The sequence below is a fragment of the Lucilia sericata genome, unplaced genomic scaffold (assembly GCF_015586225.1).
Source record: "Lucilia sericata isolate MDLA Ls3-8-SP2 unplaced genomic scaffold, ASM1558622v1 Contig000031F_arrow, whole genome shotgun sequence".
Taxonomy (NCBI): domain Eukaryota; kingdom Metazoa; phylum Arthropoda; class Insecta; order Diptera; family Calliphoridae; genus Lucilia; species Lucilia sericata.
Genome location: NW_023994069.1, coordinates 819,889 through 964,067, shown reverse-complemented (window position 1 = coordinate 964,067; position 144,179 = coordinate 819,889). Strand labels below are relative to the sequence as shown.

At 31.2% G+C, this 144,179-nt stretch overlaps 2 protein-coding genes across 3 annotated transcripts; one reads left to right on the top strand and one right to left on the bottom strand.

Moving 5' to 3' along the window:
• The first annotated feature begins 61,344 nt into the window (after positions 1-61,344).
• LOC119611529 (inhibitory POU protein) lies at positions 61,345-122,796 on the top strand. 2 transcript variants are annotated; one of them, XM_037967145.1, is made up of 9 exons: positions 61,345-62,316; positions 76,692-76,748; positions 88,758-88,937; positions 112,463-112,640; positions 112,735-112,875; positions 112,978-113,209; positions 114,274-114,437; positions 114,495-114,879; positions 122,063-122,796. In XM_037967145.1, exons 1-8 carry the CDS (start codon positions 62,191-62,193, stop codon positions 114,554-114,556), a joined length of 1,140 nt encoding a protein of 379 aa, XP_037823073.1. In that variant the 5' UTR covers positions 61,345-62,190; the 3' UTR covers positions 114,557-114,879; positions 122,063-122,796. The 2 variants fall into 2 exon arrangements, with proteins under 2 accessions (XP_037823073.1, XP_037823079.1); XM_037967151.1 differs by having other exon boundaries at positions 62,191-62,316; positions 114,280-114,437.
• An 8,792-nt stretch (positions 122,797-131,588) lies between these two features.
• On the bottom strand, positions 131,589-137,305 carry LOC119611507 (GPI inositol-deacylase). The gene is made up of 17 exons (XM_037967117.1): positions 137,092-137,305; positions 136,887-137,033; positions 136,575-136,650; positions 136,011-136,504; positions 135,767-135,946; positions 135,548-135,712; positions 135,389-135,483; positions 135,124-135,274; positions 134,916-135,054; positions 134,721-134,850; positions 134,538-134,663; positions 134,285-134,478; positions 132,652-132,838; positions 132,426-132,576; positions 132,084-132,364; positions 131,920-132,024; positions 131,589-131,853 (listed from the first exon to the last, which is right to left on the bottom strand). Exons 1-17 carry the CDS (start codon positions 137,224-137,226, stop codon positions 131,682-131,684), a joined length of 2,928 nt encoding a protein of 975 aa, XP_037823045.1. The 5' UTR covers positions 137,227-137,305; the 3' UTR covers positions 131,589-131,681.
• Between the last annotated feature and the right edge of the window lie 6,874 nt (positions 137,306-144,179).

The window sequence follows — 144,179 nt, the reverse complement described above, 5'->3', positions numbered from 1 at the left end:
AATACCTGAAAATTACTCTAAATACGAAAATTACTCATTCGAATTCGACTAAAATTTTGTTTATCTACGTCGACAAACTTTCTTTCGAATGAGTTTACATTCCTTACGTTGTGAAATTACATTCAAATATTTATTTCCTTTCGAAAAATGTCTAAAAAAAGATCTAAAAGTCGAAAAGTCGATATTAAAAATAAATAACCAAGGAATTGAAAAAATTAATTGTGGATATTGAGGTTATTGACAGTTCAAATTAATATTTATTCAAAACACCAACAATACTGGCCAATTTTTTCTCTAAAACTTAAGTATTCCCATATACACCTATATTTAATATATTTACTTTAGTGAAAATCATATTTTTTAATTTAAGAAATGTTTTCCCGATTCAAAAATTAAAAAGCAATGCACACACCTATTTTTTGACCATGTGTGTACATGAAAAATCAATAGTCTTACTGTAGTATAGATTATATATAATAACGACAAGTCAAATAGCAATATTTTATTTTAAAAAGAAATTGATTAAGAAAAGCATCAGCTGTTTACACTTTTGCATTTCATGTTTAAGTTTAAACCACCTCCATTGCAAAAAAAAATTAACTAATTGAGTAATCAAAGACAGCTTTCGAGGATTAATTTTAATATAATCGCTAATCTTTCACCTAAAGATTGGCCCTTAGAGGTTTAAAATAATTTTCCATATTTTAAATTTCCGTAAAAAGTTAAATTTCTATGTAAATTACCAAAATTTTTTGTCATTATACTTAAATTTTAAACAAAATAGATGTAGAATACCATAAAAAGATTTTTTGGCCACATTTTTAGTTTTGGCCAGAAAAAGTGGCCTGAACCATAGTGTATTGGTATAAAAAAGAAAATTATATTAAATGTTCTAAAATAAATTGAATTTGTGAACGGTGAAACATTATGTGTTAAAAAGAGCTGGTAAGTTGTCTTTATTTTAATTTTACATAATACCTATTTGTCAATGAAAAATATAAATTTACAAAAATCTATTTGATATACTGCATGTTGTTTCTGTATTTTATAATTACAGAAAATGGTCCGAAATAACCAAAAACTTTTGGATATTTTAAAAAAGGAGGTTAGCATGGGTTTGGATTTAGAAAACCAGAAATACTACAATAATAGCTCGATTTTTCATAAAATATTTGCTGATTATAACAAAGATCAACCAATTTGTTATAAATTGGCAAATAATACGAAAAACCGAAAAATGGTTTTAAGGAAAGTAAGCAATATTGAGACCTTTTATGTTTAATATATAATACTATATATAATTATTTTTGCAGTTGAAGTCATTAAAGGAAAAAAACGAAAATCCATCACATTCAAAGGAAGATACGTCAAATATTTCCAAACTTTTCGAAGAATTTAATCATTTGGAAAGCACACAGGTTTGTTCAAATTACAATGAGACAAAAATAGATTATACATATTATCATTTTTTGTTTTTAGAAAAGTGATATAATATCTTTGGATGTTTTAAATAGCATCGAAGAATTTCACCGCACTTTAAATCAAAAAGAGCTGACAGAGTTAGAGGAATGTGCATTAGATGCTCTTATATCTCTATGCAATGAAATTGAAATGCCAAAGCATAATAATACAAAATTGACAGAAGACGAAAAATGCGCATTAGAAGCTCTCATTGACTTATATGAAGGCACAGAAGTATTACATTGTAGGTTGGAATTACAAAATTAATAAATTCTTTAAATTTCAGACCGAAAATAAATGCAACGATGTATCAAATGTAGAATGTTTTAATACGAAAGAAAATTCTATAAAAAGAATTTTAGAGTATTTACAAGATGAAACCGAAACTAAGCCTGAAATTCTAGAAATTTCCAACACTTCGCAGAAAGAAGTTGTAAGTTACTCTTAAAATAATTTTTTTTTTAAACTAATATAACTTTAATATTTTTTGGGATGCAAAAATTACATGTTTGAGTTCAGGCCCATTAAGATTGGTAAGAGAAAATTATAGTCAAATTTAGAATAGAGCAGTAATATTTTTTTCTCTTTTTAGGATAACATATCAAATATTAATCATACGGTCGTTCACTTCGAAAGGGTTTTAGCTAACTTTGCGGATGAAATTAAATTAATATTTAATGAATTTATAGAAAAAATTTCTAAATGTAATTTAATTAAGGAAAAATGTAAAAATGTGTCTGAAAACAATAAAAAAATTTATAATGCAAAGCAATATATGAATTCTTGTTTGGATTGCGATATTGGACCTAATACAATATCGGAAAAAGGTAATACATTTGAAGACAAAATTACTGAAGACAGTAATAAAAGTGAAGAATTAGCATTAGATTCTAAAAAATCTAGTCTATTGGAAAAAGATAAAATCCTAGGCCTCTTTGAAATTACAGATAGTAGTTTGGACCTTTCTAGATTTGAAAGTTATCAAAAAAAACCTAATCTATATGAAACAAGTAAAAGTGCTATATTCGGCTGTGCCGAATCTTATATACCCTTCACCATAGTGTATTTAAAAATATAAATTTTATAAAATTTTAATTTTTTTAATTTTCTCGACTATATCATTATTATAGCAATAGCAAAACATAATGAACAACAACAACGCTAAACGAAATAAACACACAAAAAACTAAATACAAAAGGCAGTCAAACCAGCAGACATCCAACCATACGATACGAAATACATACACACAAAAACAAAATACACAACGCAATCCCTTCAAACATTTAGAAGACAAAACTATTGCGCATCACCCCCGACGCCACGTCAGAAACACTTCTGGACGATTGTCAGACGAGAACGCACATTTTACAAAAACAAAATACATTTATTTCGAATTTTCGTCTTCTAGAAATATACTTTTAAGTTACTTCCGGATTATAGTTAGAAGAGTGCATCCATTTTGCTTAAACAAAAAACCATGACTGTTGAATTTTTTTCATCTGGAAGTATACGTTTTAGTGACTTCTGAATGAGAGTTGTATGAGAACACACATTTTACAATAACAAAATACATTGTTTCCTAATTTGTATCTTCTTGATTTGTATGTTTATGTCACTTCTGGAAGACAGTTTGAAGAGTGTTCACATTAATGTTGTATTTTATTCATCTGGAAATGTGGATTGTAGTCACTTCTGTATGATTGTCAGACGAGAGCACACATTTTACAAAAACAAAATACATTGATTTCTAGTTTTCCGTCTGGAAGTATACTTTTAGGTTACTTCCGGATGATAGTAAGAAGAGTACAAAAACAAAAAAATATAAATACTCCATTTTTTAGCGTGAACGCGAAAAAATAAAAATAAATAATGCAGAAATTTTGCTAAGTTCAGTGATGTTTTATGTTTTGTCCAGTTCAGTTTTAATTATTCATTGTAAAACTTAAATGAGTTATTGAATAATATTGATAATATTTATAGAAAAATAGTGTAATTAATATATTGTGAATCTTAAGTAATAAAAAAACCTATTTGACAGTGTTATGTTAAAAGTCAACTGTTAATAAACATTTAAGTAGGTTTTGTTAATTGGTGAAGTTTATTAAATATATTCCAAAAAGTAATTATCTTCAAGGATTATATAAATAAAATTAAAAAGTAAGTTGTCATATTTTACATTAAAATACTATATTAGGAATAAGTTAACAACTCTAAACGGCTTCCATTTTCATTATTTTTAAACGAAGTCTAATATGTTTAATTAAAAATGATTTTATATTAAATTTCGTCTCTCTATTAATTGGTTTAGGAGTTATAAGCATTTAAAGACTTTTTCAAGTTGTACGTTTCGGCTTTCATTTGATGAATATTGCATTTTTAACCTATTTAGATTTATTTGAGTTAAAACTTAACTTTCAATATTTTTTAAACTATTTGCGCGTTTAGGTCCTGTTTCTAGATTACGTATGATCACTTTGAGCTAAAATTTTATTTGTATTTCATTATTGTAACAAAAAAAATGCATTAAAATTTTACTTAAGTATTTAAACGCTAGCTGGAATCATTATATTCAAACTAATACTACTGTTTTATACATAAATTATTTTTTGACTTCACTTGACACGAAATTGCCCATATAAGATATTTAATATTAAAATCAAATATTTTTAAAACCACCTTTTTTAAATACAATTTTATTAATTTTCATATAGCTTTGGATTTAATTATTCTAATTATAGGCCTTTACTAATATTCTTAAGTTTTTGAAAGTGTATAACTCCTTAATTAGAAGAGAGCAAACAAAAAATAGTATTGCAGTATTAGTGTCAAAAGCAATATCCCGTTTAGGGTCGTTAAGGTGTTTCTATCGTTAATACTCATCTTCTAGAAGAAGAGAATACTCATCTTCTAGAAGAAGAGAATACTCATCTTCTAGAAGATGAGTATTCTCGTCTTCTAGAAGATGAGTTTTCTCTTCTTCTATTTGTATACTCACCAAAATAAAATCTATAAAAATAAATCTAAATAAAATGGATGAAGAGAAAACTCATCTTCTAGAAGATAAGATATGAACACTTCTAGATGATACTAAGTAGTCACTTCAAGAAGTGACTTCCTAGTTACATCTAGAAGAGTCTTTGGCAATACCTTACTTCCAAGAGTCATCTAGAAGTTTCTTCTGCGGGTCTTCCAGAAGAATTTTCCACGTTACTCTTAGACGTTCCCCAGCTCGGCATCAGTTCTTCCCGACTGGTGACAAGAATTCTTATACTTCCGCAACATCGCTGGCGAGCTTTTAGCACGTTTGGAAGTTTCATACGGGTAACTTCCGCAATAGAAAATGTTTGGAGGGAATGAAACCAACATACATCCAAACAAACGAAACCAACACCAAGAAACAAAAACAATATACACAAGCCCTACAAACATTTTCTATTGCGGAAGTTACCCGTGTGAAACTTCCAAACGTGCTAAAAGCTCGCCAGCGATGTTGCGGAAGTATAAGAATTCTTGTCACCAGTCGGGAAGAACTGATGCCGAGCTGGGGAACGTCTAATAGTAACTTGGAAGATACTTCTGGAAGACCCGCAGAAGAAACTTCTAGATGACTCTTGGAAGTAAGGTATTGCCAAAGACTCTTCTAGATGTGACTAGGAAGTCACTTCTTGAAGTGACTACCTAGTATCCTCTAGAAGTGTTCCTATCTTATCTTCTAGAAGATGAGTTTTCTCTTCTTCTAGAAGATGAGTTTTCTCTTCTTCTTGAAGATGAGTATTCTCTTCTTCTAGAAGATGAGTATTCTCGTCTTCTAGAAGATGAGTTTTCTCTTCTTCTATTTGTATACTCACCAAAATAAAATCTATAAAAATAAATCTAAATAAAATGAAATTTTATAGTTTTTATTGAATTAATTGAAATTAAAATAGTAGAAAATATAATTGATTTAACAACTAATCTAAAAAAAGTAATATATGTACATTAGACCGACACACAAAAATAATATTCGCTGTTATGTAATATGATGTTACCCAAAATATTTTCGGTTAAGTGTTGTCCATTCGTGAGCTGGACAGTTTTAAAGAAAATATCGTATGGGAACACGATTCTTCATGTTAAATTCAATATTTTATCCAGCTTCAAAAAATCTTTGTTATGTTTTATAATGGTTCCCAAAATATTTCCAGTCTATCGATGGCCGTTCGTGAGCTGAACCGGTTACAAAAAAGTCCCTTTTTAGTTATTTTGTTTTAAATTATACAGCATTTCTTAAACTTTAAAATACCTTTTAAACGATACCCCGTATTGGATATTTTGTTTCAAAACAAACAAAAATTTAAAAAAAATAATTCCAAAATACCTTTTTTTAATTTGGTCCAGCGGTCACTTAAAATATTTTGGGAATCATCATAAAACAAAGCAAGGTAAATTTTGGGAGGGGTAACAAAAACACGTTTTTGCTTTCCATACAGAGTGAGTCGGTCTAATGTACATATGTATCAAAAATTTAGAATTATTACCTTATAATAAGATAATTTTCAGGGAATCTGTATTAATATTCCAACTGCTGACTGGTATACTTCCAAAAATTGTAAAACGTTGGACTCTAAAATATTTTTGTAGTTCTTCATCAATTTTATGATTAATCCATCAAATTGTAAGAGTTATATTATGGAACGCATTAATCCTTCAACGAAATAAACCAAAATAATCTTATAATTAATATTGAATATACATACTTTTGTATTTATTGAAATTACCAGTTATACTTTAGGAAGCAATAAAAATAGGATTCTCTCATGTCCAATACATTTACCACCAAAGTTTAAACGGTCAGATCCATTTTTTACATTTTCTGCAAATAATCGACATTTTTAATGGAACCACGTGATGAAATAAGACATATATAACTTACCAGATCCCTTTTTTATATTTTAATTCGGTTAGAAGTATTTTAATAGGGGGTACAATATTAGCTACTGCTTTCTAAAAAATAAAATAATTAAAAATTAATTAATTAATTTATTTATTGTTTTGAATCAATACAAACAATACCTTTCATGAACATTTTTTCAATAACTTGGAATTAAACCGTCTATAAAGATCTGAAATTACTAAGTCATGGATTATTTTTTAAATTATTTACAGTCACTAACGATAGAAACACCTTAACGACCCTAAACGGGATATTGCTTTTGACACTAATATTGCAATACTATTTTTTGTTTGCTCTCTTCTAATACTTAGGTTCAATAACTTGGGAACGGCATGCTAAATATTAAGAATATTAGTATCATATGATAGGTCATAGAAAGACCTGGTGTTAATAACTAAAAAAGTACCTATAATTAGAATAATTAAATCCAAAGCTATATGAAAATTAATAAAATTGTATTTATTTAAAAAAGGTGGGTTTAAAACTATCTGATTTCAATATTAAATATCTTATATGGGCAATTTCGTGTCGAGTGACCCAAGTCAAAAAATAATTTATGTATAAAACAGTAGTATTAATTTCAATATAATGATTCCAGACCTAAACGCGCAAATAGTTTTAAAAATATTGAAAGTTAAGATTTAACTCAAATAAATCTAAATATGTTAAAAATGCAATGTTCATCAAATGAAAGTCGAAATGTACAACTTGAAAAAGTCTTTAAATGCTTATACCTCCTAAACGAATTAAGAGAGAGTCGATATTTAATATAAAAACATTTTTAATTAAACATATTAGACTTTTTTAAAAATAATGGAAATGGAAGCCGTTTAGAGTTGTTAACATATTCCTAAAATAGTATTTTAATATGACAACTTACTTTTTAATTTTATTTATATAATCCTTCCTTATACTTTTTGGTATATATTTAATACACTTCGCCAATTAAGAAAACCTTCTTAAATGTTTATTAACAGTTGATTTTTAACACAACACTGTCATATTGTTTTTTATTACTTAAGATTCACAATATTTTAATTACACTATTTTTCTATGAACATTAAATTCAATAACTCATTTAAGTTTTACGATGAATAATTAAAACTGAACATGACTGAACAAAACACAAAACATCACTGAACTTAGCAAAATTTCTGCATTATTTATTTTTATTTTTTTTTCACGCTAAAAAATGGAGTATTTATATTTTTTTGTTTTTGTACTCTTCTTACTATCATCCGGAAGTAACCTAAAAGTATACTTCCAGACGGCGAAAACTAGAAATCAATGTATTTTGTTTTTGTAAAATGTGTGCTCTCGTCTGACAATTGTACAGAAGTGACTACAATCCACACTTCCAGATGAATAAAATACAACATTAATGTGAACACTCTTCAAACTGTCTTCCAGAAGTGACATAAACATACAAATCAAGAAGATACAAATTAGGAAACAATGTATTTTGTTATTGTAAAATGTGTGTTCTCACCCAACTCTCATACAGAAGTCACTAAAACGTATACTTCCAGATGAAAAAAATTCAACAGGCATGGTTTTTTGTTTAAGCAAAATGGATGCACTCTTCTAACTATCATCCGGAACTAACTAAAAAGTATATTTCTAGAAGACGAAAATTCGAAATCAAAGTATTTTGTTTTTGTAAAATGTGCGTTCTCGTCTGACAATCGTCCAGAAGTGTTTCTGACGTGGCGTCTGGGGTGATGCGCAATAGTTTTCTCTTTTAAATGTTTGAAGGGAGACAATGAAACACACAGCCATCCAAACCTACAAAACTGAATACACCAAGAAACAAAAACAACATACACATGGCAATGAAACACACAGCCATCCAAACATACGAAACGAAATAATCGAAAAAACAAAAACAAAATACACAACGCAATGAATAAGCAGTGTTGTTGTTGCTTATTTTTTATGAAATGTTCAGAGGTTGTCTCAGATTTTTGCTTATATCTCCGATGTTCATGGACGGATTTTGCTGATTTTAAATAGGAAACTTCTCGAAAGCATGTCTGATAGAATTATTGAAGACTTGGATCCCGAAGATATCTGGGGTCTTTAGGAAACTGATTTCAACAGACAGACAGACGGACATGGCTTAATCGACTCCGCTATCTATAAGGATTCAGAATATATATACTTTATAGGGTCGGAAAATTATATTTTGGAAATTACAAACGGAATGACAAACTTATATATACCCTTCTCAGGAAGGTGAAGGGTTTAAAAAGTAATAGAAGCGTTGTTCGATTACCGGGTAAGGTTACTAAACAAATTCGTCAATTTAAAACAAAAGTTTCTGACTGTGATTTTAGAGTAGATCCTAATTTAATTTTCAAAGCATGTGATGATCAGAAACTAAGATTAAGTAGAAATAAATTTATTATAGATGTAATACGTCAAGAATACTCTAAGAGAAATAATACATGCATTATATCTTTTTATAATTTAAACACTTAGCTTCAGGTTTATTAGCTTATGGGTATTGTACGTTCCCAGATTGTTTTAGATATCGCTTTAAAATTAGCTTGGATGGATCGGTTTCTGTACATCGAACAGGCGAAATTTATCACGGAAAGGATCAGAACCGTGTTGGTCAGATTCGTGGCGTAAAACGTGCAATAGTAAAAAAGGCTCTAAAAAATAAAAAAGGCTATGTGTATAGATAAGAAAAAATTCTTGAGGCTTCTGATAGAATTGCTCAAACCGGAAATTTTCAAGATATGCATAACTTATCAACGTTACGAAAATGCAAGTCCGATGGAAAATACGATAATTTCTATGATGATAATCCTTGTTGCATTTTTGCAACAAGGATTATACGAAGGCTATGTTCAGTATGTAGCATCTCCTTTAACAATTCATGTTGGGAAGAAAAAACTTTCCAGACTTTTCGTAACAATACTCAGATATTAAAAGATGCTAATTACACTATACATGTTGATGCTACTGGACAAAGTGTAAAACAAATTGAATGCGCAGAAAAGAGAATACTAATATATAAAACTGTTATACACATAAAAAAGTTAAAAAAGATTATTCTAATTGCGACCGCCATATTATCTCGCCACACAATATTAAAGATATCGCTTATATATGATAGAATGGAAGAATATTGCAAAGATCACAAATACCGATATCCAATGTTTAAAAGAGTTTGCACCGATGTTAGCTCCGCATTATATGGAGGAGTATTACGATCCTTCAATGGGCAACATATTTCGGAGTATATTCAGAATTGCTTTGACCATTTGGAAAATCCGAAGATAACTGTTATAGTCCAGTTGTGTAAAGCTCACTATGTTCATATTATGGTTAAGGACTTAAATGCAAGAATTGGTAAACATCATATAGTGCGGCATTTGTTAAAGAATGTTCTAGCTTTTGATCTGAAGACATTTGATGAAGCAAAATTTTGGTTTAAACATATTTTTATTGTTCTTCTTAGTAAAACAAAAACCAACGAGTTTAAGGAAAGTTTCGCAGTTATCAAGCAAAATGTAGTCGAAATAAATGAAAGTGAATTAGAAAAACACATTACATTTGAGGAGGAAGATTTTAATAATATGGAATCAATTGCTGCACGGAGTCCCTTCAGAAAAGTTTTCGAACAAATATCGAATAATATATATGATAATGTAAAACCAGAATCTGCAACTACAGATATTAACGAGTATAATAATGAAGAAATATGTAAATTTATTGTAAAAAAATATTGCGCATATCTGCCCATGTGGACCAATATTATGGGGATTTTAATAGATCCATCGGTCGACCATATAAGTAATGCTCCAGCAGAATATACATTTTATTTGCAAAAACGTATTCTTCTTGACGATAAATCTGTCAGACTGGGGGATTTTATAAAAATTGACAAGAAAGATGCAGCAAGTTCTTTAAAGGAACTGCGATACAAATATAACATGTTTGATGTGTCACAGGAAGATGCTCCAAAATCCTCCATATTGGAAGCATAAAGCAGATAGAAAGCAAAAATTGTTACGAATATCAAAAGAACATGATTATGAATTAATAGAATATTCGCAGCCTGAAGAAGGATGGAATAAGAAAAATATAAAAAACAAAAAGCAATTAAGCTAAAACATCTTTTAAATGCTAAAATCTCAAAAAAGTTTATATCAAACCATAAATGTATGGAAGATGTTAAAAAATGGCGATAACATAAAGAATGTGTGCAATATATTGCAAGTTAAAAACGAGAAAATATATTTGCATCCGGAAATACAGGTCGATGTGCCAAAAAATGAATTTAAAGTGTGTTTTTTATATCACTAGTTGAAACGGAGGAAGAATATTCGGAAAAACATACTGATAAGACAAAAAAACATGAAATTAATATTAATTTTTAGGTATAACGACTTATTTAAGGAAATTTTTCCAAACTTACAACCATTACAAATATGTTTTTAAAACATATTAGATATTGACGATTTTAAATCATTGAAAATAGGAAACATGTTAACCAATTTCGTTGTAGATTGTGCAATTCTCAGCATTATAAATGAAAATCTATCCAATGTTTTAAGTTTACCTTGAAATTTGTGTTGAAAAAATTAATAAATTGGCTTCACTAAAACCAAAGGCTATTATTGTACCAATTTTGAAATTTGGTCATTTCAATTTATGCATTTTAAATTTAGTTTCAAAAGATTTTGTTTTCATAGATTCTTTATTCGATAATACTGGAGAAGAACATTACGCGAAATTTATTTCGTTTAGTGAAAATAAAATGTGGAATTTTGTTAAAATATTAGATAGAAGTAAGCAAAAAGACGGTGTCAGCTGTGGAGTGTTCGTAATTATGTATGCTTTATATTATTTAAATGGAAAATCATTGCTGAATTTACCACCTCCAGATAAATTTAGAGGAAGTATAAAATCATCATTAATTCTAAATACAGATAGTCAGACACAATTTTGTTGTCATTGCGGGAATTCAGAGAGGAGAAAAACTAAATGCAACTTATGTAAATACAGAGTTTGCAAGGAATGTGTAAAACATGTATATAACAATAATTTTACTACATGCAAAATATGTAGTAATGAAATATTGAAAAAATTAAAGTTGCATGAATATATAACAAAAAGAATTTCAAAAATGGCATAAAAATGAAAAATTATAAAGAAATTGAAAATTGCATGAATGAAATAAGAAGAACTTTATCAATAATTTAACAATGGCATAAATCAAAATGAAAAATTATTAAGAAAATCAAAGATGCATGAATAAAATATATTAAGAATAACTAAAATGCCAAAAACAAAATTAAAAAAAGTTAAAAATAATATATCATAAAATCACAAGTCCTTTTCAGGGCTAAAAATATTTCTCAAAAGAGATTTAACAATAACAAACTAAATATATACCATATAATTGGAACTTGGAACTTTTTTTGGCACAAAAATATCTGACCGATTTGATGACCAACAAACTATATACTTGTTAATATTGAAAAATAACACATTAATAGTGAATGCCATATAATTGGCTAATTTTTCGAAAGTGACAACCCCATAAATCGGTTCCTAGGACAATTATTTCTCGAAATTTATGGAACTTTTTTTGGCACAACAATATCTGACCGATTTGATGACCGACAAACTATATAATTGTTAATATTGAAAATAACACTTAAGTAGTGAATACCATATTATTGGCTAATTTTTAGACGTAAAAACACTATAAATCGGTTCTTTAAACAAATCTCTCTCGAATTTGAATGATTTTTTGGTGAAAGTCAATGAATTTACATTTACATATTATAAACTAACACCTAAAGTATGTTAAGCGAACTGTCAAAAATTATATTGTATAGTTGCAAAAATGCGTATTTTAATACTATTTTTGGGGTTACTTTCCTGTCTGCCGGTCCACACTAGGAAACTTTTTTTGGGAAACTTTTGATTTTGCGTGAGAGAGAAAGAATATCATTCATCTTTCTCGCGGTACGGAGTTTCCCGTACTCGGAAACTTGTTTTGTTATTCTTCTCATTCGTACAACAACAAATCAATACAATTAATACGTAGTTTCTGAAACAAAAGTTTCTATGTGTGGACATTAAGGAAACTTCAAAAGAGAATTAAGAAAAAGTTTCTCAACAAAAGTTTCCTAGTGTGGACCAGGTCTGTGCAACAGTGTATGTAGTTTTTTGACAGTTCAGTTTGTTGTCGGTATGTTTTCTTCACGCGGGTAAATTTATATATTTATTATATACAAGGCCAAAATATATATACTCTGTATAATATAAATAAATAAATAAATTGTTTTTGGAATATATGGTCTAGTATATTTACCAGTAATTTCGAATAAAATATTAAAATTATAATTAGGAATTGTAACATCTTTAATATTGTATTTTGTCTTAAATTGTTCATCTATTAAACCAGTTAAGATTTCACATTCTTGTTCTTTCTGTAATACATTAAAATTAATTAATTTGTGCTAAAGCATCTATGTACTTCTGGTAATCTACAGTCAGCTACAACATTGTCTTTACCGCTAATGTATATCTAATGTCATTAGTAAACTGATCTATGTATTCCATATGTCTTGTTTGTCGAGGTGATCTGTCTGTCTTCGATTCGAGAATGTATGTCAATGGTTTATGATCGGTAAAAATTGTAAAACATACCAAATGGTGTTGTAATCGCGGTTTTATGAATATCTTCAGGAGCGATGGGAATTTGATGGTATGCTCTTACTAAGTCTATTTTTGAGAATATAGTGTTTCCTTTCATATGTATATTGAAGTCTTGTATATTAGGTATAGGGTATCTGTCTGGAACTGTTATACAATTTAAACGTCGGTAATCCCCACACGGTCTCCAATCATAAGAATTTTTTTTAGGTACCAAGTGTAGAGGAGATGCTGCCTGAGAGGTTGAAGGTCAACAAACTCCGATTTTTTTGGAATATTCAGTTTTAAAGGGTAAAGTCTTCTAGGTCTTAAAAATGGTAAATTATCTTTAGTTATTATTTTATGTACTGTCGTATGTACCGCACTTTTTGTATAGTCAGGTTCTGCAGTAATTCTAGGAAAATTATTTAAGAGTGTTGTGTATTTGTCTTCAGGGAGTAGTACTTTCAATGAAAAAGTTTCACTAACTTCTGATGAGCCTGAGACTTTCAATTTTGTTATAGAATCGTGTATTGTTTTGATCTTCATATCAACTAACAACTCAAAATTTTCTAAAAAATTTGCTCCTATTATTGGTGTGTTAATATCTGCCAAAAAAAATGGATAGTTAAATTCTCTTCTTAAACCGAGATCTAGTTTTAAATGTTTGTTCCCAAATGCTTCAATATGCGAACCTTTTGCTGTTGACAAGATTAAGTCCGACTTGCCTTTAAATTTTTCGAATTTTGTAATTGGAATTATTGATACACAGTATCGATTAAAAAATGTATTTTATTATGTCGATCATAAATAAATAGACGACGAGATGGTTTTGAAGATATCCTGTCATTCGTCACCTCCATGATAGGATTATTTAATTTAAATTAGAATCATTTGAGTTAAAGTTACATGGAGGAATACACTTGTAAGCATTTGAGCCTAAGTTAAAATGACACCAACATTTTTCAAACTGCGACTTCCATCGATTATTTTAATAACTTTTATCCCTTTGTCTATATGACCTAAGTTCTAAAACTTCTAAGCTTAATTTATCTAATTTTTGACAAATTTGGGATGTAATAGTCGAAAATTGTTGAATTATGTCCTGATTATTATTGGAGTTAATTTGAAATATTTGACTCTTATTCAAAACATCCCAAATTTTATCCGCAACTTTGATTCTGCGGTCTAAATTTTCCAAATTGGAAGATGTTAAATGGACTTGTAATTCCTGTGGAAGTTTGCGTAGCCATAGTTTATAAAGAAGATCATTTCCTATTAATGAAACTGATCCGGCAATATTATACATATCTCTATAAAAAATCTGAAGGTCTACGGTCACCAATCTGTTTATCAGAAAGAAACTGTTCAAGTCTCTTTTCTTCACTAAGGGAAAATCGTTCGCATAATACGTTTTTAATAAATTCATATTTATTTAATGTAAGTATTTTTTGTAGAACGTCTAGTATCTTAATGATAACTTCCTCTTGAAGTGCTATAATAACATGTTGATACTTTGAGGTATCATCTGTTATTTGTTTTATATTGAATTGCATTTCAGTCTGAATGAACCATGCTTGTGGACAAGAAATCGAAAATCGTAGTAACTTAATATTGTCGTTTACAACTGGAAAATTAAAAGCTTGGTTATTCATATTAGAGTTTTCTATAATTGTTAAATGTTCGTTTAGAGAACTATAAGATAAAGTGAATGAATAGAAGTAATTAAATCATTTGTAGTACTAGGTTGTTCAACATCTAGTAAGACATTATTACGGGTAAAAGACCTAGTTAAAACCATAACTTATGAAGCTGACGAGATTGTAGGTAACAAATTGATTAAACAAGAAAGTTCTTACATATGTATATTTTTACAAATTAAGAAAAGTTTAACATGAATGTGTTTCTATTAGACTGTTAATAAATATTTAATTTAATATTTGAATTTTGCACTTCAGTTCTTGATATTTGCAATTATTTGTATTAGATTGAAGATATATTTTTATCGGGATAAAGGAACGTTTGATTGAAGATATATTTTTATCGAGATAAAGGAACGTAATATCATCAATATGATTACACTATGTCTTGATTTAATTTGGAAATTTTGTCATATTTGTTTGTTTGTCGTTTAATATTTTATGATGGTCAATTCTATTTATTTAGTTTCACAATATTATATTATTTAAAAAGAATTAATTGTTAGGCAGGATCGTCAATTGATGTAGAAACAATTTTTTAAATAATTTATGTATTTTATATTTTAATAAAAATGATGTTTATGGATCAAGCAAATTATTTATAATGAAAAAGTAAAATATTTTAAATCAAACAATAACAGGAAAAAGTTTATATATATATATATATATATATGTATTTCCAAATATGTATATGTATATACAGGGACGAACATTACAATAGAATCACCATCAATATTTCACTTAAACCCAGGATTTTTATTTTAAATTGCAAAAATTATTACTTTTGGGCTATGAATTTTGTCAGCGTATTCATTAGTTATAAATACAACATATTATAATTTTAATAACATTATTACTTATCAAATTAAATCATATAAAACGTAAACTTTGGTGAATACGTTGCGACAATAAATAGAATCATATTTAGAAATTAAACTAAAAGGTGGCTTTGACTTTTCATTTTTGATTTCCTTGTTAATAAGAAAATATTTTACTATAAATTAAACTTTTTTTTTTAAATATTAATTAATCAATAATAAAATATTTATCAAGAAAATGGGTCGCGCAAAGCATTGCACTCAAAAGGAAAAAGAAGTCGTTAAAAAATGAATTAAATGTTCAGGCCGATCTCAGCGTGAAATTGGTAAATTAGTTGGACGGTCCCAAAAATTTGTTTTTAATGCATTATCCACTCAAAAGCCGCTTCTTTAGGAAAATCCCGAAAAACTAGCCAGCATGAATATAATTTAATTGTTGTTTTGTCGAAACGGGATCCTTTTAAGCCCGCTGGTGCAATCCGGTAGGAGGTTGGTTGTCAGGTGTCCACAAGAACTATTCAACGAAGATTGGTGGAGGCAGGTCTTCATGGCAGAACATTTAGAAAAGTGCCAATGCTCAGAAATATGTTATGGATGGATAAAACAAATATTAATTTGATTGGTAGCGATGGTAAGACATGGGTTAGACGTCCAAAAAATGCAGAATTAAATCCACGATATACTACAAAAGCGTTTAACATGGTGGCGGAAATATTATGATATGGGGATGCTTTTCTTGGTATGGCGTCGGTCTAATTTATTGGATAAAAGAAAATATGGATAAGCACCTGTACGTAAATATTTTAGAAGACATTATGAAGTCATATGCTGAATGGAATATGCCATTAAAACGTTACCTGCGAACGTTTGGTAGATTCAATGCCAAAAAGATGTGTTGCGGTTATTAAGAATAATGGCTATGCAACTAAATATTAACCCCCTTATTCACAAACAAAATTTTTATTTTATAAACGGTTTATAAATTAGATTTTGTATATTTTATTTTTTTTTTACTTTTGTGGACATAAGCATTAATAATAATGGAATAGCTATTAATTTTTATATAAAATTCTGTTGTTCCTATATATATATATATAAATATACTTTTTAAGTTGTTTTTTTATGATAAAGTTTGATTTGTTACTGTTTAATTTACCGTATAGTTCCTGATAGCTAATTCAGGGGTTCCATATTCAAAATTTTTTAAATAAAATAAACACATAATGGAAAAAATTACTTTTCATTGTTGAATTTTATGTAAAATAAGTTTTTGGAAGACTTCCAGCAACAAAAGTTTTAGATCCACTAATAGATAATGGGTAATCCACCGAATTTTGCCCCGAATTTCGAGCAATATTTCAATTTTTTGCAATTTAACCCGCCACAGGAGGTTTAAAAGTGATTTAAATATCACAGTATTTTGACAAACGGGAAAAATTACACTGTGTGACACTCAGTGTTGAAAACTAAATTTTCAACACTGAGCTAAGACATCATAAAAGGCGTTTTTGTATTTAATTTTGAAAATTTTAATTATAAATGAAGTTTTTAATATAAAAATATAAGTTTTACTTCGGTTTCTACGATAACGATCGTTTTTTCACCGTTTAATTTATCATACGGTTCCTGACAGCTGATTCAGGGGTCCCACATTCAAAATTCCTTAAATGAGCAATAAGAACGATTTTGAAGATTCTACCTTCAATAGTTTTCCAGATTTACAATATGTTACATATGAGGGATGTCAAGCAAATTATTGCAAGTTCGCCGGTTTCTATCTATCTATGAAAAATTTTAAGAATATAAGACTTTCCGAGATACACGAAATTTTGTAATTAATTCGTATATGTGATGCCAAGCCATTGAAAGTCCGCCCGTTATTCTCTAAATGTTTCCATGAATGTCAAAGTTCTTCAAGTAAAATTTGAACATTCTTGCTCTAATAGTTTCTCAGATATACGATATTTAATTCATATTTAATTTAAGCCCCCCCAGATGAGAGTCCGCCGTTTTTCCTCCAAAATGTTCAGATGAATATTTAAGGTCTTCGTGCAAAATTTTAAGAATTTACTTCCATTAGTTTCCCAGACAAACGAATTTTTGTATTTAATTAATATTTTAAGATTCTAACTGTAATAGTTTCCAAGATAAACGAATTTTTGTATTTAATTTATATGGGAGATGCCACGCCCCCTAATGCTCGTTCGCCTACTTTTTGTCCTAAATAATCATATTGACACTAAAGTACCTCCGACAAAATTTGAGGACTCTAACTGTTACTATTATCTCAAATATACGGATTTAATATTCGCCCACTTGGAATTTCAAAATAAAAAGTAGCCCATTACCTATTCCAGACAGGCAGGAATATGCTGTGAAGAAAATCGGTTCAGCCGTTTAGTAGTCTATAACGATCAAACATACAAACACACATTCATTTTTATATATATACATAGATATATACATACATATATATTAATAAAATTGTAAACTAACGTGTTTAAAGAAACAAGTTATGTTCCTGCAAATACTTTGTATTCTTCCGGTCTTGTAGATTGCTCAAAGGCACCAACTATGCCTAATACATCCTAATATCTTCTGTTTTTAATAATTTTTATAATTTACATAATATCTCAAATTCTCAAATTAATTAAAGATTTATTTTGTGGAAATGTAGATTTACTAAGTACATATGTACATTAAAAAATGTTACTGACAAAATTAAAACACTTAAAATAATCAACAAGAATAGTAGCATTACAAAAAGATTTTCATTTCTTGATGGTTGGATTCTCAATAATAAAGCAATAATTAAATTGTGTGACCATTTAACGGACTGTGGATTTAAATGTATATCAACAAGACGTTTATGCCAGTATTATTTAGAAAATATTTTTGGACAAATTCGAAGGGGTTGTGGAAATACTACCCAGCAAAAAAAGAACTTCCAAAGAAGCGAAAAAGAAGTAGAACTTACTCCATGAAAGTACTGAAAAAGACCTGAATAAGTGATGATTTTAAGTGAAATTATAGTATTATAGAATACAACTAATTTGACTTAAATAATATTAACATTAATTAGGGTAATCGAAACATTTAATACAAAAGCCCAAGTATAACATTTTTTATCTCATAAAAATGTAAAAACAAAAAATATATCTTCAACATTGACAAAATAGAATTATTTTCGCTTCTTCGGAAGTCTTTAATTTAAACATCACTTCCTCAGAAGGTAAAAAAATTCAATTAGTGTTACTTTTGAAGTGGTGATAAATGTTATTCTTTTGGAAGTACTTCGTTTTATTTTTGCTGGGTAGTAGTATAACTCTAAGGGCCAATATTTAGGTGAAAGATTAGCGATTAAATTAAAATTAATCTTCGAAAGATGTTTTTGAGTACTCAATTAGTTAATTTTGTTTGCAAGTTTAAGCGCCCAATGAAGGTGGTTTAATCTTAGGCACGAAATGCAAAAGTGTAAGCATCTGATGCAAAAAAATTAATAAAATTTTTATAAATATAAACATTAAAATGTTTTATTTATTGATAAGTATAAATTATGGACACTTCAAAATACATTTTTTTGTTTTTAATTTAAGTTTTCATTAATTTTCATATTAAATTTACAATTGTCTTCTTCTTTTTATAAAATATGCATTGTTTTGATAACAAACAGTGAAGTTTTCTGTTGTTTTGTATGGCAACACTGCGAAGTTTAATCTTGTACTCAAAAACATCAAAGGGGATTAACATAAGATTAATTTTTTTTTTTAAATTAACTAATCTGATTATTAATTGGCATTTGATTACCACCTCAAAACCCCGCTCTAACAATGTTTAGTTGCTATTCCAAAAAAGAGATGGGGATTGAATTTTGTAGATGTTATTAAAAAGGGAAATTACGAAATCTACGTTGACGATGAGTCATCTCAGACGATTCCAAATTCCTCCAGTTTTGTGCAGGAGACTACTGTATCCAATATATACAATGAACTGGAAGAATTTCAATCTCTTCCAAGACCAGAAGAAAGTTCTGAAAATATTTCTTCTGACGATAACAAGGCGAATTCAGATAAGGTGGTGGCAGTTCGGCAACAAAAAAAATTTACGTGCATCTTGTTATTGTATTTGGTACGCACTGATTCCAAGAACAGTAACTGCCGGTCCACACTAGGAAACTTTTGATTTTGCGTGAGAGAGAAAGAGAAAGTATATCATTCATCTCTCTCGCGGTACGGAGTTTCTCGTACTCGGAAACTTGTTTTGTTTTGTTATTCTTCTCATTCGTACAACAGAAAATCAATGTGTGGACATTAAGGAAAGAAAGAGAATTAAGAAAAAGTTTCTCAACAAAAGTTTCCTAGTGTGGACCAGGTCTAAGTACGGCGAATTCAGATTTTCTGTTAACATTTAATATTTTTTATAATTATAACCAAGGTATATTAATTATAAGGTAGTGTTAACAGAGCAGCTGATTGTTTTTTTCTAATACAGTTTTGATTTTTTTTATATGTAGTTTGACAGTATGCTGGCACTTTGAAGTGTAGGCATACTGTCAAACTCCATACATAAAAAATAAAATGAAGTTGCTCCGTATTTCTGAATTTGCCGACGACACTACCTTATAATTAATATATCTTGCTTATAACTTGAATTTTAACTTCCAAATCCAAGTTCCAATATCAAGTGAAGCTTTTTAAGTTTACATAGGCGACAAATCCATTCAAAATATATTTTACAAGGCTTGGACAATTAGGTCGACACTACTACAATGTAGTAGCTAAATAAATAAAATATATACGTTTGTATTTAAATGGGCCAATAAAATGAAATGTTGTTTATGAAAATGTGATTTTTGTAGATTAACTGACTATTTACTCTTTCTAGAAAGGGATTTGCGAATTATTGGTATTTGACGCTTCCTTTGTGTTCCAATGCCTATGCATCTGAGGGAATAGAAAAAATATAAATGTTAAAATTATAGTTTTTAATATACGCAATTTTAGTAATTTTTAGTTACAATTCGCCGTTTATAACTTTATTTTAAGCATTTTCTTAAATCCCATCTGCTGTTGAGTTTTCTTCTGAATTTTTGCTACCTTGAATTAAAAGCTGATGTATATTTTTTGCATGTGAAATTTCAAGGCCGTTGATTTTGTAGAAAATTTCCTCTAGACTTTTCATCTTCTCCTGGAATGTTGTCGGTGGTTTTTTTTAAGAACCTTTCGACAGCTGGTCGACCCAGGAAAAGGTACTTTCGTTACATTTGTATTCTTCAAGATTTAACTTTCGAATGATATATCCGGAAATATACTCTAAAGCGTCCTCTTGAAGAATACCAATGTCTTGAAATGCCTCGTTAACTACGTCGTTTTGGGCCTCAGTGTCTTTTATGTTTTTCGACAAACACTGCACTTTGGACTTATCCACTACTAAGCAGTTAGTAAGATCTGTTGAATTCAGCCAATCAGTGTTGCACAGTGGTATAGGAAAAAAAAAAGAGGGAAATAATTCGGTAACTTCTAAACGGTTAATCCGATTTTAATGAAATTTGGTATGCACAAAGAGGAGGTGTTGTCGAGTTTAGGTTTTGAATTTGGACCTTATAGGCCAACCAGGGGCCCGGCGGGGGGTCCTCAAATTAGGACACCTCGGCTATGTTAAATTTTTAAAACGATCCTATTTCTTCATTTGAGTTCCGATTTAAAAAAAATTTCGTATATAGAATCTCCTCATCGAGCACTATAAAAAATGTCGTCGTAGCAGTAAATTATCTCTTATAGTTTAGGAGATATTCGCATTTGAATATTAAAATTTTAAAATTTTTACCGTCCTTACTTTAGTTTTTTTGATAATAGCAGGTCCAAATATTTCCGATTTTCGCCATTTTTTTTTATTTGCTTAACAACAAGTTTATATACCAAGCAGTGAAAGAATTATGTAAAAATCATGACTGAGTCCAAAGTTATAGGCATTTAAATTTAAAAAATTAAAAAAAGGCGATTTTTTGTCATTTTTTTGGGAAAAAAGTATCTTTTTCTTTTTAAGTTATCTAAAAAGTTTCTAAGAAGATGTATATAGAATTTATACTTTTTGGAAAGCTGACTTTACATAAAATACGATAAATGAAACAAAACCTAAAAATTTTTGATACCGAGGGGACCAGGTCCATCCAAAAAAACCCTATTTTTTATGGAAAATTAAATTTTGAGCAAAAATTCTCAAATCGCATAGTCGATATCAAATTATAGTGACCTGTTTTATATGACCCAATAAGTTCTTAATCATTTTGTAACGGGTTTCGATAACCCCGCCCCTGGTATGGATATAATAGGCAAAAAACCAAAAAATCCCATTTTTGGGATTTTTTAAAACTTTTTTAGGAATTCCGGGATTTCTAATAAGAAAATTCGAAATTTTTATTTAATTTTGGATTTTGAGTAAAAAAATCTACCTAACTGTAAAATTTCATCAAAAAATATTCATAAATAAAATTTTTATTGCAATTTGAAAAATTTGTATCTTCGCAAAAACTGAATAAAAAACATTTTTTATTTTTTTTTAAAAAAAGTATTCCGCGAATTTTTTAATTTTCAAAAATTATATACAGTTTTGAAAAATAGACAAAATTACCTTTCCATTGATATATAACATGCCTACCTAATGTTTTTTAAGTGACAAATTAATTAGGGAAAACTCAACATCTTTTAGAAAATTTACCTAGCACTATTATTTTCATCCATATATGTAACAAATTTAAGAGTTAACCTTATGGATGAAAATAATAGTGCTAGGCAAATTTTCTAAAAGATGTTGAGTTTTCCCTAATTAATTTGTCACTTAAAAAACATTAGGTAGGCATGTTATATATCAATGGAAAGGTAATTTTGTCTATTTTTCAAAACTGTATATAATTTTTGAAAATTAAAAAATTCGCGGAATACTTTTTTTAAAAAAAATTAAAAAATGTTTTTTATTCAGTTTTTGCGAAGATACAAATTTTTCAAATTGCAATAAAAATTTTATTTATGAATATTTTTGATGAAATTTTACAGTTAGGTAGATTTTTTTACTCAAAATCCAAAATTAAATAAAAATTTCGAATTTTCTTATTAGAAATCCCGGAATTCCCAAAAAAGTTTTAAAAAATCCCAAAAATGGGATTTTTTGGTTTTTTGCCTATTATATCCATACCAGGGGCGGGGTTATCGAAACCCGTTACAAAATGATTAAGAACTTATTGGGTCATATAAAACAGGTCACTATAATTTGATATCGACTATGCGATTTGAGAATTTTTGCTCAAAATTTAATTTTCCATAAAAAATAGGGTTTTTTTGGATGGACCTGGTCCCCTCGGTATCAAAAATTTTTAGGTTTTGTTTCATTTATCGTATTTTATGTAAAGTCAGCTTTCCAAAAAGTATAAATTCTATATACATCTTCTTAGAAACTTTTTAGATAACTTAAAAAGAAAAAGATACTTTTTTCCCAAAAAAATGACAAAAAATCGCCTTTTTTTAATTTTTTAAATTTAAATGCCTATAACTTTGGACTCAGTCATGATTTTTACATAATTCTTTCACTGCTTGGTATATAAACTTGTTGTTAAGCAAATAAAAAAAATGGCGAAAATCGGAAATATTTGGACCTGCTATTATCAAAAAAACTAAAGTAAGGACGGTAAAAATTTTAAAATTTTAATATTCAAATGCGAATATCTCCTAAACTATAAGAGATAATTTACTGCTACGACGACATTTTTTATAGTGCTCGATGAGGAGATTCTATATACGAAATTTTTTTTTAAATCGGAACTCAAATGAAGAAATAGGATCGTTTTAAAAATTTAACATAGCCGAGGTGTCCTAATTTGAGGACCCCCCGCCGGGCCCCTGGTTGGCCTATAAGGTCCAAATTCAAAACCTAAACTCGACAACACCTCCTCTTTGTGCACACCAAATTTCATTAAAATCGGATTAGAAGTTACCGTTTAGAAGTTACCGAATTATTTCCCTCTTTTTTTCCTATACCACTGTGTGTTGTCAGAAACAACGTTCCCTGTACCGCTGAGTTGTTATGTGTTTCTTGCTATATATAAAATGCAATAAATAAAAGTTACATAAAGAAACGCGTAACATATAATACTTACCTAAGATATATGTATTTCCGCAACCTGTATTTAAACTCCTTTCGGGAAGGGTGATCATTAAGCCACCTTTGCTGTGTATAGCACCGAAAAAGTGCTCTAATATATCTTGGTTTAGCCGACTTGTACAGATATATGACATGTTAAATTTTTCTCTTACATACGTTTGGAGCATTTCTAAGGCTTTGTTAATTAAAAGTAGTCCTTTTTGGAAATGCTCCAAACTTTTTTTATTTGGAATTATGGGTGATGACATTAGTTCATTCATTCGCATCAAATTTGCCTGCTGATGATCTAGTACCAAGCCAAATGGTTCCTTAAGAAAAAATATATGTAAATAGTGACACAAAGAATGTATTTAACTTTATCTTTCCAGGGTAGCGATACGGCTTCATCGAAGAATTTAACACATCAAACCAGTCATTTACTAGCTGCACGAAGTCTGCTGTTTCTGAGGGTTGGTATATATCCATCCCAATGGAGTAACAACGCCTAATAGCACTGGCGGTAGTATGCGAAAACAGTTGTGCTGCAAGTTTTACTTTTTGCCTTCCTAAAAGTTTTTTAATTTGCAATAAATAATTTCATAAATTATTAAAATTTATTGTCAACTTACCTGCACCTTTCACTGATAAGTGTTCATTACTCAATTTAAAGGTAATGGATGCATCACTGGTTGAAGTGTGTTTCAACAATGGTTCTTGATGTTAGCAATTCATTGTTAATTATTAAATCAGTGTCAAGAAAATGATTCCTTATGAGTTTTAGTAAGTGTGGTGCGTCGGCAAAAGCAAAAACTTTTTCATCGGCATTTACCGGATTGGTAAACCATGGAGAATCTGAGAAAGAATATATTATTATTTGGAACAAATTGTAAACTTCTATAAACACACAAAAAATGGAATGAAAATAAACAAAAGTCGTTTAAAATTTTACATGAAATACATTTTTAAATATATTAATCCTAAAGGAAATATGTGGTATATTCCAGATTTTCCTTTAGAGTATTTAAATTAAGAACGGACATTTTGAAAAATGTCAATATGATTCGACTTCGAAGAGAAAAGCATATAGTTTTATATCGATTAATATGAATTTAAATTGGCTCTATAGTACAAAAAACATACCTGAGTGTACCAAATCTTTCCACAACTTACGATTCGATAGCCGCATATCGCATACCACTGCCAGTACTGGAAAACCAACGGTGTTGAGTTCCGTGATCAGCATAAAAAAATTTCTTTTGTCATTTTACAGTCGAAATCAAAAGATATGGGCTGTTTCCATGATTTCTTAAGTCCGCGAGCCATAAACACATGTACATAGTTAACAGGCTTTCTTACGAAGGCTCACACAGCATCGTATTCAAATGTTTCCACTACCTTCATCTCGTCAAAAGAAAGTACACATAACTTGTCGTCAAATTCCATTCGGAAATTTGCCTCATAAAGTCTATTGCAGAAGTTATTATGCCTTCACTTACGTTTACTTTCCGACACCAACGCTGCAACGTAGAAACGTGAGGTAGTGCAAACCCTTTTTTATACAAATGGTTATAGGCTCTTGGACTAGAAGCGTGCAGGCAAATCGCATTAGATTTAATGTCACTGTGGGTCTTCATTTTTCGAATCAAACAAGTCAAACAAAATTGCATGTAAAAAATCAACAAATATACATATAATCCAAAAAAAAAAAACTAAGGGAAAGTGGTTCGACACTTTTGAAAATTATTATTGCAAAGAAAAAAATGTAGAATTTTGAAAACGCATAAATTTAAATTCTCATAAAACGATATTTGAGTGTATACGAATAGGCCTTAAATATGCATATTGTTACTAAAGAGTCCACCCATTTTGTTTACAAATGTTCATTCATATATATAAAAGAGTTGCGTTACTGACTGATTGATCATCGTACAGCCTAAAGCCCCCTTCACACGAACACACAAGTAATATGATCTGTCAAAATTTTGTGTAGAAGAGAACGGATGGGATCGTCTAAATGCAATATGTAATGAAACCATCACACATTGAGAGAAAATACGGATGGAAAATTTGACAGTCGTATGGCTTTCTTCATTTTTTGAAATGATTCAAAAAACAAGCAAATCGCATTAGATCAGGGATGTATTTTTATGTAAACACATACAAAAAAGTGAAACAGCTGTTCCATCTTACTTTGTTATTGTTTTATACCAATCGTGTAAACACAAAAAATATAAATCATACGACTTTTATTATTTTCTTTTTTGTCATACGGATGGAATTTCATTTTACTTTTTCATTAAACTTTTGTACGTAAAGTGTGACTGTGTGAAGGGTCCTTAAACGGCTGAACCTAGAATCATGATATTTTGACACTAAATGTATTTTTGGTTATGTAGATACAATAAGAAGATACTTTTAGAAATTCAAAAACTGTATTTTGGTACTTTTTTGAACCTTATGTACCTTTTTAACCAGTGAACATAGAAATAAAATTTAGATCACATTCGTACCATATTGAAAAATATAAGTTTGGTACTTTTGGCAAATTCGGACGTTTAAGGGATAAAAATCTTACATATTTTTGGTACTTTTTTTGTAAAACATTGTTTTCTATTTATTGGTTTGTCTATATGAATATTTATTTATAGGTTCCCACTATGATGTTGCATTTTTTGGAATAAATCTTTTTTTACATCACAAGGAAGAAAAAAAATACAAAAATGGCGTAGAAATGGCATTTTTTTATTATTATTATTTTGAGCCAATTTTGATTAAATTTTACAAATTTGGTAGATTTAGTTACCCTAAATGGTGTGCTATTTGGATCTAGGACTCCAAGTCTTACTTATATCCAAATTCGGGTGAATAATTTGGAACTTTTTTAAAATGTACTTTTTGAACAATTCAAAGCCAATTTTAATTTATTGAGCTTTTCTGAGATATACAACTTTAAAAACTGAGTATTTGGAAAATCTTAATCTAGAAAAGTTTGTTTCAAGGTGAATAAGTGGAATTATATTTTTTTTTAAATGGTAATTTTTTGAATTATGCAGATCTGACGATTTTGCCAAAACTGTTTTTTATTCAGATGTACCTGCATACTATGTATGGAAAAATCACACATTCGAAAGGCGAAAAAAAGGAAGATTAGTTGAAGATTGGGAAAACATAAGAAGAGATGATGCATTGGGAAGAGTATATACTATTTATCCAAACAACACTGAATGTTATTACCTCAGACTGTTGTTACATACAATTAAAGGTTCAACATCATTTTCGTGCCTCAAGACGGTTAATGGTGTACTTTATCCCACATTTAAGTCAAGATGTTTAGCATAAGGTCTGCTTGAAAACGACCAACACTGGGATAATACATTGGAAGAAGCTGCATTATGTGATCACCCAGTAAAACTCCGAAATCTTTTTACAATTATTTAATAAATTGCCATCTTTCAAATTCTCTTTATTTATGGGAAAAATATAAAAATAACCTTTCAGAAGACATTATAAATCAAATGGAAAATGATTTCCAAAATAATATACTAAATATGGATGAAGTATACAACAAATGTTTATTACAAATTGAATATATTATTCTTTCTTTAGGTGGTGATCGTTTAGAAAAATATGGTCTTCCCGCACCGTTAAGAGAAAATAATGCTAATTTCTATCGAGAATATTTCATTGAAACAAACTATGACATACAAAGCTTAGAAAGAAATGTCATTAGTAAAGAAAGAACTCCTACAAATAAGCAAAAAAATATATATAACGAAATAATTCATAGTGTAGAAAGGAATTCTGGACAAGTTTTTTTCCTCGATGCTCCTGGAGGGACAGGAAAAACATTTTTGATAAACCTTCTTCAGAATATTCGTGGCCATGCTACATTATTGGAAGGTGGAAGAACAGCACATGCTACATTCAAACTACCATTTGACTTCATACACCACAAAAATATGCGTGTACATTTAAAATATGCGTGTACATTTAATGGGAGATGACTCAGCTACAGAATTTTCAAAAACTCTATTGCAAATTGGAGATGGAACTTTTAACGAAGTACAAGGTAAAATTACTATACCATCAAAACTTGAAATAGTTGTAAAAACATTAGATAAACTCATATGTAAAATATATCCAGATGTAAAAAATATTAACAATAGATCTAATGAATGCTTGTGTGAACGTGCCATTTTAACACCAAAAACGAAAATGCTACAACTATTAATAATACAATTTTAAAATGTTTTGATTCCCCTGAAATGTAATGTTTCAATAGATTCGGTTGAAAATATAGAAGATGCAGTTAACTAACCCGTCGAGTTTCTTAACTCATTAAATCCTCCAAGATTTCTAGCTCATAAAATTACTCTGAAAATTGGAACCCTGTTATGTTATTATGTAATTTTAAACCACCGAAATTATGCAACGGAACACGCAAGTTGTTTCTCGCACGGACAATTATACGTAGCCTGTTCACGAGTTAGTTCACCGAAAAACATGTATATTCTGATGGAAAAACTTCTAATCTATATATATAAAAATGAATGTGTGTTTATTTGTTTGTGGGTTTGTTTGTGGATTTGTTTGTGGGTTTGTTTGTGGGTTTGTTTGTTTGTTTGAAGTCTATAGACGGCTAAACTGCTGGACCGATTTTCTTGAAATTTTCACAGTGCCTTCCTGTATGTCTGGAAGGAACTATAGACTATTTTTTATTTAGAAATTTTAAGTGGGCGAGGTGCCACGCCTACATCCAAAATAATAATTAAAAGTTGCATATCTCAGAAACTGCAACAGCTAGAGTCCTCAACTTTGACATCCATATGAACATATGTGGAAAAAATGGGCGGCCTATCTACAGTGGGCGTGACAGGTCCCAGATAATAAAATCTTAAATTATATATCTGAGAAAATATAACAGTTAGAATTCTCAAATTTTTCGGAGCTACTTTATTAACAACATGAATATTTAGGACAAAAAATAGGCGGACTAGCAATAGGGGGCGAGGCACCTCCCATATGAATCTATATATATAAAAACAAGTAAGAAATTATAGTCGGGCGAGGCCGACCATATAATACCCTACACCTTTGACAAAAATTTAATGTGATTTAGTTGCCATAATAAAGCATTTAAGTTGAATTGTGCCTTGCCTTAGATATACATACTTAAGCCGTTTATTGTTGAATAAAATTGTGGACATTTAAGTGAAATTTTGATGGGGGCTTTTCATAGGGGCTAGGGTCATATGAGAACCTATTATTATGGAATTCGTGGGGGTCATCAAGTCTTGTATACAACTTGGTTATTGCAGCTTTTTGTCGAGATATGAGTATATTAAACATAATTATGAACTTAAAAGCCCTATTCGGCGGGTTCAGTTGTATGGGGGCTAGGTGAAATAATAGACCGATGGTAACCATTTTCAATAGGCTTCGTCTACGGTACCATAAAAGATCATGTGCCAAATTTCATTGAATTATCTCCAAAATTGCGACCTGTAGTTTGATTACAAATTTTAAAAGCCCTATTCGGGGGTTCAGTTGTATGGGGGCTAGGTGAAATAATGGACCGATGGTAACCATTTTCAATATACTTCGTCTACGGTACCATAAAAGATCATGTGCCAAATTTCATTGAATTATCTCCAAAATTGCGACCTGTAGTTTGATTACAAGTTTTAAAAGCCCTATTCGGGGGTTCAGTTGTATGGGGGCTAGGTGAAATAATGGACCGATGTTAACCATTTTCAATAGGCTTCGTGCACGATACCATAAACGATCATGTGCCAAATTTCATTGAATTATCTCCAAAATTGCGACCTGTAGTTTGATTACAAGTTTTAAAAGCCCTATTCGGGGGTTCAGTTGTATGGGGGCTAGGTGAAATAATGGACCGATGTAAACCATTTTCAACAGGCTTCATCTACGGTACCATAAAAGATCATGTGCCAAATTTCATTGAATTATCTCCAAAATTGCGACCTGTAGTTTAATTACAAGTTTTAAAAGCCCTATTCGAGGGGTTCAGTTATATGGGGGCTAGGTGAAATAATGGACCGATGTTAACCATTTTCAATAGGCTTCGTCCCTTAGACAATAGAAGATCATGTACCAAATTTCTTTGAATTATCTTCAAAATTGCGACCTGTAGTTTGATTACAAGGTTTACATGGACGGACGGACGGACATAGCTAAATCGACTCAGAAAATGATTCTGAGCCAATTGGTATACTTTAAGGTGGGTATAGGGCCAATATTATTGTGCGTTACAAACATCAGCACAAACCCAATATACCCTCCCCACTAAAGTGGTGTAGGGTATAATGAAAGTGTGTTTGTATGTATGTTTGTTTGTTTGTTTGTGCTTTATAGACTGCTAAACGGCACAAACCCAATATACCCTCCCCACTAAAGTGGTGTAGGGTATAATGAAAGTGTGTTTGTATGTATGTTTGTTTGTTTGTTTGTGCTTTATAGACTGCTAAACGGCTGGACCGATTTTCCTGAAATTTTCACAGTTTCTTCCTGTATGTCTGGAAGGAACTATAGGCTACTTTTTATGTTGAAATTTCATGTGGGCGACGTGCCACGCCCATATTAAGAAAATATTAAATTAGTATATCTGAGATAATATAATAGTTAGAGTCTTCAAATTTTGTCGGAGCAACTTTAGTATCAATATAATTATTTAAGACAAAAAGTAGGCGGATTAGCATTAGGGGGCGTGGCACCTCCCATATAAATTAAATACAAAAATTCGTTTATCTTGGAAACTATTACAGTTAGAATATTACAAATTTGCATGAGTAACTTTAATATCCATGTAAACATTCTGGGAAATAAATTGGCGGACTACCCATGAGGGGAGCAGCACCTCCCATATTAATAAAATACAAAAATTGGTTTATCTGGGAAACTAATAGAACTAAATTCTTCAAATTTTGCACTAAGAACTTAAATATTCATCTGAACATTTTGGAGAAAAAAGAGCGGACTTTCGTCATGGGGGGCTTGGAGCCCCCATATAAATTAAATAGGAAAATTATTATATCTGAGAAACTGTTAGAGCTAGAATCTTCAAATTTTAATTGAAGAACTTTGACATTCATGTGAACATTCAGAGAATAACGGGCCGACTTTCAATGGGGGGTTTGGCACCTCACATATGAATTAATTACAAAATTTCGCTTATCTGGGAAACTAATAGAACAAGATTCTTCAAATATTGCAAGAAGAACTTTATTATACATATGAACATTTTGGAGAAAAAAAGGCGGACTTTCATCTGGGGGCTGTGAGTTCCCATAGGAATTAAATAGAAAAATTCGTATATCTGAGAAACTATTAGAGCTAGAATCTTCAAATTCTACATGAAGATCTTTGACATTAATGTGAACATTTAGAGAATAACGGGCGGACTTTCAATGGGGTCTTGGCCTATATGAATTAAATACAAAATTTCGTATATCCGGAAAAATATTAGATTTTTTTTTTTTTAATTTTTTTTAGCAATATAAATAAAAAATCTTCTTAATAATTTTGAATATTCTAACTGTAATGTTTTCCAGAGATACATTTTTTCCGAACGATAATTAAGATTTTAATGTAATCGATGACATTAAAATCTTAATTATCGTTCGGAAAAAATGTATCTCTGGAAAACATTACAGTTAGAATATTCAAAATTATTGAGAAGATTTTTTATTTATATTGCTTTTAGGGTAGCAAAGCACACTGGGTATAGCTAGTGTAGTTTATAAAGAAGTACTTCTGTAAATAAAATCCGAAAAATCCACAATTGCAAATCAAACCTGATACCAAGTCAACATTAATATATGTTTCATTATTCTATATATTTGATCATCATATGTATCATGGACACAAGAAATCCTCAACGCAGACCTGCATCTTATTAATTATTTTAATGAGGACGGAAACCCTCCACACGATTATTATATCTTCATGATTTATGAAACATAATTACATCATATGTTTCACTGTATTATATTTTTCTTGGACACGGGAAATCCTCAACGCAAACCCGCATATTTCGAATATCATTAGCAATTTTAATGGGCACAGGAAACCCTCAGCGCAAACCTAATACAACATCGAGAAGATTGTTTTAAAAACCCATATTTATCATTATTTTCTGTACAATTCCCAACAAATAAAATAAATAATATATCTTAAATTAGTATCATCATAAAATGATCTATTCCTTCATAAACCCGTCAACATCATTATATGATTAATTTTCTATACATATATTAAATCGCTTACACAAATTTTTATAAGTATCGGTCCATATTTGACCATAGTTTCTATGTATGTATAAGTATAAAGTTTCCTTAAGAAAATTACTATAACATAAATGGTTTTAAAATACCAGAATACTCATGAAATTCGACATAAATACATTTATGAGGATAGGGAATTGTTTGACCTCAAACCAACAACTTTAAAACTCATAACTGGCTTATAATAGCAGTATAGCAATGAATTTCGACATAAAAAAGTTTTATAGGAACCAAAATTTCTCTACTAACTGTTATGAGATTCGGTCGATAATTCTCATATCATCCCTCTCTAAAAAATCAGTCCATTGTTAATATTTACTTGTTTTACTTTATTTAAAAACAAAAACTATTCCATGAGTTCTTATTCACAGATTTTACAAGCTACACTATTTCCTACACGTTGATGTACAAAATGTTTTAATTGCACTTAAAACGAATCCTTACGATTTAGAGATTATTTTAACATCTTTAGAACTTTTTCGAAGAAAAATTCCAATTTTCGAAAATCTTTATGAAAACAAACAAGTTAGAGTGCTATATTCGGCTATGCCGAATCTTAAATACCCTCCACCAGCAAGCTACTTTTTATAAAAACCCATTTAACTATCTAATCTTTAGATAACTTAGCAAAATTTTTGTTTCCGTATTTATGCATATGTCAACATTTATGCATATGTCAAACTAATTTTAATTAGGTCCAGAAAAATTTATATTAATAGGCCAGTTCGAAAACATTTAAATAGAATGTTTTATCTATACACATACTCATTCTGAATTTTATCCGGATATAATCATTTGATAACGAATTAAGTGGTATTAAGTGATTTTCAGAAGTATACCTTATATGGGAGCTAAGACAACTTATGGACCGATCCGGAAAAAAATTCTGTAGAATAATTTATAAACACAAAATACACATTTATGTCGAATTTTATCCCGATTGTCAATGTGCATTTGAGTAATTTTCGGAAATGGTCCTTATATGGGAGTTTTTACCAATTATCGACCGATGGGGAAAAAATTCCGTATGTACAATGATTTATATGCCAAAAAAAAATTCAAGTCGAATTTTACTAGAATAGATTTATTAATTAAAGAAATATGTGCGTTTAGGTGATTTTCGGAAGTAGACTTTATATGTATAGGAGCTATGACCTAACACAAAACATATTTATGTCGAATTTTATCAAGATATCTTTATTTGATAATGAAATATGTGCGTTTAAGTGATTTTTTTGAAGTGGACCTTATATAGGAGCTATTACCATACACGGACCAATCCGGAAAAAACTTGGTAGAATGATTTATATGCTCACAAAACATATTCAAGTCGTACTTTATCCCGATAGCTTTATTATTCAAAGAAATATATGCGTTTAAGTGTTTTTCGTAAGTGGACCCTCTATGGGACCCTATCCGGAAAAAATTTTGTAGAGTGATTCATATAAAGACAAAACATATTTGTGTCGAATTTTACCAAGATAACTTTATTTGACAATGAAATATGTGCGTTTAACTCTTTCACGCACAAAACTAAACCGCTGGACTTTTTATGGATATGATTTCACCACACACTTTATTATTGATAATTTTTGATGAAAAATGGAAAAAGTGTTTTCGAAGGATATCGCTGGATATTATCCTTTTTAGCATGTAGTGACATCAAATTCTAAAAAATAACTTATTTTTCTTTGGAAATAACCATTTAGTGTAGCTGTGAACCCAAAATTAAATTAAAATTTTAAAGAATCTTCGGACACCGGTGCCCAGTATACGTGAAAGAGTTAAGTGATTTTCGAAAGTGGGACTTATATGGGAGATATGACCAATAATGGATCGATCCGGGAAAAAAGTGGTAGAATGGTTTATATGCACACAAAACATATTCATGTTGAATTTATGAATGTAGAATTTTATGAAATATATGCGTTTAAGTCATTTTCGGAAGTGGACCTTATATGGGAGCTATGACTAATTGTGGATCGACTGAGATCTACCTTGATATTATGATTTATGTTCATATTATATACAAAATTTTGTGTTGTTACCGATATATTTGAGGGAGTTATTAACGATAAACTATATACCTTTGTATGGGGGCTATGGGAAATATTGGATCTAATGTAAAGATTTTGAACATAACTAATCACTGCTTTGGAAATATCTTTATTAGTTTCTGAGAAAACTTCAAAAAATTAGGAAAAATTTTTTTTCGATGTAGTCTGAAATTTTTACTCATAACTTTTAACGTGATGAACCGATTTTGCTGATACCAAACTGCTTAGGATAATTATAAATATTTTGGACGAATTTGGTTAATTTTCTTTGCTTAGTTTTAACGTGAGCGTGTTTTACACACACAGAAAGACAGACATAGCTTGAATATATAAATATACTTTGTTGGGTTTAAGTTGAATATTTCTTGGTGTTACACACAGAACGACAAACTTATATATACCCTCTATCACCAATGATGGTGATGGAGGGTATAAAAGGGTTATGCCTCCCAATACCTGTGTTCTGTAACGTTCGAATCGACAAAAAAATTCGAAAAATTTATAATCGTCTTGTTTAAAACAGGGTGAACACACGTAATTCAATTATATTTTGGTTAATTGTAATGTGTTCAGTTTAAAAATTATTTGAAGCACGCAACTAAAAAGTGGAAGACTCTAATATTTCAATGTTTTTTTTCTCGACACGAAAGTTACAGAACACGGGCAATGTTTGAGCGATAAATACTGCTTTAAATTTGGTTACGAATGTTGAACATTATAATTTAACTTAAGCCCTTTTGGGGTTCAGAAAAAACTCATTCTCAAGGTCGTAAGTTTCATATCTCCGCAAGTAAAACAAAAACTCAAAATTTTTATTCAAATACTAATTTTTTAATAAAAAATTATCTTAACTTGAGAAAATAAAATTTGTTCAATGTAACTTAGGAATTTTTGGATTTCATATGACTATATATACCAGTCTATAGACTAGACAAGTCCAGTCTTCCATAGACTTTTGAGACTATTCCATTAAGTAGAATAGTCAATAGGCAAGTCCAAAGAATAGTCAGTAGACTAGTCCAGAAAATAGTTAATAGACTACTCCATAGAATAGAACTCCAGAAAATAGTTAATAGACTACTCCATAGAATAGTAAAAAAATACTAGTTTATAGAATAGTCAATAGACTAGACCAAGAAAAAGTCAATATATGAATGAAGCAGGCTCGAAATGATTTTCTTTCATATTGATACACTTATTTGGTACAAGTACAATGAAAAAAGTGAACATGTTTATTTTGTTTTATAATAAAACGTTTAATACTTATTATCAAGGCAAGGATTTTCATGCACTAAAAATGAAAAATATGCGCATATAACATGCACCATAAAATGGGAAAATATGCACTAAAAATGTGGAAAATATGCACCTAAAAAATATTTAATTGTGAAATTTATTTGTTATCACTAACTTTTCTTTTATCATATTTAAGTAAATTTTTATAGATATTTAGCACTTAAGTTTTTGACAACAAATATATAGGTTCCTGATGACAGAAGTACCGCTTTATGTACCCTAATACCAATTTAACAGAATCACGAATCGAGTATTACAATAATTATAAATATGGACAATTTCGTGTCAAGTGATCCAACTCAAAAAATCGATTTGGATGAAATTTGCACCAAGGTTAGTATTATTGGATAGTAGGGCAGGCATCGGCCAAGAACTGCTGGAGTTAGAGGGGGTGAAAGTTGTACATTTTGGTCATACAGGATTTTTTCAAATGATTGTAACTTTTCACCTATTGGTCCTAGCAAAAATTGCCCAAAGGAGTTTAGATTAGATAGATATTTCTTTAGTGTTAACAAAAAAAATTTTTTTTTTTTAATTTTAGTTTTTATTTAAATATTTTTTTATAGTAAAAATATGTAATACAAAAAAACACAACTTATGTTTGAAAAAATTAAAAAATATGCAAAATATATTCAATTTAAAGCAAAATATGCATTTATAACAAAATATGCAACAACAAATCGATGCCATTTTGTTGCAAATTCTTTGATTCGAAAAGAAAACTGGTTAAAAGTTATTTTGAGTTACTGACTACAAACATGCATTTGCATACAAATCTTTGCCCTGCTTATTATGTATGGTATATTAGCGACTTCAAAATTAAAAAACCAGAAGTAGCCTTTGATCCGTCCAAACATATACATAGAAGGAACACTAAAAGTTTCAAGAAAATCCATACAGCCCGTTTAAACGTTTATTTACTTTTAATGTACAAAGTTTAAGCACCCATTCGTGCCTTTTTATTAATTCTAATTTCTTTTTTTTTTATTGTAACATTTTTGTAATCAACTTTGAAAATTAAACGTTCAACATTATAACATCCCATAATAATTGGATCTCCGGGGTGGCTAAAGATTGTCAGCTCAACAGACAGAATATGTTTACTCTGGAATGAACTTTTTACTTAAGTGAAACTGTTGCAAGATATATGTATGTATACCATATTTGGCGAAAACTTATTTTATGTGCATTTTTATTTATGGTTTCTCAGCTGCTTTTTGCCTTTTCCATCAATAATCTAGTACAGGGTTGTAAAATTAAAATACATTTGGTTCATGAAGATGTACTGTTTTTAATACATCTACCATATTAATCAACTCTACAAAAATTTAACATAAAGTTTTTCCAACTAAGACAGTTAGATGTATTAAAAATTCAAAATTAATCATATACAACATATAACGTTAATAACATTAGCCAAATTAGGAGACCTAATCTTCAAAATGTCGAAACAACAAATTTATAATTTCAACAACCACATTGGACAATATCTTGTCGGCACCCTTTTATGCATAGTTTTGTTGAAGTTCTGATAACAATATGTACTTAGTGTTAATTCTATTTAGTTTTTATACCCTCCACCACCATTCATTCCGTGTGTAACACCAAGAAATATTCATCTGAGACCCAACAAAGTATACATATTCTGAGTCCTTATGAAATTCTGAGTCGATTTAGCTATGTCCGTCTGTCCGTCCGTCTGTCTGTGTAAAACACGCTCACGTTAAAACGATGCAATGGAAATTAACGAAATTCAGCCAAAAGTATTCATTATTATCCGGTACAGTTTGGTATTGAAGCAAAATCGGTTCACATCGGGAAAAGTTATGAATCAAAATTTAAAACAACTCCGAAAAAATTAGCATTTTTTACACATTCTGGTGTAATTTTCTCGAAAACTATGCAAGATAATTTCATGAAAGTCATCCGTAATTTCATATATCTCCCATGCAAAAGTACATATTCCCGGAAAATTGGGTTTTTGTTAATAACTTCCGTCACAATATCGATATCTTCACAAAATTTTACAAATTGAAATCTTATGTCAATAGAATTTATTCAGAGAAAAAAATTTCTGGGTCGGTCCATAATTGGACATAGCTCCCATACAAGGTCCCCTCCCGAAAATAACTTAAACGCAAATATTTCATTTCTAAATCAAGTTATCTATATAAAATTTGGTACAAGTATTGCCCTCACATACAGAAGTATTACTGTGAAATTTTTTTTCCATCGGTCCATAATTGGTCATAGCTCCCATACAAGGTCCCCTCCCGAAAATCACTTAAACGCGCATAACTCATTACTAACATAAGACATCCATATAAAATTTGGTACAAGTATTGCTCAAATGCACAGAAATATTACTGTGAAATTTTTTTCCGATCGTCATAGCTCGCATACAAGGTCCCTTCCAGAAAATCACTTAAACGCGCATAACTCATTACTAAATTAAGATATCCATATAAAATTGGTACAAGTATTGCTCATATGCACAGAAATATTACTGTAAAATTTTTTTCCTATCGGTACATCCTTGGTCATAGCTCCCATGCAAGGTCCCTCCCGAAAATCACTTAAACGCACATAACTCATTACAAAATATTGATATCCATACATTTAGCACAAATATTGCTCTTATATACATAAATTACACTATAAAATTGTTTTACGATCGGTCCATATTTGGTCATAGCTCTCATACTAGGTCCCCTCCAGAAAATCCCTTAAATGCACAATATTTATTGCCGAATAATTATATAGATACAGAATTTTGAAATTTTGTCTTTATATACATAATTGGTCATAGCTCCCATACAAGGTACGAAAATCTCTTAAACGCACATTACTCATTACCAAATAAAGCTATTGATACAAAATTTGGCACAAATATTAGTTTGGTATACAAAAATTATATATCAAGATTTTTTTACGATCGGTCCATAACATGGGTGCGGTCGGTCCCATGCAAGTGTCCCTTCAGAAAATTACTTGAACACACAGTAATAACTAACTAAATTACGATATAGATACAAAGTTTTACTGAAATATAGCTTTTATGTACAGAAATTTTGCTTAAATAATTTTTTACGATCGGTCTATAATTGGTCATATCTCCCATACTAAGTCCTGCCCCTAAAAGCAATGCAACCGTCTTTAACTAGTTGCATTATCAATTTGTGTAGAACAAAATTATATATATGTACCCTGCCAGCAACTCAACCAACTTTAAATGCATTAAAAGCAGACTTTTTCATCAACTACTTATGGTTGATTCTTGGATTATTTTTAATGGAGCCAACTGACTATTTTAACATGACGATGTCCTACGCAGTAGTCAATTGTCCGACTCTGCATAACTTTTCAACTAGCTTAAAGTTAGTTTCTAAAAAAATAGCTTAAAGGTAACTCTTTATTAACTAACTTAAAGTTAGTTGCAGAAAAGTCAAGTAATAGTTTTCTTTTGTATTCCCTACTGTATTAATTAATTACATTTTAATTAAATATATATAAAATTTAAATAAATAATTTTGGGGTACTCCCGCATTATATGATAGTTAGCTTATAGCTAGTCTTTAAAAGTCGGTTGTTTACGTTAATAAATACCAAATTTTGGAACATTTCTGCATTACATTGTTGTTCGTTTATAGTCAGTCTACTAAAGTTAACAAATAAAATCATAATAATAGAGAAATAAGAGAAAACATGTTGAAATACAATTAATTCTCTCCAGATAATTTTGAGGCACTTCTGCATTATATTATAGTTAGCTTGTAGTTAGTATTTAAAAGTCGGTTCTTTACGTTGCCAAATACAAAATTTCGGAACAGCTCTGCATTACATTGTAGTTAGCTTATAGTCAGTCTGTAAAAGTAAACTAGAAGTGAATTTTTCTCGTAGTCGACTACAAAATTGCTGGCAGGGTATTTTGAAAATCCTTAAATCTTTCACACATATGCACACATGCACATTAAATATCGTTAAAGCATATCTTAGGGCGCTATAAAAATATAAAAGAAAATGGGGTTTGTAATGTTCAATAAATCTTGGAATTGTAACAGATTTAAGCTGTTTAAATCTTGGGGTTTTTATATTTAAGACATGAGAAAACTTATTTCTACAAATATTTGTTCAATTAAAAAAGTATTAATATAAAAGTAGCTGGTGGAGGGTATTTAAGATTCGGCTCAGCCGAATATAGCACTCTAACTTGTATTCATAATTCATTATAAATTTTTTAAATAAATACAGCTTTTTGTTGAGTGATGCCAAATAAGTAATCATCTCCGTTTTTATATGATATAAATTGTCGGTCAGGCTTTAGTACTAATTGTACTAAAGTTTTAAATAATATGGCAATAGTCAAAATGGCGCCGTTAAGCGTCATTTCAAAAGAATTTTGAAGATTGAAAGTTCGAAAATGGTAAGTTTTAATTATTTTTAATATTTGTGTAAAATTTGTTCCTTATTGATAAAAAAATTATATTTTATAAACGGTTAATAAATAAAATTTTGTTTAAAAATTTTGTTTTACTAACTTTTTATAAAATAAAAAGTTCTTTATGAATGAGGGGATTCACCCCTAAACTTAACTTAACCTAACCTATCTATCTAATTACATTTCAGAATTCCAAGTGCACTCACTGCCATCAGAGAATCATTATTAGTTCCAAAGCGAAGAAACCTAGGAATGAGGCTAGAGGCTGTCCTTACCAGGTTCAAGGGCCCCCACCACCATATCACCAATACGGATATAGTCATGCCCCAATCTATGTCCCGTCGCATGACCCATTATACCAGTCACATGCCCCATTGCCTGGCCAAACGCACGGCCCATCGTATGCCCAACCGCATGCCCCATTGCCTGGCCAAACGCACGGCCCATCGCATTCACAATTTTGAGTGAAATGTTAAAGAACACTTTTTCAAAAACTTTGTTCTACGAAAAACTTTAGAGCAAAACATATTATACACCAAAATGTAGGGAATTGGACCAGCTACAACGTCCAATACAACAACATTTGTCAGAGGTCCAAAATTCGGCGCCAAACTCAAAAAACAATTTTGAGTGAAATATTGAAAAACACTTTTTTAAAAACTTTGTTTTATGAAAAACTTTAGAGCAAAACATATTATACACCAAAATGTAGGGAATTGGACTAGCTACAACGTCCAATACAACAACCTTTGTCACAAGTTAAAACTGAAAAAAAAAGTTGTAAACTTTCGTATTGAAAATGAAAAAAGTATTTCACATACTTTTTTTCTTTTTCCATTAGTGCAGAAAAAAATAACAAAAAGACGTGTTTATAATACGTTTTAAGATGAAATATCTTCTGAAAAAAATTAATTAAATATTTTCATTCACGAGTATATGAAATCCTAGTAATAACATACAAAAAATAACGTATCAAAAATACATTTATTATTTAGTACCTCTTGAACAACTGTGCTTATTTCTGTGCTTCTTCTAATACATTCTCACCGGTTAGGTTTTTGACAGGGGACTTAGGTCTTTGACAATCCCTTTCGCCTATATGATACTATATGGTACTATATTTGTGATACACATAGAAATGTAAACAATAACAAACTCTGACATCAGTGCGTACCAAACAAGTGAAGAAAAAAATAATCAGGTTGAATAAAACCACCTTGTCTGAATTCGCTTTGGACGATAACTTGGATGCGTAAATTTTTATGGGCGAAAATTAGGGACGTCAACGCGACTGGCTTTTACAAATCCCGTAATTCGGGATTTTGAAAATTGCAATCCCGGGATATTTCGGGATTACATAAATTTAATTATTTTATAGTATATGAAAAACTTTAAATCTTCATGTTTTTTAATGATAATTGTTTAATTTTGTGGAAATTAAATAAAAACTTTCAGAATTTCATAATTTCTGAAACTTTTTAACTACATAAATTAAATTAAAGTTCCGAAATTAGACGTAAGCACTTTTTAAACCTCATACCGTTCCATGTGAACTATCAATTTTCATACCCTCCACCACCATCAGTGGTGATAGAGGGTATATATAAGTTTGTCGTTCCGTGTGTAACACCAAGAAATATTCATTTAAGACTTATCAAAGTATATATATTCTGGGTCCTTATGAAATTCTGAGTCGATTTAGCTATGTCCGTCTGTCTGCCTAAAACACGCTCACGTTAAAACTAAGCAAAGGAAATCAACCAAATTCACCCAAAATATTTATTATTTTCCTAAGCAGTTTGGTATTGAAAATCAGCAAAATCGGATCACAACGTAAAAAGTTATGAGTAAAAATTTCAGACTATCTCGAAAAAATTACTTTTTTTCCTAATTCTTTTGAAGTTTTCTCAGAAACTACCAAAGATATTGCGATGAATTTTGTCACACATTATTTTTTCAAGGCAGTAATTAATTATGTTCAAAATCTTTACAATCGATCCAATATTTCCCATAGCCCCCATACAAATGTAAATATTCCCGGAATCGTTAATAACTCCTTCAAATATATTGGTATCAACACAAAATTTTGTATATGCAAATATAATATGAACAGAAATTATAATATCAACGTAGATCTCAGTCGGTCCACAATTGGTCATAGCTTCCCTATAAGGTCCACTTCCGAAAATCAGCTAAACGCACTTATTTCATTGATAAATAAACCTATTGTGATAAAATTCGACACCGATATGTTTTGCGTACATACATATCATTCTACTAATTTTTTTTTCGGATCGGATCATTATTGGTCATAGCTCCCATATAAGGCCCACTTCCGAAAATCACTTAAAAGCACATAATTCATTGTCAAATAAAGTAATCTTGATAAAATTTGACACAAATAAGTTTTGTTTAAATATGAATCACTCTACTAAAATTTTTTCCGGATGGGCCCATAATTGGTCATAGCTCCCATATAAGGTCCACTTCCGAAAATCACTTAAACGCATATATTTCATAAAATTCTAAAGCTATAAGGATAAAATTCGACTTGAATATGTTTTGTGTACATATAAATCATTCTACCACTTTTTTCCGGATCGGTAAATTATTGGTCATAGATCCCATATAAGGCCCATTTGCAAAAATCACTTAAATGCACATATTTCATTGTCAAATAAAGTTATCATGATAAAATTCGACACAAATATGTTTTGTCTTTATATGAATCACTCTACGAAATTTTTTCCGGATAGGCTCCCATATAAGGTCCACTTACGAAAATCACTTAAACCTATATATTTCTTTGAATAATAAAGCTATTGGGATAAAGTACGACTTGAATATGTTTTGAGAGCATATAAATCATTCTACGGAATTTTGTTCCGGATCGGTCCATAAGTTGTCTTAGCTCCCATACAAGGTTTACTTCTGAAAATCACTTAATACGACTTAATTCGTTATTAAATTATTATATCGATAAAATTCGACATGAATATGTTCTGTATATAGATATATCATTATATTAAAATGTGTTCGAACTATTAATATAAATTTTACTGGACTTAATTAAAATTAGATTGATAAAATTAGCTGACTTTTAGCCGCCGATTTAATTTTTAGTCTTTTAAAATTTTTTATTTTTGCTTCAGAATGTTATTCGCAATTTTATAAGAAAACAGTTTGTACAGTCCGAAATAATCATTATTTTTATGAGGAAGAGCTCTACCTGAGTCGTTTGCATAGCTGTTGAGGATTTGGGATGTAGTGGTGGGCAATTTCGTATTATGAAACATGTGAGCTTAAACTTCTTTCATCTAGTAAGAATTGTAATATTTGTAATGGCATACTGGAAACAGTTTTTTTTTTCTTTGAACCATTGCCGTGGATATTTTAAAAGTATAATACCCCGATCCATACCGCCAGTGCTGTAAAAGGGTGGATTCGAAGCCAGAATGTAAAAATTTCGGAGCGGCCTCTAATCTTCTCACCTATTTATTATTGAAAAGGTTTCGGATATTCTTTCTCGTAATGTGTATAGGTCGGGCAGACAGTATGACATAAAAGAAGCCTAAATTGAAAGTACTAAAAAGGCTTGCACCGAAATTTCCTTGCCATTACTTAAGAATCTTAATAACTCTTTATCAACTCGAATTTTCGGAGTTATATCAAGTAACCGCGGATATGTTCCTTAGTAAATCTTTTTTAAAACATTGTAGATATGTTTATAAATATAAAAAAGTTTCATGAAAAATGCCATTTGTTGTTGTTTTTGTCAATTAAAGATGACGAACCTATTCAAATGAGCCAAAAAATATTGTTCAAAAACGTAGTATTTAAAAAAAAAAAATATTAAAAATCGGTTATTAAGTATTGCACTATTGTTTGTATATCTAGTGATATATAAGACATCATGATATTAATTAAAATTTTAATATAAATATTTTTAATATGAATGCAAACAAAACAGTGGACCTATTTAAGGGAGCGGTGTATAGGTTAGCTTTTGCAGACTGCTTACTGACACGAGTAAGTCTTTACTTGGGTCCTATCAGGTCCCTTTGTAACGTCTTTTGCTTTTGCCAAAATGTCAGCAGTAGTATTGCCAGTTATATCCCCGTGTCCTTTGACCCAAACGAGGGTAATTCTTGAATGTCTCGCCATCTCGTTTAGAGACGCCCGGCATTATTGGACAAGTTTTGATGTAGAATACACACCTATCAGGGATTTGATAGCGGCTTGACTCTCAGTATAAATTCTGATATCTCTGTTGGATATCCGATAGTACCTAAACCAATTAGATGCCTTTTTTATAGCTGAGATTTCAGTACATTCGTCGTTGAGTCGGAAAGAGATTTTCGTCCCGAATTCTTCAATGAATATGCCACCGCCGACACCTTTAGTTGTTTTAGAGCCATCTGTATACACGTTGAAGCTTTCAACACTTTCAGGTGCTAATTCATTATAATCACAGATTAAACTATACCGGAAGTTTCTCGAAATGCACGGTTCCGGAATATGGTAGTCAATAGCATGATGTAGGTTTGGTAGAAGATCTACAATCTTTGCATGACCTCTGGAACCGTAGTTCCATCTATTTGTAATACTTAGTCTGGCTGCTGTATTCATTGCCAGTTGTTTAGCAAGAAGATCCACAGGCAGCCAGTTCAGCATGGCAAACAACGCTTTACTGGGCGTAGTCCTAAGTACACCTGTTATAAGAAGAGCAGATTGTCTCATAACTTTTGTGAGAATGTTTCTGTTAGATGTTTTGTCAAGTGCATACCACCAGACAATAACACCATACATCATTATCGGCTTAATCGCCTCATATAGCCAATTCACATTTCCTGGGTTGATACCCCAATGCAGGCCAATAGCCTTTCTACAAACGTATAACGCCGTAATGGCTTTGGAAGATCTGGCGATGATATTCAAGCTCCAAGACAATTTTCTATCGAGAATAACACCTAAGTATTTTGCGCTATCCGACAGCGTAAGAACCTCGCCGTCGAGACGTGGAAGGGAGAATTGAGGAATTTTGTATTTGTTCGTGAACAATACTAGTTCCGTTTTTCCTGGGTTTACGCTGAGACCGCATATAACACTCCATGAGCTTATTATCTTCAGCGTCTCAAGATGCGTACCAGTTACCGCTACTGCAACATCGTCAGCGTAAGCAACCGTCTTAAAACCTAGTGAGTCAAGTCTAACCAATAGTTCGTTTATTGCTATATTCCAAAGAATAGGGGACAATACCCCTCCTTGAGGATTGCCCCGGATGGCTTTTTTATAGATTGTTGTATCACCCAGTGAAGATACAATAGTCCGTTCAGATAGTAAGTTCTTTACAAAACTCACAATAGATCGGTCCACACCCATCCGAGAGAGGGATTGACAGATAGGTGAGGATCTGACGTTATTAAAACCGCCTTCAATATCGAGAAAGGCAACTAGAGTGAAGTTTCCATAACTCATGTATTTTTCAATATACCCAACCAGGGAATGTAAAGCCGTCTCAACAGATTTACCTTTCATGTAGGCATGCTGAGAGTAGAGATTTGTCAATAGATATCCTGACATTGATATCAATTATTCTCTCCAGAGCTTTAAGCAAGAATGACGCCAGACTGATGGGTCTGAAGTCTTTTGCCTTGGTGTGAGATGTCTTTCCCCCTTTTGGGATAAAGATCACGTTACACCTGGTCCACTGAACAGGTATGTAGGACCAGTATAAACAGGCCTTGTAAATATTACTTAGCCAGGGAACGATTCAAGAGAAGCTCAAGTGTCTCTTGACTACCTGCCGTCCAATTTCCGTCCGCTTTTTGTATATAACTTGGGACGGAAGGAGATTTAGATAGGATTTTACGAAGACGACTCGTATCTGATTTTCTCCAGGAACTACGCTTCGCACTTCGTACCTGATTTTTAAATTCATTAACTTTTGACTTATAAAGAGACCAGATACCAGATCTCTTTGCCTCGTTAAATAATTTACGGCATAACAATTTCGGGATTCCACCAAGGGGGTTTACCCTTACGCATACCTTTTGATAATCTACAGGCCCTATTTGTGGCTACACTAATAGAGCTTGAGATCCAATTAACGGCTAAATCAATGTCACTTCTACTTTCTATCATCGGAGCAGTAGGAAGAATATCAGTCAAGGTCGCTTTATGTACCTCCCAGTTCGTCTTTCTTCTATTGAGAAATGGTTTTATAATCTTTGCCTGAACCACTATTTCGAATTCTATATAGCAGTGATCAGAGAAGGAGCATTCATTTGAGACCTTCCAACCCTGAACTAGATCAATATGGTTTGCATTCACAACCGTAATATCCAGTACCTCCTTTCTATTTGCGACTATGAAAGTGGGTTCTGAACCTCTATTTACTACTACTAGGTTATTATCTAATAGAAAATCTAAAAGAGACTCACCTCTTGAGTTAATATCTGAGCTTCCCCAGACCGTGTGGTGCGCATTTGCACCCATGAGAAGCGGAATGTGTCGCCTATCTACCTCACACACAATATCTCTTACCAGGCGATTTGGTGGCTGGTCGCCATGGTCGTGTGCCATGTAGCTACTTAGAAGCCAGATGTTTGAGTTACCAGACTCCCAAGCAGCCGCAACAGTATCTTCGTCGCTGTAATCAGACAGGATAAAGATGTTTAAATGGCTCTTAGACAGAATACAGGATTTTATATTACCTGAACAGTTAGCATAAAGAAGCTTATAATAGAGAGTCCACGAACTTTACCATGGTGGGTCCACGGTTCCTGGACAAGGATTAGCTCCTCCCCTCTTTCGGATAAACGGAGGAGGAGGGCAGCAGATGCTGCTTTGGAGTGGTGAAGGTTAATCTGTAATACTTGCACCATCTCCTAAGTCAGGATCATAAACGACGGTTACGTCGACATCTTCCGGATCAGTATCCGAAAGGGTGTCGTCGTCCTCCGCTACTTTCAGATCGCCGAGGAGTTCTCCCAATTGACCTGTGGTCGATTGAGAGTTCTCCCCGCCTTCTGAAACAGCGGGATCGTCGATGTTTTCACCTTCTTGGGCGGAACCTCTAGCTTAACCCTAGAGGCGGCGGCGTTGCGTTTATCGTCACTGCGGTAGATACGGAGAGTAATACTATCAAAGCCATAGTATACTTTGCTTCCGCACTCTCGCAGTGGCGATACGGACTCCTTATTAAGGACCACAATCGCCTTTCTGATCGTTCCTATCGGTTCGGAAACCTTCACCACCTTCCAGTCATGGGTAGGTAGATGAGGGTTTCCGCTCTGAAGGAGCGCCAGAATCTCCGCCGGGTCATGAGGCCCAGTTGGGATGGTGGCAATGGATCTAGGTCTGCGAGGAATTTCACATACCGGACCACGTCCAATATAGCACCTGGCCACACTTCCCCAAGGGACTGAATCGCTAGCTTGAGAAGTAACGCAGAGCGCTCATTGGAACAAGCCAGCAGTTTTATGTGACCCTGGAACCAACCAGCGTCATCATTTTGGGGGGCGGGTCCTGGATTTTCCTTAAGGATTTTCCAGTACACCCCGAGCATTCGTTGACGGATGATCCCCCATTTATCTTGAGAGATGGCCCCGTCACTATTGCTCCTGTCGATAATAGCCCTTACCAATGGATTCTTGGCAACCTCAATGAAAGGCAAGCGGGAGTGTATTCTTAGTATATATTTTTTATTTAGTAAACAATACAACAGTTTAAAAATCAAATTTAGTATGGAAATTTTGTGTTATAAACCTTTTATAAAATAAAAATGTTGTTTATGAATATGGTGTTTACCCCATTTTAATATGTATGGTTTGTTTGTGCCGGTTTACACAGGAAAACTTTTTTTTTGGGAAACTTTTGACTTTGTGTGTGAGAACGAAGAGAACGAAATGACAAACATCTCTCTCTCTCCCACACACAAAAACAAAATTTTCCCAAAAAAAGTTTCCCTGTGTGAACCGGCACTTTTTGAAACAAAAGTTTCTATGTATAGACATTAAGGAAACTTCAGAAGAGAATTAAGAAAGAGTTTCTCGACAAAAGTTCCCACTGTGGAAAAATTTTACTCACAAAAAAACTGCAGGAGGATCACCTGTTTGGGGATACATCGGACAAATGGTGATGCAGAAGAAAGTGGTCTTAAATAAATATTACATTTGTAAATTCTGTTTTGAAGAAACTCCAGTGCGTCATAGGGCCAATCTTTAGGTGAAAGATTAGCGATTAAATTAAAATTAATCCTCGAAAGTTGTCTTTAAGTACTCAATTAGTTAATTTTGTTTGCAAGTTTAAGCGCCCAATGGAGGTGGTTTAAACTTAAGCATGAAATGCAAAAGTGTAAACAGCTATTGCAAAAAAAATAATACAATTTTATAAATATAAACATTAAAATTTTCTATTTATTGATTAGTATAAATTATGCACACCCAAAATAAATTTTTTGGTTTTAAATTTAAGTTTTCATTAATTTTCATATTTAATTTACAATTGTCTTCTTCTTTTTTATAAAACCCGTGACATTTTCTTTTGTTTTGTATGGTAACACTGCGAAGTTTAATCTTGTACCCAAAAACATCAAAGGGGATTAACATGAGAATAAATTTATGATTAGATCTACTAATCTGATTATTAATTGTCATTTGATTGCCAACTCAAAAACCCGCTCTTAAAGGGTAAGTTTCATAATTAATTGTAGTCATTCCTGTTGATTTTTATAATGTACTCTTAAAAAATTTACCTCTTCTACTTCTAATCTCAGCCTTCATTTGCGAAACATCCACAATTTAAACATCACATCTAGATTAGGTGAATCGTCAACAAAAAAGACAAAATCTATTATTTCTGGTAACAGTAATATAATTCAAAAACCGTTTATTGGTTCAAATGTGTTGCAAAGATTTGCGACCATTTAACATGATGTAACAGCCTGGTTTCATAAATTATATGAAAGCCATAAAACCAAGTATTAAAATGCCCTCAACAACATTAAGCAGATCTGCACTGTAAGACGTTTAAAAAAACATATGAAAGCACAATTAAAATTTTTTTTTAAAAACGATAGTCCCAAAAACTTGTCACTTGTACTGGATATGTGGATTGATTCCTATAAAAGACCCACACAATAAAATAACTACTGCAGAAAACATCACCAAATCATTAAAGGAGTTCCAATTAGAAAATAAATATATTGTTATGAAGAAGACATTATAATAAAATTTTAATTTATAATATGTACATTAAACGTTTTTTTTTTAATTATAATATGTATGTTATCAATTACAATTGCCAAAAAAAATTACTATTAGACTAAAAATAAAAACACTTTTTATAACATTCTATAAAGATTTTTCTACAAAATTAAATGAAAAATACTCTTGTTTCATATTGCGTAGAAATTTTGTTTTTTACTACAATTTAAATAAACAGTTTTCTTTAAAAATATCATGTTTAAGACATACATAAACATATAACGTGAATTTTAAAGATGTAAACAATTACTCGTTTAATTATTAATTTAAATTACTTTAATATCCTGAAAATTGAATTAACCCCATGTAAATAAATGATACTTTGTGCATCTGCAACTTGAAATGGTACATTTCGGGTTAAGGGTTAAGAATGCACCACAGAGAATGCCACCACAGGGAGTAGTTAGGCCGGTGTGGATGACGGACCAGATAGAGAATCGTAACAACATTCAGAACAAGGTAATTCACCCTTACCGGTATCACTCTGATTTGTTGAAAGTTTGAAATGCCAAATCTTCTGGTATTGAAAAATAAAGTTTGTATTCAACTGCAAATCCCAGGATTAGGGATTTATCAATCCCGAAAAATCTCGTGATTTTCGGGATTGGCATTCCTAGCGAAAACGCATTCGCTTATGTATGCGTTTTTTATATAAAAAATCTCTTTCTCTACATACAGTGTCTCACATAAGTATTCGAATTTGGTTGTACTTTGAAAGGAAACATAATTTAATCATATTTTTGCGTGTGAAATGAATAATTAAATTTGTTATATTGTCTAGAAAGTCCTAAGGTTTAATATCGCACTCTGTTAAATTTGCAAAAATTACATTTACTTAAATTAATTTAACTTTTTTTTAAAAAAAGCATGTAAAATTGATTCACAAAAGTATTCGAATTTTTCTTGTATTTCATATTTGGCCTTATTTTACGAAACACATAAATTAGAATCAAATGATTTTTTGCTTAAAATTGTTTTAAGGGGTTATTATCAACCGAAATAATATATTTTTAGCCATTTTGCTCCACAATTTTGGAGCATTTGTATCACCTTTTCATGTAATATCATTAAAATGACAATTTTTTATGGGATTTGCAATTTTTTCCTTTTTTCTGGAAATAAAACCAAAAATTAATATTGCGATTTAATATAGACCCCTTGAGGTATCTAAACATAATAGTTTTTTTTTATAAGGATCTGCACTTAAACTTTCCAAGACGTATTTTTGATATCGTTCTTTTGTTTCTATTTGAATTATCTGGATCTTAAGTCCTTTTTAGTACAACTAGGGTCAATATTCATGTAGATATTAGCAATATTCATGTAGATATTAGCAATAAAATATTTTAAATTTTCAATACATTATAGCGATATACAACTCCAAAACATGCCTTAACAAAACGACATACTATACAGTAGATTTCAGTTTTTACTACTCGTAACTTTCACGCTTATGTTGCCCATTACAATAACACTGTAAGTATAAAATTTTGGGTTTATTTTGATCATAGTAAATAATATTTAAAAGATATCAATATTTTTGAGTTATACCATAATGATATGGTGACATGCAGCCTGGAGGCCATTGGTATATAAAAAGAATGATTCTACTATATTGAAGGGTGTTTCTCGAGGCATGTTTTGGAGTTATACACTTCAACAATACATTGAGAACTTAAAATGTATAAAAGCTGATATCCAAAAAATACATACCAGAAAACTTTCCCCGAAAATTTTTTACCCTGGTATTATAAAAATAGTCCTAAGTTCCATTATATTGAACTAGCTACAGAAGAATGATCCCAATAATATATCTTGGAACATTTATATACAGATTCTTGTAACAAACAACATTATTTTTGGATATCCCAAGGGGTCTATTAAATCCCAATATATAATTTTGGTTTTATCTCTGGAAAAAAGAATAAAAAAATTACAAATATTTTCAATAATCGCCATTTTAATTATATTACATGGAAAGAGGGTACAAATCCCCTAAAATTGTGGACCAAATGGGCCAAAAATATATCCTTTCGGTTGATAGTAACTCCTTAAAACAATTTTAAGCATAAAAACCATTCCATTCTAGAATTTGTGTTTCGTATAATATGTTCAAATATGAAATACAGAATAAATTCGTATACTTTTGTGAAGTAGTTTTAGGGACTTTTTTAAAAAAAAGCTAAATAAATTTAAGTAAATGAAAATTTTTCAAGTTTTAAAAAACGATATATCAAACATAAGGACTGTCTAGACCAATGGTTCCCAAATGGGGGTCCGCGGACGCCTAGTGGTCCGTAGTAAAATCCTAGGGGGTCCGCGAAGACGAACGAAAAAAAACCATGAATAAACAATATTCTGCTTTTATATGTATGTACAAATATCTCCAATTTTTGTGCAATAATCCCAAATTTTTTGATGACTTTTTGAATTTTATTTTTTCGGTTGTTTATCAGGAAGAAGCTAGGCCCTACAAATTTATTGTATAACTTTTATAAAGTAAAGTATTGCGTGATTCGTAATTTTTATTTCCTGTATATGTACTGAAATAATGGTTTTTATTTCAGACAAATAATACTCTGCCTTACAATTAAATTAGGGATACTGGTATTCCGGAGTATGAAGTTCAATTCAAAGACAAGCTTATCACAGATTTAAGTTTATCAAATTGTAAGCAAAAGTGTTCTTGTTTGAAAGGACTAAAATTATATATTTCCAAAACAGAGATGACTCTTTATGCATCGCTTTATAAATATTCCAATCCGACGTGATACACAGATTTTAACTTGATTTTGTCGACCAATACATATTATTAAATTAACATCAGAAAATCCATAGTGTTTCGCGTAAATATGTAGCCAAAAACCATGAAGTAAAATAATTCGTTGGTATTTTAAAATTCAAATTTAAGTTCCAAATTCACAGTACTTTAACAAAGAGTTCAAATCATATATTATGCGGATAACGCATTCCGCAACAACATAGAATAAGTCCAACGTTCTTATATTATTTTCCCGAAAACTTAGCTCACTTACTCAGTTCACCCTTTGCAATCGCAACAAATTTTTGAAACGTGACTCCTTAAGCACATGTGACAATATTTGACAAAGAAACCTTTTCGCTACCTTGAAGAAAAATGAACAGGAAAGATCTCACGATCATAAAATTAAACATCATGTTAACATATCAACAAAGAAGTCATTGTATCATCAAAACATGCAATTGAAAACCTATCTGAAATATTATATATTCTCAATGTACGGGAATATTTTATAGATATGACATCTCTACATTTATTAGACCTAGGAAGTAATGAACTAGGTCAATTTTCGGATGGACAATTATTTAGAACAATAAGATATCAAAATATGTATGGGGGTCCGCGAAATTAAATAAGTTCTTCAAGGGGTCCGCGAAGTAAAAATCGGTGGGAACCGCTGGTCTAGACAATATAACAAATTAATTTATTTATTTTGCATAGAAAATATATTATTAAATTTGCTATCTTTTCATAGTTTACCTAAATTCGAATACTTATGAGAGCACTGTAGATAAATGCTTGTCCCCTTTATAAAGATTTGATGAATTTTATCACTTCGATAAATATACATTTACTCAAGAGAAAGAGTTTGAAAAAAAATAATTTTGTTAGGCCACCAAATGATTTTATTTTATATATAGAGGAACTGAATAAAGAATTCTTAAACATTTCGATCAACACTGCCATGTAACACTCCTATTAAAATGCTTAGATGAACATCTTACACGTGTTTCTCAATATAAGTGCTGTGAGAATATGGATACCGAATAGTTTTTATACATGTTTATAAGGACAAGGATTTACATATTTTGTCCTGAAATTTTCCAATAGGGATGGAGCAATTCTAAATTTGAGACATAAAGTACTAAAGTTATCGCATATACAACTTATCCATTAAAGTTATTGGCCAATGTCTTTCTGATATCCGATGTCTGTCTGCATATTATAATTTAAAATTGTCAATTTTCTGTCGTCCGAAGTTGTCCGAAATTTCGATATTTGTAAAAATGTTCTAAATTATGTAAGAAATATTAAATGCCTGTTGGTCCGAAGTCCTTCCGCTATAAAATATATGTATGTTAAAAATCTTTTTCTGAATAAAAAATATCCAATAAATTAAAGGAATTAGAGTTTAACGGTTGTATTCATAAAAAGTTAATTTAGGTTTATTAAACATTATTAAGCAAAATCCACGAAAATGGTATTCATAAACGTCAAATAGCTTAAAATACCTTCAATAAACCAATGACAAATTGAAAAAATTTATTGTACGCTCGACCCTACTTTAAGTCAACAATAAGTTAAATTCTTACAAATTTTGTCTCTGATTAAGCTTTTTTCATTAATTTTAGGTTGAAGACGAAAACTTATCATGTTTTATTCTGAAATGAAATCTAAAAATTGTAATTTTAACATTTACAAATTTGTAAATAAAATTCCAGATAAATTTTAAAAGTTTCTATTTTGGTGGAAAAACTAAAATCTAGGCATTATTGGATTAATAGATGAATATGTGACAGTATTCCAGTTGGTCAATACTATTTTTGGCAATTTGGAAATGCCCGCCTGTCAATCAAATCATGGCCACAATCATTTTATTTGTTTTTTTCATAGTTTATTCGCTAAATATAAAGCCATGAAGTAATTAAGAGTGTAAATTATATTGATTAGTGTTCTATCAATGCAAAATATCTTCTCCGGCAATAAAATGTAGTCTTTTATCAAAGAAATTTATCAGTATTTGCAAAAATTTATTAAAAATTGCTATAAAAATAAGTAAAAATAACAAAATATGCATAGTGATGTTTATTTTGTCACAAAATATTCGTTATTTGAATACTTTTAATTATAATTAAAAATATATATGTTATATTCATTCATCTGAACTAAATATATATTTATTGTAGCCATGTATACATTTATTTTTCTTAAAAGTTCGTTCATATTTTCAAAAATGTGTTATAACCAAAAATATAAAATTAAGAAAACCGACTCAACGAATATTTTATCCTAATTGTTCGCAACACTAACACAGAAAATGACAGCCAAATTGTACAGTGCTGCCAAGTTAAACAATAAACAGCACAATAGTTAATGTAGGTTTATTATTTGTTTATGAATACCACAATTTTATTAATGGCTTTTAAGTCTAATGTGTACTTTAACTATTGTGTGATTTAAATCTAAAATAAGCATTTTTTATGAATACAACTGTAAATTTTTACTTTGTTATTCGAATTTGTCAATTAAATCTTTTATTATTTAAAACAAAGTATAACAAGTAGTCCGACTCTTTGACAGCAGTACCTAACTCTAAATATATGTTGGTAACAAAAATGTATATGTGTTGGTGCGTTCTGAACACACAGAGTTTTATAAAAAATTACAATTTTAAATTTGTTTGAATTTTCAATACCAAAAATTGAAACTCTGTTTTTAAATTAAAATTCAACAACAACAAAAATGAAATGTCAATAAATAGAAAAAAAATATTTTTTCCAGTTTAAGAAAATTAAACATTATTTTATGTAAAAAGTGCAATAAATCTATTTTAAAAAATTACAGATTTTTTGTGGATAAATGAAAATTCGCGTACGATCCTTAAAAGTGGTCAAAAAAGTAAGGTAAACTTTTGAGTGTTTTGACAAGTTTAAACTTCTCACAAGAGAGTTGAATTCACACGGAACTCGTATATGTGAGAGAGTAATTTCCTATATGTGAGAGTCGGACTACTTGTTATACTTTGATTTAAAACTTATCAATTATTACAAGTCTATTACTTTCTTCCGACATCCTCAGATACTTCACTTTCCAAAAATTAGCCACCCTGCGACGAAAAATAAGAATGGCAATAGTTTTTTTTTTAATCGTTCCACAGTGGGGCTGAATGAAGTTATCGGTACATAACGGAGCATAACAGACCAGAAATACCAAGAAGTCTGAGGAAATGTTGATATACATATAGCACAAAGAAACTTTGCCCTGAATGCAATACTCCAGATGATACCCAAAAACAAATCCTGTCAGAAAACCAAGAGACACTCCGTCGAGTCATTTCGTCGCAAATATTAAACAATTTGAGTATTTATTTTATAAAGTAAATGGCAAGGATATTTTACATATCAGAAAACTTCAGAAGTACCTGGTCGAGCAAAGCTGATATATAATATATATTTATCTGAAAATGTCAGAATTTTAACAAGCGCCTAAGAAATCAAAAACAAAAGCAACATTCAATGGGAGGTTCAAAAATTTTAAAAATTAAGCTTTAAAGAACTGTAAGTATTTCTATTAATTATTATTAAAAAAAAAACATTAAATTAACCATTTTCTCCAATTTTTAAATGTTGTCTTTCAAGTAAAATACGTTCCCACAGCAATTGGCAGAAGTCCGGAAAGTGACATATCCAATCAGGCCGAAGATTGCAAATAAACAACTCAAAGGAAATATAAATATAAATAAACTAGCTTATTACCCGCTACTTTGTTAGCGAGGGTTTTTATAGAATGAGAAATATGTTGGCTCTTCATTTAGCAAGGAAAAAATAATATGTTTTACAAAGATTACAAATTTTTAAATATTGGTAATTCCCTAATTTGAAGAAATGATGATTGTATATGAGTACTCAATTTTAAGTACTTAAAAGTTCACTTTTATAGATTCTCATTTACTCCGGGCTCTATATGCTTAATTTCATGTTTTTAGGTTGAATTTTATAGATAACTCAAAAAGTACCAATCGAAGGACGAAAAAGTGCCAAAAAGTTCACTTTTATAGATTTTCATTAACTAAGGCCTCTGCATGCTTAATTTCATGTTTCTAGGTTTAATTTTATTGAAAACTCAAAAAGTACCAGTCGAAGTACGATAAAGTACCAAAAAGTCCCCTTTTATAGATTCTAATTTACTCCAGGCTCTACATGCTTAATTTTATGTTTCTAGGTTAAATTTTATAAAAAACTGAAAAAAGTACCAGTCGAAGAATGAAAAAGTACAAAAAAGTCTCCTTTTATAGATTCTTATTTACTCCGGGCTCTACATGCTTAATTTCATGTTTCTATATTAAATTTTATAGAAAAATCAAAAAGTACCAATCGAAGAACAAAAAAGTACCAAAAAGGTCCTCTTTTATAGTTTCCAATTTACTCCAGGCTCTATATGCTTAATTTCATGTTTTTAGGTTCAATTTTATAGAAAAATCAAAAAGTACCAGTCGAAGAACGAAAAAGTACCAAAAAGTCCCCTTTTATATATTCTCATTAACTAAGGGCTCTGCATGCTTAATTTCATGTTTCTAGGTTTAATTTGATAGAAAACTCAAAAAGTACCAGTCGAAGGACGAAAAAGTACCAAAAAGTCCCCTATTATAGATTCTCATTTACTCTGGGCTCTACATGTTTAATTTTATGTTTCTAGGTTAAATTTTATAGAAAACTCAAAAAGTACCAGTCGAAGGACGAAAAAGTACCAAAAAGTCCCCTTTTAAAGATTCTCATTAACTAAGGATTCCGCATGTCGAAGGACGAAAAAGTACCAAAAAGTCCCCTTTTATAGATTCTCATTTACTCCGGGCTCTACATGCTTAATTTCATGCTTCTAGGTTAAATTTGATAGAAAACTCAAAAAGTACCAGTCGAAAGACGAAAAAGTACCAAAAAGTCCCCTTTTATAGATTCTCATTTACTAAGGGCTCTACATGATTAATTTCATGTTTCTAGGTTAAATTTTATAGAAAACTCAAAAAGTACCAGTCGAAGGACGAAAAAGTACCAAAAAGTCCCCTATTATAGATTCTCATTTACTCTGGGCTCTACATGCTTAAATTCATGTTTCTAGGTTAAATTTTATAGAAAACTCAAAAAGTACCAGTCGAAGGACGAAAAAGTACCAAAAAGTCCCCTTTTATAGATTCTCATTTACTCCGGGCTCTACATGCTTAATTTCATGTTTTTAGGTTAAATTTTATAGAAAACTCAAAAAGTACCAGTCGAAGGACGAAAAAGTACCAAAAAGTCCCCTTTTATAGATTTTCATTTACTCCGGTCTCAAGATGCTTAATTTCATGTTTCTAGGTTTAATTTTAAAGAAAACTCAAAAAAGTACCTGTGTAGAACGAAAAAGTAGCGAAAAGTCCCTTTATTATTAATTTCATGTTTCTATTTCAATATCATAGAAAACTCAAAAAGGACCAGTTGGAGAATGAAAAGTACCAAAAAATATCACTTGGTACCGGGGTTCCAAATAACACCCCATTAGGATATTTAGTGTTTCTAAATTTAAAAATTTTATTTAAATTGGATCATTCTGGTTGAATAAAATCAAATTTCCCGTTTTTACCCCTTTTGGTACTTTTTTCCTCCCCATTAACGAAATAAAAATTCTATTCCAAAAAGTTGCAACATCGTAGTGGGAGCCCGTTATTATGTATTCATATGTATAAGTTAATAAACCAAAAACAATGTTTTATGAAAAAAGTACCAAAAATAGGTACAATTTTAACCCCTTAAACGTCCGAATATCCAAAAAGTACTAAATTCATATTTTTTTTTTTTCGTTAAGTTATAAAGGAGTCAAAAATATTTTTTGAATGTGCACTGGTTTAAAAGATACATGGGGTGCGAAAAAAGTACCAAAATACAGTTTTTACCCGTTTATTCCCTAAAGGGGCGATAAGCTTTAAACTGTTTTTGTATCTTTTCTAGTTTAGGAGATATAAGGTTACCGAATTTACCCGTTTTTACCCTTTTTTACCCCCTAAACATTCGAATTTCCAAAAATCCCGTCTTAGTGGATCTACTTGGCGGGAGACCAACCTCCTGTCCAAATATCAGCTCTTTAGCTTCAACCGTTTAGGCTGTGCGATGATGAATCACTTAGTGAATCAGTCAGTCAGTCTAGTCAGTAACGTTAGAATTTTATATATATATATAGATATAAATAAACAACTCAAAATAAATAATAATTAAATGTTGCGAAAACATGCCAAAAATCGAAATGACATTTTAAAGGTTTAAAAATGTTTAAATTTCCTTCTTCAGACATGACGCTACGATAAATTTGGCGGGAGAAATGTCGAATTCCTGAGAAGGATTTCGATAAAAATCTTTACATATGCGAAAATCATTTTTCGATTTCATACGTTGGGAGGAAAAAATTAAAGGCGGACGCCATTCCAACTGAAGATATGTATTAAAGACGAGGAATCGCAAGATTTTAGCTTAGAGTTCCTTTTCTTCCTAAAAAATATAGAATGTAAAAATGTCGAAGCCTCCTTTTGCACAAATTGCGAAAAACAAATGCAGCTAGTAAATCACTACAGATAAAAATATTTAAATTTCCTAAAAAAAATAGAAAAAAGTAGAGAAATTTTAATATTAAAGAGACACACTAAATCTGTAAGAAAGTTTAGTAAATCGATTGACAATTTAAAAAAAAAGTAGCCCAGAAAGCAAAACCTTTTGTAAGCTTCAGTTGACCTCTCGGCCAAAGAAATATTCTGAAGACATTAAATATTTAGTCCAAAATATGTACATATATTTTACAAGTCCTCAATCCACATATTTTTAAGGAATAAATTAAATTTATCTTTGCCACATGTTTCCACTTTAAACCGGTGAACACCAATTAAATTTCTTGAACTAGGATTAAAAAATAACGCTTTTGCATCCGTGAAGCAAAAATGCGCCCAGTTGGATGACAGAAATGCGAAGCATATGGTCTTACTAATGGATGAGATGAACATTAGAAAAGACTTGAGGTATAATACAAGTCTGAATTAATATGGATGTAAGCAAAAAAAAAAATGGATGAGATGAGCATTAGAAAAGACTTGAGATATAATACAAGTCTGAATTAATATTAATAATGTAAGCAAAAAAAAAACACACACATTTTAATCTATATGTTTAATGGCACTAAATAGTGATTTTTTTAAATTTTTGGAAATTCATAATTTGTTAAAAGCAATTATTTTTAAGTTTGGGAATCCCTCGCTCTAGAATCTAGAGACATCCTGGAACCGAGATCTAAAGAAACTTTATCTAACTGCTGGAAGCCATATTCAAAGGAAATTGATGAAGAAGATCCGGAATATAATGTTCTTCTGATTGTTTTAAAATAAAAAATTAGGTCCTATCACTACGCGCTAGCCAGTAACGGACCTAACTAACCAAAAATTCAATATATTTATACCCTACACCACTATAGTGGGGATGGTATTATGCTTTGTGCTGATGATTGTAACACCCAAAAATATTGGTCCTACCTATTGGTCCCACCTTAAAGTATACCAATCGGCTCAGAATCACTTTCTGAGTCGATTTAGCTTTTGGGCTCATAATTATGTTAAATGTTCTATTATGTCAGCGAAACTTAGTTTCATTGAAATTTAAAGGACACTGCCAATTTTTGTAATGATCGGGCTTATTTGACCCTAGCCCAAACTTGAAGGTCAAAATTCACTTATAAACACTAATAACACGATTTAATTCTACATAAATAACTTTAAAGTAGACGTAAATTCCTCTACCAAAATTTATAAAGATAGGCCCATATTTACTTCTACCCCCATTTGAGCCCTTCTGTAAAAAATTTCTTTTATGTCATTTTTAACATACTAACTTAGGTAGAGTATCATATGTCCGATTATACTTTCCTAATTGTTAATATACAAGTTTGGGTACTAAATTTGGAAGAGGTCCTATATATGTATACTTTTTCTCCTCGTAAATGTCGTCGGACACTTGTTTATATCGAAAATTTTCGATTTTATATTAAAAGTAAAAATCTTGTTTAGAGAACTTCAGGGCATTTGCCACGGAATTGCTAGGAAAAAAGTGATATACTCGACGTACTTTTTTATACTCTATGTGGAATGGATAGGATCGATTTGAAATTTAAAATTTTTTTTTTAAATTTACATATAGGTAATTTCGTGTCAAGTGACCCAACTTTTAAAACCGATATAGATTTTTTGAGTTGGATCACTTGACTTTTATATCGCAAATAAATTAGAAAATGTTTTTGCGTTTTCCATGTTGAAATAGTTTTTAGGCAGAATATCTTAGTAACAAACATTTGAAAATATGAACTGCCCCGATAATAACTAGTTCATATTATAGAGAGTTCACTGTAGTTACATTGTAAAAAAAATATAAAAAAGGACCTGCTTATTTATTCGTCCAGCTTATCCAATATTGAATTCGATGAAAACATAAGCAACTTACATTATGAGGCCGCCCTAATGTACATACATACACACATACATATGTATGTGTGAAAAACAAAAAATTATTAAAAGTGAAAACGATGTTACTTAATATATCCTTTATATTACGTTTGCTTCTATATTAAGAAGTTTTAAAGATTAAAAAAATTTTAACGTTTTTTGTCTTAATTAACTTCTGTAATAAACAGAAGTTCGCAATAGTTTATATCATTTGTATTTTAGTTCTACAACATGCACAACGTATAAATTAGACAAATTTAGGACATTTTAAAGGCAAACTATATCTTTTATAAAGGAGTTAAATGAATTACTGCATCAACCCCTTTGATAAGAAACCCTGTGTGTGTGTTAATTAAACAGCTTTAAATTATTTATTAACTATTCATTGGCATAACTTGTTTTGTCACAAAATTCACAATAAAAAAAAACTAAACTAAATGAAAACTTTGTATATTCCAGATTCTCCAAAATGTTTTTAAAAAATATTTATATCGAGCTCTTCTCAGCCTTTTCACGACGGCCGTGTGTATATGTATGTGCAGGCAGCAGCAGGATTGCTGTTATGGTGAATATTGTCTGTCTAAGGCAACTGTTGGAAATGTAAGCCTGAAATGTTATACCGTACCAACTATGGACCTGCGCAATGTTACTACACACATTCACTCTCTCCTTCTCTATGACAGATTCTAGAAAATAGAGCTTTTGCTGCTCTTGTGATAAAACTTTATAGCGTTTGTTATACATAATAGAAAAGCTTTAATAGTTAATCGCACTCAACCACCCTCTTACTCCTTATTCCGGCGAAGGAGCCAAATCTTAAATGAACCAATGACAAGTGAGTCAAAGGCAACGAAAAGTACTTGACGTATTTCTCGGCCATTTTTGAAGGGTGGTTCTTATGGCAGAACACGCCTCTCATAAATTATGGAAACATGTCCTCCCCAAAATAAACTGGAGTTAGTAAAACTCATCATAGAATTCTTTATCACACGGTTGTTGTCTAGCTGTGAAATCTGTTCGGGTCCGTTTAGTTTAAACAATAGCAGAGATACTTACTTCAACAATTCGTGAGCCAAATACTACTTGAGATAAAATAATATAATAATACATAATTATACCCATAACAGTGCGTGTTAAAGTTAAACTCAACTATCTATCTATCCAACTAACTAACTAACTTATCAACCAGCCAGCCAGTCATTCAGTCAGTCAGTCAACCAAACAAACAACCAAATAACCAACCTACTTTATAATTTATAAATCCTATTTGTAATTCATAGTTTATTAGTATTTGTTATTTGCATTATCAATTGTGATCAATTTATAATAATTAAAGTTTAATATACAAATGATTTCGATTAGATCTAAATCAAAATAACTATACAAACTATACACACGTACTCTAACTACTATATCGCTCTAAAACAAACACACACACACGTGCGAATTACTCGTAAATCAAATTTAAAATTCGATTGCAACAACGACAACGATAACAATTCGCAATTACAATTACAATTCGCATACGTTTCTTTCGTCCGATAATTGTGCATTAATAAATATAAGAAAGTAAATTCAGTGTGCAATAAAATTAAAAAAAATATATATATAAAACAAAAAAATAAATTAATAAAAAGCAACAATAAAGTTGCAAAAATAAGCAAATAATTACAATCCATTTGAAGGAAATATTAATTAATTTGATTTTAGTTTTTTTGTATTCAGTTTGTGTCCTGCTTAAAAGCAGGATTTGTGTTTAAATTTTAATTAAAGTGCTTCAAAATTTATTCGCCAACGACTTTTGACGCCTCAAGGGCGTTCAAATTGGAGGAAGATTTTGTGGGTGGCTGCATGACCATGTCGATGTATTCATCGACGGATAAAATGAAAATGTCAGCACCCAGTTGTTTTCCAGGTCGATATAGTCCATCATATCGAAGTTCAGAACAAATGAGGAGATGTATGCCAAATCCTTCGGTAAGTACTTGCAAAACGGTCTCCTCCTGTTTTTTGTTTTATCAAATTATTTCTTTATAATTTTATGGTATAACGGAATAGAAAATCCAAAAATTTGGACGAAATGTCAATCCTATATCAGCGACGGCAATCATATCGAACATTATAGTTTTAATGATATTAAACTCACTGTTTGAATATATTCATTTAAAATGCAAAATCATTTCAATACTTTTAGAAACGAGAGAAAAAAATTAAATTTTATAAAAAGAATTACGCCAATTGTATTACTAATTAAAAAAGATATATACAATTTAAAAAATTCCATTACATTAATATACTACATATGTATGTAGTACATTAGAAGTGTCAAAAAATATCGATTTTGCTCAGGATCATATTTGGTTTATTAGTATCTGATGTAAATATTTGGTTAAATTGGATAACGGGAACCCGATCCAGAAATTGATTGGAGAGTGTGAAATTGCATAAATACTTAATAGGACTTTCTTCTCCTTACCATTATTAAAAAGGTATTAAATGTCACGATAAATAAGGTATGCGCTAAAGATGAAAGTACACAACACGCGTTGTACGCGTGAAATAGTGTATTTTCATTTAACAAGTTACACAATGTAATTTGTAACGCGTCTACCGCGAAAAGTTTAGCAACTTCGAACTTTTGACGCATCGGCAGCTGATCAAGGTTGTATTTTGTTTTGTGTAGAATAAGAATAAACTCAAATGAAATAAACTTCACCAATAATGAAAGAAAAATATTAAAAAATAAACAAAAACTTTTGATTTTTAAAACAGTAATAGTATTAAAAAACATTAAAAGAAAGATCAAAATGACGCGTGGTGTGTAACTTGCAGCTTGTAAAGCGCGAAAAGTTTGAAAAGCGTAAAACGCGTTGCCGCCTCAACGCGTGTTGTGTACTTCCACCTTAGCGAGATATTGGCGGTCAAAGGTCACAAAAATCTGTTTTCAAATATATAGCTTATTATGCGTCGTATGCATTTTGATGCCATTATAATTATATTTCCTATATTTAATTAAAATTAAAAACTACGTTGACATATATAGTGCATTATTTTTTCATTACAATATTTTCAAATCTTAAGACTCTCATTTCGTAAATCCCCTGCGTTAACCATGCACCGCCGGCGTGTTCCATCGATATTACAATGTAATAATGTATGGAATATCTTCAGCTGTACGAAGAACCAATTCTTGATAAAACAAGTTTGTGGATATAAGTTTTTTCGTATTATCAATATCAAAACATACCACATGTTAAGGAATATGATATTATTTTTTCGCGATCGTGAAAAAAGTTCCCGCACTAAAGACTCTGAAGTTTTGTATAAATTTTACTTTTTCTATATGAGAAAAATAAATATGTTTGCCAACATTTTTGCATTTGTATTATAGAAAATAGTATACTTTTTTAGTAAAATAATTTTTGGAAAATAACGAACGAAAGCATGTGTACTCGCGATGTGAGCTCGACGGATTTCGGGAAAATCGCTTTTTTTAACATTTAAGAGAATACGTATTAACTCTTTACTAATGTACATTTTAAATAAAGTATTTTCAGAGTATTATAGTCCAGATAATATAAAATATACATATATGCGATGGTTTATTACAATCGGACATTCATAACCCATAAATTGTGGAGTTCAAAGGACAAATTTTGCAGTATTTGGGAATTTTTAGTGTACCATATCGAAATAATACTTATTTGTCGGCCTTATTTACCAAAAATTACTGTAATTTATCGTATATAATCCGATATTTAAAATAGAGTGAAAAAAGATTAACCCTTTAAGGCACTTGGGAACAATTTAACACCAAAGTTCAAAAATTCGAAAAAACACTATTTAAATAATGCTCTATATAATTAGAGGAATAACAGAAATAAAACAAAAAATTCTATATTAAGTATAAAAAATTGTACTTTAAACCTTAAACCTTAAAAAAGGACATTTTATCCTTTGATCCAGCTTGTTAAATATTGACGTCATTAACAGCCAAGACCCGGTAAAATTAATGTGGATAAATTTATTACTAAATTCTATTGTAGCATAAAAAATACATATATAAGGTTTTCGGAACCTAGTATGGGAGCTATGAAATATAAAAGCTATCTATATTCAGTCAAATTCTGTATCTATATCGTTATTGAGTAATAAGTAATGTGTGTATAAGTGATTTTCGGGGACTTTGTATGGGAGCTACGACCAATTATGAACCGATCGTGAAACAAATCTTGAAATAACATTTTTGTATAAGGATATCATTATTGGGTAATGAGTAATATAGAACGTTTATGTGATTTTCTGAAGGGGACCTTGTATGGGAGCTATGGCTAATTATGGACCGAACCAGAATTTTTTTCTCTGAATGAATTATACTGACATAAAACTTTAATTTGTAAAATTTTGTGAAGATATCGATATTCGAACGTAAATTATTAACAATAAACTCATTTTCCGGGAATATATACATTTGTATGGGAAGTATATGAAATTGTGGACCGATTCCGCCAATTTTTAACAGGAATAAAGTTCCGATATAGAAACAAATGTGTGATGATTTTCATGGAGTTATATTGCACAGATTTGACGGACGGACATAGCTCAGAATTTTATAAGATCCAAGAATATATGTACATATGTATATACTTTGTTGGGTCAGAATTTTATCGCGATACTAGTGTTTATAAGTAAATTATTATACCCTTCATCTTGAGAAGGGTATATATAAGTTTGTCATTCCGTTTGTAATTTCCACAACGCCGATAATCGCACGGTTATCATATCGCATACGTTTTGAAAATTGCAAAAATTAATTTAAGTATGTGATGGAGTTCGCGCGTTTTCTTTGCGTTTAGTAATTTTTTTAAGTCGTTTTCGAAAATCGTCAATACAAACAAAAACAATTGAAAAAGTTATGAGAAAAATCCAAGAAATAATGAAACATATGTTTTGTGCCACAAAATAAAAAGGAAAATCGTCAATACAAAAGATAACAATAAAAAATTATGAATTTATTAACGTGTATTTCGCAGGTGTTTACTACACGAATGTCAAAACAGAACTGACATTAGGGGCCTCGCAAAATTTATAGCGTTTTCTGATAGGAGGATTACTTTTGCGCCACCTGTTAGAAGAAAACATGTCTGATTTAATTTTTAAATCATTTGATTAGCTTTTAAAATTGCAGATTAAGCAAAAATCATTAGTTCATTTTAATAAATGTTTGTGATTTCGAATAGCCAAACTTCTTGCGATTGCGATCCATAGCACACATATTTTTTCCGATTTGATTTCACAATCGACAATGTTAGGCGAAATGCGGTTATCATCACATGGGCGTTATTATTTCCTTTAAATCTAGCAATAAACTTGTTTTAAAATTAATAAAATTGAAAAAATATTTGAAAAATTTTGAATATTTTTTTCTATTTTACATAATGGGGAACACAGAAAAAAATATGCACAGTTTTTTTAAAAATCGTTTGTTTAAATTTAATTTAGATTTTTATAAATATTTTTATTTGGTTTTTAAACGAATTTGTTTGATTTTAACACAGAAAGAAAATATTTTCTAACAAGCGCTTCAATGAAATAAATCTGATTTTCAATAAATATTTTTACTGATTCAATAAATGTTTTTGTTTGAGTTTTGTTTTGGAATATGGAATACAACAATTAAACAAGTTTTGGAATGTACTAAAATGTATTGACATACATAAGGGCAATTTTGTGTTAAGTGACCCAATAGTACCATGGTTAGTACTATTGGTAGTAGGTCAGACACACATTTTCAGATCTATCGTTCAAGAACTGCAGGACTTAGGGGGGTCAAAGTTGGACTTTTTGGTAATTTTTTAAATGAGTGTAACTTTTCACCTATTGGTCCTAGCAAAAATTGTTCAAAGGAGTTCAGATAGCTATTTCTTCATTGATTTCAAAAAACTCCTTTTTTTGTTTTGCGCAATGAAAGCTTATACAATTTCCTTTCCATAGGCCCATAATGGGGTGCGAGTGGGATATCTATGAAAAAAAATTTTACATCAATAATAAGATTTTTTCAATATTTGGCACTTCATTTTCCCCTATTTCTTTTTAAATGGACGTTTTTGTTGTTTTTTCTCAAAAGAAAGCTTAGGCCATTTCTTTTATGACCAAATCCAATAAAATATGTTTGTGTCGAATTTCATTGCTATAAAGATATTTTAAGACAGTAATGAGCTTTGAAGGATTTTTTTTTTTTTTGGAAGTGAACCTAATATGGGAGGTAAGGTCAATTATGGACCAATTCTCATACAATTTTAAAGTAAAATTTAGGTTCCTATAAAACTTGTTTTTGTCGAATTTCATTGCTATACAGATACTTATTTTTAAGCCTGTAACGAGCGCTAATGTAATTATTTGAAGGGGACCTTATATGATAGGTAAGGTCAGTTATGGACCGATTGTCAGAAAATTTGGTCTAGGTTCCTATAAAAATATTTTGTGTTAAATTTCATTGTTTTACTAGTATTTTTAGTTCAATTATCAGTATTTTAGAACCTTTTACGGAGGCTAGGGTCGTATATGACCCGATGTCTGCCATAGTATACAGTAAAATTTCTAGGTGCATATGAATCGATCCTCATAAAATTCGGTAAATAGATTTTTGCTCGTAAGAAACTTACTTATATTTAATTTCAGCGCTAGACTCTTATTTTTAAGCCAGTAAATGGGCAGTGTTTAAAAAACTAGACTACAAGTACCTGTAGTAACGAAAAATAACTACTTTTATAGTTAGAAAATGTTCAAAAACTAGCAGCAAATCATTTACTATTACTACTGCTACCTTTAGATTTTGGTAGCAGTAGTTATAGATAAAAAATAAAAAGTTTGATAGCAGTAGTACAGTCATTGGTATTTAAATGTTTCAATGTAGCAGTTGAATACTTCAAATAGTAGCAGTAAATATTTTCCTGAAGTAGCAATAAACGATATTATATTTTTCAACAATAAAAAATTTGGTAGCAACTGCTACCTAAATAAAGTAGCAATGCTACCAAAATTTTGGTAGCATAAAAAAATCATTAAATTACGAAAAAAAATTACGACATTCAGAAAAAAGGCACAAGCAGCGGGGAAAAATGCTAGGACTTCGATTCGTGGGCCTTTTAAAGACATATTTACATATTATGAAGGTTCTTCATTGCCTTTTCACAAAAGATGTTCTAGGAGGACTTTGTTTCCTCTACTAAAAGGATTGATGCACATTTATCAAAAAAATTCTATTATGTATCAAATTTTGAATGAAAATTTGCTTTATACAATTTTTATAAGTTCTAATGTATAATTATTAATGTAATTTCCTATAAGGCCATTTTACAAATCCTTCGACTGAAAATCTTCTAAAAAGCCTTTTTAAGTAAGCATGTAAAATTGAAACGATTTTGCAATGTACTTGTGTCTATAGAAAAATGCCCTTAGTAAGGCCCCTATACTGAATCTTTTTCCCGTTGGGATATGTTTATTTGTTAGTTTATTTTTTTTTGTCGAAGTTTTTTGTTTTATTCTATTGCTACTTCAATAATTTGGTAGCAATAGAACGATCAACTAGTAGCAAATATTTCTATTGCTACTTATCAAAAGTAGCAATAAAATTATTTATATTTTTAAGCTACTACCATGGTGTAAGTAATAGAATGGTGTAAGAATAGAATAGAATTTGCCGTTATGTCATTATGATTAATCATTTGACAATAAAGGATATTTGAAATTTATTAGGAAAATAAAGCTACCATATTCTTGAATAGCAATCCCACTTTTGGTTATACATACTTGTTTCAAACTGAAAACAAATATTTTTATTTCAAATAAAAAAATTGAATAGAAAAATATTTTAGTCAAAATGAGCTGCCTTTTTCCGGACTGCGAGAGCACAAAGCACCATTCCAAATCTATGAACATCAAGTTCTTTAGAATTCCTACACTGCCGTATATGCGCAAAGAGTGGCTAAAGGTACATTGGGGAGAATCCATGTGAAAGCGGACATATATATATATAATAATATGTTCCACATATATTTGAGTGAAAACTCATTTCAATGTAAAAAATCGGCGATGGTAAATCCGAATATAGCAGTTTTCTATCCGTTTTGATATGGATTTTCCCATTGTTAAATTTTAAGAACGTTGTCCCATTTGTATTTGTAATAATTTGAAGGCATGTAATGTCCAAGAAGACGGTTTACCAAAGGACCCATTGGTTTGCTCCTTACATTTTTCGAAGCAAAATTTAAAAATTAGTGAGAAGAATGTCCGGTTAAGTAGAAATGCGGTACCAATGTCCCAATATAAGTATAACATCAACAGAAATGCAAGTAAGAGTATAGTTGATGATATGTTCTTATATGTGTACTTGAACGCATACTCAGGCAGAAGGATATTGGTATGAAGAATTGGTACAACATCTAACTGTAAGATTAGCAAGTACTACACGAACGCAGTTTAATTTATCTTATCATTATACAATACTCTTTCAAAATATCATAATCTACTAACTAACTAAATTAATTAAACCCACAATTTTTGATTAACAAGTCATATTAAATATTTTCAGTGAATACAATAATAAAGACCAATATGTTGAGGAATATTTAGATTAGAATCTTGATGAAGTGAATGAATTTATGAATGGGTGGGTTAAGTACATATGTATATGAATATATTTTGTTAATATATGTAATAAATTATAAATTTAGAAGTGATTTAAAAACTACCGGCATCTCTAGCAAAGAAAATACTGTGAAAACACTACGTAGATGGTCCTCAATTCCTCCTGAAGAGAAATTATGCATTATTTCCTTCAATGAACTGAAGTGTAGAGAAGAATGGTCTTATGAACGAAAAGATGATGTAGTTGTTGAACCAAAAAGAATGGTCCAAGTCGATATGGTGAGAGGAATTCGCGGTAATTGGAAACAACCGGTTTTTTATAACTTCAATTGTAAAATGACTGAAGCCAGCTTTACAGTAGTTGCCGCAGTTCGCGATCTTGGACCAGCAAATCAGCAGCTTTGGAGGTCGTATCGGTGCAAAAGCCATTTTTAATCAGCCCTGTGATAAAAATAAAATAATTTTTGTTTTTGCCGACGTTCCTCATTTAATAAAACTTTTAAGGAACCATTTTGTTGATAACGGGTTTTATTTTAAAAACGAAAATCTTAAAAAATCTATTTTTGAGGAACCCATGACGTTATGCCGTTCTGATTTAAACATTATTAAAACATTGTCCCCAGAAATACTAAACGTAAAAGGTGCTGGTATGTATAGACTTGAAAATACTCCTCGTTGTTTAATAGCAAGACAAAAAGGTAAACTTGCCACTAAACTGTTTTCCATACAGTATCAACAGCATTAAAACATTGTGTAGAAATGGGCCTGTGTAGGGATGCCAATAGCTTTATGCATTGTTCCGAATTGTTTGAAATTATAAATAATTGGTTTGACATATTTAATGCAAGAGTTCCAATTAAGAACTCACGCGCTATTAGCAAAGCATACTGTTTAAGTATTTGTGAAGGCTGCACGAAATTTGTTTCCAAGTCGCATTTCGGGAAATCTACTTTCATATTGACCGCTAAACTCAACCAAGATTGTATAGAAAACTTTTTTAGTGAATCCGAGCCAAAGGCGGTTTACACGATCATCCATCGCCATTGGAATTCAAATATATAGGTCGTATATTTTGGGTAAGAAAACAAGTTTATAGAATTAAACTCCTTTATCTTTAAAATAACTGTTTAATTACAAACAGTTACATGACATTTTCCATAACACATTTTTATTGCATAAAATTACAGGGAGAAATGAAAATATTATATGTGCGGATGCTAATGTACTGGATTCGCAAGATAATATAATAAAATTTTCAGAAATTGACAAAGAATTGACATTAACTCAAGATATTTTCGGGGTAATTAATGAAATTCCAATGGACCCAGAAGAAGAAATAGATGCAAATATTTTAAACGATTTTTTAAAAACAATATTAATTTTTTTATAGATTGTAGAATATCAAGAAACAGAACATTTGGTGGGGGATATAAATCAGTTTAAAAATGGGGTTGAAAGATTTCGGGTTTGTGACAGGAGAAAAATTAGACAAAAATTATACGTATGTAAATTCACTTTCGGAGGGGGGGTTATACAAGCCAAATTAATTTTTTTTTTTTTTTGATGAAATAGAAAAATTAAATTCACTGTTTTTAAATTTTAATGGAAATTTATTAAACACAAATCCAAATTATATGCATACTTTGCTAAATATGAGTAAATCAAAATTAGACGTAAGCATTGTAAAAAGATTTTTCTTGGGTAGGACATTCTTCCGTGTACGCTATTTAAATAGTAACTTAAAACACAATAAATTTGTAAATGTTAATAAAAAACTGAAGAAAATTATAACTTAATAAACATTATTTTTACTTCACTTTACTTGTTTGTTTTAATTATTGAGAAAATGTATATACTAGGCTTCGTTTCAAAAAATAAAATGTTTCCCGTTTTTGTGATATCACAACTTTTTAGAAGGTTTTTGTATCAGTAATTAGTATGCTGTAATAATTTTTTCAAAATTCCAACTCCTTCCTCTACATATCTGAGGCGGAAACCACTGATTTTGAGCGACATTTTTTACAGAGTAGAAACTGTAGAATTTGTAGGAAATCATGCTTTAATAATTGATTTTATAGGAAAAATCAATAAGAATGAGCTTAATTTCACACTTTTATAATGCTTCAAAAGTGCATTTAGTATTATCCAAAGATGCACTTTTTTCAAAATTTCAAAAAATTTTGTTCTTTGTGCATAACCAAAGTATGCTTTTTGCTGAGACAAATGGTGCAAAAACAAAAAATTTATCATTAACCCTTTAGATGTGATGAGACTTTAAATTTTCAGATTTTAAACTTTACAATGCTATATTTCGAAAACCACGAAAGTTATAAGACCCAAAATTTGTCTTTATACAAGTTATATATGGAACGTTAATTGAATGGAGTTTTATTAAATTCGGAGATGATGATGAAAAACACCATTGTTTGATGGGAAATTATTAAACCACAAGCCAACATTATAACCATCATAACTCCTAAAGGGATTACAATAAATTAAAAATTTTAACACTATTTTTTTAAGGGCATTGAATATTTTATTTACGAATGATAAAATCAGTTTTTTTTTTAATTGCAGTTTTTCTTTTGCTCTTATGCATTTATAGTGCATCTAAATTCTGTCAAATTAAGTTTATATATCTTAAATTTTCCTGTAGAATAGTATACTAAAGTCAGATTTGAAATATGTACAGCAGTTTTCGGACTATAAAAAAATGTCGCCCAAAATCGGTATTTTGGCCGCAGATATGCAGATGAAGGAGTTGAAATTTTAACAAAATAATTACGCCAATATTAGCGCTGTTCCAAAAACTGTCATAAAAGGTATGATATTACAATTTCAAAAATATTGCGTGAAGCCTAGTATATACATATGTACATATGTAATAGTATCATTCTACATAATATCATTGGGTATTTTTATTTTTTTTTCCGAACTACACATATGCATTAAAAAATATCGTTTATTATTTTATACCCTTTTTTAATGTGGCAACGCTATTTTGAATATGTACAAATAAAATAAACTTCATACATCTCGTTAATTGTCAAAAAATAAAATTGAAACAACCTTCTATATTTTTTAAATCATGGCTACTACTCCATTTGTAGTTTATGTTTTATTTAGAACTATTTCTACTGCTACTCTTTTATTACTACTGCTATATTTTGAGATTTACTTTTGTATAAGTAGCAATACAAATGCTACTGCTACAACTTCAGACAATTGTTTGGAGCAGTAGTTAAAGCAATAATATAATACTTGGTAGCAACGTAGTTTTTCTAACACTGGTAATGGGCATTAAAGTCATTTTTTGGAGGGGACCATATATTATATACCGATCCTCATAAATTTGGTAGGGAGAATTTTGCTCATATTAAACTTATTTATGTTGAATTTCATCGCTATACTCGCATTTTTAAAACAGTTATGACTGTGCGAAAACGTGGCCCATTTTCAATACCAAACAAACCTTTCATATAAGAAATATTTCAACTCTCTAGCTCATTCCGTTCGTACTCAATCGTGTTTTCAACAGACAGGCGGACAGACATGGCTAGATCGTCTTAGAATTTAATAAGGACCCAGAATATATATATAATTTTGTGGGTCTATGATCAATATTTCGATGTGTTACAAACGGAATGACAAAATCAATATACCCCTCATCTTTTTTAATGGTGGGTATAACAACTTACCCATTTACATCAAACCAAAAATAAAAACTATTTACAAAAATAAAAACTATGACAAATAAAAAATTTACATCCCAATTTATTTAATTTATGTAATAATTTTTGTCTGTTTCAGATATAAAAGCAAATAAAAATTTTTTCACTTTGAATTTTTTCTTTTCTCTTAACGTTACTTTACTATGTTTCAAAAAATATTTTAAGGTGTTGGAAATTGATTTCGGGAACCTTTCTTATTTTATTTGCTGTTTGGAAAATAGGCTGCAAAATTGAGTTTTTAAATTTTATTATTTTTTATAACTATTATATTATTTTGAATGTGTATATTGAAGAACTTTTATTTATATTGGTTAAATATCTTAGAAAAATTCCTAAAATTATAAAATTGCATTTTTGCAAATAATTAACGAGTTACAAAATACTATGAATTTCTAAACGTTTGAGATATTTGTCTAAAACTCTGTAAACGCAATCGACTTCTTGGATTTGTGAAAGAAGAATTTCTGAAAAATACATACATTCGACCTGTAAATAGTCTGACAAAAACTTTAAAATTGCTGTGGACACCATATCGTACATATCGTCACATGAAATCCAAAAGGCCCTAAGTTACACAAAAATCAAAATCGACTTTTTGATTGATTATGATACACCGTATCAAAATACAAGTTCCTGCTAAATTTTACACTCCTACAATTAAAATTAACGTTCCCATCAACGAAATTCTAAAAGATTATGTTCTAAAACTACCTTAAAATTCATGAAAATTTTAAAATTCATTTGAATTTTTAACTTCGAAACTATAAAATTTTATAAGTTGGCATCAAATTTGTCAATAAAAATAAGCTTGACTTGAGAAAATTTTGAAAGTAGCCCCGTTTAAGAGGAAGTTGCCGAAACTTTAGTTGAGAAACTTAAGCCTTTTGCAAATTTAATTCTCGAAGAAGTCTCTTCCTGTGCTAGAAAGGGGAAAATTATATTTTTTTATTAGTACTTTCCACAAATGAAGAATTTATTCCACATTTTGTACTTTTTCGTTCTTCAAATGATAACACCGTCCGACAAAAAGAGAAAAATTCGTTAGGCACGAACCGGATAATATACTTCTGGAATTATAAATTTAATGGAGAAAAACTGCTATTTTTGTTTTTTCATTTCGTGATCCTGAGTCCTTTTTAAAGGACTTCACAGATTTAAAAAGTACATATTTCAAAAATACTTTAAAATACATACATCTACTGATCAAACAATGTCAAATTTGATTTCAAGCGAACAAGAAAAGTTGGAAAATATTTTGTATTATTTTTATTTTATACTGTCAGGATAAAGTATGATGACACGATATTGCATATATTCCAATTATTTGCTGTTAAAATCAAAAAGTATATTCACTTCAAAGTCGTGTCGCCACCAGTTAACATAGTCCTATCGTCCGAAATATTCGTAACTTCTGTTAAATTCGTTTTGAGGACTGATGCACGGTGAAATCTGTAATTCGGGATAAGTTCGGTGCTTTAGCCGAAGTCAACAGATACCCCACAGAGGAGTGACTGTGGGACTAAGCGTTGGAAATGAGTTGGTGTTAAGTGTATATGATACAGAATGAATATAGGAGTATACAAATCTTACGCGCCCGAATACCTAGAGTGAGTGTGTAGGATGTTGTTCTCTATGAGTGTGTCGATTGAGTGAGTGTGCTGGGTTGAAATGTGATTAATGAAAGGTATCTTATATATACATTGAATTGAATTTTCCTTTCTTGTCCGGGTATGTTCAGGGAAAATTCTGTTCATACTAGATTTGCTACAGTGTGTTCTCTGTGCGTAAGAACAAAGTCCTAGGCTTATTTGATGGATTCGTGTTTCGGACTACCGAGTACGTGTCTAGGTGCTGTTGCCGACTCAACAGAGGCCATCCCATCTGCGTGGTTAGAAACGGAAGTGATGTGTTTGCATCTCGAAAGTTAAGCAACGCGGCAGCAATGGTCAGAGATTAGATAGCTCGATTACTTAAGCAAAGTACTTGTACATGGATCGGCAGAACCATGTACAAAAATTGCCACCCGCGTGTAAGATACATAAAGGGGAGTTCGTTACAAAAGCTCACCCTGTGAGTGAAATAGACCAACTCGGCAGGTGTTCACGTAAAGCACTTCGACTTCTATTTACGGGAACTAAAATATCAAAATATTGAAACTGGTTTGTGATACAAATTTTTTATTGTCATTTTCGCAATAAGCGCATCAAATAATACTAGGATTAGTTAAAATTATTTAAAAAGTTGTTTCATCGTTGGTTCGGTATTTTTCATACACTGCTCGTTAATCGATTCAAAACTATTTTAAAATATATTTTTATAAAATAAATAATGTCAATGTAAAGAGCCGCACATGGTTCACGTGCGGTAGTTTATTTTGTCTAATGTCTGTACCTATTACTTTTTAATTCAAATAATTATACCGTGATCTATGATAATGTTTTGAACATTGAAACTTTTATGAGGAGTCTGCCTACAACTGCAGCTAAACACATAATTGCGATAGTTTTTAGTCACTAAATCGTAACATGTTTTTAATAAACTACACCACTTTAGTGAGTGGGTATATTGGGTTTGTGCTGATTTTGGTAATGCACAATAATATTGGTCTTATATTCGACTTTAAGCGTACCAATCGTATACTTAATATAGTCGTCCGATTATAATTTCTCATTTGTTTTCCTGTATATCTTCTAAAATAATTACTTTATTTCTGAGTGTATTGATGTATACACTGGTAGCTCTTCTACACATTATTTTGTATATGCAATTCACGCCCAACTGCCATCAGTTGGTCTGATTGTACTTTCTACTATCGGTTTATTATTTTCAGCTGTCTTACCAATAGGTTAAATGTACATAATTTCGAATTTTAGATTCTTAATTGTATCAGATAGCTTCCGTATTTTTGTAATTTTCTTCTATATATATTTATTTAGAGAAATTTATCAATTTCTACATTAATTTCTGATACATTCCAGTAACAGTATGCACCCTTCCATTAGAACAGATATACATATCTCTGCAATCTGAAGAAGTTTGGGAAATTTTAATTAGTGTATTTTTCAATATAATTCTTTTAAAGTTCTTAAAATACCATACATACATACATATGTATATTTGTATGTAAGTACGTACAATTGTAACATTTTAACCCCACTTTCGTTAAAAAGCTACACGATTTATTTGGCCATTTATTAAAGAAAACACATTTGAACAAGTGAGTGAGGGTGATTACAATAATTACAACTTTATTTTGAAATTGTTGAAAAACAAAACCAAAAAAAAAAAAAAAAAAAAAAAACAACAAATTACATCATTAAAAGTTGTTGTCTTGTTGGGCAACAAAGTGAATTTTTATATTTATAATAGGTAATTTTTCTAAATACAAAACAACCAAAAAGAAAAAATACAACCATGTATGAGTATGAATTTATTATAAAAGTTTTTTCTCTATTTCCCTTTCCTTTGGTCATATTCTAAGTACAAAAACGACTGACTATACCTAACTCAGTTGTTGTTATTGTACAATTCAATGTCAAGGTCTTATTCTCATTTATCTTAATTTTGAAGAATGAAAGAAAAAAAAACAAAAATAATAAAAAACAATTAATTAACAAACAAAATTGTGGTAATTTTTTTCTCCAAGAAAAAAATGAAAAAAATTTATTCTATAGGATGAGTAAGAGTATGTTTGTTTTGGAAAATGTAAATGATTTGTTGTTCTAATTTTATTTTTCTTATTTATTTGTGTGTGTATGTATACACTGATTAAATTAAAGAAAAGCTAAAAGGAAATCGATTTATGTTCATGTATGTGTAAATATACACATACATACATATACTCATGTTGGCAAAATTTGCAATTTTAAAGACAAAAAAAAACACAAAAATTTATTATTTATTACGTTTTGTATTGTTTCGTTTATTCAACTGTTTACCTCTTTCTGTATATTATTCCTTCCATCTTTTCAGACTCGTTTGTTAGAAGATGCATCCCTTTTATGCAATTCATGGTCAGCACGCCAGAATGTAAGTTAAGACAAGAAATGTTTTCTTTTTTTAAACTATAAAAATACATAAAAAACAACATAAAAAGGAGCTTTTACTCTTGTTGTTTTGTTTGTTTCTGTTCGGTTTGCTGCTGATGTTTTAAGCAGAACTCATTAAAAATTAATTTAAAAAATACATGCATGAGTGTGTATATATTTTTATGATACATACACGAATATGAAGTGTAAAAACACGTAAATATGTACCCTGCGGCTCAAAATGTTACAATTGTCAACTTTACATACATAGCTGCATATACAGTGAAAGCTCTTTCCGTAGGCAAACATTAACCATCGCCAGAGTTTTTTTCGGTCATGTGAGAATACCAACATTGTATATGTAGATTATTTTAATTAAGATACCTTGAAATTCGGTAGTATTATCCTTCATGTTCCGAACCCGTGTCCTGTTAATGTTTAACTAAGGTGTTTTCGAGGAGACACATTAACGATGACAGGAAATTTAATGGTGTCACTTTTAATCACAGCACCGAACTTATCCCGAAATATAGATTTCACCGTATATCAGTATTTTAACGGGACTTCTCCAATAACCGGAACAGGACTATGTCCGATACTCTGCTCTACGGGCTACCGGTTCCTATGGTATCACATAAAATATAGGGTCTGTGGTTAGAACCCAAGTCAAATCATTCCACAGTCACTTCTTGAGGGGCATCTGTTGTCTTTTAGGCAACTGTACTAAACTTATCCCGAAATATAGATTTCACCTTGTATTAAGTTTTTAACCAGCATTCTTTTCCCACGATTTTCGGTTCAAACCAATCAACAGTAAGGTACCCGGACCCTTACGGCTAGCTGATCCCGTGTTACCAAATAAGATAGGTTCTCTGGTTTGACATTAGTTCAAATTATTCCAAGGAAAGGTCGAGGATACATTTGACCTCTTTGACCCTGATTGCATTCACAGCAAGATGGGGAAGAGGTAACATGACCCTGGAAGGAAAATGAGTGTTTTGCATTTATATTCTTGCTAAAGTTATGCATCCAAAAATATAACAAATGCATATCGTCCAAAAGTTGCACATTGCTGATTCCATTGTGATACCCTACCAGTTTCAGAAATTTATACTTAGGTACTATGCTTCCTTATTAAGCCAGTCGATTCCACTTAAGAATATGCTTAACATTTATCCTAGATGTGCCTTCGCTTCCACTTGATTATGACAATTTCCACTGGGCACATTATATCACAACCATAACCTCCATACCAAGAAAGGTGAGGTTCTTACCCAATTAAGGCAGAAAGCAGAAAAAATAACGGAATGCGTAAATTGGATTAGAATAAATATGGCTCCAAAAGGGCTTAACATATTTACCGAAAGCCAGAAGGCAATTAGGCGATATCAGGTGATAATGTTAAATCTAAAACCATATAGGATTGTAAAAAAGATGTAAGCGAATACTCTCTCAGAGCTAAAGATCACATCATAGGGGTACCAGGCCACTCGGTAGTAGTCGGCAAAGGAAAAGCGAATGTAATAGATTTATAGGGAAGGGAACTCGAGGTAGTTAACCTGACGAACGCAGAACCATTTGACGCAACGAGGGCAGAATTAAAATTATGGGCCAGGGAAACCCATAAGGCCTCTTGGAATAATGAAACCATGACGAGAAGCCTCCTCAAAATGAACAAGTCTAAGGTTAGTATGATGGTACGTATTCTGAGTGGACTCGCAGGATTACGGGCACACCTATACAAAATTGGACGGGCGGATTCAGGCGAATGTAGAGCATGTAAAGAGGACACTGAAACTCTGGAGCACTTTCTGTCAGGCTTTCAGCGAAATTCGATCCAAATATCTTGGAAGTGATATCATTCCGGATATAATATCACTCACGAACACTGATTGGAAAATTCTTAGGAATTACGTCCAGGATACAGAGTTTCTGAACATCAGACGATAATACATTTAGTGAATACTATATAAGGTTTTTTTATTTTTACCAACAAACATTTTGCTTAAAAAGGAGCTCACAACAGGCCCGATAGTGACCTAGTATTTCTTCGGATTTGATATAGATACATCCTCCTATCAACCTAACCTAGCCAATTGAAGTGTGAGAATAGGTTAAGATCGTTGCGACCCTAAGGCCTCTAATCATTCTCTTTACCAGATAAGATTATTTTAATATCTCAATAAAGAAACCAATTAAGCTAGATGGTAATTAGTTTAACATTGTTAGCAGTGCTTTTATTGATTGTGTTTACAGTAAATCTATAAAACAAAACAAAAATATAAATGTTTGAAAAGCGTCGATAAACCTTAAGTTATAGGTTAAAAACTGACTTTTGTAAACTTTGACGCCAATATCTCGCTTAGTATACATGGAATTAATGGAGACTTTTGGCGCCTAACTAAGACGAAGCCCTGTGCCAATTTTCATTTAGCTATCTAAAATTTTCCAGTGTGCTGATTTCTTGGGCTAGAGTACATGATAGATTAGTTTTGGACCAGTCCTTTGAGTAGTACTCTTTACACGTGTGTGCGGAGTATTCCTAATTTTTGCATAGGTTTTAGGCGTGCACACTTTTCAATTTTTTCAAAACATTTTTTTGGAAATTGCTGGTTTACTGTTAACAAATTTCAAACTTTGTTTATATTTTTACATTTTTAATAAAAAAAATCTGCATACAATTTCGTGTCAAATGACCCAACTCAAAAAATCGATTTGGATGCAATTTGTACCAAAAATTGCCCAAAGGAGTTTATATAGCTATATCTTCAATGTTTTTATACCCTCCACCACCATCAGTGGTGATAGAGGGTATATATAACTTTGTCATTCCGTGTGTAACAACAAGAAATATTCATCTGAGACCCACCAAAGTATATATATTCTTGGACCTTATGAAATTCTGAGTCCATTTAGCTATGTCCGTCTGTCCGTCCGTCTGTCTGTCTGTATAAAACATTCTCACGTTAACACGAAGCAACAAAAATTAACGAAATTCACCCAAAATATTTATTATTGTCCTAGGCAGTTTGGTATTGAAAATGAGCAAAATCGGTTCACACCGGGAAAAGTTAAGAATCGAATTTTAAACAACCTCGAAAAAATAAGCATTTTTTACACATTCTGATGTAATTTTCTCGAAAACTATGAAAGATAATTCAATGAAAATCAGCATACATTCGTTTCTACACAAGAGCTTGACTCCTGCTAAAAATTGTCAGAATCGGTCCACAATTTCATATACCCCCCATACAAAAGTACATATTCCCGGAAAATGGGTTTTTGTTAATAACTTCCGTCACAATGTCGAAATCTTTACAAAATTTTACAAATTAAAATCTTATGTCAATAGAATTTATTCAGAGAAAAAAATTTCTGGGTCGGTCCATAATTGGTCATAGCTCCCATACAAGGTCCCCTCCCGAAAATAACTTAAACGCAAATATTTCATTTCTAAATCAAGTTATCTATATAAAATTTGGTACAAGTATTGCCCTCACATACAGAAGTATTACTGTGAAATTTTTTTTCCATCGGTCCATAATTGGTCATAGCTCCCATACAAGGTCCCCTCCCGAAAATCACTTAAACGCGCATAACTCACTACTAACATAAGACATCCATATAAAATTTGGTACAAGTATTGCTCAAATGCACAGAAATATTACTGTGAAATTTTTTTCCGATCGTCATAGCTCGCATACAAGGTCCCTTCCAGAAAATCACTTAAACGCGCATAACTCATTACTAAATTAAGTTATCCATATAAAATTGGTACAAGTATTGCTCATATGCACAGAAATATTACTGTAAAATTTTTTTCCTATCGGTACATCCTTGGTCATAGCTCCCATGCAAGGTTCCCTCCCGAAAATCACATAAACGCACATAACTCATTACAAAATATTGATATCCATACATTTAGCACAAATATTGCTCTTATATACATAAATTACACTATAAAATTTTTTTACGATCGGTCCATACTTGGTCATAGCTCTCATACTAGGCCCCCTCCAGAAAATTACTTAAATGTACAATATTCATTACCAAATAATGATATAGATACAGAATTTTGAAATTTTGCTTTTATATACACAATTGGTCATAGCTCCCATACAAGGTCCTCTTTCGAAATCCCTTAAATGCACATTACTCATTACCAAATAAAGCTATTGATACAAAAATTCTATTTCAAGATGTTTGCACGATCGGTTCATAACACACATTACTTATTACTAAATTACGATATAGATACAAAATTTTACTGAAATATAGCTTTCATGTCCAGAATTTTTGCTTAAAGAATTTTTTACGATCGGTCTATAATTGGTCATATCTCCCATACTAGGACCTGCCCCTAAAACCGTATTTAACTAGTTGCATTATCAATTTGTGTAGAACAAAATTATATATATATTTTGAAATCCTTAAATCTTTCACGTATGCATATACATGCAAATTAATAAAAATCGCCTTCAATAAATCTTGGAATTGTAATAGATTTGAGCTGTTTGAATCTAGGGATTTTTCTATTTAAGATATGATAAAACTTATTTCTACAAATATTTGATCAATTAGAAAAGTATTAATATAAAAGTAGCTGGTGGAGGGTATTTAAGATTCGGCTCAGCCGAATATAGCACTCTAACTTGTTTTTTTTTCAAATTTATTTTTTTGGGTTGGGTCACTTGACACGAAATTGCCTATATACATACATATGTATGTACATTAGGGATATAACTATTGAAAATTTTTCAAATATGTTAAAAACATTCATTCACCAAATGTCTGTCCGTCTGTTTATCAAAATTAGTTTTTTGGAGACCCCATAAAACCAGTAAAATCTGTAAGTATCCAAGATATGATTAAAACAAATATCACCAACAAATTACAACTCGTTTGGTGCGGGAATGTTGAGTTTCTTATTATTTTAGATCATTGGCGGCCAAACATGCCCCTGCGGGCATTGTGTTCATGTTCACTCATACACATGCAATACGAATGTTCTCAGCAACAAAACAAACTATACACAAAACAAAAACAATTTAATTTAGTTGCTCTCTTTATGAAATGATACACAGATAATATTTTCAAAAGCCGTTACAAATAAATGTTTGTATAAATACTTTTGATAGATAGATTTATTATGTAAATAATTATTTACAATTATATTTGTATCGTCGTTTATTCAAGCAATTAATCGCATTCATTCCCACTGTTGTTCATTTATAATACAAATGATATGAATAACATAAATAAGTACAAACATATAATTTTTTTCAGTGCAAAGCACACATATTTTCATTTATGTTCTCTTTCATATTTTACACTACAACATATGCATTTTAAAAACTCTCTTTCTGGCCACCAATGTTTTAGATGAACTTTTTTGTATGTGATGTTTTTGATTCCAAGTGATATAAAAGAATTGTTTTTATTACTTATACAATATTGGAGATATTGTTTTGGTAAACAATATCTCCAAAATGTGTTATATCCGTAATGCACATAAAATGTGTTATATCCGCAATGCACAAACGGCTGGACCGACTTTTTTCAAATTTGGAACATAGTTAGATCTATACCTGGAGGGTATAGCTATATTGTTTTTCAAAACTTGGTGTAGAAGGGGGGTAAAATGAGGGAAAAACGGGCGAAATTAGTAATTTTGAGCGTAAATACTAATTATTGTCTATACTTAAGCTACTACTATGATATTTATAGTGTCAGAAATATGTATATACATATATTTCGAAGGCCCACCCTTAGTTGGGAACGGGTAAAAAATGAAATTTTGTTTTTGCTGTATAAAATGTTCTATAGACATATAATTTTAAATAGTTATATTTTTTAATGGAACAAAGGACAAAAGGACTGAAATGATGCAAAATTTATTTAAAGTCAATGAAAATTCTTTATCCTAAGATAAATTTATTTTAGTTTTCACAAACTAAATAGTAATAAAATTGTAATTTTGGAATTTTTCGTGATTTCTCTTTCTATTGATCTAAAGCAAATAAATTTCAGTTGTAGCTTTAAAAATTGGCAACAAATTTATTTGTGAAGTATTTTCCAAAAATCTCTTAGTAAGAGGTAAAAAGAATATTTTTTTTTTATTTCGTAAATGTTATGGAAGTTGTTTTAAGTCAACGAAATTTAAAACCCCGGGCAACGCCGCACAGTGGTATAGGAAAAAAAAAAGAGGGAAATAATTCGGTAACTTCTAAACGGTTAATCCGATTTTAATGAAATTTGGTATGCACAAAAAGGAGGTGTTGTCGAGTTTAGGTTTTGAATTTGGACCTTATAGGCCAACCAGGGGCCCGGCGGGGGGTCCTCAAATTAGGACACCTCGGCTATGTTAAATTTTTAAAACGATCTTATTTCTTCATTTGAGTTCCGATTTAAAAAAAATTTCGTATATAGAATCTTCTCATCGAGCACTATAAAAAATGTCGTCGTAGCAGTAAATTATCTCTTATAGTTTAGGAGATATTCGCATTTGAAAATTAAAATTTTAAAATTTTTACCGTCCTTACTTTAGTTTTTTGATAATAGCGGGTCCAAATATTCCCGATTTTCGCCATTTCTTTTTTTATTCGCTTAACAACAAGTTTGTATATCAAGCAGTGAAAGAATTATGTAAAAATCATGACTGAGTCCAAAGTTATAGGCATTTAAAAAATTAAAAAAAGGCGATTTTTTGCCATTTTTTTGGGAAAAAAGTATCTTTTTCTTTTTAAGTTATCTAAAAAGTTTCTAAGAAGATGTATATAGAATTTATACTTTTTGAAAAGCTGACTTTACATAAAATACGATAAATGAAACAAAACCTAAAAATTTTTGATACCGAGGGGACCAGGTCCATCCAAAAAACCCTATTTTTTTATAGAAAATTCAATTTTGAGCAAAAATTCTCAAATCGCATAGTCGATATCAAATTATAGTGACCTGTTTTATATGACCCAATATGTTCTTAATCATTTTGTAACGGGTTTCGATAACCCCGCCCCTGGTATGGATATAATAGGCAAAAAACCAAAAAATCCCATTTTTGGGATTTTTTAAAACTTTTTTGGGAATTCCGGGATTTCTAATAAGAAAATTCGAAATTTTTATTTAATTTTGGATTTTGAGTAAAAAAATCTACCTAACTGTAAAATTTCATCAAAAAATATTCATAAATAAAATTTTTATTGCAATTTGAAAAATTTGTATCTTCGCAAAAACTGAATAAAAAACATTTTTTAATTTTTTTTAAAAAAGTATTCCGCGAATTTTTTAATTTTCAAAAATTATATACAGTTTTGAAAAATAGACAAAATTACCTTTCCATTGATATATAACATGCCTACCTAATGTTTTTTAAGTGACAAATTAATTAGGGAAAACTCAACATCTTTTAGAGAATTTACCTAGTACTATTATTTTCATCCATACATTTGTTAGGCATGTTTTACTACCTAAATTTTTATGAATTTTTACAGCCACTTTTTACGATTAATCTTTTATTCTTTATCCCTAAAAAAAATTAACAAGTATTTATTTTATATAAAAATAGTCTTTATTTATTTTTTTTTTTATAAATTAATATAATTTTGTAAAATAATCGGTATCACAGTAGTCCATATCTAAAAGATAAAGTAAATCTTTAAATTCATGAATATTTTCAAATGCTAACGTTTTGTAGCAAATCCAACGTTTCCTTATAGTAGATAAAACAGGATCAGAAGATAGAATCAGATTATTAAAAATATCTTCATTTTGAGACTGCCTAGAACACTTCCTTGAGCTAAACTGATGAATATGCTTAAAGTCTCTATTCCTCGATTCTTGGGGTTCTTCTGTAAGCTCTCCTAAAGGCAGAATATTATGTTCTATGATGACCTTTCCATGACATAATATCTTGTGAACTGTAGGTGTCATTTCTTTCCAGGGATATAATTCCAAAAGTAATTTAGAAACTTTTGTAGAATACTCTCCAAATTTTGTTGCGTTCACTTTATGCTTGCTATTTATCGCCATTAGAATAATATTGACCTTTTGCAGTAAATCCATACTAATTCCGGTTATTTCGGAAGTAGTTTCAAAATGTTTAAAAAAACGTCTAGCGGTATTACCATCGTTTGTGCTTCCATATCCTGTGAGTGGTTTATCAATATTTAATCCCATCCGCTTTTTAAATTCCTCTTGAATTCTTCGTTTCTCACTGGCTCTCATTTCCATTAACTCCTTATTGTTATTTGCACTTTTGTTTGCATTTTCCGGTATGCTTCTGTACTTTAAATCATATGCTAAATGTAGAAAATGTTCCAGAAATCGTATGCGAGCATGTAGGGGGGATATTCCAAATTGTAATGTTTCCTCATTTATTGATCTTTGCTTGGAAATATTCGAAAATTCTGATTTTTTATCACCACATATGTAGCAGTACCAAGTAGATGATGTTCCTGTAATGGCATTTCCAACTTTCCCATCAATCATTGTAAGTTTTAAATCATAGGACATGTTAAACGAATAATTTTCTATTTCGATTGTTATAGGTTCCAAGTTTTTAATTTCTGCTTCAATACGATTTATCAAATCTTGCGTTGTTGTTTTGGATTCCTTTATATACTCAAAGCTTATTGGCCTACAAAAAGCTTTGGATCCTGGAGTCGAATTCTTCCAAATATCATCGAAACTGGTTGATGGAGAATCGCTGTCAGCATACTTTCGAATTCTTAATGGAACTAGCGATGCCATAAATACACTTTTATACTCGGAAGATGATTCACTTGTGTTGATTTGTTTATATTACGAGAGTGCTGATAATCCATCACATCCCCACTTACAAATGAGTTGAAGATCACAAGAATTTATTTTTTTTAGTTGGTCTGAAGAAAAGTCAGAAGCAATCCTTAAAGCAGTATTTTCGAGTAGAGCGCCGAGTCCAATAACAGCCTTCCGATCAGTTATTTCAATAGGAGGTGGTATAATGCTTTTCTTCTTTTCATTTATTTTGTCATATGATGGTAAAACATCCACTCCTTTTTCAGATAGCGCCTTTCTTAACGTTATGTAGTTATCACGACTTAATCCCAGCTGCAACATAAGCGCAATAGCTTCTTCCTCAGTGAACGTTGTATCAGATGATGGTGTGGGTATACTCTTTACAATTCTTTTCAGTCGTCTTGGTGATGCGGTTGGAAGAATATTTGCAATTTTTATGGCATCCAAAGGCTGTTTTTCTTTTCTTAACATTGCTTTAAAAGTGTCCGAAACTTCTTCGTTAGATAAGGTTTCTAGTGAAGTTGATAACCTTTTCCTCTTAGATTTTGAGCTCAAATCCTCATACTGCTTACAGGGAGCACCAACAGTTGATACGCAAATAGCAACTTCTACACATTCATCCAGCCAATCAGAAAATTTCGATCGAAATTTAGCAATGGAATACCGAACACTCTTCAGTTTTATATCAACTGATTTTATAAAATTTTCAATTTTACATATATCAGTTTTATCCACTTTATTTTTATGTGCAGTTTCAATATATTTCAATAAGAAGTTCACTTTATCTTGAAAAGGAGCTGAAGAGTGTTCAAATAAAATGGAGCACAAATCATTTTTTTTTAGTACGATCGGCATGGTTAGAAAATTACAAATAATTACAAACAGATATAAACCTGTCTTATATATTAATTACAGGTACTTAAATTAAATTATTTTTTAAAGGGTTATGATATTCTACCTAATATGTCTAACGTATCCTTATGTAATGAATTTTTCCTCAATAGGTCACTTTAATAAGCTACCTATTAAAGTGACCTATAGGGGTAAAAATCATTACAGTTTAAAAAATAATACCTGAAAATTTTTTAATATATGTAACAAATTTAAGAGTTAACGTTATGGATGAAAATAATAGTGCTAGGTAAATTTTCTAAAAGATGTTGAGTTTTCCCTAATTAATTTGTCACTTAAAAAACATTAGGTAGGCATGTTATATATCAATGGAAAGGTAATTTTGTCTATTTTTCAAAACTGTATATAATTTTTGAAAATTAAAAAATTCGCGGAATACTTTTTTTAAAAAAATTAAAAAATGTTTTTTATTCAGTTTTTTGCGCAGATACAAATTTTTCAAATTGCAATAAAAATTTTATTTATGAATATTTTTTGATGAAATTTTACAGTTAGGTAGATTTTTTTACTCAAAATCTAAAATTAAATAAAAAGTTCGAATTTTCTTATTAGAAATCCCGGAATTCCCAAAAAAGTTTTAAAAAATCCCAAAAATGGGATTTTTTGGTTTTTTGCCTATTATATCCATACCAGGGGCGGGGTTATCGAAACCCGTTACAAAATGATTAAGAACATATTGGGTCATATAAAACAGGTCACTATAATTTGATATCGACTATGCGATTTGAGAATTTTTGCTCAAAATTGAATTTTCTATAAAAAAATAGGGTTTTTTGGATGGACCTGGTCCCCTCGGTATCAAAAATTTTTAGGTTTTGTTTCATTTATCGTATTTTATGTAAAGTCAGCTTTTCAAAAAGTATAAATTCTATATACATCTTCTTAGAAACTTTTTAGATAACTTAAAAAGAAAAAGATACTTTTTTCCCAAAAAAATGGCAAAAAATCGCCTTTTTTTAATTTTTTAAATTAAAATGCCTATAACTTTGGACTCAGTCATGATTTTTACATAATTCTTTCACTGCTTGATATATAAACTTGTTGTTAAGCGAATAAAAAAAGAAATGGCGAAAATCGGGAATATTTGGACCCGCTATTATCAAAAAACTAAAGTAAGAACGGTAAAAATTTTAAAATTTTAATTTTCAAATGCGAATATCTCCTAAACTATAAGAGATAATTTACTGCTATGACGACATTTTTTATAGTGCTCGATGAGGAGATTCTATATACGAAATTTTTTTTAAATCGGAACTCAAATGAAGAAATAGGATCGTTTTAAAAATTTAACATAGCCGAGGTGTCCTAATTTGAGGACCCCCCGCCGGGCCCCTGGTTGGCCTATAAGGTCCAAATTCAAAACCTAAACTCGACAACACCTCCTCTTTGTGCATACCAAATTTCATTAAAATCGGATTAACCGTTTAGAAGTTACCGAATTATTTCCCTCTTTTTTTTTCCTATACCACTGTGCGCCGGTTACAAAAATCTAGTTATTTATAAATAAAAGTGTTAATTAAATTAAAAGAAATAATATACAGTGCTGGCTCGATTTGCGCAACTAACTTTTATTGCAATTGGCCGATTTGTGCAACAGCCTTTTTTTAACATTGCAGTCTTTATAGGCAGCAACTTTTTTCTTTTTTTAACCAGAAACTTCATTTAAAATTGATGAGTTTATGACTTAAAACTCATTTCAAGTGAATGTTTTTATTAAAAATTAAATAAGAAATTAGTCTTCGCTTATTGCAACATTTCGAAAATTGTAAAAATCCCAATTTCCTTTCGGTTGCGCAAATCGAGCCGGCAATATATTTGCAAAAAGTCAATTTACAACATTTTTTTAAATAAAAAAAAATCTCTCATGATTTGGAAGCCCCGGTAGGCTAGTTGGTAGTGTGCTAGCTTAGAGGAATTTGTGGAAGATAGAAGGCTATAGAAATATCATTCTTCTTTATTCTCTCTCATTCAAAATCAAAAAGTTGCGCAACTGATGCAGTGTGTGAACCGTGTCTTATCAGCCTGGGGGTTGTGAGTTCGATTCCCACCAGAGACACTAGTATGCTTCACTTTTTTGTTTGTAGTCATAATGTCCATGTCCCAAAAGCTTCGCATGATACAAACAGTCGCTATATCAAAAAAAGCTAAATTTCACAAAGTTGGTATTCGAGATACCGCTAAACCTTTCGGTTTAGAATCGAACCAGATAGGAAGAATATTTTGTGCTTTACAAACATCAGCACAAATGCATGATAGGGATGTATAGGATATATAAAACACATTTGTTTTTTATTTATTACATATTTATGGCTTATTATTTTAGGGTGATATATTTGCTGGAATCAATGATGGAATTCTTAGCAGAGCGGAAGCACTTGCGGCAGTTGACATTGGAAAACATCAAGCCTCTCATGTACATCCTTCACAGATGACCTCCCAAATGAAACACGATGTTATGTACCATCATCACAGTATGGGCGGACCTCCACAAAGACCGTTACAGGTAAGTTTTGAAATGGATATGAAATTAGTTTTGCAAATTTTGTTTTGAAAACAAAATTTTTACAATAATCACAGGATATAAATTTTTTTGATTTTTATATTAAGTGTAACAATAATCAATCCTGCACCCTAATTTCATACATATGAATGTACGTACATAAATTGAAATTATGAAATAATATATCTTTTTCCAAATTTATTGTACAGTACACCTGAGTCAATTGAAAGACATGACTATACAATAATTTAGCTACAAACTACATGTGGTTTTCTATACTTATTCATATATAGACACACATGTATTTCTTATAATGTTGCAAGTGAAAATTTTAACATCATCATTCAGCCACACCACTAGAAATTTTCATGTTACCAACCAATATTAGGCATGATCCTAAAAAATAAATTTGTTAAATGTTTATTTTGAGAACAATTTTTTCTATTACTCTTGATGATGTTTTGTAATCCATGCCTTATGAATTTATGTGGGTTTCTTCCCGGTTATTTTATTTCGCTTACAGTTGGAACAATCCACTTGTCTTAAAATTTTAAGATAATTTTTTAAGAGCCTGTCTTATATACAACATATACCATATAATTTATGATTTTGTACTTGTAGCGCCGGAACTGGGAAATTAGTTTTATATGTCTGTATGTATTAACATATGTATGTATATGTGTGGTGGTTCAGGAGTACATACACACTCCTACACTTATAGTCTAACACGCGCACTTGTAGACATTACGTTCCGTTATGGTTTTCTTCGTGTGATTGTCTCCAGAAAACAGGTTGTGCAATTTGATTACAATCAACTTCCAATAAGTTTTCTAAACCCCTTGATTTCACAACAAACTATACAATTCAAGTGTACAACAACAATTACAATTATAGACACGAATCATAAATATACTACTTACCTGGCGAACGACCGTCACGTGTCCATTTCCCAGAAGGCAAACAACACGTTACCTTCATCACAGAATGTAACGAATAAACGTTGAAAGGGAATGGAGGGCAGGAAGGAAGGATGAATGAATGTATGAAGATATGTGCCGTAATATTATTTTAATTTTATTAAAATAAAAAAAAAACAATCGAAAGCTAACAAACGCCAAACGAAGCTCATTCTTTTTTATTAGCCAAACTGTCAAATTTTCAATTAAAATAACAATAAAATTAACTAGAGAACATTTTTCGTATCGTCGCCGTTGTCAGCCAACCAGCCAGCCAAAACCCAACCAAATCAACCTCGAACAACACAGTTTGGCTATAGCGTCGGTACTTGCTGTGGTGGTAGTTATTTATTTGGGGTGTTACTTCCACATGATACTAGAATGAGACTAAATTTTTCCAATAACTAAAAAAGTAACAACAACAGCAGTAATAATTGTAACTGTAATAACTGGTAATTCAAATTATAATTACGTTAATGAAGGAGTTAACATGAAATAAACAAAAAAATAAATTAAGAAAAAAACCAACCATCGTCCTTCATTGTGTATAATGATTATGATGGAACCGGCAGAGCACACGATTGTTTACAATCTCGTTAAGGAATCGTCTGATTAAAAGATGATTTGTAATTGTTTTTATGTTAGTTCATTAAACTGGCGTTAAAACTGGTTCTTTTCAAAACTAGTTTACTCCTAAAATACACACACTCTATAAAAATTTCCTTTTCAGGTTTTTCTTTATTCCTCACGAAAAGCGCCTTCGTCCACCCTTAATGAAGTATAATTCAATTTAAATTACACTTATACGTTTCCGGTTAACGACGGTAAATAATCAGAGTTACGTGGTGTATAAATGTTCATGTATTCGTTTTAGTTAAATATTTTCAACATATGGTTTAATTTCCCTTAAAATGTTTTCCTTCCTTCCTTCCGTCCTTTAAATTCATTTTAGTTGTTTTTTTATGGCAATTGTCGTGTTTTCGTTTAAACCACAAGTGGTTTAATAAAATTAAATTCATTTGGTGCACCTGTTTGATTTTTTTTACTATGAAAAAATGTTTAACAAAATAATATTAAAAAAAAACATATTTTTTGGCGAGTTTTATTGATTTATAATGGTGTTTTTGTTTTGTATGAAGAATAAAACTTGTCACATTGTAGCTAATAGAGTTTAATAAATTAGTTAATAAAAGATGCTCGCTATTTACAATGGTAATGACTACTCCGCAAACGCGTCCTACTTAAAGGACTAGGACTGGTCCAACACTAATCCAAATATGTCGAAAAAAACATACTACATTTAACATTGAGGACCAAGGACCACGTAATCCATTAATGCATTACATCGGAATAATCCAAAACTAGTCCCTTACTGAAATTATGAAAGTACATGACCCGCAACATGGTCCTATGTAATGCAGGCTATGGACTAAATTTTTTTCACTTAATTGCCTTCACTTAAATAGAAGGCCTACGGCCGACAATTTCTACTCTACGGTATTTCGAACAACAGCTTCTTTTAGTAAATATGTCCTAAACTGCGGGCCTTCGACCGGACGCTCTTGATATGCGGAGAGTAAATTAAATGCGAAGTCTGTAATCAATATACACTAGAGGAAAAAATAATTGCGTCCGGCCAAAGGCCATCTATTAAACATATTGTTTCTGTTAATGAAATAACTCCGCAAACATATTTTTTAGGAATTTATTTCAGTTTTGATTTTGACGAATAATTTAATTATGAAATAACTCCCCAAATTCCGTTGCGAGTATCGAATGAGGTCTACAACCGTGTCGTATAGTTTCTAGAACATCTGGACTTGAAGTTTAGTTTAGTAATAACTGAGAATTCGTTATAACCGAGTTCGTTATCGGGTTTGGCTGTATATAAATATTTTCCCCAGTATTCATAAAGATATTAATCGCTTATTTTAGGTTTTTGGGGAGTTATTTCATTTTTGTTTTGAAGAGTTATTTCATGACCAAATATCCAAATATATCTGCAAACTATAGTGGGTGCATTGTTGAACAAATTAAGAAAGAGGAAAACAGTGCTAAGAGGCAAAATAATTCGTCCTCAAATTTGAGAACTTATTTCATTATGAAATAATTCCCCAATTTAAAAATGAAAAAAAGCCCTAACGAAATGAAATAACTTTCTAAATTAAAATAAAATAACACCCCATTTTTGGGGATTTATTTCATATGAAACAAATCCCTAATTTTAAAATGAAATTAGTTCCCATTTGAAAATAACAAATTATGGAACAAGTCGGATTTAGAGACATTTCTAAAAAAAGTAGGTCGCTCATACTTTCGAGTGGGGCTTCAAAGTTTAATACATTTCAGTTTAATCGCTTAATAAAGATTCCCTTAATAGCCGGCCTGCGGCCGGGCACAAGAACTTTCTACTCTATGGTATATCCAACGACGGTTTCGCTTAATAAATATTTTCTAAATAACCGGCCTACGGCCGGACGCAAGGATTTACCACTCTATAATATGGCCAACACCGGCTTCGCTTAGTAAAGATTTCGTAAATAGCCGGCCTAAGACCGAACACTTTTGATACAGGGAGAGTGTATTCTTAGCAAAGCCGGTATACAATGTACCCCAGAGGATAAAACCCTTGCGCCCGGCCGAAGGCCGTCTATCAGACATTTATTTTTTATTTCGTGTGACAAAAGTAATATAATGAAATAACTCCCCAAAAATATTTTTAGGGACTTATTTTATTTTTGAATTTTGAGGAATTATTTCATTATGAAAAAATTCCCCATTTTAAATTTGAAATAATGCCCCAAAAAATAATTAAATTCCTAAATTTCGTTGTTTTTGCTTTCTGAACAAATTTTTAGGGAGTTATTTCATTTTTATTTTGGGCAGTTATTTCATGACGCCATATTTTTTTATAAAAACTGTCAATCTATCGTTTCGATAAAAAATAATCAGACATTGAGATAATGGGAGTAAGTCTTATACTTGTTGAAATCAAAGATCCAATCGACCATTTTCATTCCGTTTTAGGAATCTCCAGCATGCAAGCAATTTTCCAAATACAGTTAAGTTCTCAATATTTCTCCACCTGAATGACTGCAATTATAAACTTCAGATTAAACCTATACATTTGCTAGGATTCACAAACTAAAAGGATTAAGTCCACTTTTGTAATTGTTTAATTTCAAAGCATTTTAATGTAAAAATATTGAATATACGAAGTAATAGTTCTTAATAAATGAAATTTTTAGCCGCTGAAAAATAAATTACTTATTTCTGAAGAAAATCGGATTAAGTCCAAACATTCCAACCGCACAATACTAAATCGTAAAAATATAATATAAACTGAATCTGAAATAGTAATTATTTTCACTTGTCCATACTTGAAACGCTGTTTGTAGATAAATTAGAGAGCTAAGGAAGGAATTTTGTTGTTATACCTACATACATATAAGGACGCATTCAGAAAATACCAATAACCTTTATAATTTGTATGAATATGGATACTGCAGGTCTATTATTTAATTTTATTATAGTAAATTACTAAAAAAAATTTGCAAAACTTCTTCATAATAGAAAAATAACGTGGTCACATAAGAAATAATAAATAAATTGACAGTCTTTAAATCTTCTGATTTATGATCGTTATTTGACAATTGAGAACAAATTAATAAAATTACGTTTGTCAAAATAACTTTTATTTTTTACATGTCATATTAGAGAATAAATGAAAATATTGTCTAACCGTATAGTAATAAAAATAATAATAAATAATATAAAAGTGTTTGTCATTACTGTTGTTGTTATTTGATTTCAACAACAACAAAAATTTAGGGAAAGAACTAAAAGTGGACACTACTTTAATATGGACATATGAACTGCGCATACAAAGAAATATCTTTCACACTCACAAACATACATATGTACATACATGTGTTAGTATATATAAATTTCAAAAAGGATATCTCAAAAGTTTATAACAAAAAATACTATCTGTGTTAAAAGTGTTTTTGAGCGGTGTTTTTGCTTTTGTTTTACAGTGTATGTATGTACATATATATGACTTTTAAGAATATATACATATGTATGTATGTAGCTATGTATTTATGAATATACATATGTACATTAGACCTGCACTTAAAAATAAATACGTATCTTTTATTTTAGTATCTTTTAAATTGGCATTTTAAATTTGAGTTCGAAATTATGGAAAATTAAATTTTTGTCTTCAAAATTTCAAAAACAAAACTTTTTTTTCAAAATTTTACTATTAGAATAGATTATATGGAGTTGTATCATCATATCAATATTTATATACAGTAAAACCCGTTTATAACGAATTTCGGGGACCTGTAAAATTTAAATTTGTATAACCGAGTTCGTTATAGATGTTTTTTATATGGAAATAGTTATCAAAATGTCAGGACTTGAAAAATAATTCGTAGTAACCGAGTATTCGTTAGAAACGGGTTTAAATGTAATAAAACTCATTCAAAGTCTATAAATTTTTCGAAGGACTGGATTAATTTACATGTATACAGCAAAAATCAATAATTTTTTTAATGTACATATATAAAACAAAAACAAATAAGAGTCCTGATGAAAATTTTAAATATAAAGTAAATAAATGTATCCTTTTATTGTTGATCGGGTGCTCCGTAACTGGAACAGGTGAATAGGCTACGATATGTACTATATAACTATCAGGAAAAGGGTATTTCGTGGTAAACCGCAGGGTGTCATTTTGTGCCCTTTACTCTGGGCAACCACGATTAATAACCTCCTAAGAAGCCAAACCGGCAAAGCATTTAGACCTGTCTGCTATGCAGATGTAATACTTCTAAGGGGAAAGTATCCAAATTACTTGTGTTGAAGGGCTGAAGAGGCTCTGAATATGGCCTCAATATTAAGCAGGCAAAGACTGAAATCTGTCTTTTCACAAGAAAGACAAAAATTTCTAATTGTATTGAACCCAAGAGATACCGGTGAGCGATGTAGTAAAGTAGACCGTATTGGATTGTAAGAAAACTCTAATGGAATACTCTCCCAACGAGGGCTGAATTAAAAATATTTGCGAGAGAATTTCATAAGGTAGAACCACTAAGATCCTATGGGGTGAACCTAACGAAAGCAGGATGAATATCCTCCTCAAATTGAGCAAGTCTCAAGTTGATATGATGGAACGTATTCTGAGTGGACAGACAGGATTACAGGGACTCTATACAAAATTGGAAGTGTGGATTCAGTCAAATGTAGATGTAGAGAGGATAGTGAAATTCTGTAGGAATTTAAGAAAATTAAGTTTCTGAATATTGGACTATAATACATTCAATATAAGGTTTTTGTTTTTACCAACAAACATTTTCCATAAAAAGGAGCGCACAACAGGCACAATTGTGGCATAGGTGTATTTCGTCGGATTGCAGGTAGTATGCATCCTCCCAACAACCTTACTAAACCCAAGTTATTTTCAGTAGATTGCTTTATTTGGGAGCTTTGACCGATTATGGGCTGATTGGGAATATCTCCTTAGTTTGCCATCTTTTAAAACTTATTTAAAAAATCTATATAAATACAAATATAATGTTTGTTAGTAATCGATATCCAAGGATCGCGAGAAGTGTTCCTCTAATGTTTAAAATTTTACATAAATGGTTTTAATTTTCTGTCAATTACACCAAAACCGATAATACGAAAGCTTAGGACAGGTAACGCGACTTAGCTTCAGTTTGTAAACAATAGAATTGTTAAGACCTTTATTCGTTTGATATTATAATTATTTTATTCTAACATAGAAAATCAGTTAACATTCAAAACCAATTACATTATTATTAAATAACCTATCGCTGAACATAACACTTTTTATTTCTAAATTTGTATCAACTTCAATCCTTTTTCTTTTAAATTATATGTGAAATAAAATTATTTAAATATCGGACATGATTTTAAGGGCAAAATTCGCAACAAAAAAGAAACGTTAATGTATGTTGACAAGTAACCGATAATAGATTTTATATATAGTACTACCTGCATGTATCTATTTCAAACTTAAACATTTAATGCACTTAAAGACTCAACTTAACTCGACTATATGGCTCAATGGCATAAAAAGGCTAAAACACTTTCAGTGTTTTCCATTTCACTCTTATGAGGTAATGTTCCTATATACAAACCATTCATACAGCTACAAATAAGCAGATGTAAGTAAATTTAAGTTGTTGTACAAGAAGCTTATTTTTATTGAAAAATCTGACGAGAACTTTAGATCTTGTCAGTTGCTTTCCATTAAAGCGTAAATACGTTTATGTTTGTATGGATGTACAAATGTAACGCTATATATATGTATATGCAATCAAAGAAGCTAAACAGAATGTACAACAAAAACTTTAACATCTCAAAAGTATTTAAACCTTTTAAAAAAGATCTTAATGTCCAAACTCCCAAAACCAAAAATAAAAAGAAACACTTATCAGCACATCAAAGGTAAGACAAAGCAGTAAAAGAAATTATAAGCAGTAAGCGGTGGCAGGGGTAGAAAATGGAATTGAAAAACATTCATCGCATTATTTACTTAAACATACAAACATACATACATATTATTTCCTCATCATGACCTCTTCGTCATGGTTGTTGTAGAGTTTGGAGTAGTACATCATGTTAAGTACTCGCTAAGCTTTAATGTTTTCAATAAGGTTGTTATTTACTTACACCGAAATGCACATCAAATTGATCGTATTAATGGCAATAACTAGTTTATCCCGCCCATCTTATCAACTCGAGCAGGATTATACGCAGATTTCCATTAACCAAAAATAAAAACAGCACAAAGCATGAATCACACATTAAAAATTAGAAAATATAAAAAAGGGACGACGAAAAAAAGGCAACCAAGCACACAGATAGATAGACAGACGGACGGAAAAACAACCAGACAGACAAATTAGGAATTGATATGGGTTTGAATTGAGATGGTAATGACACAAAAAGAGGGTAAAACAACAACTGAAATAAATAAACAAACAAAAAAAATTTTACACATTAATGCAATTTCAATATACACTACTTCCTCAAAAACATATAAAGGAGATGGAAGCAAAAAACGGAAATAAAAAAATTCACCAGTAACAAAACATTATATTTCGATTTAATAACAACTATTTGGGTTGTTCTGCTGCTCATTCCTTTTTTATGTAAGAAACAACAACAACAAAATTAAGCGACAAGTACTTTTGCGGAAGATGTGCCTGCCTGTTGTTACTTGTAGAGCTAAAATTTGCTACAGCTTTTGTTCGTGTAAGTCGTTTTTTATAGCAATGAATGTATACAATTTGTTAGACAATCCCAGAGGAATTCCCACAGCAATACCAATATAAATGAAAGCAAAAATGAAGACAGCAAGTGCAAATCCACCCGTCGATTTAACAACTTTAGCATTAACCTGTACGCCAGTGATTCTAAAACTTTATGTGAAAATGTAACTGGATCAAAAAGGATTTAAATCTATCTAAGCTTCTGTGGGCATTTTTTGCTAGGACCAATAGGTGAAAAGTTACATTCATTTGAAAAACACCTTGTATGACCAAAATGTCCCACTTCGATTCCATCTAAATCCGGCAGTTGTTAAACGATAGAGCTGAAAATTTGTGTCTGGCCTATTAACCAATTGTATTAACCTTGGTGCAAATTTCATCCAAATCGATTTTTTAAGTTGGTTCATTTGACACGAAACAGCCCATATTGTATATTCAGATTTGATTTATTGAAATTACAGATTGGTGATAATTCCATCAAGGTTTGACAGGGTGATTCAAAACATTCGTAAGTCCTTTTGGTTCTTTGTGAGACTTCAAAAGATATTGGAACAAAGGAAGAAAGAGTATATCGCTTGTAGCGAAATAAAAAGTCTCCATATAATTTTAGGCGGCATAAGCGAGAAGGTAAATTTACTAATTTAGCAGTTAAAGTTGTTCCACGATAAAAGTATTTTCCTTAAACATGTAATTGCCTCTATCATATTCACATTACTTACAAATGTTCTTTCAAAGAGCAAAGATGGAAAGAGTCTATTTCATGCTATAAAATCAAAAGTTTTCGCATAATATGAGGAGTAAGAAAGAGACAAGACCAAAGACTCATACTTACATCTTTCTAGTGCAATCAGGAGTTACTATTTCCGAGCCGATGACTTATATAAAAAAAAGTAATTTCTACCACATTTGGATAGGTTAAACAGCACAAATCATATATTGGGTTAAATTACTGCGTCATTATGCGAAGTTCGTAATATTAAATTAAATACAATTACAATTAAATGTTTAAGAAACTCTGAGCATTATTTTGTCTAATAGTCTATAACAGTGTTCTTTTTCTTCCTGTTTTTTACTACTTTTCGCATTTGTATGTTTTTTTTTTGCTCGTAAAACACCACTTTACCCGCTGTAATAAAAATAAATCATAATATTTTGCATCCCTTTAACCCACCTTTGTTTACTCATCCTAATGCTGTATGTACGTAAATATGTTTATGTAGCCGTGTAAGCTCAATGCTACTACCACCATTAACGCTGTGAGGTTATAACCCCGGATAATGTGCTTAATGCATCCATCCATCTATCTGTGTATACATGTTAATGTCTCAGTAACCTGTTCCATGCTTGTTACGCATGTTGTTAACAAAAAAATGCAAGAAACAAGTAGCTACACATCCACACACACACATTTATTTTCTCATTACACTTGTCGTCGTCCCATGTTGCTTCTTTTTGCCCTTGCCGTCGGTCAATGTTGTTGTTCTTTTATTGCAATCGAACGTGTAACGGGTACGTTCTTGTACTATGTATTAGATTTGCTCGTCTGCCGCAGGTTGATTCTGCCATACAATCTAATGTTTCCCAAAAGTGTACCTTAGTTTTATTTTCAACTTACAGACACACGAACACTAAATAACTTTAAATGAACTGCACGGGGACCACAATATGTAAAAAAACCTACCAACAAATTATAGCGTAAAATTCAAGAGGGTGATTTTTGTTTTCACTGCGTGCGTTAACTACTTTAACAATATGTTAACCCAGAATCTTATTAGCAACAGTGTCAGTCCGTCCGTCTGTATTTCTACACAACTATACACTTTAACTGACTCTACTGACTTTAAATGAACTACTACACTACCCCAGGGGTCTTAAATTCTAGATTCACTTAAAAAAATCAACATTATTAAAAAACCTTTATAATTAAACAAATTTAGAAACATGTTGTTTATTTCATATTTCCACTTTAATATTATGCATTTGTAATTTATTAAATTAATATTAAATTGGTAGTGAATTATGTAAGTATTTCCTATAATTTTTCTTTGTTCGTCTAAAAATACTTTGCAAATTTTTTCGGCAAAAGGTGTTAGTGAGATTCAGTGCGATACTAACCTAAATCATAGGTAAATCGATTTTTGTACAAACTTTGTTAAAAGAGAAAAAGGTTCAGAATCGATTGCTAAACTTAGAAAGAAAATAGAAAAGAGTAAAGCATTAGGCCATCTCATGGTGACCGAAAGACTCAACTTCTGACTTTTATTGGAATACATCCTTTCTGATCGATGCGTTACTGAATGCAGAAAAGGGGTGTATATTTCGATATAAGTTTGGTGCTGTTGCCGAGACAATAGGATTTCTAAGAGGTTGTGACTGTGGGACTAAATGAAGGGAATGAGTTGATATCAGATGATTTTGGTGATGTGTCTCCCGAACGGATCATTTTCTCTATGACTGTGTCGAATAAAAGAGTTGTAATGGTGATTGATGTACCGTATCCTATTTATGTGTTATCGATAAAATTTCATTCTTTGTCAGGGTATATTGTGAGTAATAAACAATGTATTGGCGTACCATCATTGTGGTTGTCGATAGTCGTCGAGTAGTGCTTCACATATATTCTGAAAATTGCCGGACTTTAAGAAACGGTACTGAAAAGGTCAGATATTATATAGCTCATGTACTTTGTATGTCTCGAAAGGTAGATCATCCTGTGGTTATAAAATATAATAGTGGGATAGAGCTAGACGCCACATTAACATTTTGTATTTTTTTAATTATACACCCAATAAACATACATATGTCTTATAAGTGAATAGTTGTCTAAATATTGTAACAATAAATAAACTTTGTAGTCATATTTAATAATTTTAAATATACAATGCCCTTTTCATTTAGCATCGCTCAATATAACTTTATTTTATGTGATTTTTAATGCCTTCAAAATAAAGGTCGATTCTAAACGATAAACATCAAAAATGAAAAGCTGTTGCACATTGTTTGTCGACCAGAATAAGTGCCCGTTGTGGTGTTGGATATGAGATACAAATCTACTTTATAACTACTTACTGCATAAGCTGGTAAAATGCTGCAGATGAGATGAGTGTCTGGAGTGAGAAATGGTGTTTTATGATAAACCCCTTGCTCCTTCGCTTACTACTTACAATACAGCATACAAGCAACAAACACCGATAATAAAAATATTGAAAGAAAGGGGGAAACGTACAGGAAAACAAATTTGTTTTAAAAGTAACAGAAAAAAAAACTAAATAAAATCTATTACGTGGCAAACCACCCCGTATTTATGTGGCAATTTGTTGTTTTATGATTGTGTACAACGCGTAAAAATAAAGTGTATCATTTTCCCATTTAACGCACCCCTCCCTTTCAATTTCATCCTCAGCCGCAATTTCAATTTATGAAGATTTGTGTGAGCAAGTTTATTTGAATGTGTTTTTATTTGTGTTTCCTTTGTTTGTTGCTTTCATTTCCTTCGAGACAAAGTGTAAGAGTGAGTCAGGATGTATTCGTATGTATGCGTGTAAGTGAAGGCCCGTATGAGTATGTGTGTATATATATATGAGAGTATCATCATACATACAATTGTTGCCCTACTGCACTTGTTTTGATTTGTTTGGAATAATAACAGATGCTTACTGAACGTATTATTATTATTCATTGTTGTTAAAAATTATTAATGGTTGACAATAGATTTCACTCTGTAATGTTGTTTGCGAAGCACTTTCGTCCAGGTTTGCTTTAACAACACTATATACAAACATATGTATGTGTCCGTACATTTGTTTTCTTTTTTGTTCGTTTATTGTTGTTGTTTATTACAAATATTGTTATTTTGTTGTTGTTACTGTTGCTTTTGTTGGCAAATTACAATTGTGTAAATATTTAAACTACTTGAAAATTACTCATTAGTGTTTTCTGCAATTAATGTTTCATTTACTTAACATCCTGTACTGTACGCACAGTCAATGGTCATATTAATGTGGACACTTAATGGAAAGGAACTAATTAAATAAAGAAACTAACATGTCAAAAATGTTAACTTGTTATAGTAATCAAATTTTCAAACGAGATTTTAAAGTTATATGTGTCTGTACATATACATATGGTAAACACATAAACTCATATACTCCTTTGTTATCTATAATGGTTAGGTTGATGGGAGTATGTATACCACATCAAATCCGATGAAATACACCTAGGCCACTATCGGGACTGTTGCGGTCTTCATTTAATGGAATTAGTTTGTTGATAAAACCGAAGAATTTTCCAATCAGTGTTCATGAGGGATGTTATATATATATCCCAATATATTTGGATCATATTTTGACAAAAGCCTATATTCTTCTGAATCCGCACGTCCTATTTTGTGTCCGTAATCCTGTGTGTCCACTCAGAATACGTACCATATTGGAGCCTTTCCCTTAAAGCTAGTACATTCGCTCTTTCATTGGCGACTACTCCCGAGCAAAACCTTGCCTAATATCTCCCAATTGTCTTCCGGCTGTCTGTAAATATGTATACTCCTGTTGGCACCATATTTATTCTAATCTAATTTACGCATTCCGTTATTGCACGGATTTCTGCTTTGAAGATAGTGTTATGATTAGGTCTTCAGAGTCTTTACAGAACCCCCGGCCAGCTTTGTCCCCAAATTTGTTTTAATGTTCCGCTTGACCATGACATTATACCAGGGATCAGTGTTTCAAAATGCCCGATGTATTCTGTGTCTGATAAGTGATCGGGCACGTGCAATTATTTTCTATAGCCTTCCAATGTATCCACTATACATAGAATGTAGCTTGGTTGACACTTTTGTCCAAAGAAGTCCACCAGATTATTGAAGCATAACTTAGAATTGATCTAATTACGTTTTATAAAGCCAATGTGTCACAGTAGGATACAATTAATGCATGTGTTTCACATACATATCGCCAAGCACCGATGTGACTTGTTGATGTGTCATAGTAGGACACAATTAATGCATGTGTTGTTGATCTTATCCTCAATTTTAAGTTCCGGTCAAATACTACACCTAAGTACTTAACTCTGTTGGTTACCGGAAATAGGGTTCAATGAACTTCGAATTTTTTGTCTTTCTTGTGGAAAAAAAGATTTTCGTCTTCGCCGAGTTAAGATTTAGGTTGAGCCCAGCTCAAGGCCGTATTTTTGATCCTTTCCCTTAGAAGTATTAAGACAACGTCTGCATAGTAGACTGGTCTAAGTTCTTGTTCGAATAGGGTCCTCAGGTGGCTATAATCATGTCACCCAAAGTAAAGGGGACAAAATGTGGTGTACCGCGAAATACCGTTTTACGGTATTTACGGAGCATCTGTTCAACATAAAACTGGTGTAAGGCGCCTGAGACCGCCAGTTTATAGTTTTCCATGGAAGGATTCACCTATATATGAGACAATTTCCTTCAACGTGGTTTCCACCGATATTTGAAGCCTCTGTCTGGAATACTGCATTTAACCATGCTACCGACTATACTTTCCAAGGTTTCAAGTAGGAAGAAAGTAAGGCTTATCGGTCGATTTAATACATAAGGTAAAGTGTATAAAATATTAATAAAATTCATATAATTGATAAGATTTCGTCTATGACATGTCCATATAAAATTGTTCAACTACTGTCTTTCCACAAGGAAGACAGTTGAAAAATTAACCGTATTATCATTAAAATGTTTTGTTTCTTTTGTCAATGTTATTCAAATATTTAATAATTATGAACAGTTTGTTTTTTTTAATTGAATCGACAGATTTCTATTCTAATGGATATTTATGTATGTTTATAAGTTTAACCAATTAAAAATTCTTGTAATTTATTGGCAAAAACATTATTTGATTGCACCACATGAATGGAATGAAGCAATTCAGGTGGGCGCGTGATATAGAGTGGCCACATTTATATGGTAAAGGTGTTCCCACCGATATTAAAGTTTAGTTTATTTATATAGTTTCTCAAAATGTGTATCTAGAGGTTAATAGAATTATATTGGAATTATTAATAGAGTTGTTAAAGAATTCAGATGAACTTATATATACCCTTGTCATGAAGGTTGAGGTATGCCCAAAATTTTACATATTTAGGGTCTTATTCATAAACTTTTCTCAAAGGTTTATAAATCAAAACGTTTTTGTCACAATAATCCTAAAGGAAATATTTAATGCAAACACATTTTAGTTCATCGGCAAAATAAATTTGCAATTTTAAAATGTATGTATATATTTTGCATTAGTACTCCCAACGAATATGCCTAAAGAAATGTTTATAGTTTGGACTATGTAGTGCTAAATTGACTTCGATTATGGTCGTTAATTGATTATTGCATTACTTCGTAATCGACTCCACTTACATATGTAGAGTCGACAATGTGACGCCACGGAAATGTATACATGACCGAAAACGGCGAATTCTTATCGATCTTTACACAGTCTTGTCGTTGGAGGCACACTCTTCCTCATAAGCGGTGACGTAGGTATCTATTGATCGCGCAACCGAAAAGCAAATTGATCACATCGCCATTAGCAAAAATGGCGTGCGTCTGCTGGATGTGCGAAACAAATACTGCACCGACATATCCAGTGATCACCACCTATTATTCGCAACCATAATTTGATAATATCGGCCATAAAGAAATAAAAAAGCGTCACCAGAAGAAATTTGACACGAGCAGACTAAGGTCATCATGGGCTCCTACCAAAAAGAACAAGACAGTGAGCATGTTAAATGACCCACATCAAAAATGTCCTTATAAGATACACAGAAGAACAGATAGATTACAGAACCAACCACTGGAAGCCATGGTTGACGGATAATACATGAAATCTTATAAACAAGCGTAAAAAGAAGAAAAACGGAGTAAACTGTGTCAAAACCTAGACTGCGAAAGATCTAGCTCAACAAGTATACGTCAGACTAGACAAGATCATTAAATACACAAGGATGGATATGGAGCAAACAAATTGCAACTAAGCAGCAAATAACCATCCAAGTCGGTACCTCTTCCGAACAGTGCGTTATTTAACAAACTCCACATTCTCCACCACCAAACATTTGATGAATGGCAACGGTGAAATTACTATCTCTAAAGAGCAGCAAATTAAGATTTGTAAGGAATATTACACAAAACTCTTTTCCGCACCGGAGAGCATATGCACCTGCCTCCAATACCAGGCGGACAAACAATTCAATACCGCACATCCTAGTATCTCCGAAATATTATCTGAGATTGTATCCCTGAAGTCCAATAAAGCACCTGGTCCTGACAACATACCTAAAGATTTATTGAAAGCCGACTGTACACTACGCGCTGAACTACTGCATCTATTCATATCAGATTTCTGGAATATCGAAATACTGCCATCTGAAATCAAGGAGGGAATTACAAGTCTGTTACCAAAGAAAGGCAATCTCTCTATTTGGAATTAGAGTGGAATCACAGGCTGGTTTTAGAGCACACCGATCCATCTAACTAAAAAGCATGCACGACGGCACAACTTGCCGAATACTCCATGAACAGCAACAACGCAGCCAAATTTTAGTGAAGAACAACATCGTTCTTAACATCGTAATGATGTGCATATCTCAAAATAACATGGGGACTACAAGCCAAACTTAGAGACTTTACGTACATAGGTCTATGACATAACTGATATGTTGAACGATGTTAAACAAGGTAAAACTCATAGACACATACAATGCCCAAACAATATTTATAGGCGGCATTCCATTAGATAATGATCACTTATTTTGTTATCTAGACAGCCTCATTACTGCCAAAAGTGGAACAGCTGAAGACATCACTTTCCGAATTAATAAGGAACGCTTTTAAGAAGATATAGAGGTCCATTTATAACATATGGAGCCAAAATTAGAATACTTAACGCCAGCATAAAATCGGTGGCGAAACTTGGAATGCAGTCAACAAAGAATTGCAGGCTTTGCAAGCCTTTATTAATCGATGCCATCACCAACACAGTTTTATGGACTGCCACTCAGCATATCGCCCCGAGGCATGTTTTCTTGATGTAATACCCTCATCTTGGTGTATTGCAATCCTGGGGTAAAGATGTGCTACCGGTACCTCTAGTCTGCCGGGACTAGTGATGTCACTTAACTCCTTGACTAGTCCTTGTATGATTTGACATGGGGTCTAGCCAGAGAACCACATAATCTGATACTACGGGTGGCTAGTTGCCCGCAGGACTTGTCCTGGCTGGTCAGTTGGTTGAGGTTCATCCGGGATCCACGTAGTGGCTGTGGTTTAAACCCAAATTCGCGGGAAGACTGAGTTACGGTTAAAAGACTGATGCACGGTGAAGTCTACGGGCCTTGCCCTCCCGTTGTTCTCTTATGAATGATGATGGATGAAAGGTATCTTATACAAGTGATACCATTGAATTTTCCTTCCTTGTCCAGGTATGATCAGAATAAACTCTGTTCATACCAGAATTACCACAGTGTATCACTGTGAGTAAGTCTGTATGAACAGCTTATTGACGGATTCGTACTTCGGTCTACCGGTTACGTGTCTAGGTGCTGTTGCCAACTCAACAGAGGCCATTCCATCTGCCTGGTTGTAAACGGAAGTTATGTTTTGCATCTCGGAAGTTAAGCAACAGGTCAGCAATGGTCAGAGATTAGATTAGTGCACGTATACTGGACCGGAAATTCCATATACGTAAATTGCCACCGCTGGGTAAGAAGCACAATGGGGCGGTGGCGAGTCGTTGCAAAAGCTCACCCAGTAGTTGAAAAAGTCCACCGTGAAATAAGGCCTTAAGGGCAAGTGTTTACGTAAAGCACTTCTACATTCGTGCCATGCAGCAGGACATACCCTAAGTCCAATCAAGTTCAGCTCTGTATCTGCAGGGTAGCCGCAGAAGAGGTAGAATAGCTAATACCTGACGCAAAAGTACTAGAACCAGACTATATTTGGCAGGAAATCAAAAACATAGCTTTAGATATTCCAAAATGCAAAGAATTGGTTAAGCTATTATGTTTCTTCTAGGAACTATTGGAAAATATATATGTACATATACATGTATGTATAGACAAATTTAATAATAATATGAGGCTTAATAATTCTAGAACTAAAGCAAATTTTATAAATTTTTGAATACTAACAATTAAAATTGACAAATTGGATGTATGTTTTCATTTCCTTAGAAATGTTCACATTTAGAATAAATACTTAAACAATGCTTTTTCTTTTGCAATTGTATTCTTACATTCTTACGTTTTGAGCATTATTATGAACAAATAATGTCCCTAAAAAAATTTATATTTGTATTAGGATTGGAATATAAAACGATTGGGTATGTGTTTCAAAAATAAAATAAAAAATAACTTTATATGAAACAAAAATAACACTCTCGTACACAAACTTTAAAGTACTATTTTGGTACTATCTGTACATTAGACATGTCCTTTAATAAGAGAATTGGGTTATTCATTAGCTTAGGTTAATAGGAGGTTGTATACTACATCAAATCCTATCGGGGCTGTTAAGCGCTGCTTTTCATGCTAAATGTTTGTTGGTATAAACATAAACCTTATATAGTGATCAATGAAGGTATGTACTATCGCCCAATGTTTAGAAACTTAGTTTCCTGAACGTAATTCCTAAGAATTTTTCCATCACTGCTCTAATTTCGAAGAAAGCTAGAATATGACAAAGAAAGTGCTCCAGAGTTTCACTGACCTCATCACACGATCTACACTCGTCTAAAACCGCACATCCAATTTTGTATAGTTGAGAGTCTCAACTTGAGACCGTAATCCTGTGTATTCACTCAAAATATGTACCATCATATAACCTTAGACTTTCTCATTTTGAGGAGGCTTCAAGCGGATCTCCCACCGTTTCTGTCCTCTATGCGTCGAATGGTTTTGCGTTAGTCAAGTTAACTACGCACTACCTGTTAGAGAGTTTTCCGTTAAAGCTTTCTTACAATTCAATAAGATTTTAGATTTAACCTTATCAAATGATATCGGCCTTATTGCCTTCTAGCTGTCGGCAAATATGTTAACCCCTGTTGGCGCCATATTTATTCTAATTCAATTTACGCATTCCATTATTACTCCGACTTCTGCCTGGAAGCATATAGACGGTAGTATATTTCTAGTTCTTCGATATAGAACCCCAGGCCCATTTTATCCCCCAGTTTGTATTTGCTTTAGTGTTTCAAAGTTTCAGGCATATTCTGTGACTAAAAATAGATATTGTTGGGCAGATCTAATGTACACTTCAACATACTTACATACATATAAACTTTATATTTGTGTGTGTATATATGTATTATACATACAAACATACCTAGAGTACATTATATATGCATGATATACAATGTATGTAAGTAGGTATATATGTTTGTGTGTATATTATGTAGATGCTTTTATATGTATGTATATTTTGTATATAAATGTAAGAGTATGTGTTTGTATGAGTGAGTATATTTGTATTCTTATCAATATTACACACTATGAAACATGGAATTTTTAATGTATTTTTCCCAATGAAAATGCATTGTACTCAAATATTGTATTGTGTTGTATTGTATTTTGTTGGTGAACAATAACAACAACAAAAAAATAAAAAATTGTATATCAACAAAGATTTGATTCAATTCTAAGCGAACATATTAACAGAATTTTTTGCAGGCACTCCAGCCAACCACAGAACAGATTCAAATGATTTTCGAAATACTAACCAAGGGTTGCAAAATTCCTGCGACGGCGTACTGGTACCCATCAGATACATAAATAAAGGTTCATTTCAAATAGATAGAGCCAAGGGTGAAACCAATAAAAGGCTTTCTAAATTTGGGATTGGTTTATAATTGAAGAGCTCCACTTTAACGACATTATGTATTATTTCTTATTGTTAATTTTTTGTTGTTGTCGTCGTCATCGTTGTTGCTGGTTTATGCTCGTTGTTGTTGTAGTTGCTTTTGCTGTTGTTTTACAATTTCATTTCCATTTTATCCTGTTGTTGTTCTTGTTTTGTTTTTTTTTTTTGCAATGTAAATGAACGAACGATTGTTTAAATGAAAAGTGGAACCGAACAGAACCTTGTACACCCACACGCACTCAATTGATAAGAGTATGTGTGTGTGTATATCTTTCTTTGTATATGTATCTGTATTATATTTAAATATGTAAATACGATTTTAAAGTACAAATCCTAATTAATATAAGTATACATTTTTGTTTAAAATTCTTTAATATTTTTCTGTACATTGTTTAACACTTTGTAATATTTTTAGCATAATTAATATAATTAAGATGAATTAATATTAACAATAAAAAATAATGATTTTATTATGAAATTGGCTCTAATATTTGCAAATAACATTTTGACTCAGACGTTTCAAAATGTATTTACGAGAGAACAACTCCAGTAAAAACTTTGAATCCTCTCTTATCCCTCTTAGCAACTTTAGGTTTGGTTAGGTTGATGTATACATCATATCCGAAAACATACATATAGGCCACTATCGGGCCTGTTCTGCGCTCCTTTTTAAGGAAATTTTTGCTGGTAAAAAAATCTTAAATGTCCAATGTAGGTATTATTGACCAAAGTTCAATTTCCTGGACGCAATTCCTAAAAATGTTCTAATCAGTGTACGCGAGGGATTGTTATATCCAGAATATTTGAATCTAATGTTCACGAAAGCCTTACAATGAAAAAGAAAAGGCTCCAGAGTGTCACCGCCCTCTCCACATGCTCTACATTTGTCCCTCTCCACATGCTCTACATTTGTCATTTCACTCAAAATACAATACATTCATACTAATCTCAGACTCATTTTGAGGGATCTTCTCGTCCTGTTCTCGTTAGGGTCAGCCCATAGGATTTTTGTAGTTCTAATCACCGTTTCATTAGGTGATGCTCTTGCCCATACTTTTAACTCAGCCCTCATTGTGTCGAACTGTTTTCATCAGATTAACTACCTCGAGGTCACTTCTAATTAATGCAAGTATATTCCCTCTTTGGTTATGCCTGTTATGCAGTTTCTGGGAGAATATTCGGTTAAAGTTTTCTTACAATCTAATACGGTCTTAGATTTAACCTTATCACCAGATATCGACCTAATTGTCTTCTGCTAGTCGGTAAATATGTTAACCCCTGTTAGCGCTTTTCTAATCTAATTTATGGATTCTCTATTGCTTGGACTTCTGCCTGGAATCTAGTGTTGTGATAAGGTAAACGGTAGTATGTTTCTGGGTCTTCAATATAGTATCTGGGCCCGTTTTGCCATCCTTGTAGCAATGGACTTCTATGGTTGTTTGCTCTAATATGCCGATATATTAGGTGTATTATGCGATCGGCACATCCAGTATACATAGTTTGCCTAAAGTAAAGACTCGGCTCATATCTTATACATATATTTAAGTTGGTGGATTAACTAGCAACGTTTCCAGATCCTTGGTTGACATAGTGCTCATAGTACCACTTTTACCCAAGCACTTTTTGTCCAAAGAAATCCACCAGATTATTGAATCATAAGTAAGATATGGTGTATAACCATATATGTGATATTTTCCCAACTTTCTGCCATCACACACTGGGCTAGAGATCCCATTTTTTGGCCATAATTAGAGCAGTGGATATATGAAATAAATAAATATCACATATAAGGTTTTCGGTGACACTGATTACGTAAAAATTCAAAATGGCGGATCCAAAATGTCGGTCAAAATTTTTAAAAATTCAATTAATAATTTTTTATTGAACACATTTTGTAGACCTATGGTCACTGATTACAAATATGAAGTCTGATTTTGAAAATTGATCAATCGGATCAAACATAAGAAAAAATTAAATATTTAATTTCTTACCAGTTTTTAAGATGAAGATGGTATGAAATCGTTGGCTTATGTATTACGGGCATAAAACCATACCTTAATTAAATTTGAAATACTTGATATATTCAAAATGGCGGATATGGCGGTCATCAATTTTTATTTATTGTTATTATATATAACTATTACTGAAAATATATAATTAAGATAACTTGATAATTATGAATCTTAATTTTTTTGCTAAAAACTAAAAAAAAAAATGAAAATCCCATATGCAAAATTAGTAATATGAAAATTTTCTAATTAAGTGGTAGTTGATTATTATTATTATTTTTTTTTTTGTTTTTTATTAGAAATGTAATAATAAATAATTTACTATACATATGGTAAATAAAAATGCGAAATAATATTAATAATAATAAATAAAAATAATTATAGAAATTCATTAGGGAAATAAATTTTTAATAAATTAATCCTTTTCAGTCATAAGTTCCAAGTTACTTAATCCGTTAAATTGTTTTAGTAGATTCCAATCATTCTCTTCATTTTTTACTTTTGAAATTTCGGGTATAGCTAGAAGATTAATGACACTTATGGGAGTGGTAAATGTTTGTTTCGGTCTATTCTAAAACGTAAGCTTTCCGTAGATATTTTTTGATCGGATGTATCCATGGCTCTATAAAAAATTTCCTCCATCGTAGCTTTACGCGAACATCCCCTGCTATGAAACTCCCTAAATATCGGACATTCGACAATAGTTAATATAACTTATAAATATAAAAAGGCGTTAAATAGATACTGCCCCCTTATTGAATTTGTCAAATTTGAGACTAATATCTGCCAATTTTATTATCAAAATGATATATTACTAAAAATTAAGTTTCAGCGACTATTTTTATATTATCGGCAATAACTCTTAAGTTTATGAACGGTCGCAAAATTCTGGTCAGAGAACATATCAAGGCATCAATTGGTGCTATAACCATTAAAATATCCTCTGGCACTGCTTGGCACTAGGTTTTGAAACTTAAAGTTTTTGGGAAAAAAAATCATATTTTTAAGGTTTAAATAACAAATTTTTAATAATCATCTTCAAATTACTAATAATTTTCATTTTTATTTTAAGCACCACTTTCATCTGTTAACTATCATTTCATGTAAATATTTTTGACTCATGTGAATATTATATAATATTTTTGAAAATGTTTTCTTTACCTGAAATGGATTTTTTCCAAAAAATGGGATCTCTGGCCCAGTGTGCATCATATGGATTCTGGCAATTTTTTAAGTCAAGAAGGATTCAAACAATTTCGGATACTCTGTTCTAAAGTAAAGCGCATTACAGTGAGAGTGTTCTACATCAATGGAAACAAATAGTAGTCGGGGCTATAAGGCAGTCTTATTTGTATTTGATAGTATTTGGCCGGATTTCAAATACCATTGCTTGCTCTTCGTAATCGTTTTTTATTGCTCGTAAAATACTTTATAACAACTTTTCTCCTCTATTTTCTTTTGGCGCTTACTTCTACAAAATCTTTAGTCATTAACCCCAAAAGTACATTCAAATACTATAGACAACATACATATGTCGACCCAAGGTCCAATACTGTTGAGAGCAGCTGTTAATGATTAGTTTATTTAATTATGATCTGTGCCTCAAACCACATTGACTTTAATAGCCCCAGTATTACTCATTTGCCAAGCAATAAAACTAACAATAGATCAAAATTTTTATAAATGGAAACTATCGCTTTACTAAGATGTTTATAACATAAATAAATATAAAAAACAAGTAAGAAAATATAGTCGAACATGGCCGACTATATGATTCCCACCATGGGAATATTTTAAAAATTATTTATTTTTCATAAAAAAATTTTTGAATTTTACCTTAATTCCGATGTATTTAAGCAATTTATTGATGAAAAACTAAATTTCTAAAAGAGGATTTATATGGGAGTTAGGGTCAAATATGGACATGGTCATTTATGCCTATATAAAACTATGTTGTGCCAATTTTTGGTAAGATAGTAGTATATTTGACATAGTTATGAGTTAAAATGCCAAATTCAGAAGGAATCGGTTGTATGGGGGCTAGGTGAAATAATAGACCGATTTCAACCATTTTCAATAGGCATCGTCCCTGTGCCGAAAAATTAAAATTTTATCCAAATATCTTGAAAATTGTGGCCTGTAGCTTGCACATAAGGTTTACATGGATAGCCAGCCGTACAGACGGACGGACATGTATTAATCGACTTAAAAAGTGATTCTGAGACGATCGGTATACTTAAAGGTGTAGGACCAACATTTTTGTGTGTTACAAACATCAGCACAAACGAATAATACCCTTCCCTCTATAGTGGTATAATTACATTATATTATAGTTTATATCTATAGGTACAATATTTGATTCTTTATCCTATATTTACAGATGCATCATTCCATGGACCAACTGGATATGCTGGATCCAACGGGTTCAATGACAACACTCGCCCCCATTTCAGAAACGCCTTTAACACCTACGCACCAACATTTACATGGATCCTACCATAGTATGAACCATATGATGAGTCATCATCATCCAAGTAGTTTAAGTGGACATTCTGCGGGTATGCATTAAATAACTATTTTCTATTAGCCCAAAGTTATTGTAGTTTTAAAACATTTACTACATTTAAAAAAAATTGTCACTATCAAAAAAAGGTCACCATGGTCATTCTGCAGTACATCATCCTGTGATAACGGCCGCAGTAGCGGCGGCGGGTCTACATCCGGATACCGATACAGATCCTAGAGAACTTGAAGCCTTTGCCGAGCGATTTAAACAACGAAGAATAAAACTAGGTAAACAGCTAAATAAGTATTATGAAACTAAGATTTCTTCGTAACATTAAATTAAAAATAAAATTTTGAAACACACAAAATCTTGAATATCAATTTAAATAGGAGTCACACAAGCGGATGTTGGTAAAGCACTAGCGAATTTAAAGTTACCTGGAGTTGGGGCACTTTCACAAAGTACAATCTGTCGTTTTGAGAGTCTAACACTGTCGCACAATAATATGATTGCGCTTAAGCCTATTTTACAAGCGTGGCTTGAAGAGGCCGAGGCACAGGCGAAAAACAAAAGACGAGATCCCGATGCCCCAAGTGTACTTCCTGCTGGCGAAAAGAAAAGGTAGACAGCGTTTTAGTTAAAGCCCTTCAAAATTCCATCTTACATGTATCTGTACTCTGTTGAAGGCATTTACGTAACTCCAGTTGAAAAGTGTTGGAGAATTCTTAATATTTATCTAAATTCATCTTCAAAATTGATAAATAACGACATATGAGTATTATATTTGAGTTGTCAGATTAGTAGCTAACACAATATTATAATCATTAAAAGATTATTTTTAAATTGGACATTTTTTTAATTTGATTAGCTATTACTGGAGTAGCGTGGATATATTTTAAGTCATTATATATTCAGTCGTACATACACACTCGTTTATTGGTTATAAAGATTTTAAAATATGTAAATTACACAGACACGAGTACACTAAATTCGATTACTTTGACGACTTCGATCAACTTCAAAATTTAAGTGACTTAGTTTGATTGACTTTTCTACGTTTTTTCGATTTACTGAATCACTGAAGCATTTCTTTAGTAAATATGATTTTATGTGATTTTATAACTATTTAGGGAAAGGAATCTGTATAAACTGCTATTTTGAGAGATTATGGAGTTGAAATTTGTGATTTTTTAAGTTTATATCTTCATTTAAGTGTAAAAAAATTAATTAGATAATTTAAGAAATCAGAAATAAAGTAGACAATTTATCACTTCTTTATTCCGGTATAGTAATTTTTCTTTTTAGATGAAAAATATTCGAGCAATAGGAACATATGAGTCAGAAATAAAGTAGACAATTTATCACTTCTTTATTCCGGTATAGTAATTTTTCTTTTTAAATGAAAAATATTCGAGCAATAGGAACATATGAGTTTCAAGACCGAAAAGCCTTAATAAGTAGGAAAGATACTTTTTCTTTATAAGTTTCGTTTAAATTATCTTAGTAAATGACAAAAACTAACAAATCCATGCAAATATACACACGATCAAAAACACATACATAGATACATATTGAAGAGTATGTGTGTCTATATTTACATATTGGAACAGAGAAAAGAGGGAATCATTTTCAACTACACTTTGAATATCATTTATCGAGTAATCTATATCGAGTCTTTTTTCAAGAAAAAGGACTTCCATTGCGGCACCTGAAAAGCGATCTCTGGAAGCGTACTTTGCCGTACAACCGAGGCCATCTGGGGAGAAGATAGCTGCCATTGCTGAGAAGCTGGACCTTAAGAAGAATGTGGTGAGAGTCTGGTTCTGCAATCAGAGACAAAAACAAAAACGTATGAAATTTGCTGCACAACAACAATGACAAACAACTAATTCAGCCACACCATTAGGTATTGTTAGTAGCGTTACACCTTCGATGACTGGACACGGTTCGGCGGGGTTTGGTTACTGATAGTCGATGTTTCCTGGAGAGCACTACATGTAGAGTTATCAACAACACCTCCCCAACACAAGGACATGAGCACCCCAATCAACACCAAGCTATGAAGACGATGACAGAGACGCCGACCAAGATGAAGACGACTGAGATGAAGACCACTAAGACGAAGAAGAAGACGTTGAGCGAGCGTGAGTGCACTTATCCTCCTACATCAACCCCATTCATAATGACATGGATTCACACCCTATTTGCCAACAATCAAATGCGAATATTTATGGAACGATCAATGCAAACAATGGACCAACATATCAAATGCAATAACATTACTACTAATGGTAAGTATTTATTGACAAATTAACAGAATTATTTATTAAACTATAAAAATAGTATGCAAACATATCGCTCATTTACTTTAAGACTGGCATAATCCAAAAAAGTCGTTTCGAGAAAAATGGCTTTAAAGAGGTTATATGTAACACATTTAAATTTAAATGTAATTTTTATTTCAGTTTTTACGTTTATAATATAAAAGACTTTAGTACGATGCATGTTTAAAAAACCCGAATGGAACAAGGTGAAAAAGGGCAACGTGAAATAATGGACCGACAGACGGACGACTCAGGAAATTATTCAAAACCGATTGGTATAATTTAAGGTGGGTATAGGGCCAATAGTTTTGTGCTTTACAAACATTAGCACAAACTCATAATACCCCCCAATATATTTAGTGGTGTATGTTATAATTATCTGAAAAATTTTAACACGGCAGATACTTTTCAAAACATTCGATTTTGAGTTATTAATATTTAGTTACAATAGCGCTTATAATAACTTATGGGTGATCTAAAAGATATTGTTGACATATTGCAATTTTGTTATAACGGTATTTTGAAAATAAGAGAAGAAACTGAAAATGTATCTATAAGTGAAATGAACAAATGGTAAAATCGTTGAATGACATCATAGCTAAGCTATCGACCACCAACAACGTTTTTTTTTTTTTGGCATAGAGAAGAATGTAGAAGTTCGAGTTATCTCACAACTTCTGAGGCAAAAAAATAAACAGGTCTCCCAAGGAGCAGAACACAAAAAGCAATTCCAAGAACAATGAGAAAAAGAGATGAGGAGCTCTTGAAATAAACTGCGAAAACCAACCAAACCTTTCTCAAAAGAGTCTCGAGTCAGAATCGCACAATTGAGAAAACAAAAGCTATTATGAATGCAACCAAATCAACCCCGAAGGTAAAGTTGTCTAAATACGGAAAAAGAAGCTGAAAAAGATTCTCATCTTACGCCAGAATATCAGAACAATATCTGCTGTATAGACTACAACAGTAAATTGGAAGATGTGGTCAACGATAATATTGATCTAATCGTGGTAATCAGCAGAGATTGGTATCACATCAATGTGCTTACACCCTGATGAACTTGCTGGTAGTAAGCATACTCCATAGGACGCCGCAACACTTGGGCTGGTCCTGTGCTCATAAAGTGCACTTTCTATATAAAAGGTAGTAAATTGGCGAATGAACGCATTTTGGTAATTCTTGGCAGCCAAAAAGCTGAACTGGCCTTGGTGAAGTGGAAGATCTTTCAAAGGAAAGGGTACCCTGAGGGCACTCGTTTAGGACCCCAAGGCTAGACTTGACAATAAAAAAGGTACGCCTTATTTCGCTTCTAAGACTGTAGTCTTCAAAATTGTGAAAATATCCATGGAAGTAGCACAACACCAATTGAAAAGCTTAACTAGATCCCTGGAATCTTCTCTGTGACTAGGTAAAAAGCGTAAACGGCGTATCATTTTTTTTTTTTTTTTTCATTTTACTTATTATTTATTGAATCTTTCTTACATAGAAATTTACAATAAGTATTGAAATCTTAACCTAAACTATAACTAACGTCGTTATTGCCACTGCAATTTCAACAAAAGTTCTCGATAATTTGATTATCTGGCAAAATCCAATGTTTCCGTTCTTCTCAGTCGTCTATGACCCTCAAATGACAGCAACTCCCTGGCAAGGGGATTTGGGTGATCCATTAGTTTCGACAGGTAGGTTAAACAAGAGAGTTTGATCTCCTCGCGTATTATGGGGACATTGAGATCCCTATGAATATTACTATTGCGAATGTACCACGGGGCACCTGTTATTGACCTTAACAGTGCTGACTGCTTTCTTTGTAATTTTTCAACATTAGATGAGGAGGCTGTTCCCCACAGTTGAATGCCGTATAGCCATATCGGTTTTATAACTGTTTTGTACAAAAGCACTTTGTACTCCAAGTCTAGAGCAGACCGTGGTCCAATTAGCCAGTACAATTGAGCTGACTTTAATTTTATTTGTGTAACCTTGGCTTCAATGTGGTGAGTCCATGTTAAGCGGCGATCAAGGTGGATACCAAGATATCTCACATGGCTTTGTTCAGGAATTTTTATATTGTTTATCTGCACGGGAGGACAATTTTCCCTTCTTAAAGTAAATGTAACGTGAGTACATTTTGTAGCATTGACTTTTATTTTCCATTTGTCCAGCCATTTTTCCAATTCGCCGATGTGAAACTGGAGTTGTTCAGAAGCTATTGAAGGGTTTGCATGCATGCTTACAAAAGCGGTATCATCCGCAAATGTAGATGTGTGAGTCAGTGCGCTCGTTGGCATATCTGCAGTATATAAAATATATAGGAGCGGACCTAGAATACTCCCCTGGGGTACTCCAGCAGATATTTTTCGACGTGAAGAGATCACATCTTTAGATCTGATTTGAAAAGATCTTTCATATATGTAATTTTTAAGCAGTTTGTGAACATTCGCAGGTAGTAATGTGATAATTTTGTGTATTAGTCCATCGTGCCAGACTTTATCAAAAGCTTGAGAAATATCTATGAATAATGCAGAGCAATATTGCTTGCTCTCGAAGGCCTTCCGAATAAGAGTTGTTATTCGATGTACCTGTTCGATAGTGCTGTGCTTTCTTCTGAAACCAAACTGATGGCCAGGAATAATGCGATTATCGTTAAAGTGTACTAAAAGGCTTTCAAGCAATAACTTTTCAAAAAGTTTTGAGAATAAAGACAACAGGCTAATGGGACGGTATGATGTCACTTGAGTGACATCTTTCCCCGGTTTTGGTATCATAACAATCTCGGATACTTTCCATGAGTTAGGGAAGTATCCAATACGTAGCATCGAGTTAAAGATGAACAAAATAATTCTCAGTGCTGAATTGGGCAGGTTACTTATCATCGTGGTAGTAATTTTATCTATACCAGGTGATTTTCCTGCCTTTAGACCTTTGATTGTCATCTTCACGGTAGAGAACCGGAATTTTATTGGGTGTGGAACCACATTATTTATAATGTTAGCACTAATAGAAGAATCTGTATCATTTTGAGTAAACACATTCTCCAAGTGATTGGCGAATGCTTCAATTATTTCTGACGTATTTCTTGCCCATTGACCATTCTGGAGGCGTATAGGTGACTCATATGCAATAGGGCACTGCATATTTTTAACAGCTTTCCAGAGACTATATTCTGTTTTCTTAGTAGGGTCTAAGTTTTTGAGATAATTTCTCAGATTAGATTCCTTATTATCCTTTAAAGCGATGTGAAGTCTTCTTTGGCACTGATTAAGTTTAACCTTTATGTTTGGAGATCGTGATTGTTGCCATTGACGTCTGAGTGTTCTCTTTTCTTTAATAAGAGACTCAATGTTCCTAGGACATTTCGATTTTTTGAAGTCTCCCAAGGTGACTGGGGGTGTAGACACTTTGACAGCATCTTGTAAGATATCCGTAAATATATCGACAGCGAATTGTATTTCATGGTCATTCTTCAATGAAATGTTTTGTGGCAGGTGTGAGCTAACATACATTTTATACTTTAACCAGTTCGTTTTCTTGTTAGGGAAACAAGAACAATAGTTTTCCAATTTATTTGGGGTTTCTAATAACGTTAAAATTGTAGGCGAGTGGTCTGACGAGAGGTCCAATGAAGGGATCACTGAAATAAATTCTCGTTTTATATTTTTGATTACAGCAAAGTCAATTAGATCGGGAATCTTATTGAGGTCTGTAGGCCAATAGGTAGGTTGGCCACTAGATATGGCATCTAGTCTGTTGTACGATATTGCTTCTAGCAATTGTCTGCCTTTGGGAGTAATGAGGCGAGAGCCCCAAAATGTATGTTTTGCATTATAATCACCAGCTGCTATGAATCTTGGGCCAAGAGTTTTAAAGTATTCGAGAAACTGCTCTCGATTAACATTATACCTAGGAGGACAATATATTGAAGATATTGTAACTCGACTATCAGGTATATTTATAGAGGTGGCCTGGATATGGTCCTTTTTGTATTCTGGCATTGGGAAATGTCTAATATTTTTTCTCACTAAAATGGCTGTTCCACCAAGGGCTCTGCCACTTGGATGTTTTGTATCATAAGTGTAGTATCCATTAATTCTGAAACAATTCTTTAGGGTAAAGTGTGTTTCAGAGACGAGTAGTACGTCAATTTCCTGAAGTAGCAGGAATTGTTCTACTTCATTCTTGTGTTGGCTAAGGCCGTTAGCATTCCAAAAACAAATTCTTAGAGAATTCATTTTTTATTTAGCAGGATCTGCATGAGCATGCTTTGATTCTGCATTAATTGTTGAAACATATTTTGCATATTTGCCATGAAACTGTTCATGGTTTGAATTAGATTCTCAATAGAGCTTTGAGAATTTGTTTCGGGTGCAGGCACACCCTCTTTTAATGCATGTGCATATGAAAATAATGGGGCATTATTTTCATTGTTTGATTGCAAATTCTCATTATTCTTATTTGTAAGACTTCTATATTGGGCACTAGAAGTTTGATTTGCATTCATTTGGGTAACGGAACCCTCTTTTGTCGTATGGGCATACGATTTATTCTGATTGCTTTTATTTGTGATACTTCTATATTGAGCACTAGAAGTATTAGGAAGGCTTGGGAAGTTAGAAGCTTTATATTGAGCATATAAAGGTCTTCTGGCCTTATTTGATTGTTGGATGTGTAGATATACTGGACATCCGCGATAGTTAGCAGTGTGATTTTGACCACAGTTACTGCATTTTCTTTTATTGTTATCTGTTTTTGGGTAAGGACAATCTTGACTCTTATGGATGTCTCCGCATCTCACACAAACAGATGGTAATTTGCAGAAAGTTCTGGTGTGACCGAACTCTTGGCAATTTAGGCATTGAGGAGGACCTCTGCGCTTAATGGGTTCCTCTACAGTTATTTTGCGATTGAGAAGATATCTTAAACTGTATATTGGATGAGTATCACCCTTTTTTTTCAATTGTGAAGAGTTAAAAGTAATTTCAACTCTAAACATTGGTTGGGGAATTTTGTCCTTGTTAAATATATTGTGAATGGACTTCACTTCATAACCTTCAGACTCTAGCGCCTTTTTAATGTCATCAGTTGGTACAGAGCTGTCTACACCTTTGATAACTACTGTCAAACCCTTTGCACTTTTTAGTTGATACGTGTAATAATTTCTTTTCTCAGAATCAAAACTATCAACTATTGTTCTAAAAGACTTTTCTGAATAAGTCTGTATTTTTGTTTCCTGAATGTTTCCTTTCCGTAGAGAGACTACATGGAAATTTTCTTTGCCTACAAGTTGGGACAACTTATTTACCAATAGATTGGTGGTAGGTTCGCGCAAATAGAGGGGAGGTGGTATCGAAGACCAAAATTCTTATCGATGGTTAAACCCATGTCTAACCATATGACACGGGTTGGAGATTGGTGGACTTGTAAGATCATCTGTCAATGATGATCACTGCTAATGATGATGATTACTCCGCTTAGCTGACATGATTTAAGAGTATTAGAGATTATTGGAAACTGTGTTTAATGATGTAGTACACTACATAGAAGAATTGGATTTCGTTAAAAATCGATTTTACTGATATGAAGAAGCTGAATAAAATTGCAGATGGATGATTTCGTAGGTGAAGAGTGTTTTTGCTAATAATGCGTTTTCGGAAAACAAACGAGAAACCTTTTAAAGTGAACAATATGAACATAACGCCTTAAGAAAATTGCTACTTTGAGACTTAGGTTAGGTTGATAGAAGGATTTATTACATCAAATCCGAAGAAATTCACCTTGGCCACTATCGAGCCTGTTGCGCGCTCCTTTTCATGGAAAAATATTTGTTCTCTGAATGTATTATTTTTCAATGTTCAGAAACTCAGTTTCCTTGACGTAATTCCTAAGAATTTTCCAATCAGTGTTAGTCAGGAATGTTATTTCCTGAATAACATCACTTCCAAGATACTTGGATCTAACTTCGACGAATGCGTGACAGTGGCAAAAAAAAAATTATCCAGAGTTTCACTGTCCTCTCCACTCTCTCACCCATATTTTTAAATTCAGCTTTTGTTGCGTCGAATGGTTTTTCGTTTGTCAGGTTAACTACCACGAGCTCCCTTCCCTTCAAAGCTATTAAATACGCCCTTTCGTTACCGTCTACTTCCGAGTGGCCTGGTACCCATATGATGTAAACCTTACCTCTGAGAGAGTATTCGATTAAAGCTTTCTTACACCTGACATACATATATACATTGATGACGTGTCCTATAACCGCTTTTGGCCACTTCGCCTAAATAAATGTTTATTGTGCTAATTATGTCTTATAATAAAACTCCAGCTGAAATTATCACATTTTAAGTTTATAATAGCTGCATAAAATGGAATCGGTTACAGATTATAGAATCCAAATAAACGTGAAATTGTATTGTCAAGAGATGTTGTTTCAATGAAAAGATGTTTGCAAATTCTTTCTATATAAATTAAAATATTTCAAAATCCTGGATTATTCAACAAGCATTTTACCTTTCTTATAATTCCAACAGACTTAAATACCTAGACGTAATCCTTAATAGGCAAAATGAATATTCCATATAGAAACAAAGCACAACGATGTTCGAAATGGAAAACTTCTTTGGACAAAAAAGTGTAACATAAGACCACTACAGGGAGGTCAGAGTGTTGGTTAGGTATAAGTGGTACCAGGTGCACTACGTCAACCAATGTTCTGCAAACATTGCTGGACATCCCTTAAATCGAAACATATATAAGATAGGAGGCGGCACTCGCAGCTGAGTGTCCCTTATCTTACCGATTTCTGTTATAGGCCACGTTATCAATGTATCCTGGACATATTGGACGGTTATGCATTATCGGGAACTGTGGTTAAGTAGATCGTGTCCAAGCGGAATTTAGAGTTTGTAGGCTACTACAAATATTGAATAAATTGTCCTTTACAATGGACAAGCGAGCAGTGAATGAACATGTTAGAATGCTATGTGAGATATGACCTATGGTTGTAAATCATTCTTTAACTATCAAAAAATATTTTTATTTTTTAAATATTTAATAATTATTTAGGGCTTCATTCATTTATTATAAACTTGATAAATGATTGATAAATTGAAACAATTTATAAAGTTAAAAATTTATAATTTTCTTTTGTATATTTCAGAAAAATTTTATAAACTGGACACTACGACATTCGCCTGTATAATAGTAATACATACTTCTGAGACCTTCAAGGGATTCTGAACGTTCTTTAATTTTAAGAAAACACAACAATAATAAAAATAATAATACATAATAACACAATGTCGTGGTATCTATGCTTCCTTTAGATTATTTACTATTTATTAGTTAACTACATACAAGAAGAAGAAAACAAAACAAAAAAACACAACTGCATGTTTCGGGCCCAATAGAAAACAATTTTCTTTGGAATGAACTTCAACAAAACAATTTGAAACGTATGGAAACGGAAATGGAAATGGAAAGAAAAGAAATGAAAATAAATCTAACCAAGCACTTGAAAATGCAACGAATTTAAAATGTTGCCAAACTATAAGTACATAAACAAATAAATACATAGATTATATATATTTAAATAAATGATTATTATATACAGATACATTAGTAAATGGATACATACATGCACTCATATACATATAAATACATATGTATGTATGTTTGTATGTATGTATGAGTATATAGGATAATAATTATAATAATATTGATGATTAATATTGTGTGATGATCATCGATGATTTTAATGAACTTTTTACAAAATAAGACTAGATTTGTACAGATTAGAATTATACACTTGTAAATGTATGTAAACATTTCAATAATAACAAGAAAAATAAAATAAAAACAAATAAACCTAATAATAAATTTAAAAAGAACAAATAAAACACAAACTAAATGAGAATTATTATTATGAAATTATAATTATTTATATATATATATACATACAACCAAACAAACAACCAACCATTTGAAAATAAGTAGTTTTGTATCTAAGTAGCAATAAATTTTTAATACCCAATTGCAAGAAATTTTTCATTTATTTATATCTACATACATACATAACTCATAGATTCGAATTACATACATATTAACTTATAATCCTTTTTTTAGTTTTATTAATTTATTTTTCAAAATCATAAATCTTAATTTTTGTACATAAATATTATACGTTTTTGTTGTTAATTTCAATTCATACTTGCCAAGTGCATCATATGTGTAAATAAAAAAATTCAAGAAAAAATTTAATAATAAATAATTCTCGCATTTTGCAATGTGATACATAAAGATTTTTCTTTCATTCTTTATATTTTTTTAAACAAGCAGCAGAAAAAACAACTTCGTTATTGGTTATATCATACATTTCTTGGTAATGAGTTTAATTTACCAGGTAATCGTACAGGTGTTAACAATGAATTGGATACAAAATAGTTGTGTTCTTGATTTATTTTAAACTCGTAAATCTAGCATTGTATCTATCAATTAACAAAACCCTATTTTTAACGGCTTCTCAGTGAGGTTTTCCAAGATTTTCAACTATAGTTAGCATATATACGTTCCATAGTTACGTCATCTGTTATACACATACTTTTTGGCGATATACAGTGAATCAATTAAGTAATTTGCCTATGTAAAATTTTATAAATTTTAAGAAAAAACTTTATCTGAACAATTATTTTTAGCAAAATAAAGCAATTTGTTTGTTGTATTTTTTAAAGAATATCTTATATTTTAATTTTCTACCATAAAAAGTAAAATCGTGATATTAATTAACGAGATTTTTGATAAAATCTGAACGTATTGTTAATTTTTAAGATCAATAAAGTATTTTGCTCTTTTAGGTTTTTTGTTAATTTTTTTAATATTGCTGCATTATTTTATAAAATTTCATATTTTTATTACTCCTATACATTAGAATAACATTTTTTAGATATTTTAGTAGTGGAACGACTAAGTTTGGACATTTCTTAGCCGATTTATTATCCTATATACCTATAAGAATTTTTCAATATCTGACTTAACATGAAATCTATCGTTTCTTTGATTAAATTTCGAAAATAATAAGTAATTTTGAATTGGATATATGATATGATATGATATGATATATTAGGAAATCAATGGATTTGGACCTAGAAAAAAATATTAGTGGGGTATAAATCTATAGATTATAACAAAAAAAATCTGGGTTTTTGGTCATTTTGTATTGATAAACAAAAACTACACTACGGAAACCCCATCTATTTGGGGAGTACTGTGTGAATTTTATTTAGAATTGTATAATATTGATTCTTATTCAATAAAGCTAACACTAAGTACTATCCTAGCCACTTTAAGTATGGGGATATCACCGTATACCACTATAGAACTATTACATGCTAGAATTTTGATATTCTACCTCATATTTTGAATGCATTATTTTATGAATAAAATGCAGTAGGCGTAGCTGGATTTGGATAGTTATTCTTGATTTAGATTCTAACTACATATAAGTGTATGTATTAGCTGAAAAATATTGCTTTTGTGATCTTAGGTGATGAGAACCGCCTCTATTTGTAAATACCTAAATTAAGTATTTTTCCCGTACCACACGATAGTTCACGTTATATTGTTTCCAAGCAACCTAAGGTCTGTTTAGAGGTCTAAATTTAAACATAGTGTTCTTTTAAGTTCGTATATGGACTTTGGAGAAGATAAATGAGGACTTCAATGGTTTTTGCTTGAATACAAGTCGCTCTCCTTTGGCAGTTAAAGATTTTGAAAGACAACTCAGTGCGTTTTTTTTTAATAATTCTTTGTGTTAATTCATCAATTTCTATATTTTATATTTTTTAATGATTGATTAAACATCTCATAATTGAATTCCATTGATTTATACTTGTTCTAAAAATCTAAACTAATTTTTTATATTTGAATTGCCTCATTATTTCCCTTTAAACATTTTTAACGCGAATAACTACACAGTTTCACACAATAAGGATATGATTTTTGAAAATTACGATTGAAAAATACTTAACACGTGTCATTCTAACAATAAACCAATAAATTTCAAAAAGCAATTAAAAAATAATTTGAAAAACCCAACGAAATTAACTGGAAATTTCAATATGCAAAATACTTTATTGACGTGCAAATTCTGATGAAAAATAATAAAATGCAACAACAAATGCACCAACATTTTTATTTTAATATTTTTTTCTTGGTTTTCCCATTCTACACAATCTCTATTTTCAATTGGAAAACATAAATTTACTTTTTACCTGTTTTTTTGAATTTTATTTATGAACAAAAAACGAAATTCTCTTAAAAAAAGGTAGGCAAAAAACTTAGTTGATTCACTGTACAACACTTCCTTATCCACAACTTTATAGTAAATATATTGATCAACATCACTTCTGGTTAGTAAAATATTTATTAATTCTCTAAGAGCGGGTTTTTGAGATGGTAATCAAATGCCAATTAATAATCAGATTAGTTAATCTAAAAATAAATTTAATCTTATGTTAATCCCCTTTGATGTTTTTGAGTACAAGATTAAACTTCGCAGTGTTGCCATACAAAACAACAGAAAATGTCACTGTTTGTTATCAAAACAATGCATATTTTATAAAAAAGAAGAAGACAATTGTAAATTTAATATGAAAATTAATGAAAACTTACGATTCTTGTGTGAAACTTTGTCGTGTTAAGACGTACTCATTTTGTGTTCTGATTTGCTGTCTCACTCTAACCTTTGATTTGTGGAATTTTTTGTGAACAGTTAATTTTTACCGTTTTTTTGGTGGCGTCTTTTTTTTTTGTGGAAATTTTTGGATTGCTATCTTGTGAAAACGCGTTTCTTGTTTTGTAACTGAACTGTGCGGTACTGATTGACTTCATCATCTTTCATCTTTGAATCTTCATTCACCTTCATCATTGGACCTTTTGACTAACATTGCTTGGGTGTAAGAGGATGGCATCATCGGGGGGCTCTTGCCCTCCGGAAGAAGGAGAAGACAATGTGGGGAAGAGGAAGTAAACCACTGGTACGATGGGTATTGCGATTATGGGAGAAAATTCAGGTAAGTCGGTCACGGCCAACTCGGACGTGGACGGAATGAAAGCTTGCGCGGGTTCAAGCAACTCGGACGATAGTGAGAATAGGGAACAGTCTTCTAATGTTGAGAACCTTTATCGTTATGATCAGAGCCACAAGGGCCCATACATTGTTTATTTAGACGCTTACGATGACAAAGGTATGAGAAAATACTTAAATGCAATCTCGGTTTGTAACATAATATTGGAACTGCAAATATCTGAAGTATTAGAAGTATCCAAAATTGGTTTTGGCAGATGCAAAATCTCTTTTAAAAATTTTGCTGCAGCCAACAATTTCGTGGAAAATACTGAAATCAAGGCAAAGGATCTTAGCCCAAAGATTTTCGCCCATTTTGTGTCCAAAACTGGCATAATTTTTGACATTCCCAGTGAAATCTCGGATGAAGCTTTTTTAAATTCTGTGGACTCACCTATCGCAATCCTTAATGTTTTTAGAATAATTCGGAAGAGAAAAGATGATAACGGCGACTTAATTTCAGTGCCGACGAATAATATGAAAGTAATTTTCAAAGGCAATGAGATTCCAAAGGAAATTATTTATGGATATACTAAAATTAAGGTAAAATATTTTATCCCATTTGTACAATGTTACCGATGCTTTCGATACAATCACTTCGCGCTACACTGCAAACAAAGCATGGAATTGTGCAGAAAATGTTATAACCTTCATAATGCTAAGGAAAACTGCTCAGAGTTGATGTGTCCTAATTGTAAAGGAAACCATCCTCCCACATTTAAAAACTGTCCAGCTAGAACAAAGGCTTATGCTCTTAAGAAGCTTATGACTATCGAAAATTTAACCATAAAGGGGGCCAGAACCAGAATGACTAGTGTATTTTCTAACAGATTCGAAATTTTGGATGGTGCGGAGGATTTTCCTCCCCTGAGAACATCTAACAGGGAAAATAACAGCTGCGAGTGAAGCGGTCACATTGAAGCGGTTAGGAATATACACAAATTACTTCCTTATGCGAAAGTGACTAGGAACATTTCTAATAGGACGAGGGAAAATGATAATGCTCGTAAATTGGCACGTGAACATCAAAGGATTATAAAAGAGCATGAAATACATTTACCATGCAATCGCAATAATAATTTCAATCATAATGAAACTTCAGAAACCCGCGAATTTGAAACCATGGACACAGTCACGTGTGATAAATCGGACAACTATAATAAGGCAATGGATATTCTAACACAGGTTTACAAGGATACTTCAAACATCATCTCAGATTGAGCGAATGGTAAATTTGATACAGAACAATCAAGGAAAATTTTGATTTCTATGAGGGAAAAGGTCAATAGGGGTATGAATTACATAGAAGCAGACAGAATTAATAACTCCATTATAAAAGAAAAATTTTAAAATTTAAACCATCAAAATGAAAATACTACAATATAATATTCAGAGTCTTAAGAAGAAAGGTAACAAAGAACTTCTGGAAATTTTTATGAACAACAACAACATTGACATTGCCGCACTTTATGAAAAGTGGCTATCTGATAACTCTTCATCGAGTCTAAATGATTTCAACTTTATTTGTAAAATTAGAAGAGACGGTTTTGGTGGAATTGGATTCTGAGGAGAAAAATTAAATATTTCGTTAACAACTTGAATACCAATTGTGATGCTCTTGCAATCACTACGATAAACCTTAGAAATAATTTAACCATCATATGCGTTTATAATCCACCCAACACGACATTGGAAGAATTTGCATCAGACTCTAGAAAAATATTCGATTATGGCAAAAATCAGAAAAACAGAACTTTGATTTGCAGAGACTTTAACGCCAAATCAAAATTGTGGAATACCAATTCTCAAGATCACATTGAAGATATTCTTTTCTTGTCCAATTTCATGTGTATAAATAATGGTTCAAATACTTTTGTGGCGCCAAATTCTCGACCGTCAGCTCTGGACATTGCATTTTATAACTTTAACAAATCTGATCTATCATGGAAAGTAGTAAATTCCAAAATTGCTGGAAGTAATCACTTACCAATAATTATTGGTTTTTTCCACACTAAAACCAAACAAGCAACCAGATTCATAAACAAGAACAAATTTTATAACGATATTGAAAATTTGACAATTAATGATGATTTAAATGATTTGAAAAAATCAATCGATTTAATTAGAGAGAAAAATGCTATCACTTTGGACAATGAAAACAGATTTAAGCCCAAATCATGGTGGGATAAAGAGGCAAGTCGCCTCTTTAATCTTCGCAACTTATTGCGAATTCGCTTTTTCAAAAATAAATCTTTAATTGACTTTAAAAACTTCAAGGAAGCTGAGACAAATCTCAACCCGTATATTCAGAGCAAAAAGAAAATAGCGTTTAACAATCTTTTGGATGATTTAACCAAACCGGCATCTATCAAAGAAATGTGGATGAAACTAGCCAAAATCAAGAAATACGAACAGCCCAAGAAATCTAACAAGTCATGGAATGAACATCAGAACAAGGAATTTCTAGATGTAATCGTTAAATCCGATAATAGTCCAACATCCAACCCTTTACTGGACGTTATCCCATGGAACAATTCATCATTATCGATCCCTAAATTATCCCATAAAGTTTTCGAGGACTACATTTTATCCCGCAACCCGGATTCGGCCATGGGTTTTGATGGTATATCCTATAAGATTCTAATCAAAATTGGGTATATCGGCAGAAGGAAAATATTTGATAACATCAACATTCACTGGGAAAACGGAACGGTCCCAGATGATTGGAGGAAAATCTTGGTGTGCCCAGTTCCGATAATCTCTGCAAAAATTTGAATGAACTTTATGATCGTTGTACAGATTTGAACCTTTCCTTTAACATTGAGAAAACTAAGGCCATTCACTTCAGTAACAGACCCCGAATTCTGAATCTCATTATTAATTCTACAATGATACCTGAGGTCAAAACTATTAAGTTTTTGGGCAGATTGATTGCCAATAACAATTCTCCTATGAATCATATCAAATCGTCAATGGATAGTATTGAGAAAACCTGCGGCTTCTATAGAATTTTAAACCATAAAAATCATGGCGTTGCTCCCTTTAGAGCATTACAAATATATAGATCTTTCATAAGACACAGAATAGAATATGCTATTTCTACTTTTGCCAACATGGGTAAAAACGCATCAAATCTGATCACTAAACATATTAACAACTTCCTAAGACAAGGTCTTGGTCTGCTAAGATCCACACCGAACTACATTCTCTACCATATGGCGGTTGAACTACCTGTCAAATATCGTACCACCCTAATAACAGCTAAGGAAATTACTATAGTTTATTAAACTCACTAGCGGTTCCTATCATGGCGTTATGTTTTTACAACAGGCCAAATAAATCTCAGCTGTTCTTTCACAGTTGAGTAACTTTAAAGTCAAACAAACAATGAAAACTTAAATTAAAAACAAAAAAATGTATTTTGAAGTGTCCATAATTTATACTAATCAATAAATAGAACATTTTAATGTTTATATTTATAAAAATTTTATTAATTTTTTTGCATCAGCTGTTTACACTTTTGCATTTCGTACTTAAGATTAAACCACCTCCATTGGGCGCTTAAACTTGAAACAAAATCAACTAATTGAGTACTCAAAAACATCTTTCGAGGATTAATTTTAATTTAATCACTAATCTTTCACCTAAAGATTGGCCCTAAAAGATTGTTTTATCGCTCTATGCCATAGAGTCTATGGAGATCTTTGAAATTTACAAACTTTAGTCCTACCGTCTGCAAACATTTCTGATTGCTGCATATAATTTGATGTATGTATGTACTTCGAATATGTTATTTGTAGTGACTTTTCTACAACTCTTTCCTCACTATTAACTGGGTTTTCATTTGTAAGGAAATACTTGGTTTATAAAATCGAAAAATATGTAATTACATTTTTGTTTAATTTGTTTACGTTTGTAAAGCATGACATCAATTAGTTTTTGCTGGGATACTAAGTAAGACCAATTCTCACACATGGATCAATTATATGGTGGCCTATAATGAATACATGCAATCATGCATTGTATTTTGTGAAAGTAAATAGTCGTTACATTGAGCATATCAGGGCACGAATACTGAGACTGCTACTGAGACAATGTGTAAGATTATTGGGGTGGCTTCAAATTAGACTTAATCGGAATGAACAACTAAGAATTTATGAAACTGGACACTACAATTATTAGAGACTTTAACTGTAATGATATCAGGAGGGTTATATACATACATAAATATGTGTATACAGATAGATGGCTCTAAGAAATTGTTCATGTATTCATATTTTTTACAAAATTTAGACTGTGTCTAGTCTTGGACTGAATGATAAATGTAGCATATTTGAAGCTGAAATCTTAGCAGTGACCGATGCAGTAAGAATTATGCATATATGTACATGTATATAATACCAATAATTAATGCTATAAAGGTACTGTGAAACAGAAGTATTAGATCTAACGGACATAACTAAAAGCGTTGCGTAACATCTAATTTGTTTTCATAACATGTTTATGGGACTCAACGCTTTTATTTAAGTATGGCCGTAAGGTAGTCAGCCGTCAGTGCTACAGGTTCTCAAAGAACAACACGCATTGAAACTGTGTTGGGTAGCCTGGGTATGATAATATACTAGGGAGCGAAACAACATATGAACTGCGGATATGGGAAAAGAAACCTTATTAGCAACATATAAAACGATTGACCATTTAGTGGTTAATTATGCTGCTCTAGTGGAGAAACAATCAAAGCTACCTAAGAACTGTAACGGGCTGCTTACTAATAAACTCGGAACATCATCTACACGAGAAAACAAAGTTTCTGACAGTCAAAGAATACAATGTAATATTAACAGAACAATACCTTCTGGGATGTAATCGGAGGAGTCAACCTAACTTAAATATCACACAGTTGGGAGCACCCCTGAGGCAGATCTGGACGGTTCTTCATATATACAAGGAAAACATAAGTAATTACATATGTATGTATGTATGTCCATTGTATCAGACCTCGTATTATGAAGCTTTGAACGACATTCATATAAACGTCACTAAATGTCGTACTTAAAGATTGCCCACCGCCAGGATAGAGCAACAGGCTTGATGCCTATTGGTCGCTCATAGACCGTGCCGTCCCTAACGAATGTCTAACTTATGGTCAAGGTCCACATAATTTTCATTACATAATAAAATGCTTAACCAATCCCACTTCACTCTGTACAATGATGCTGAAAAAGATTATTGTATAGTTTTAGATTTTACAACACGAGCTAGAGCAAACATGGATGTGAAGGCTGCAGTAACTAACTATTATCCTTGGTTTGACTTCACTTAGCAAAATATAAAGGATACATTTAATATAGAGTCGGATACACTAACGAATCTTATCAAATTCTTTTAGATGTACGTGATAGTCCTTTCAGGAACCATGGAAGGAATAATAGTAATAGCACCACATTGGGTCAAATTACATCCGAATGTTCTCGCTAATTTTGCCAGTTCACCATATAAAATAAACTTACACAACCTAACCTAGAGATTAGTTTAACAGATTTCAAATTCAAAAATATATTAGTATATTCAACAAAAATACAATTTATTAACGAAAACTATAAAAATACAAAGACTAGACATATTAATAATACATTAACCAATTTCGTTGCAACATTCAAAATTGAATTCCAAACCAAAGCATCAAACGGCGCGTTATCTCTTGCAACGCAACAATGACATAGATAAATGCAATTATGTAATTCAAACGATATAGGTTCTCTTGACAATAGATAATGCACAAACAGGCACAAAAGTACAGTACAACCGCAACAACACGATAACCAGAACTTAAAAAAAAAGAAAAATGTACAAATATTTCAGGTTCAGCTCATATCCAAAAATAGTTTACTTACGATTTATGTGGTGCATTTAATTGTAATAATATGCTTAAACAAGAAAGCACAACAATTGTGGATATTAAAAATGGATCGGGAAGATTTTCACCAACATGACCCAAACTATTAGAGGAAATAATTGATGAAGAAAAAGTATTTGCAAGATTATATTTAATACTCACTAATGGGACTTTATCCATGCAATTGAAAGGCCAAAATTTAATGCTGACGTTATGACGAGTAATAATAGCATTGTTATGTGAAAGGGAAAATTTTCTAGTCCTTGGAAGTAATCATTTGATTCCTGATTTTCATGTTCATGTTGTGCTTCTGCAGCGGGAACTATAGTTTGATCGGAATTTATCTGTTTTGGATCATTTCTGCTTGTGCGTAACTTTCGAAAGAGTCCAGTTGCTTTTTCCCATGCCCAATTTTCCAAATAATCCTTATATGCATTAGATAACTAAAAAAATATACATAAATAATTAATCTAAGGATTTTCCACAGATATTTTGAATACATACCAAAATGAAATAAAATACTGACGCCAATATAAGAGCAATGCCACTACATGTTGCAAATGCTATAGATATAAATAAGACTCCAAAAGTCAAAGGTAAAGTTGAAATAATTTGGACCAAAACATCAGACGATGTCACCGATATTCGAGTTATTCTACAAATATAAAGCAATAATTTTATTATTATTATTTTTTTTTTTAATTATCAGACAGCATATACCATTTCTTACCTAAGAGCAATTTTCATAAGAATATTTCCATTAAATGTTAAAATTGTCCAAATTGTAAAAACCAAAATAATTGACGCGACAATAGCAGTACTATGTATTATAATTGATACATAAAACGAATATTCCGTTTTATCAAACGTTGGCAAGAATTTAACTGGTAGCAACAACTTTTTTAATAGACGACAACCTTAAAATAAATTTATATTTTTTGAAGTATTAGAAGGACTTAACATTATTATACTTTGGGTTTAACAAACTTTTTTTAAATATGGTAAAAAATTAGTGGTGGACTAGCAACATTGTGAATAGAAAAGTCTCAGCAAAAAAATAAATAAAGTTGTTCAAAAAGAAGGGAGGATATTTTCATGATTTATTTGCGTATAATAAAATAGGAGGAGAACGAGTAGAGGAAGCATTTACATTCTAAAATTTAGATTCAAGATTACTTTCGGAATCAGCATTGATTGTAGCCCAATTCAGCCATAAAAAGAGCAACAAACTGGCTCTGGTATCATAGGAAATCGAAAAGAGATATCCTAATCTTTACTGACAGTCAAGCTGCAAAACCCAGTTGAAAGTGAGGAAAGAGTTGTAGAAAAATCACTACAAATAACATATTCGAAGTACATCAAATTCAGATTAAAAACCAATGAAATTTACATAAGCATGTCATTGAAAGAATGCGGTCTATTTTTGACATCCAAATATGTATTGGATTTTTACTGCTTCTCAAAATAAGATTAGATGTAGTCCAAAGTTGTCAAAAATGAACAACATCCCTCCAATGAAACGCTAATGTAAAATTCATAGGTTTCGGGTTACTAGTTGTGATGAAAATACTACATCTTTTTCCACAAATTTTTTTGCTAATCATAGGGTAAATTTTGTTATTGTAATTGCTTGTTTATAAGAACAAAGCAGAGCAACACGTTACGGATGAAACTGCTTCAAACATGAAATTAAGCATGTAGGTCCCGGAGTGAGGAGAACCTATAAAATTGGACATTTTGGTAATTTTTCGTTCGTCAAAATGTACTTTTTGAGTTTTTTATATTGAACCTAGAAACATGATATGAAGCACGTAGGGCCCTGAGTAAGTGATAACCTATAAAAGGGATTTTTTTTTGGTAATTTTTCGGAAATTTATGGAAAATTCAAAAAAAGTATTTTTTGAATTTCCCATAATATTGAACCTAGAAACATGAAATTGTGCATTTAGGGCCCGGAGAAGATGATCACCTATAAAAGGGACGTTTTCGTTCTTCAGAAGGTTCTCTTTGAATTTTCTATAATATTGAACCTAAGTAGAAATATGAAATTAAGCATGTAGAACCCGGAATAAGTGAGAACCTATAAAAGGTTACTTTTTAGTTCTTCAACATATATTTTTAATAATATTGAATGTAGAAACATAAAACATCTTAATCAAACATTAAAATCTATAAAAGGCTACTTTCTGGTACTTTTTCGTTTTCCTACTGGTATTTTTTGACTTTGATTTTTTGTAATAAAATACGTACTGACAGTTTTTGTTTAACACACTATGGTGAAGGGTGTATAAGATTCGGCACAGCCGAATATAGAACTCTTACTTGTTTCAGAATTATTTGTAGCAGACAGACTTCATACATACCTGTTATAATGTACAATGATTTGCATTGAAAAAATCCTGCATATGGTTTAACAAATAGTGTGTTTTCTGCACTTTGAAATTTAACAATTTGATTTCTTAGTACCACGAAGAGAACTGCTGTTAGATGAGCTGGAATCCAATGATAGAATTCTTGGACAATTTTAGACATAGTTCCAGCAATTGAAAATTTATAACTATTTAAATATAAACATGTAAATAGTAATTTTACAGTTTTAGTAATATTCAAAACTACCTTATCTGATAACGACATACGGGATCCAAAAATAATTCCAAAGACACTGGATTTTCTGAAGTATTATAGTGAATTGGCGCTGACATGGGCACATTTACATAAATACTTTTTTCTCTAGATAGTTGTCTACAAACATGTGAGGTTATTATATAGTTTTATTTGAAATTATATAAATATACTTACGTTATATGACTATATCTTTCATAACCACGTGCCCAAGGTATACAAAGTTTGGTGGCTACATTAAAATCCTTATCTCCACAACCAATCGGCTCAATATCAAACTGTAGTGTTGGAAAAGGTTCGTCTAAGCCTAACAATTTAAACAGTGTTCATATTAATTTGTAACTATTTAGAATGTTTTCAATATTCATGTACCTTCAATGGAAATTTCGTAATGTATGTTACCATAGACGGTTTCATTTATTATGGTTTTTCGATCAAACGAAAACCAGCGTGGAGCTTTGATAATAAAAGTTCTTTCCTTTTTGTTGTAGACATCTAATTTAAATGTTATCTAAAGGGGATTATATTATTTTTTTTATTCAGACACTTCATGTGTATATGAGAAAATATATAAACTTACTGGTTTATTAGTTGGTAAGAATCTTATCATAATATGTGTCCATTGTGGATTATATTTATTTAAATGTTGTAAATCGATTAAAACCATTGAACGAATATTATCATGTGAAGCTACGTTTTGAATATTATGAGAAAGTGATGATCCCTTATCACTGCATAGAAACAGAAATTTACATTAAGAAATTACTAAATTTAAATTTACATTCAAAACTTTTAAAAACCCAGTAAATAAATAAAATTATGATAAATTAACATTTAAAACTTACCATTTAATAATGTTGCTATTGGTAACATTAGTTGCTGTACAGCCATAAATCCAATCTGTTAGTTCATCGTAACTATTGATTTCTATGAAAATTTTCTAAGTTTTTATAATAAAATAAATAATAAAAGCTTCTTTTTTGTTAGAAATCTGCAACGTTTACCTTATATTGTTTATATTTTGAAATAGGCAACATGTGATTATACCCAGCACGCAGGCCGTTTTTAAATAGTTTCCTATAAACAATTTTGGAATCTTCGTGCCATGTAGCATCAATGGTAGATTTTGGAAAATAAATTTCATTTGATTTATATTTATTTAAAGGTTTCTATAAAACAATAAAACTAGAAAATGAAAGTTAAGATGAATTGCAATTACTTACTACAAAATAGTTAATTGCGTTTTGCATACGGAGAGATTTGTCATCAACAAAGAAAACATTTTTATTTTTGTCAATATTTGATATACCAAATATGAAACGATTCACTACCATCACCAATTGAAGACACCAGACGGCTGATAAATGATCACAACTTAACCAAACTTTTGGTATTGAAGGTGTCTTTATTATAAAGATTGAATAATAACTTGAATCTTACTGAAAAAATATTTGAAATGATACATACCATTGCATGAATATCACTGTATTTAGAGGTGGTTAAAGCATCGCGTACCAAAAGATCTCGATTACCACCTCCTATAGATATCATTAAAACATTATCCAAACGTTGTGACTCATTTTTATTTAGCGGTATGCGATGATTATAATTTGTACAAACATTTGTGTCAATATTTGGCACATACGAAACTCTTTTATCGGATAAATAACGATCACTGTATGCATAAAACTCATTTAATTTTGAATCAAAATCTACTACTGGTTTATCGAGAGGCGTAGATATAAAAATAATTGTATTAATGTATGGTGCTATATCTGTTTCCTCCAGTACAGCTTGAGCTACCTTTCCTCCCATTGAATGTCCAATGATGATTACCTGCTTTTTAATATTTGATGATTTTTTATATAAATTTTGTACCGCCAAAATAGAAAGTCGTAGAAACTGCTTTTGGTTTTCCAAATACCCTCCATATAATCCAGAAAGCTGTTCTTCATAATTAACTACAAAAAGTTAATGTGACCATGATTAAAATAAATAAAATTACATTTATAAGTTAGATTTAAAACTTACTGGTAAAATAATCCAAATGAATGCCGCGTTCATTATCCATACCCTTTCTTAGTGCAACTGATGCCAGAGACCGTACCTTAGAAAAACAATAATTAATAGTTTTACTTAATATGGGATTTATTGGCAAAATGACGAAATAAAATATAAACTCGGCAATCATACTTTCCTTTTGGAAGGTGTATAACTTTAACCTCAGAGAGACACAGCTTAGAGCTTACCGATATTGGTAAAGTGTTCAAGAGGATATTTCAAATTGTAAAAAATAATCCCATACATCCTATTGCCCCTAATGTATGTTTCTTTATAACTTACTTGTTTATAAGAACCAGCATTTCCTGGTACAAAAATTACAGGTGCTCCATTTAAGACTAAATTATTGACATCTTTCTGCAATCTTCCTTCGTAATAATAGTACAATCCATAATGATTATATTGTTTATTTTCGTCAAAAGTTACTTTCTATAAAAAGAATATTTTAAAAATTATGTCCATTTTGTGTTGTATAATTTAGTGATACCGAAAATTGTGGAACTCCAAACATATAAGTCATGCGACATGCATTTTCCTCAACTTCAAGAAATATGTGGCGTATTCCATATAAAAAGGCTCCAAACGATATTATAATCGCAAAAATAAAGAAATTTTTAAACATTTCTTTATTTTGTTTGTTTACAATTTGCAATTTTTTTTAACCGAAGTAAACAAAAAAAAATTAAACAGATGTTCTTATGCTGCCAGATTTACAGAAATATAAATGTTATAATTTAGAAACACCCTGTGTATATCAGTAATAGTTATTTATTTAAAAGTAAATGTTCGTAACACCACTCAAAAAAAAGCTAAATTGATCATAATATATAAACAAACATAATACTAAAAGTCTAGTCTATAGTCCAGTCTGTATGTAGTTTATTGTCTAGTTTAATGTCTAATCTATAGACTAGTATAATCTAGTCTATATTATAAATGGATTAAGGGAGAGATTTACTTTAGACCATCGAAAGATTAAAAGTTAAATCTTTATTCTTTACTACTCAGGAATCAATATGACCTACAATTAATATTGTTCCAAGACAGATTTATGATCATCGACTAAACTTTATTCATAAAATTCTACTATTTGAAGTAAAAGAAATATAAAACTTAATAATCGACATTATATATGAGAGCGACAAAAAACATACATTGGATTAGTGGAATTAATTATTGATTTTGAGTTTAATCTGGAATTCAATTCATTATCCAATAAAAATCTAATAAAAATGAATTCTATTTAAAATTAACTCACTTTTAGTTTTAACTTTTTAAATCTTTCTTTAATTCAAAAGACTAATACTTTGTATTTACATACCAATAAATAAATTTCTAAAAGAATCTATTTTATATAGGAAACAATTTAATTGAATGATCATTAATATTTCTTATATTTTAAAAATATAAGAAATATTTGGCCTCCGGTAGGTTAGTGGTTAGTGTTCTAGTCTGGTAGACCGGAGGTGGTGGGTTCGATTCCCACCTGAGGCACTGGTTAAGGAGCACACAACAGGCCCGATAGAGGCCTAGGTGTATTTCTTCGGATTTGATGTATATACATCCTCCTTTCAAACTAACTAACTAAAAATATTTTTAGTTGAATTTTAAATGTAAAGAATATTTATAAATAATAAAAAAAATCATTCAAATTAAATATTTGTTTTAAACTGAATGGTTTAAATAAAATATTGAATTCAAGCGTATTTTTGTTAACTATTGAATTATAATTCCAAATAATTTCATTAAATAACTGTTTTAACTATATCGAAAGCTTAAAAATTTTATTTACTGAATTTAATCTCAGGAAATTAAATTAAAATTAATTCGTCGTCGCTGCAATTGTATTTGACTAATACTACTCAAGGTATATTTATTTTATAAGGTAGTGTTAAGGGCGAATTCAAAAAAACTTGGGCGAATCGAAATACAACACTGTACAGTATTTGTTTTTGTTTAGGCGAATTCTGGTGTAGGCACAATGTCAAAAACAGCTGATTTATAATATGAGGCGAATTTGTAAAAATTAAAAAAAAAAAGTTGTTTGTAAATAAAAGATTTTTTGAAATATAATAAAATTGTTAAAATTCTTCGTAAGTAGCCAAAGAATTTGTCCAGCGTTTAGAAAGTTGTTTAATGATTTTCCCTATTAGGAACACTCTTCGGTCTAGACAAGAAAATGCTAAAATAACGTTTGTCGGCTGATCAGTGGAAGGCTTGTTTGCAGCAGAAGGACATTAAAAAATGTCCCACCTCCAGCCTCCACTTTCTTCCCACATATTTTGCAACAACGCATTGTTTTTTTTTTTAATTTCACAATAATAACACTTTTATCACTCACAATTTTTCACAATTTGATTATAAATTTAGTTTTACTTTTAAAAGCACACTTTTAAATGTCAAATTAAAAATATAAACAAACTTTGACATTTTGCATACATTAACCAAACGTAAACAAAGTTTGACATTAACTCTACACCGCGGCGAAAAAACATGAATGTGAGCAAAAAATAGTCAGCTGTTTTGTTAACACTACCTTATAAAATAAATATACCTTGATACTACTCATATCTTATTTCGTTCGATGTGGCAGCACCTAATATCTATAGTTTCCAGTATTATTAAAATATAATTTTAAACGATCTAGAAGATTAAAAAATGTAAGTAATGGTGTTAATTAATTATTTATTTGTCTGTAAAGAACGTCTTTTCAAGAAAGAGGAGGCATCATGATGGTCTCCTGGAAGAATGCCCACATATATACCTCCCTAGTCACCTAGGCGGGTGGTGGCCGGTCGGCTAGTGGTGACATGGTATATTATCACCTAGAGGCAATGGACGGAAGCTGATTGCCGTATTCAGGGGGTATCCTTGGGATACATACCATTGATCTCAGCAGAATCACTACCATACACCCATAATAGAGCGCGATGTCTGTCTGGTGTGCCTTTCAGTGAAGCTCTTGTTGTCTCCAAACACTATGGTGGCCGAATATTTACAAGAAACAATTGTTAAGCCGCCTTTTATACAAATTTATAGCTTTGTAGAGAATGTCTTCACGGACCTAGAGGATATAACCTGGCTAGGTATGTAGATGTTGTTTGGCCAAATATTGGTACTAACCATTGTGGGCTTTATGTCGACTTTAGGTCCCTTATAGTTGTCACACTATACCAAATAAGCATTCTTGCTAGAATTAAAGTTTAAAACAAGTTTAATTCCAGTCAAACATACAAATTTCAAGTGTTGAAATACACTTTAATTCAATAGCATTCTCCAGTGAAAACGAAACTTGAATTCAAGTCGAACATTACAATGTTTTTACAGTATAATTCAATGCACGAAATCTATATACATAATCTTCTATATATATAAAATTCTAACGTTACTGACTGACTGACTGACTGACTGATTCATCATCGCACAGCCTAAACGGTTGAAGCTAAAGAGTTGAAATTTGGACAGGAGGTTGGTCTCCCGCCAAATAGATCCACTAAGACGGGATTTTTGGAAATTCGAAAGTTTAGGGGGTAAAAAAGGGTAAAAACGGGTAAATTCGGTAACCTTATATCTCCTAAACTAGAAAAGATACAAAAACAGTTTAAAGCTTATCGCCGTTCATTTAAAAAATAAACGGACAGGTGTCTGGTACCTTTTTAAAATTCGGCCCCTTTAGGGAATAAACAGGTAAAAACTGTATTTTGGTACTTTTTTCGCACCCCATGTATCTTTTAAACCAGTGCACATTCAAAAAATATTTTTGACTCCTTTATAACTTAACGAAAAAACAAAAATATGAATTTAGTACTTTTTGGATATTCGGACGTTTAAGGGGTTAAAATTGTACCTATTTTTGGTACTTTTTTCATAAAACATTGTTTTTGGTTTATTAACTTATACATATGAATACATAATAACGGGCTCCCACTACGATGTTGCAACTTTTTGGAATAGAATTTTTATTTCGTTAAGTACCAAAAGGGGTAAAAACGGGAAATTTGATTTTATTCAACCAGAATGATCCAATTTAAATAAAATTTTTAAATTTAGAAACACTAAATATCCTAATGGGGTGTTATTTGGAACCCCGGTACCAAGTGATATTTTTTGGTACTTTTCATTCTCCAACTGGTCCTTTTTGAGTTTTCTATGATATTGAAATAGAAACATGAAATTAATAATAAAGGGTCTTTTCGCTACTTTTTCGTTCTACACAGGTACTTTTTTGAGTTTTCTTTAAAATTAAACCTAGAAACATGAAATTAAGCATGTAGAGCTCGAAGTAAATGAGAATCTATAAAATGGGACTTTTTGGTACTTTTTCGTTCTTCAAAAGGTACTTTTTGAATTTTCTATAATATTGAACCTAGAAACATGAAATTAAGCATCTAGAGACCGGAGTAAATGAAAATCTATAAAAGGGGACTTTTTGGTACTTTTTCGTCCTTCGACTGGTACTTTTTGAGTTTTCTATAAAATTTAACCTAAAAACATGAAATTAAACATGTAGAGCCCGGAGTAAATGAGAATCTATAAAAGGGGACTTTTTGGTACTTTTTCGTCCTTCGACTGGTACTTTTTGAGTTTTCTATAAAATTTAACCTAGAAACATGAATTTAAGCATGTAGAGCCCAGAGTAAATGAGAATCTATAATAGGGGACTTTTTGGTACTTTTTCGTCCTTCGACTGGTACTTTTTGAGTTTTCTATAAAATTTAACCTAGAAACATGAAATTAAGCATGTAGAGCCCAGAGTAAATGAGAATCTATAATAGGGGACTTTTTGGTACTTTTTCGTCCTTCGACTGGTACCTTTTGAGTTTTCTATAAAATTTAACCTAGAAACATGAAATTAAGCATGCGGAGGCCTTAGTTAATGAGAATCTATAAAAGGGGACTTTTTGGTACTTTTTCGTTCTTCGACTGGTACTTTTTGATTTTTCTATAAAATTTAACCTAGAAACATGAAATTAAGCATGTAGAGCCCAGAGTAAATGAGAATCTATAAAAGGTGACTTTTTGGTACTTTTTCGTCCTTCGACTGGTACTTTTTGAGTTTTCTATAAAATTTAACCTAGAAACATGAATTTAAGCATGTAGAGCCCAGAGTAAATGAGAATCTATAAAAGGGGACTTTTTGGTACTTTTTCGTCCTTCGACTGGTACTTTTTGAGTTTTCTATAAAATTTAACCTAGAAACATGAAATTAAGCATGTAGAGCCCAGAGTAAATGAGAATCTATAATAGGGGACTTTTTGGTACTTTTTCGTCCTTCGACTGGTACTTTTTGAGTTTTCTGTAAAATTTAACCTAGAAACATGAAATTAAGCATGTAGAGCCCTTAGTAAATGAGAATCTATAAAAGGGGACTTTTTGGTACTTTTTCGTCCTTCGACTGGTACTTTTTGAGTTTTCTATAAAATTTAACCTAGAAACATGAAATTAAGCATGTAGAGCCCGGAGTAAATGAGAATCTATAAAAGGGGACTTTTTGGTACTTTTTCGTCCTTCGACTGGTACTTTTTGAGTTTTCTATAAAATTTAACCTAGAAACATAAAATTAAGCATGTAGAGCCCAGAGTAAATGAGAATCTATAATAGGGGACTTTTTGGTACTTTTTCGTCCTTCGACTGGTACTTTTTGAGTTTTCTATCAAATTAAACCTAGAAACATGAAATTAAGCATGCAGAGCCCTTAGTTAATGAGAATATATAAAAGGGGACTTTTTGGTACTTTTTCGTTCTTCGACTGGTACTTTTTGATTTTTCTATAAAATTGAACCTAAAAACATGAAATTAAACATATAGAGCCCGGAGTAAATTGGAAACTATAAAAGAGGACCTTTTTGGTACTTTTTTGTTCTTCGATTGGTACTTTTTGATTTTTCTATAAAATTTAACATAGAAACATGAAATTAAGCATGTAGAGCCCGGAGTAAATAAGAATCTATAAAAGGAGACTTTTTGTACTTTTTCATTCTTCGACTGGTACTTTTTTCAGTTTTTTATAAAATTTAACCTTGAAACATAAAGTTAAGCATGTAGAGCCTGGAGTAAATTAGAATCTATAAAAGGGGACCTTTTGGTACTTTATCGTACTTCGACTGGTACTTTTTGAGTTTTCAATAAAATTAAACATAGAAACATGAAATTAAGCATGCAGAGGCCTTAGTAATGAAAATCTATAAAAGTGAACTTTTTGGCACTTTTTCGTCCTTCGATTGGTACTTTTTGAGTTTTCTATAAAATTCAACCTAAAAACATGAAATTAAGCATATAGAGCCCGGAGTAAATGAGAATCTATAAAAGTGGACTTTTAAGTACTTAAAATTGAGTACTCATATACAATCATCATTTCTTCAAATTAGGGAATTACCAATATTTAAAAATTTGTAATCTTTGTAAAACATATTATTTTTTCCTTGCTAAATGAAGAGCCAACATATTTCTCATTCTATAAAAACCCTCGCTAACAAAGTAGCGGGTAATAAGCTAGTACATATATAAAATTCTAACGTTACTGACTGACTGACTGATTCATCATCGTAGAGCCTAAACGGTTTTAGCTAAAGAGCTGAAATTTAGACAAGAGGTTGGTCTTCCACCAAATAGATCCACTTAGACGGGATTTTTGGAAGTTCGAATGATTAGGGGGTTAAAAATTGTAAATTCGGTAACCTCATATCTCCTAAACTATAAAAGATACAAAAACAGTTTAAAGCTTATCGTCGTTCATTTAAAAAATAAGCGGGCAGGTGTCTGGTACTTTTTTCAAATTCGGCCCCTTTGGGGAATTAACGGGTAGAAACTGTAATTTGGTACTTCTTTTGCACCCCATGTATCTTTTAAACCAGAGAACATTCAAAAAATATTTTTGAATCCTTCATAACTTGACGAACAAATAAAAATATAAATTTAGTACTTTTTGGATATTCAGACGTTTAAGAGGTGAAAATTGTACCTATTTTGGTACTTTTTTATAAAACATTGTTTTTGGTTTATTAACTTATACATATGAATACATAATAACGGGCTCCCAATACGATGTTGCAACTGGTACTTTTTTGACTTAGAACTTAGAAACATGTAATTAAGCACTTGAGAATCTATAAAAGTGGACTTTTTGGTACTTTTTCGTTCTTCAAAAGGTACTTTTTGAGTTTTTTATTTTTCGTTCTTCGACTGGTACTTTTTGAATTTTTTATAATATTGAACCTAGAAACATGAATTTAGGAATGTATTAAGTAATAACATATAAAAGGGAACTTTTTGGTACTTTTTCGTTCTTCAAAAGGTATTTTTTGAATTTTCTATAATATTGAACATGGAGTAAGTGAGAACATATAAAACGGGACTTTTTGGTACTTTTTCGTTCTTCAACTTGTACTATTTGGATTTTCTTTTATAATGAACCTAAAAACATAAAACTAAGCAATCAGGGACTTGAGTGAATGAAAATTTAAACTGAAGTATTTCTGGTAATTTTTCGTTCTTTAACTGGTACTTTTTGAATTTTCTAAAATATTGAATATATAAACATAAAATTAAACACGCAGTATCCTAATTGAACGAAAA

Excerpts from the sequence above, each read along its gene's own strand:
- LOC119611507 (XM_037967117.1), bottom strand. The coding sequence starts at position 137,226 with ATGTTTAAAAATTTCTTTATTTTTGCGATTATAATATCGTTTGGAGCC. Across the intron at positions 135,713-135,766 it reads ACGCAATTAACTATTTTGTA|AAACCTTTAAATAAATATAA; the intron begins GTAAGTAATTGC and ends ATTGTTTTATAG. Across the intron at positions 134,664-134,720 it reads GAAAGATATAGTCATATAAC|ACAACTATCTAGAGAAAAAA; the intron begins GTAAGTATATTT and ends ACATGTTTGTAG.
- LOC119611529 (XM_037967145.1), top strand. The coding sequence starts at position 62,191 with ATGACCATGTCGATGTATTCATCGACGGATAAAATGAAAATGTCAGCA. Across the intron at positions 76,749-88,757 it reads CATGGTCAGCACGCCAGAAT|GGTGATATATTTGCTGGAAT; the intron begins GTAAGTTAAGAC and ends TTATTATTTTAG. Across the intron at positions 88,938-112,462 it reads CTCCACAAAGACCGTTACAG|ATGCATCATTCCATGGACCA; the intron begins GTAAGTTTTGAA and ends CTATATTTACAG.